This window comes from Aethalodelphis obliquidens, unplaced genomic scaffold (assembly GCF_003676395.1).
Source record: "Aethalodelphis obliquidens isolate GAN/ISIS:26980383/991018 unplaced genomic scaffold, ASM367639v1 scaffold46, whole genome shotgun sequence".
Classification (NCBI taxonomy): Eukaryota; Metazoa; Chordata; class Mammalia; order Artiodactyla; family Delphinidae; genus Aethalodelphis; species Aethalodelphis obliquidens.
The window spans coordinates 12,415,451-12,559,629 of record NW_020837990.1 but is presented as its reverse complement, the minus strand read 5'-3'; the positions used below and the strand labels follow the sequence as shown (position 1 = coordinate 12,559,629).

Here is a 144,179-nt window from a genome sequence, read left to right as displayed (position 1 = left end):
AATATAGCTGTCCCTCCTAGGAGTAGTTCTAGAAGTCCTGTCATCTCTGCTAGACCAAGCCAGGCAGCCTTCCCAGAAGGGGAGGCAGGAAAGAGATGGTGCCCACCCTTCACAAACCAGCATTTATTGTTTGCTATGGGCCAGGGATATAACATGGTCCTAAAATGTACATCGAAGATAGAAGGGACCTTACAGATCATCCAGCCAGATTTCCTTATTTTACAAATGAAGAAACCGAGCTGTGGGAACATGAAATGATTTGTCCATGGTGAATTAGTAGCACTGGCAGACTCAAATCCCAGTTTCCTTGAGATCCCTCTTCCTCCAGATAGAAGAAGGACCATGTATCCAGGAAGGGGAAGGGAGGCAGGGAATCTCTGAGGATTTCCCCAGCCCAATCCCAGAATGATAACTTTTTTTTTTAACATCTTTATTGGAGTATAATTGCTTTACATTGTTGTGTTAGTTTCTGCTGTATAACAAAGTGAATCACTTATACATATATACCCATATCTCCTCCCTCTTGCGTCTCCCTCCCACCCTCCCTATCCCACCCCTCTAGGTGGTCACAAAGCACAGAGCTGATCTCCCTGTGCTATGCGGCTGCTTCCCACTAGCTATCTATTTTACAATTTTTTTTTTTTTTTTTTTTGCAGTACGCGGGCCTCTCACTGCTGTGGTCTCTCCCTTGCGGAGCACAGGCTCTGGACGCACAGGCTCTGCGGCCATGGCTCACGGGCCCAGCCGCTCCGCGGCATGTGGGATCCTCCCTCAATGGGGCACGAACCCGCGTCCCCTGCATCGGCAGGCGGACTCTCAACCACCGCACCAGCAGGGAAGCTCTATTTTACATTTGGTAGTGTATATATGTCCATGCCACTCTCTCACTTTGTCCCAGCTTACCCTTCCCCCTCCCCGTGTCCTCGAGTCCATTCTCTACGTCTGCGTCTTTATTCCTGTCCTGCCCCTAGCTTCTTCATAACCTTTTTTTTTTTTAGATTCCATATATATGTGTTAGCATACAGTATTTGTTTTTCTCTTTATGACTTACTTCACTCTGTATGACAGACTCTCCACCTCACTACAAATAACTCAATTTTGTTTCTTTTTATGGCTGAGTAATTCCATTGTACATATGTGCCATGTCTTCTTTATCCATTCATCTGTTGATGGACACTTCGGTTGCTTCCATGACCTGGCTATTGTAAATAGCACTGCAGTGAACGTTGGGGTGCATGTGTCCTTTTGAATTATGGTTTTCTCAGGGTATATGCCCAGTAGTGGTATTGCTGGGTCGTAAGGTAGTTCTATTTTTACTTTTTTAAGGAACCTCCATACTGTTCTCCATAATGGCTGTATCAATTTACATTCCCATCAACAGTGCAAAAGTGTTACCTTTTCTCCACACCCTCTCCAGCATTTCTTGTTTGTAGATTTTTTGATGATGGCCATTCTGACTGGTGTGAGGTGATACCTCATTGTAGTTTTGATTTGCATTTCTCTAATGATTGGTGATGTTGAGCATTCTTTCATGTGTTTGTTGGCAATCTGTGTATCTTCTTTGGAGAAATGTCTATTTAGGTCTTCTGCCCATTTTTGGATTGGGTTGTTTGTTTATTTGATATGGAGCTGCATGAGCTGCTTGTAAATTTTGGAGATTAATCCTTTGTCGGTTACTTCATTTGCAAATATTTTCTCCCATTCTGAGGGTTGCCAGGACAATATCTTTATCCAACCCCTCCCCTCTTGCTCTCCCTGCGTCACTCCCATTCCATCCACCAGTCCAGCTCTGGGACCTCACCTGGCAGGCCTCTGCTGTTCAGACCTCTGGTTCTGGGACTCTCCAGCAAGATGAAGCTCAGAGAGGCTGGTGCAGGCTTCCCCAGGGCTGCCTAGTTCTAACCAGAACTCAAGTGTAGCAGTAAAAACCCTGAAAGATCCAAACCCTGTCTGAGGTCCTCAAAGCAAATAGAGGCAAGGGCACCAGGCCACGGACAAGGGCAAAAGATGTTTTTGGTAGTTCCCCTTGCTGGAATGCAGCAGCACCAACACCACCCAGGGCTGGAACGGAAACCCAAAAAACCCAGCCCCAGTCTCCACTGGACCAAGCGAAGCTCCACGCTCTACTCTGCCCTCAAGGGCCCGGACCTGGGATGAGGAAAATGTTCAAGGGTAGTGTTGGAGAATCCAGGGCCTCCCGGGGGTAGGGGGTGACTGGAGAAGACTACCACCAGCAGGGGGGAAGCAGAAGAAAGGCACTTGTTTTCCTGGAGGCTGTGCCCTGCCCTGGGAGAGCAGCTCCCCAGAAATGATACTTGAGGACCTGGCTTGGGGCCACAAGAGCATATAGCTCTGGGTTTTATTTCCCCTTTATAAAAGGAGGCAGGGGAGGAGAGGGATTCTTTGGCTGAGTAACACAATACTCCTGGGTCCGGCCCACAAGGCTTGGCCCTGGGAAGAGCAAACAAGCTGCCTGCCCTGTCCCAGCAGATTTGTGGACACCGGCCTCCAGCTGCCACTCACTGCCCTGGGGCATGGATGCGGGGCAGCGGAAGGGAGAGGAGCCTCCCCTGTCTTCCCAACTCTCCCAGGGATGTTGGAGAAAATCTGTAGTCCAGCCCTCAACCCCCAGAGTAAGGCCAGGCCCAGTGTTTAATGCCACCAAAAGCCATCAGATGTAACTTGGTGTCCCACCCCCACCCCAAGTCATCTCAGTTCCCATTGTCCTCACTGACCCAGGCCCCTGAGCCCAGCTGCAAGCCCATGGTTTCTTCCCCATAAGCCCCTGCCCAGGCTGTGGGCTTCCCCTACTGATAGATATGTGTTTTGCACGTCACAAGCCAGGAGCGAGCACCTGGGATCCAAACGATCAGCCGCAGAAGTAAAATGTTAATAACAACCAGTGTTTGTGCAGAATTCTGTAATTTGCAAAGTACTTTTTATAAACATCAGTTCTATCCTCCTAAGAGCCTTCTAAGTTAGGCATTATCGTCTCCCCATTTTACAGATACGGAGGCAGTCACTGAAGTGGCCAAGTCAGAACTTGAACCCAAGCCGCCTGACTGTCCGGTTCACAGTCCATCCCTGCAAAACCGGCAGCGTGATCGCTGATGTTGGAGATCCGTAGAATGGGTTATAAGTAACACTAGCTTTGCAACACCTGGTTTTTGTTTTTTTTTTTTACATCTTTATTGGAGTATAATTGCTTTACAATGGTGTGTTAGTTTCTGCTTTATAACAAAGTGAATCAGTTATACATATACATATGTTCCCATATCTCTTCCCTCTTGCGTCTCCCTCCCACCCTCCCTATCCCACCCCTCTAGGTGGTCACAAAGCACTGAGCTGATCTCCCTGTGCTATGCGGCTGCTTCCCACTAGCTATCTGCCTTACGTTTGGTAGTGTATATATGTCCATGCCTCTCTCTCGCTTTGTCACAGCTTACCCTTCCCCCTCCCCATATCCTCAAGTCCATTCTCTAGTAGGTCTGTGTCTTTATTCCTGTCTTACCCCTAGGTTCTTCATGACATTTTTTTTTTCTTAAATTCCATATATATGTGTTAGCATACGGTATTTGTCTTTCTCTTTCTGACTTACTTCACTCTGTATGACACACTCTAGGTCTATCCACCTCATTACAAATAGCTCAATTTTGTTTCTTTTTATGGCTGAGTAATATTCCATTGTATATATGTGCCACACCTTCTTTATCCATTCATCTGATGATGGACACTTAGGTTGTTTCCATCTGCAGGTTATTGTAAATAGAGCTGCAATGAACATTTTGGTACATGACTCTTTTTGAATTATGGTTTTCTCAGGGTATATGCCCAGTAGTGGGATTGCTGGGTCATATGGTAGTTCTATTTGTAGTTTTTTAAGGAACCTCCATACTGTTCTCCATAGTGGTTGTACCAATTCACATTCCCACCAGCAGTGCAAGAGTGTTCCCTTTTCTCCACACCCTCTCCAGCATTTCTTGTTTCTAGATTTTTTGATGGTGGCCATTCTGACTGGTGTGAGATGATATCTCATTGTAGTTTTGATTTGCATTTCTCTAATGATTAGTGATGTTGAGCATCCTTTCACGTGTTTGTTGGCAATCTGTATATCTTCTTTGGAGAAATGTCTATTTAGGTCTTCTGCCCATTTTTGGATTGGGTTGTTTGTTTTTTTGTTATTGAGCTGCATGAGCTGCTTGTAAATTTTGGAGATTAATCCTTTGTCAGTTGCTTCATTTGCAAATATTTTCTCCCATTCTGAGGGTCACCTGGCTTTTCAAACCTGGCAGCTGGATGAATGAGAGGCTCTGACCTGGCAGCCTGAGGGCTCCAGACCTCACCTGACCCCTGTGCTCCCAGGCCCCCCGCCCAGCAGGTGACCCCTCACCTCTCCCGGCTTGCCCTCCCTGCCACACTCCTGGTCTGGCCAGCGCCCTCCGCGCACTGTTTGTCTTGCTGAGAGCTTCCGTTGGCTCGCGTGTGGGTGTTTGTTGTAATTTCTCTTACAGATGGCAGACAGCCTGGGCCCCCCACCATCACCCCACCCCAAGGGATGTGTGGAAAGCAGATGCTGCAGGGCAGAACCAAAGCCTAGCAGCTGAACAGCCCGTCTGCCAGCATCTTTTATCCAATCCAAGTCCAGACAATATCTTTACAAAATTCCTTTTAACTCCTCCATCACTGGGGACTTTTCAAGCCTGGCTCCCATCAGACTGGAGCCCCCAACACTTCCCCCACCCTCACAGAAACATCTGCTCCTCTGATGGGGCAGGACACACCGTTCCAAAAAGCAATTTGTCTTTTGGGGAGGGAGGTTGTTTGTTTTTTTGGTTTCCATCCATTAAGCCCCCTCAGAACCCAGAGACCCTACGCTCACAGAAATTTCTGGCAAAAGGAGAGGAGGGTGTTGATCTATAGAAGGTAGAAGATCATTCTTGTCCAGAGTGCTCAGAACTCCCCTCAGCAGAAGGGCCACAGTGACCCTCACTTTTCACTGCCTCTGAGAGGCCCCTTGATGAGACAGGTGCTCCTGTGGGGACTGGAGTGCAGGAGTGCTGGAAAATGATGAAGTTTCTCTGTTTTTAAAGCAAATGTTTCTCATTCCCAAATCTCAATATTCCCATCTGGCCCCAAGAGCTGTGCTCAACCTGGGGACTGGCACCTCTCCCTCTAGAAATGCGCTGGGTCAAGGCCAGCATACAGGGGCTGGTAAGGGCCTGAGGGTCCTTGCTACCCATGCCTGAGGCTACAGCTCCAGTGGGGCATGCCTGCCGCCCTCCCCTGCACTCCTACCACTGTTCAGTGACTCTGGCTAGACTCCCCAGTTTACAACCCTCAGTCTCTTTCCTGCTTCTACCGCTCTGCCCAGCTTCTCAGATAGATGACTTGGCTACCCAGCCTCCCTGGGTTTTCTTTTCAGCCCTGGTCCATGTCTTGAGTGATCTCCATCATCTACAGCTTACTGGCCAAGGCCCGTCTCACTCTACCCTCATGCTCAGACCTACAGGACCCCAGCCAGGCCCAGGAGGGAAACTGATGGCTATCACTCCTGAGCCCTGCTGGACAACATTTTATGTCCACCTGGAAGTATGGACTTGGAGATGTCCAAGCTGACTCTGTCTACAAGGACCTAGAAGCAGCCGAAGAGGCTGCTAAGGGAAAAGGCAAAGGAGCACACAGGACACCCACAGAGCCATCAGTAGGTGGGACACAAAGTCTCCGTGGCCACCCCCTGGCAGGTCTGTACTTCTGCAGAGGCTGACACAGGGTCCCAGACCCCCAGGATTCATTCCTGGGTTAGACGACTACCTCCAATTTATGCAGGCCAAATTCTAGAACAAAGAGAGAACTTGGGTTCTGGTGTGCAGAAGCTGCTTTGCCCAGTCGCTAGAGACAGTGTTACCCAGTGCACGTTGCTAGCCTGTGCTCTCCTATGCTTTCCAACCTGAACCTCTTGGCTCACACAGGCCCCATCTTTTTCCTGGCCAGGCTTCCAGACCTTCAAGGCCTGGCTCTACGAAGCCTTCCCTGACCCGTCTTAACTGAAGCCAAGCACTCTCTTGGGGCATTTCTTCCAACCCTGACCAAATTCCACCAGGTATTTCAGTTATCAGGGTATACATCTTATCTGTAAACTTCTGAACAACAGAGATATCCTTTTGATCTGTTCTCACTGACCACCCATTGCTCCCCACCCCTTGCACAGAGCAGACAGTAACCATTTTCCAGATCAATAAATCCAAGATAATTACCCCAAGTCCTTCTGATTGGCCACTAAGGGATCCTGGCAAATGGTTGAGGGAAAAGAAAACAAGACATGTCCCCATCTCCTTGGCAACCACATGTATTACTCTAAGTTTCAAAACAGAATGGTAGTGAATGTCCTCAGTCAGAGGGTCCCTGGATATAAGACCCTCCCCCATCCTCTCTGGACATTACCTTAAACTTCCACTTACAGTTTTCTGGTGGCACATCTGTCCCTACACTCCTAACCCATCCAACAAAAACCTTTGGTTGACATATTAAACACTTTTTCAAAACCCCAATTTCCTGAACTCGAGGAAAAACAGGTTTCCCCTGCCGGGGGTGCAGGGTGCTGCCTGGCCAGTGCATGCAGCTGCCCCCTTTCCTGCACGTCCATGCCTGGCAGACAGCTAAGCCTCTGTGGTCAGGACCCCAGTGAGGCCTCCTGGTGACTTGCATACAATCACACACGATGCTGGGCACAACAAAGCCACTCCACACAGCAGAGCCTTCTCAGCCGAGTTTAAGGTTTAATCTCTTAAGACAAAATTTCTGTTTTGCTTTCAATGAGCTCTGGGACTATTGCTAATAATGCTAAACAAATAATCGCCCTTTATCGCCCTTTGGAGGCTTTGCCCTGTGCATTGCGGCCGCACAGACCCCAGTTGTGGTTTACGGGCCAGGCCTGCACCTGTACTGTTTGTGTGAGATTACCGGATGCCCAGCAGAACTCTTTAAAGAGAGCCAAGCACAGTGGCAGCGGCGGATGGGGCTAGGGAGGAGGTGCCAGCCAGACACCAGTGCTAGGCTTCCCAGACTCCCAGAGCCCCCTGTCCTTTCCCTCGGGAAGCACTCACCCCCACACCTCCTCCAAAATCTAGCCCTTTCTTTACTGGTCTTCCAAGTTGGTCATCTTCCTCCTCCAGTGTTTGGCCCCCTCACGCTTCCCCTCCCAGACTCACGCAGCCCCTCCAATTATGCACTCTTTGTCCAGCCATCTGGGAGTCACTCTGAACATCAGTTCATTTACTTCAGCACTTCGCCCCAGGTCTCAGAGTTTGCCCCAGCAGAGAGCCACTAGGACACTGTTTCAAAGAGATGCTTCGTACGATTTGTCTTGGCTCCAACCCTCTGCCAGGTCATTCTGAGAATGAGCCATGATCCCCTGTCTCTTATATTGATGCAGGATTTGGAAGTCAATAATCAGACAGGTGGCCTAGATAAGGGTGCCCTGGCTGCCTCGGTTATCTACTGCTGTGTAACAAACAACCCCAAAACCTAGAAGCATAAAACAACAATCGTTTTATTCTATCTCACAATGCTGTAGTTCAGAAATTTGTTCAGGGCTCAGCCGGGCAATTTTTCTGTTCCATGTGTCATCAGCAGGGGTTACTCTGTGGTGTTCAGCTGGCAAATGGGCTGATCTGGAGGTCTTATGCCCTGGTAGGTGCAACTGGAAGGTTTGGCTCATCTAGGACTGTTGACCAAAGGGCCTACATGTGGTCTCTTCAGCACGGCAGTCTCAGGATAATGGTATTTCTTATATAGCAGATCAAGGCTCCCAGAAAGAATGTTTCTAAAGAACAGCGCAGAAGCTGCAAGGTTTCTTATGACCTAGGCTCAGAACTCGCAGAATCTCACTTCTTCCACATTCTGTCGGTCAAGCAGGTTCAAGACGAGGGAATTTGCAGATATCTTTAATTTATCACACCAGCTAAAAAGGTCTTCTCAAGAGCCACCAGCCCCACAACCAGTATGAGAGCAATGTCCTGGGCCCAAAGGCTGAATAGCCTAGCCTTGCAAATAAAGCATCACAGTTACCAGCCTGCATACACTGGGTGCTGGTATCACTTTCCCCTAAAGATTCAAGCAGACATCCTACCCCTGGCCTAGCGCAAAGTCCCCAGCTGACCCACTGCTTGACCTGCTTATCACCTGCCTTGGCGGCTGGCAGGACCTTCAGTTTTTCTTGGCTACTACCAGACCTGGAACTGCCCTTTTCAAAAGATTTTTATTAACAGATGGCTTTGGATGGGAGATTAGGAAGTTTGATTCCATTTTTATGGAGACAAAGATGCTGCCATAAGATAAGGGGTTAAATCTCCAGACTTCAAGTCCCATCCCGGCCCTTGGAGGATGGCCCCGGCAGCAAGTCCCTACTGAGGGAAAGGGATGTCACTATGTCACTGCTCTAAGTCTCCCTGGGAGTCAGGGGTGAGCCTTGAGGAGGAGGGAGGCAAGGTGAATGGGGGATGGGGTGTTGGGGTAGGGTTCTATCTGCCACACCACTGAGGCATTGAGTCGTGTCAATACCAATTAACTCCTGGTCAGGCAGGCTCTGGCAGACTCATCTGGCCCAGACCAGCTGCACTTTCCGTGTCTCCAGGCTGGTAGTGGCAGGCACCTGTCAGGGAAGTCTTTGCCCCAGGAGCAAGGGTGCAAGGTCACATAGGCCAGGGTCACACACAGTTTTTTTTATTTTCTTCATTAATACGTTTCAAATTTTATTATGAAATATCCAAGCCATACAAAAAGGAATGACTAATACACAAAGAAACACCCATGCACCGACCCCCTAACTTAAGGAATAAAATGTTATTAATAGTATTGAAGTTCCCTGGTCCACATGTATTTTCAAGGCTCTGGAGAGTTGGGGAGAAAAGGAGGTCTGCTCATTTCTACACAGGAAGGGAAGAAGCATTGGTGAGGAAAAGGGAAGCTAACCTAGGTGTCAGCAATTGCTGCTCCAACTAGAAAGGAGCCTCTCGTTAATAATAAGATATTATAGTATCAAGGGTATTTTATAAGAGTCTGGGGATGGACTAGAGTCCATTAGAACATTCCTTCCTTCACCTCCCAGCTCAGAGACTCCCTGCATTTCACAGTCTGAATTAGTCACTGGTTCCTTAGGGAATCTTTAGAGACTGACTTTTACGTCTCTATGTCCATCTATATCCCACACTTGACTAAACTCTATGACTGTGCATTATTCATTTTTAATCTCTCACAAAGTTCTTATGCAGAGCCAGGACTCTTTGTTACTGACATGAATGTGTAATTAACTCTTGAGTGCCCATGGTCAATGGGCAGGGAAGAGGAAACTTAACAGAAAAGGAAAGAAAAAGTTGGTTGAAAAATAAGAGACCAGAGCACATTAGTACCCAGATCTTGGTGTCTAAGGCCATTCTCCCATAAAGGAACCAGGGCTCCTTGGAAAAATGGCTGATTCTAAGACTAGGAAAAGAAATATACAAGATGAGAAGATGAGCTTCGGGCATCTTTCAGTACCACAAAGTAAGGAAATTGCTTAAAAATAATCTAAAACCCACAATGATGGGTTACATCAAAGGACCCAGGAGCCAACTGAACTACCTCCCATTGGTCACCACTGGATTTTGAGAAAAACAAAACAAAACAAACTTTCAACCCAAAGTATGAAATCAATATCCGTGAGTCCATACTGATGTAAATAATTGGAAGAATAAATAAATAGGAAAGAAACAACAAATCTCTCATGCAGAAGAATTCCACATATTTTACATAGGTAATCGACCTTCCGGGAGGGGGAGCATAGATCTCCCCTTCTTAAGTGTGGGCTGTACATAGGGACTTCCTTCCAAGGGGTACGGTATGGAAAGGAGAAAAATAAAAGAGTAACTTTACAATGGAGAAAATCTGACAAACAAGCTCAGTCAGGTGACCAAGGTCATCATCAACAGGCATGGTGATAGTATGCACCCTTGATATAAAGTGATGTAAACAGCACTTTATCTCTGTGGTCTTCCTCCCAAAAAATCATAACCCCAGTCCAATCCTGAGAAGAGCATCAGACAAATCCCAATGGAGGGACATCCTGCAATATACCTGATGAGTCCCCCTCAAAACTGTCAGATCATCAAAAGCAAGGAAAGTCTGAGACACTGTCACGACCAAGAGGGACCATAGGGGACATGACAACTAAATGTAATGTGGTGTTCTGGATGGCATCCTGGAACAGAAAAGGACATTAGGGAAAAACTAAGGAAATCTGAACAAACTGTGAATGTTAGTTAATAATAATATATTCATTTGTTTGATTATAATAAATGTACTATATTACTGTAAGATGTTTATAATAGGGAAAACTGAGTGCGAGGTACTTGGGAACTCTCCATACTATCTTTGCAATTTTTCATAAATCTAGAACTGTTCTTTTAAAAAAGCAGCATGTTCCAGGAAAAACTTAAATAGAACTGTAAAAACAGAGGGGAAAAGCCCGAGGGGACTTCGGAATCACTGAAGTTAAGAAGTCCCCAACCTGTCAGAACCAGTGAAGAGTCAAGTAAAATCAAATATGAACGATCTAGACCAGCTGGGGGCACCGCCAGGGGCCTTGGAGAGGGCAGTGTTGGGAGGATGGTGACTACAGAAATCAGAGGGCTGGGGGAGACAGTACGAGGTCCTGGGGACAACTAATGTGACCCTCTATCAGAGAGTGTCCCTAAAGGATAGACAAAAAGACTCTTCATCAGTGAGAAGTCTCAAACTTCTCAATGAACATCACAGGCGAGTCTTCAAAACAATGCTGACAGGAAAAGTGAAAAACAGGATGAGATGGCACAACAAACTTTACATTTTTAAAGTGCGTGCACATAAACAATACTCATGTTGCAAGAACACTCACAAATACATGTTAAATTTATTAGAATGATTGTCTATGGGGACATGGAAATGAGAATAAATGGGGGAAATAAATGAATAAAATAGGAGGGTGTTCCTGCCCAGACGTGCATTGAAAACATGCCGTAAACTGAGTATAATTAACTCAAATCTCCACACCTCAGGGACATGTATGAGTGTGTGTGTGTGTGTGAGAGAGAGAGAGAGAGAGAGAGAGAGAAAGAGAGAGAGAGAGAGAGATTGACGAGAGGGAAGAAAAAGAAGGGAAGGAAAGCAGAAGAGGTAATGGAATCAGGTTTTCTTCCAAATGGGAGGAAAGGCAGAAGAGAAGGTGATCATGGGAAGGGGGAGGGTGGCCATGCCGGGGAAGGAAGGCAGGCAAGCGCAGCATCTAATGTGGAGTGGGTGTTTCCCTGTGGGAGGGGGGCTATGTCAAAGGCAACTGTCAGCCCAGGAAGTTTGTTTTTGAAAGCCACAACCTTCCCTGTCAAGTAGGATGTTCGGCTATAAGCTTTAAGGAACAACAGAAAAAGAAATATTGGTGAGAAGAAGCTGTGGTGAAGAGAAGAGACTGGAAACTCAAAAGAAAACCTAGGGTTCCAATCATGGTCTTGTGAAAAAGCACTGATGGGGGTTTGGACACCCGCCGGTTATGTGACCTTGTGGAAATCTCTTAACCTCTCTGACCTAAGTTTCCTCATCTTTAAATTGAAGGGTTGGAACCAATGTCTAAACTCCCTTCTCCGACTCCACAGTGAATGCCATCTGTGTGTTGACACAGGAAGGAAGGTTAGTCGCGTTCCCTGATCGCGACTGGTTTCCCACCATGATCTTCATCATTTCTCTCCTGCTCCTTTTGCTTATCATGCCAATGAAGTCCCAGGAAAGTCCTCTCTCTGTGCCCTTTCAGCAGCTATTATCATTCACACAACTGAGCACTTGATTCTACATCTTCTCTCGTGGCTTCACTGGTCGAATATATGGACTACGAGGGCAGAGTCCCTTCATGTCTTGTGTTTCTTCTGTATCCCCACAGGACTGGGTCTCGGAAAGGGGTTCATTACATTGCCACATTCTGGGCCCAAAATATCCCTAATGGCTAAAGATTCTAACGCCAGACATCCCAAAGTAGTTCTCTGCAATTAGGATCAGGTTTTTTATTTAAGTTTTTACCTGAGGAGCAATCTGAGCTTTTTCTTCCCTCTTTTCCAGTTTGTTATTCCTAGAAATCCAATCCAGTACCCTGGCCTCATGGGAATCTTCCATCTTGTCCTGTCCCAAGATAAGCCACTTTCCTTCTCTGGGCCTCAGTTTCCTCATTTGCAAAATAAGAGCGTTAAAGGATATAACTCCTAGGGTCCCTTCCAATTCTAATACTCTTCACCCACCCAAGTAATCTGATGCTAATTAGGGCCCCAGGACCCTCTCACCAGCCAAGTACAACCTTACAGCTCTATTCACCAGGTAGAAAGTCAGGGTTGTCAAGCTTGATTTCATAGCAGGAAGGGGAATGAGAAGGGCTACTGGCTGTGACTATTATAGACACAGGATGAAGAGAGTGCAGAAGGTGACCGAATTTCCCATAAGATCTCAGAGTAGGATGAAGCTCACCTATCTTCTCACAGAGGAAGGAAGGTTGACAAGATGAACCCACATTCTGCCACCTGGGAAATGTGTATAATTCATATGGAAAGAACATGCTTGGGAGCAAAAATACCTGGGTTCTAACCCTGACCACACCTCCTATTAACGGGATGATCTCAGGCAAGTGACTTAACCTCTCTGAGCCTCCATTTCTAACATGATAAGGTGGGTTGATTTCAATGCGTATCTCACAAGGTTGTTGGAGTATCAAAAAGGATGGTGCATGTCAAAGTTCCTTATAAAACTTTGCTACTTACCTCACTTTATCTGAGAGTTTGTTTGAAATTCAGAATCCTGGGCCGCACTCCAGATCACCTATAGCACTGAATCAGAATCTCCCTTTTAGGATCTCAAACACTCAATAGCAAGAAAACAACGCAATTTTAAAAATGGTCAAAGGACCTGAATAGACATTTTTCCAAAGAAGACATACAAATGACCAACAGACACATGAAAACATCACTAATCATCAGGGAAATGCAAATCAAAACCACAATGAGATATCACCTCACACCCGTTGGAATGGCTGTTATCAAAAAGACAAAAGATAACAAGTGTTGGCAAGGACTTGGAGAAAAGGGAACACTTGTGCACTGTTGGTGGGAATGTAAATTGGTACAGGCATTATGGAAAACAGTATGAAGTTTCCTCAAAGAACTAAAAATAAAACTGCCATAAGATCCAGTTATCCCGTTTCTAGATATATATCCAAAGGAAATGAAATCAACATGTTAAAGAGATAGCTACACTCTCAGTTCATTGCAGCATTATTCACAATAGCTAAGATATGGAAATCACCCAAATGTCCATCGACAGATGAATGGATAAAGAAGATGTGATATATGCAGGTCTTCAAACTATTTTGAGTATATTTTTGTGTATGGTGTGAGGTAGTGTTCTTTCATTGATTTACATGTAGCTGTCCAGATTTCCTAACACCACTTGCTAAAGAGACTCTCTTTTCTCCATTGTATATTCTTTGTTGTAGATTAATTGACCACAGGTGTGTGGGTTTATTTCTGGGCTCTCTATTCTGCTCCATTGATCTATATGTCTGTTTCGTGCCGATACCATGCTGTTTTGGTTACTGAAGCTTTGTGGTGTTGTCTGAAATCTGGAAGGGTTATGCCTCCAAGCTTTGTTTTTCTTCTGCAGGATTGTGGGTCCTTCATGATTCCATATAAACTTTAGGATTATTTGTTCTAGCTTTGTGAAAGATGTCATGGGTATTTTGATAGGGATCACATTAAAATTGTAGATTGCTTTGGGTAATATGGTCATTTTAATGATATTAATTCTTCCAATTCAAGAGCTTAAGATATCTTTCCATTTCTTTGAATCATCTTCAATTGCCTTTATCAATGTTTTATAGTTTTCAGCATATAGGTCTTTTATCTCCTTGGTTAAGTTTATTCCTAGGGTTTGGGGGTTTTTTAATGTGATTTTAAACAAGATTATTATTTTACTTTCTCTTTCTGATATTTCATTGTTAGTGTGAGGAAATGCAATGGATTTCTGTATATTAACCTCATATCCTGCTACCTTGCTGAATTCATTTATTAGTTCTAATAGTTTTTCTGTGGAGTCTTTGGGTTTCTCTATATAGAGTATCATGTTATCTGCAAATAGTGACATTCTTATCTCTTCCTTTCCAATCTGGATAACTTTTATTTCTTTTTCTTGTCTGATTGTTGTGGCTAGGACTTCCAATACTATGATGAATACAAGTAGTGAGACCATAAAACTCCTAGAAGAGAACATAAGAAAAACATTCTCAGGCATAAATTGTAGCAATATTTTCTTAGATCAATCTCCCAAGGCAAAAGAAATAAAATCAAAAGTAAACAAATGAGGCCCAATCAATCTTAAAACCTTTTGCACAGCAAAGGAAATCATCAACAAAACAAAAAAACAGCCAACAGAATGGGAGAAAATAACTGCAAACAATGCAACTGACAAGGGCTTAATATACAAAATATACAAAGAGCTCATACAACTCATACAATCTAATCAAAAAATGGACAGAACACCTACATAGATATTTCTCCAAAGAAGACATACAGATGGCCAATAGGCACATGAAAAGATGCTCAACACTGCTAATTATTAGAGAAGTAGAAATCAAAGCATAATGAGGTATCACTTCACACTGGTCAGAATGGCCATCATCAAAATGTCTACAAATAATAAACGCTGAAGAGGGTATGGAGAAAAGGGAACCCTCCTACACTGTTGGTGGGAATGTAAATTGGGGCAGCCAGTATGGAAAACAATATGGAGGTTCCTTTAAAAACTAAAAATAGAGCTACCATATGATCCAGCAATCCCCACTCCTGGACGTATATCCAGAAAAAATGAAAACTCTAATTCAAAAAGATACATGCACTCCAATGTTCATAGCAGCACTATTTATAATAGCCAAGACATGGAAACAACCTGAATGCCAATCAACAGACAATTGGCTTAAGAAGATGTGGTATACAAATACAATGGAATACTAGCCATAAAAAAGAAAGAAATAATGCCATCTGCAGCAACATGAATGGACCTAGAGAATATCATAGTAAGTGAAGTAAGTCAGATAGAGAAAGACAAATATTATATGATATTACTTATATGTGGAATCTAAAAAATAATACAAATGAATATATATACAAACAGAAGTAGACTCGTAGACATAGAAAACAAAATTATGGTTACCAAAGGGGAAAGGGAGCGGGGAGAGGCAAATTGGGAGTAAGGAATTAACAGATACAAGCTACTATACATGAAATAGATAAGCAACAAGGATTTACTGTATAGCACAAGGAACTATATTCAATATCTTGCAATAAACTATAATGGAAAATACTCTGAAAAAATATATATACATATACAAATATATATATGTGTGTATATATATAACTGAATCACACTGCTGTATACCTAAAACAAACACAATATTGTAAATCAACTATACTTCAACTCAAAAAAATGTGATATGTATATTAGAGTATAGAAATATTGAAATAATGATGGAATATTATTTGGTCATGAGAAAAAAAGGAAATCCTGCCATTTGTGACATGAATCAACCTGGAGGACAGTGAAATAAGTGAAATAAGCAAGATAGAGAAGACAAATGCTGCATGATCTCACTTGCATGTGGAATCTAAAAACAGTCAAACTCATAGAAGCAGAGAGTGTTGTGGTGATTACAAGGGGCAGGGAGGTGGGGAAAATGGGGAGATATTGGTCAAAGGGTACAAAGTTTCAGTTATGTAGGATGAACGAGTCTAGAGCAGTGGTCCCCAACCTTTTTGGCACCAGGGACCGATTTCGTGGAAGACAATTTTTCCACGGATGGACGGGGGTCGGGGGGGATGGTTTCAGGATGATTCAAGCACATTGATTTTTTATGGTCTCTGGGCAGTCAAACCTCTCTGCTAATGATAATCTGTATTTGCAGCCACTCCCCAGCGCTAACATCACTGCCTCAGTTCCACCTCAGACCATCAGACATTACATTCTCATAAGGAGCGCGCAACCTAGATCCCTCGCATGCGCAGTTCACAGTAGGATTGGCGCTTCTATGAGAATCTAATGCCACTGCTGATCTAACAGGAGGTGGAGCTCAGGTGGTAATGCGAGCGACGGGGAGCAGCTGTAACTACAGATGAAGCTTCGCTTGCCGCTCGCCTCCTGCTGTGCATCCCAGTTCCTAACAGGCCACAGGCTGGTACCCGTCTGTGGCCCGGGGGTTGGGGACCCCTGTCTACAGAGCTAATTCACAGCATGATGACTATAGTTAACGACACTGTAGTGCATACTGGAGACAAGCTAATAGAGTAGATTTCAACTGCCCTTATCACACAGGCAAAAAAAAGAGGGTAACTAGGTCAGGAAATGACATGTTAATTAGCTTAACTGTAGTAATCATTTCACTATATATATATGTGTATCAAATCATGTTGTACACCTTAATTATATATAATTTTTAGTTTTTAAATATATAAATAAAAGAGAAAATTAAAATTTTAAGTAAAAACAGATCCCCAGATGATTGGTAGGAACAGTAAAGTTTTAGGAGAATCATAAAACATTACACAGATGTTAATCTTAATTTCCACCAAGATAATTAAGGTATTGATGCTAATTTATACACACACACATGTGTGGGCACACAGACACCCACACACACACACCCTCCCTTGCAACTGCATTTCTTCCACTTTCACCATCTCCACCTCCCAACACACACACACACACACACACACACACACACACACACACACCATATCCTGTGAGCTCACAGTGCCACCTTCTGGAAAGACAAGGGCAGGAGGACTGTGCCATTTGGTAAGAACAAAGCAGATGACAGAGGGATGTGCAGGGCAGGGGGGCACTCAAAGGCCTAGGGGCCCCTGGAGAGAAGTGGCTTTGCTGGAAGATGTCAACCTGCTCTGTTCAGTATGGTAACCACTAGTCACGTGGATCTACTCAGCACCTGAACTATGGCCAGTCCGAATTGAGGTGTGCTGTGAGCGTAAAATGGATTTCAAAGACAGTACAAAAAATATATATATAACATATTATTAGTTTTTATATTGATTACATGTTGAAGTAATAGTTTTGGCACATTAGGTTAAATCAAATATATTATTAAGATTCATTTCACTTGTTATTTTTTACTCTTGTAATGTGGCTACCAGAAAACTATAGATTACATATGTGACTCCCATTGTATTTCTATTGGACAGCACTGATGTAAGCTATGATGTTTCAGAATACTTGTTCCTAGGAATCTTAATTTCTTCCCCCTTAAATGTGTCTGTAAAGGAGCCTTTGCTTCTGCACCCCAATAACTCTCCTTCCAGCCCCAGCTCCACAAGCAGCATCCAACAATCCTTTGGAGTTTGCAGCACATTCTGTTATGTACCAGCAGCCCCAGAAGAGAGCCTGGTACACAGTAAGTGCACAATAAATATCCGTGGAATGAATAATAAATAAGAGAGCAAGTAAGGTGCTCTACAGCACAGGGACACCTTGTCCTGGAGAGTAAATCTTTTTTTAGAAGCAGCCAAGTCATAAGTCATTCAGTGGAAAATTTGATGAATTATATCAGATACATGATTTACTATTTTCAAAACCAAGGCCTGATTACAAAGCCAAAGCCATGCAATAAGTTCTCTTAAGGCTCCCCTAACCCAGCACTATTCACACTTGAGGTCAGAGGTCTTATTTACAAATTTAAGTTATGAGGACAAGCTGGGTGGCCTCAAGGTCCCTGCGCTTCAGTTCCCTATCCCTCGAAGCCACATCTCATCTTAGCACTGACTTCCATTAGCATTTTATGGCTTTCCAAGCACCTCCTCATGTTAGCTTGATTGATTTTTACAACTGCAATGAAGAAAGCCAAGTAGTATTATTTATTACCACTTTTTTTAACAAGTGATAAGTCAACTGACTATCTGATTTCCAAAGGTAATTAACAAGGCCAGGACAGGCCCTGTCTCTCCACCACATGCTATGCTTTATCCATTGCATCTCTTGGTTATTCCAAGGGGCCCACCTGCTGTTTTATAGTTTTCAGGTATTTCATGTATGCATATTCTTTAAGAGCATTTGACTGGTTGTATGAATTTGTTCAAACTTTCCATCTTTCTGACCTCAGTCTTCTCATCTGTAAATTGGGACAATAGAACTTAATGATCGGTAAGGTCCTTTGTAATGCTAAAATCGTGTAGGTCTCTGAAACTTGGCTGAATGTGCCCCAAAGGCAGAAGCCTTATGTTTCATTTCCTTGTCATGTCTCCTGCAGGATTTTGCACATGGCGAGTGCTTAAACGAGGTTGACTAGCTTTGCCTTGCAAAAGGAGGGAGCTGGAATGTTCCTCCATCACAGAGCCCAGTTCTACACACACACACACGCGCACACACACACACACGCGCACACACACACACACACGCTGCTCTAGGAAGGAAAAGTGTATGGAGAGAGGAAAGAGAGTGTGGCAATACTTAAGTTGTCTGGGCCAAAACCTCCCAGAGGACCTGTATCTCAGATTTCATTTCATGAAATATTCAGTGAGTGCTTCCCACAGCTCCTGTGATTGGCAGAGGCTGGCCTTCCGGGACATTTCTTTCTACGTACCGATCCTGGGCCCAGGTCTCTCTCTGCATCCTCTATCCTGGTGTTGCTCTGTTACTGTGTCTTTGCCTTTTGCTCCCCTCTCTCTCCACCCGTGTCCCCAGAGTTCTTTCTCAGTGTCTGTCCTCCTCCACCTCCATGTCTTCCTCTCTCCCTGACACTGTCGCCCCTGCCCAGAAGGTGAAGATTCTCCCCTTTAGGAGCAACCCAGGGACATGGGCCCGTGTACCTCTCTTTTGCTTTGCCCTCCAGAGCGCCATGTGCCTGAGCAGGGAGAATACTCAGGACTGTGGGGACCAGACGCCTTGTGCAGAAGAGCCAGATGGACCAGGGTGCCCAGAGGGTAGGGGCTGGGGCTGCATTTGGGCCAAAGGAGTTGAGGGTAAAGTTGAGGAGTGGGGAAAGAAAAACAGCTCTGAGGGATGCTGGCTTTGGGAGACACCTGGGCTGGGTCGGGGATCAGAAGGCCCTTAGTGGGGGAAGGGAGCAGTTGGGGGTCCACCTGGGGCTCCTGGGGGAATCACCAGGGGACCCACAGCCCTGGAAGCTTAGTCTCGGCCTTAATTCTTGTTCGCCTATCACTCCACAGGTGGGCTCTGTCCTGACTCACCGCCTGCACCCTGAACCCCTGGAACTTTCTTCTCCGGAGTGAGACCCCACAATGCCTCCTCCTGCCACCTCTGCCCTCGGGGATTCTTCAACTCCTGGCCTGGCCAGGATGCCTGTTTCCCCTGTGGCTCGGAGGCCACCCAGCCAGAGGAGGGCAAGGACACATGTGTATGCCTGGGACCTGGCCGAGTGTTCCAGGTATGTCCTCTGGCAGGAGGGACCCAGGGACAGGCTGCATTTCCAGGACTGTTTTGTTCTTAAGCCAAGTTCAGCTCAGGTGTAACCTGACCAGGGTTAGTTCAGGTTTCCAAGTGACTTGGGGACAGGGTTGCCAGGTAAAAGACAGGGTGCCCAGTTAAACTTGAATTTCACATAAATTATGGATATGTTTTTAATATGTCTCAAATATTTTATTTATTTATTTATTTATTTATTTATGGCTATGTCAGGTCTTCGTTGCTGCACACGGGCTTTCTCTAGTTGTGGTGACCAGGGACTACTCTTCATTGTGGTACACGGGCTTCTCATTGCGGTGGCTTCTCTTGTTGTGGAACACGGGCTCTAGGTGCACGGGCTTCAGTAGTTGTGGCACATGAGCTCAGTAGTTGTGGCTCGCGGGCTGTAGAGCACAGGCTCTGTAGTTGTGATGCACAGGCTTAGTTGCTCCGCAGCATGTGGGATCTTCCCGGACAAGGGATTGAACCCGTGTCCCCTGCATTGGCAGGCAGATTCTTAACCACTGTACCACCAGGGAAGTCCCTGTCTCAAATATTGAATGGGACATACTTACACTCAAAAAGTATTCACTGTTTATCTGAAATTCAAGTTTAACTGAACGCTCCATATTTTTGTTTGCTAAATCTGACAACCCTACTTGGAGGAGAGGGCAGACTTAATATTGTTCTCCACCATGACCACTCCCAAAATACGCCCAAAAGTCCAAGCCCTTCCAACTCGAACTTGTCCTATAAGCCAGCAAATATGCATCTTAATTCTTCCTTTCCTGAACTTTCCATGTCTTTTTGACAGAAAAGATAGCACCACCCGGACCCTAAACAGCATGCGCCAGTAACTTCCCCTCTGAGCTGACTCTTCTCTGCCCTGGTGATCCCTTACTTCCCCTCCCCTGCTCTTGTCCTCTGGTCCATCTCATGCAGGGTCACAGCCAAAGGGTCCTGTGTGGTTCACAGCAACCAAGTACTACCAGCCAACCTGAAATTGCTTTCCCTCCCCACCTAACCCGCAGCCCAGTGATGGGCAGTGCCCCTGCCTCCAGGGCTACCAAGATGTTGGAGAGCCAAGGGGCTGTGTCCAACGGGAATACAAGAGCTGCAAGGATGGGGCCACCTGGAACCAAGAGGGGGTCTGTTTGACCAAGGATCAATGGAATGACCACTGTGCCCACGAGGTAGGAGGCGCCCATATAGTGTACCTCCTGCACTCCTGGCCCTCTGCTCACCTGTTCACCTGCCCAACCTCCTAGCCACTGGGGGCTCATTCCACTAGCCCCCTTTTGGAAACATGGAGACCTGCGCTCTACACTCTGAAGTTGGGGAGAACTGGGAGCAACCTCCCCCAGGGAGGTGTCCCCAAGAAGTGTGAGTCTTCATGCAGGTGTGTGCCACACCAGAGGATGCACGTGGCTATGACCCAGGCCTGGGGCTCTGTCTGTGCTGGGGACAACACTCAACTGAGATGTGTGGTCCCCTGTGCCCAAAGAGACAGAGACACATCCTGCAGCTCAGCTGTCTCGAGGGCATCCCGCAGATTTCCATCACCGAAGACACCGGAAGCCAGGTACGACGCCCCAGTTCCAACCTGTGCCGAGCCGGGCCCACTGCAGAGCCATAGACCCAGCCCCTGCAGCCCCTGCCTCCTTTCTAAGAGGTAAGGTGTGTGACACGTTCATGCACGGGGTCTGCAGCCCTGCACACTGACCCACATCCCTGGCCCAACCTCTGGTACCAGAGAAAAGATATTATTGTTGATTTAATCTCATCCTACAAAACTTCTTGAAAAAGTCATGGTATACGTTAAAGAGGGGCAAGTGTCATGGAAATCTTCCCACACGAGCAAGGGACAATATTCAAAATCATGACTCCAGGTTGCCCCTGCCACTCCCAGGACTCTCAGACCTATTCCCACAACGGCTTCCCCTCCAACCTCATCAGGACACTCAGACAGGGCTAGGGAAAGCACCTGTGCTCTCCCCACCTCCCTGCCAGGGGAGGGTGCTACTCACTGTGTCTTAAGAGAAGACCTAACACTGGACCTCCCTGTTCCCAGGAATTTTACCTTCTAGACAGGCCTTCCCCACCACGTGCTGTGGGCCATCCCTGCCACTTGGACCAAAGGCAGAATTCTGTCCCTCTGTATGTGGTCAGCGTGGATGGTAAGAAAGCTGGACAGAAGGAGGCCCCAGGGAGGCCTGTGGCTCAGGTCCACACGTGGGCAAATCTTGTCCTTACCACGGCATAAACGTGGCCCCTGTACACGGAAGCTGCGGGGGTGATGGGCAACTCCTCTCCAGAAAGGGGTCCCCAAGAAATGCATGTGAATCCTGACATCCCTCCTACAGTTTTTTAGAAAGTTGAATCCTGCCGAGTGCAAGTCGGGAATGGACAGCTTCTGCTGTATCCACACACTAGGACCAACTCTCTCCCCGGCCCTGCAGGCTCAGGGAGATGCCCGTCTTGTTCTAGGGACTGGCTTCCTGGGCCTGAGCAGACCAGGCCGTGACCTACTGCGCTCCCTCGGCCTGCCCCTCAGGGATCCCAGGCTCCCAGGCCAGGATGCAGGTGAGCATTTTGGCTGACACGTGTTGCCTCTCCTCTCCCTACTCCAACCTCCCCAGATCCTGGCACAAATCCACCTGAAGAGTGGCTGCCTTTCCTTATGTTCTGAACCTTGCCCAGGAAAGTCCAGGAAAGCATATCTGAGCTCTGCTTCAACACTGAGCCTCAACTCCACGCACCTTGGGAATCTGTCTCCCCCAGAGCCAAGCATCCGAAACCCCACAGTCTGCCTCCAAACCAACGATACACTTGCCTTCCTGGTGACCCGTGAGCATTACCCCGAGTATGACCTGTGAGTGTCAGAGGGCACGGCCCTGCCACCACCGGAAATTCTCCTTGTGCCTACAGCCAAGAGACAACACGCCCCTTCCTTCCTCCACCCCAGGGGCCACTTCTACAACACACAGGGGGAATTTGACTGGGGGCGCCTCCGGGCCCTGGCTGAGGAGTCCCGGCTCCAAGACCAAAGCCCTCACCTCTTTCTGCAGCAGTTTCAGCAGCCTGGGGTCTATGTCTTTCACCTGAACAGCAACTGGCATCGGAAGATGGTTTGTCTGTGATGGCTTTGCCTTTTTTAAGACATTAACCCACCATTTCCCTTCTCTTTAAAAAATACTGCCTCATAATCACCCCAGACAGCTCTCCAGGGAAGGAGGTGCCCCGAATGACCCTATCAGAGTCTCAGGGTCCCACAGTCCTAACAGATAATTCTGGGGATGCCAAGGTTCACTCCAAAGCAGCCCAACCTGTGATGTGTAAGGAAGGGATGCTTGTGAGGATGAAAATCCAATGTGTCTCGAAGGATATAGAATGTCTAGCCATCTCTCACGGCCCTCCACTTCATCCTCCCCTGCCCACCCCTCTCTCATCCCGAAGGCACATATCCTGAGCCAATCTATGCAGGCTTTTATCTACATGACCTGTGCTGATGCCACCCCTGTTCCGGGTGCACTGTCTTGGTCACACACAGGATTTAGTATCTCAACCTGTCAGTCCAGCTTCCAAGAGATTGTGTTGACCTAGTCCCATAACATGCAGACAGCTATCTGATACAGATTCATTTCCCAGGGATCCAGGTATGCGCAAAGATCTGGACTATTTGGTTAGTGTCAACAGGCCTGGTTTCCCACTCTGTCCCCTGGCCAGGCTCTGGCAGACAGTGGGACCAAGGCTGAACAGGTTTCTTTCTCCCCAGTACGTCCGCACCCTCCCGCCAGGGGGCCAGTGCTTTGGGGAAGGGCCCTTTGTCCCCACAACTCCCAGGTATCTCATCCAAACTGGCATCGCCAAGATCCCCAGGCCCCTGAAGAGGTCCGACTGGCCAGGAGTCCTTGGGGAGATTGTCCTGCTCCTGGGGCTCTGCCTGCTTCTGTTGGTGAGTACAGCTGGACAAGTGACATCTTAACCACTGTGCCAGACCACCTCCCCAATGGAAATGGGTCTTCCAGGGCCCGTCTGCACTAGGCATTATCCTAGTTGCTAAGATGCCAAAGTGGCAAAGGTGCAGCCTCAGGCCTCCAGCAGTCAAAGTTGAGCAGGGAGAGTATAGACAAGGAGACAAATAAATGTCAGCGAGTGTTGTGGAGCTCTGGTGAGAGTGTGCCGGGGGCCCTGGCTGCACAAAGGACGGAGATGACTGTTCTCCCTGGGTGGTAAAGACAGGCCTTCCTGAGGAGGTGATCCCTGAAAGAGGCTTGAAATATGACATGAACAAAAGTTCAGTCCCTGTACTGACAAAGGGGTTAGTGAGTTGAGGGTGGGAGGATAATGCACTTAGGAGGAGAGGTGGGGAGTGTTATGAGCCAAGGCACAGAGGCATGAAACAAGGTTCACCTGCTCAGGGAACCAAACCTGGTCCCTGTGACTGCAGCTTCAGGTGCAAGGACAGGGATGAGGCTGGAACCAGGGGAGAGAACAAAGTGTGGATGGTCTCACGGACCGTGATAAGAAGTTTGGACTTTATCCTCTAGGCAGTGGGGATCAATTAAGAATTTTGAGCAAGGGAGAAAACCTGGTAAGACTTTTATGTTTACTCTAGCAATAAGGTGAAAGACAGAGATGGATTAGAAAGGAGAAAGTTACAGAGAGAGAGGCTGTTAGAATGGTCCAAAGAAGCAAAGATGAGGTGCTCCCTAACCACGCTGAGCGGGGGTCCTTCTCCTCCGAGTGTCCTCAGAAAGGATGCTTCTCCTTCAGCTTCCCTTTCCTTCACATCGCCCATGATGTACCCTGTAGATTCAGTGTCACAGACTGAGCTGGGCCCGGAAGGCTGCTCCCCAGCCCACCTTCAGGAAGCATCAGCAGGGCTACAACCTGGATGCCTACATTTCCCCAAGAACCAGGATAACATCTCTGAGGAAAGGCCGACCACACCAAGACTCTGATGTCCCCAGGGTTGAGAGAGGTCATGGTGAGTGACAGGCTTGGGCTGGAATCCCGGAGGTGTCCCCAAATCCAACTGGCCAGCTCCTGCTTCCTTTGTTCATTGTTTCATTCCTCTCCACTCATTCATTCATTGCTCAGTACATGTTTATTGAGTAGCCACTGTATGCCACACACTGCTAGCTTCTAGGCATACGGAGTGTAGAAGGGGACAGAGACAGCTAAATACAAACTTTCATAAAGAAATGTACAATAACCACGTACAAAGTGGCCAAGTTAGGAAATGACAAGTACTTCTAAAGGAGGCATTACGTGGGGCTTCCCTGGTGGCGCAGTGGTTGAGAATCTGCTTGCTAATGCAGGGGACACAGGTTCGAGCCCTGGTCTGGGAGGATCCCACATGCCGCAGAGCAACTAGGCCCGTGAGTCACAACTACTGAGCCTGCGCGTCTGGAGCCTGTGCTCCGCAACAAGAGAGGCCGCGACAGTGAGAGGCCCACACACCGCGATGAAGAGTGGCCCCCGCTTGCCACAACTAGAGAAAGCCCTCGCCCAGAAACGAAGAGCCAACACAGCAAAAATAATTACTTAATTAATAAACTCCTACCCCCAACATCTTCTAAAAAGAAAAGTAATAGTCTCCTCAGCTATAAACCAGGGACAATAAAAAAAAAAAAAAGGAGGCATTACGTGTCATGCTGAGGTGTTTCCCCTTCTACTCTTGCTACTCCAAGTATGGGCCTCAGAGAACAGCAGTTTGTTCTTCTCAAACTTCAAGGTGATTATGAAGTAGCTGGGGATCTCCTGCTGCAATAGGTCTGGAATGGGGCCTGGAATTCTGCATTTCTAACGACTTCCTTCAGCAAAGCTAATGCTGCTCATCCGAAGACCACACTTTCAGTAGCAAGTCTGTGAGGATCTGAGGAGGGAGATACACTGAGAAGCTGCAGGGAAGCTCGTATTTACGCTTCAGGAAGATAACCCTGCTTCCCATCCCCCCACAGGTGGGGACTGGCAAGCCGAGGAGCAGGTGGACCTGGAGGGCTTTGACACAGAAAACTTCTTCAGGATCCTGCTCAGGCAGTCTCTGGCAGTGACGACCAAACTCAGCCAGACCAAGGAGGAGGTGAGTAGAGAAGCTGGGCGGGCAAGCGAATTTGTCTCTGGGAGCGTTAGTGATGGGACAGAGGGCCTAAAGAAATCCTCAGTGTATCCGTAATGAACCAGAAAAAAAAAAAAAAAAATTCATTCGGGGGAAGGGAAGAAGAAGATTTCAGCTTAAATTTAGGGCTGATTGTATGAGCCCTCAGGCTTCAGATCACTGGTAGGGAATCTATCCAGACCACCTCTGGAGATCCCCACTCCTGATCTGGGTAGCCCATCTGGGTGAGAAAATGCAGGCCAGTAGGTGACAGATATTGGGAGCCAAAGGAGCACACTAGAAGTCCAAGTTTCTAAGCTGGGCCAGGGGTTCCCTAGGGGGAAGGTGTCTTGCCCTACGGCTGGGCTGGTCTTCACCGGTTCCTTCCAGTGTAAGGTCACTTTGTCCTCTGGAGTCCCTCCACAAACTGGCAGCAGAGGGCGCTGCGACCACAGCCGTGAAAGCTGCTGGGGCCTCTTGGGGCAAACTCTGCCCTCTCTCGCAGCTCAAACTCCTCTGCCTCAAACTTGGGAACGAAGCCCGGTCTCTCCAGCAGCTGTGGGGTGCTGAGCACCGCATCCCAGCTTCCAGTGGCCAGCTTCCAGAGAGCCCCCAGAGGGAGCAGCAACAGGTTGGGCTGTTTTCACGCTTCGCGTCTGGTCCCGGTGCCCACATGCAACTCTCTCCCTTCACTGAGGCTGCGCACCTCCTCAGCACCTGTTCCATCTCCCAGGCCCCAGGTGTCTTAGCCCCACACCCTGCGCCCCTTTGCCACTGCTGCCACGCCCACCCTCATTGCTCTGCAGTGCCCAGGGGGAGCGGGGTGTCCAGTCCCCGAGGCTGCTGTCTCTGGCGGCTACGGCCCCTGCAGGTAAGCAGGCAGGGTGGTCTCTGACCCCAGGCTGCGGAGGCAGCTGCCAGGGCCGCGGAGGAGGAGGCCAGGCGGAGGGGGCACCTGGCAGGCGAGTACGCAGCAAGCCTCAGTCACCAGCTGACGCTCCTTCGCCAAGACCTCGGTGCGAGGCGAGAGCACTGGGGCTCTTTCTGCTCAGTGCTGATGGCAGCGCGGCGGCTGCTGAAGGCGTATTCAGGCTCTAGGCCCACGAAGTCCTCCCGGGCTGGGCGGAACCCAGAAAGGTGTGTACCTGGTGAATCTGAGTCAGGCTGAGTGAGATCTGGGGAGGAGCCGTGTGGCTTCTTGGGGTCCCGGGACGGGCCGCACCACAGTGTCCTTCTATCCCTAGTTGCCCCTCCCTCTGATGGGTCCTCCCTCATCCTCCTGCAGGGAAGTCCCCCAGCTGGACGCTGTGCTGGACCGCCTGTCGCAGGCCGTGCTGCAGGAGGGCCACCGCCTGAAGGCCTGGGGCGTCCTGGGCACCGGCACTGGGGCGGAGCTGCTGCGGCCAGGTGAGCCCTGCTCGCCTTCAGACAGGGCCCCGCCCGCCCCCGCCCCGGAAACCTGGCCCTGTTTTCAGGCGGAAGGAAGGGAGGAGGAAAGCTAAACCAAGTGGAAACCCCCAAGGTTGGGAGGGGCTTCCTGTGCAGCGTCCTGGGCGAAGGTCTGTGTTACAGAAGAGGGAACCTCCAAAATGGGAAGAGCAGAGGAGGAAACAAAAAAACCACCACAAAGTATAGCTTTACATATAAGGTAGCATTTCCTGAGAGCAAAAGCCTGACTGATGAATGCAAAGGCCACGTGTGGAAAATGCTGGACTTACCTGGAAAGGAAGAGAGGGAGAAGGATCCTGCAATATGATGATGTCAGGGTCACATCCCGAATGCGGAGTCCTCACCTGGACTCGGCACAAACACAAGATCGCCTTCCCATGGGGGGCATCTGCTACAGCCCCATACCAGGGTGTGGATTGGGTAGGGTTCTCACCAATGCCTTCCAGTCTCCAGCCAAGGGAGCCCCTAACCTGCCAGATGGCCTCAGACCCAGGGCTGAGCAGGAATTTGCTTTCCTGCAGCCTCAGCAAGCCCTTCAGGGGACGCCGAAGACATCAGCGTGAATCCTGTCACCAAGTTAATGGTCCCTGGCCCCAACTGTGTGATGCTCCCGGCCAGTGGCCACACAGGGCCCATACCCCCTGGCTACTTCATCCACCCTGACACTGGACGTGTGCTGCCCGAGGCTGGAAATCTGGGTTATGATCTGCAGGAAGCTACCCTGGTGCCCACCACTGACTCCAGTTCTGGTGAGACTCTGACGACTACCTAGCCCCAACCCAGCACAGGGCCCACTGGGGCCCTCTGGAATGAACTCCCCAGGGGCACAGCATAGGAGGCAGGGCTCTCTCCTTGGACAGTGGGGCTCGGTGAGCAGCAGAGCAGTGAATGCCTTCTCCCCCCTTTCTCACTTTAACATTCTTGCTGAGGAGGCGCCATGCTGGAGAGAGCTGCCAGGTGAAGGAAAGCGGTGCTCTCTGCCCCTGCCCTGCAGGGCATGCCAACGGGTGTCAGCACCTCCCTCTCTCCCTGTCCAGGTGGCGTCCGAACCTCAGAAGCTGCCATCCTCCCCTATGTGCCCTACCCAACCTGTCCGGCCACACGCTCCCCTCCAGCCACCTGCCTGCCTGTCCTGCAGCCAAGGAGGACATCACAGCTGGGGGCTCTCATGACGGACCCCATAACTGGCATCGAAGTGCCCGTGCTGGCTGTGACTCTGCACCCACAAACGAGGCAGTGGCTCACTCTTGGGGGGACGTACTGCAATCCCCTCACCAAGACCTTGGCCCCTCTAGAGTTGGGGGGCCCCATGGAAGATCCGGTCACTGGAGGCATCTCGCCAATCCTGGGAGTTGGGTTGGATGAAAACACAGGTCTCCTGGCAGCCCTTGGTGCTATCCTTCTGCCTCTCCTCCCTGCCTGGCCTGGCTTCCCAATCCTCTCCTCTCAGCCCCCCAGATCCTCCACGTTCTGGTCCAGTCTGCAAACTCCACCCCAAGCCCGTATTTCCACACTTCATCCTCCCTCTGCCTCTTACCCCCACCCTTCCTCTCCTTCCCAGTTCCCCTCACCCTTTGCCATCTTTGGTGTCCCCCAGTGGGGAGAGAACAGAGTTGCTTCTGCAGCAAAAACATAGGGATGTTTTTCAACCAAGAAAGCCATTCCTCCTCCTGCCACCAGTGTGTACTACACGCGCCCCCCCCACCGCCCTCTCCCTCACCCCATCCCCTGCCCTGCCCCTGCAACCTCCACGCCCACCCTTTCACTCACTCTGTCCTGGGTCCTGGTTCTCACGTGCCTCCTCTGCCTACATCCCTTCCCCCCTGCTTCCAGGTCAGGTGCTTGCCCTGGGAGGACTGCGAGACACCTCGGGGAACCTCATGATGCCTGGTGACAGCTTTGTGGAGCCACTGAGCAGGAAGCCAGTCTGGCTTCAGGGAGCTTCCCGACAGGAGGGCCAGACTGTGCCCCATACCGGAGGGTCACAGGCCCTGCTGGATGCCAATGTGCTGGTGGCCCAGAGGCGAGTAATTGCAGTGCTCTGGAGGTCCCAGGAGAGGCCAGGGCGGAGGGTACAGGGGCTTCTGGAGACTGCCATCAAGGACATGAGACAGGCGCTGGCTTTGAGTCTGCACCACATCCTGCAGCAGGCTCGGAGACTGCAGAGACAGCGGGAAGCAGCAGAGAGCATGGAGGCCGGTGGCGGCAGGATAGGTACGTGTTGACCTGGGCCAAAGGCTCCCAGGCCCTGAAATCCCAGGCCCAGAATGACCTGATGCTTCAGTGCCCCTCAGCCAGTAAACCCAGGGACAAGACGACAGTCCCACTGGCCAGGCACACATGTGACCAAAGGAAGAAAGAAGGATTTCGATGACTTCATGCCCCAAGCTCATGAATGGCTTGGCTTTTAATCTTTTAAGCTCTTGCCAATTCCACTGGGTCTTACGCTCGATGGTTGTAAAGTGCATATTCTCATGTAACTTCATAGGATCCCCAAGCACCATAACATGTTATGACACCCATTCTACATTGCAGGATCTGAAGTCAAGGGAGCTAAGACACTTGACCACCAGGGTCCCATAGCTAGTTAGCTGCACAGCCAGGCATAAAGCCTGAGTCTCCTGGGTCCTCAGTCCTCTTGTCACTTTCATTCCTGCAGCAGCCTTCGGCTTTCCATTAGTAAACTCAGGAGAGGAGCCCACTCAACTCCTCTACCACCCCACAGCACTAACTAGCACAGGAATTGCAGGGAAAGGAAGTAGGAGTGGCATCTTCCTGGAGCTTAGCTCACTCGCTCTTTCTAGAACCTTCTATCCAGGGTGTGTACAAAAAAGAACCAGGGTTTGGGATCACAACTGACTTGAGTTTGAAGACCTGCCCCACTGTTTATTACCTCTTTGACCTTGGGTAACTTACTAAACCTCGCTCTGCCTCTGTTATAGCATCCTTAAAATGAGGATTAAAATAGTATATACTTCAGAGATATTGTTGTAGGACCAAATAAAATATAATTTATGTGGAGCTCTGAGCTCAGACTCTGGCACATGTAGGTGCTCAAGAATGTTTGTCCCCTTCTTTTCCACCTTCTCAGCCTAGCCTAGAAATTGTTCTCAGCTTCCCCAAAGTCCTGCTGCCACTCAATCCTTCCTTTATGAATTCAAAACGCTAAGTTGGGCCCCAAAGGAAACAAATGCAGTCTTTGCAGGGAAGCCTCTCTAGTCAGAGATGTAGCCCTGGAAAGCCCCTCAGTGTGGCACTCAGCCCTCACCTCCTCCTGCCTGTGCCCCCTCCCCCTTGTGTTAGGGATGATGTGCTATCCTGGGACAGCGCTGTGGGTCCCGGTCCTATATGGGATGGAGATTCCAGACCCTGAGGGCTCAGGGCTCATGGTACCCATCCTGGGCATGGAGAATGATGGGAATTCCAGTGATGCCACGCCCCTGGCAGGTTCAATGGAAGATGCCAACGGCAAAGGTAGGAGGGAATTTGGCGCCTCCTAAAGGCCTGGGGGATCAGGAATGTAACTGAAAACCCTGTAAAGCTCCAGAAGGGTACCCCCAGTCCACTCACTCAGGAGCCAAAGAGTGGGGTCATTCTGACACTACCACTAGGGCTGCTGAGACCCAAAACAGAGGTGCTCAGTGATTCCAGAGCACTGGTACCACAGATCACTTATCCCCTACTGAGAAAACTGGGTCCTTTCAAAGACGAGCGCTTCAGAAACTCCCCACGCGCCCTCACCCTCAGGGTCTGCGGCTTCCAGGAAACCCTCTAATCCCACTCAGAGCCCCTCGAAGGGTGAGCGGATTTCTCAGGCTCCTTTAGCTCCCTCCCAGCCGTGTTTCCTTCTTCCCATGACTGCCCCTTCGTTCTTTCCCCATCACTGGTTCCTGAAGCCGGTGATGGGCTTGGCATCCCACAGGTCTGGTCCCAATTGCAATTGGGGCTCAAGCCGTAGACCCCTTGACTGGAGAACCTGGTCCCGTCATTGGCGCTCACATGGACCCTTCTGCCAGGGTGGTGGTGCCCGTTGTCCAGGTGCTGGAGGCCTTACCTTGGGGAGTGAGAAACCCTGGTCTGGTATGTAGGAGGCGATGACTCTATTTCTTCATTCACTCAGCAACTACATATCAAAAACCTTCTGTGTCTCAGGCACTGTGTTTGGTGCTGAATGCAGAGAGCTAGACAGGGCCCCTGAGGGCACTGGGCAGCTGTAGGTGCCAGCCGTGATCATGGTTTACAAGGGTGTTAAGGGAGCACAGAGGGGGGGCATCTAAATCACGGGGTGAGAGTTCAAGGAGGGCTTCCCTGAAGAGGCAACACTTGGGATGAAACCTGAGGAAGGAGTCAGAGAAAGGCCTCAGGGACTAGCAAGTGCAAAGGTGGCAGGTGTGAGACCACAAAGGTTCCAGGAGAATGAGGAAGGCAGAGGGGCAAAGGCAGCAGGTGAAGCCAATGAAGAAGGTAGGAAACAAATCATGAACAGCCTTGTGTGCCCGGCTGAAGCCAAGAAATGTAACTTATCATGAAAGCCATGGGGAGCCACTGAAGGATTCTAAGTAGACCTGTGATATGATCAGATACGAATATTTTCAAGACTGTTAAATTTGGAAAATTTAGAACAATACAAAAAGAAAATAATTACTCAAGATCCTACTACATTTTTTAAAGTATCTAAATAAAGATGCAAGAGCTCCCTCCTCGCCATTCCTCTCTACTCCATCTGCCATCAACAACTACCCCATTTTGCTCCTCTATCCAGACACTACTCACCTCTCCTCCAGTCTCTCCCTCCAAGTGCAGCCACTATTAACAGGTTGGCACACCTCCTCCCAGACATCTTTATGCTTGAGTATGTGTGTATATAATCAGCATTCTAGAAAGTTCCCTCTGGTAGCAGTGCAGAGGATGGACGGGAGCAGGGCCAGACTAGAGCATGAAGCCTTGTCAAGAGGTCATGGCAGTAACTCAGCCTTTGGCAGGTTCTCCACTGAAATGAAAATGATCTAGGGTCCTCCCATGCATTCTCAGCCTAGTTGCAATTTCAGAAACAAAGGTAGATATGTTATAAAAGATTCTTGGTAAAAGCTAAGAAATATAAATTCCAGCCGCCCCCCCCCCCCCCCCACTCACAGTTTCACAGATGAGTTTGAAGGAGCAATTCGAGGATCTGAGAACTATTTCCTGCTGCCACATGCCCATCTCCCCTGGCCTCCCAGGAGAAAGGTGGGCAGGGGGCAGGTGACCCTGGAGAGTCCAGGTGTTAGAAAGAGGGAGGGAGGGCCTGGGTGCTTGCAGAAGGTGTGTGGTGATTATTTTTTCATCTACCATCAAGTCGTTTGGCTCACCAGGCTTAGTCACAGATGCCCAGAGGGGGGGAGGCCCAGGTCTCGAAAGGCTTTGGGGTTCTTCAGCCAGACCCCAGGCAGTGAGGAAGAAAAGTGTGTGGGCCCTAAACAAGCTGGACATTGCAGCTGGACACCCTGGAGAAAGAGCTGAGAGCCCGGGAGCAGTACTGGCACCACCAGGGACACGAAGAGGCCCGGCTGGTGGAACACCTGAGCGCCCTGAGCCAGCAGCTGCTCTCCACTCCAGGCGAAGATGTGGGGCAGCAGGTGAGGCCCAGAGGCCCCGCCTCATGGCCTCACCCACCCATCTGCCCAGACTGCACAGGCTCCTCTTGGAAGTGGGGAGCCCTTTTCTCTCCCCAGCCACAGGAATGGAGCCCATCTCAGGGCAGAAAAATCCCAGGATTTCCCAGCCCCAAGCCCAAACTAAGTGTCTCCGCAGGATGGAGGTGGGGGGGAGGGGGGAGGAGCTGGCCCGTGCCCGAGCTCCTGCCTTCCCCTCCACGACGCATCCCTCAGTGCCCCCTGTCCCGCCCCATAGCTGAGGGCTGCTGAGGAGGCCTGCGTGGCCCTGGAGTCCTGCTGCCTGCGGGAGACCGAGAGGAGAGCCGGAGCCCTGAGCAGCCACAGCGGCCCAGAGCGGGTCCTGCTCTCTCAAGGTGGGGAAGCAGCATCCCCGGGGCCCAGATTCCCAGAGCAGAAACCTCCTGGGAGTGCTGCCACCAATGCCAGGTGCCCAGCGCGGTCCTCCTGCCCTCTCCACGTGCTCCTCTACCTCCCAGGTTTCCAGCGGGCCCTGGCTCTGACCTGGCATGTTCCCCTGGCTCCAATAAACCATTGTGTCTTTGCTTCTCCTCCCTAACCCCAGAGGTGGCACTGCCATGTGGTCCTTTTCTCTGCCCCTTGCAGCAGACAGGGAGGAGTGGATACAGGAGGCGCAGGTGACTCTGGGCATGCAGAAAGTCCTGCAGAGTTTAGGACAGGCAGCAGGAAAGCTCAAGCAAGCAGCTGGCCGGCTGAGGGGCCAGGAGGAGATGTGGCTACAGCAGAGTAGGAATCAGAGCCCCCGGGTCTGGGACCATCCCAGGAAGGTGAGGCTCGGAGGCTGACAAGGGGACCCGTGTGAGATAGCACATTTGCCCATGTCATCAGATGTGGCTCTTCAGGACAATTCAAGGATGGCTGGACTCAAGGAGCAGCTGGTAGTCTGGGAGGGGAGCAGGAAGAAAGAGAAAGAATCTCCATTCTACTTGGGGCATTTCATTGTCTGTGTTCTAGGTGATTCGGCATCTCTCCAATGAGCTTCAGGAGGTGGTGAGAGCGAGACAGATCTTCCTGGATAGGGCCCTCGGTCGGTTACAGTACCAACGGGAGCTGAGCCGCCTCCAACTCTTGCACACCCAGGTACTGACCTCCGGACTTGGCCACGGGGATCTGTAGGCCAACTTTTGTTGGGGGCTTCAAAGAGAAGCTCCCAAAGCAGCCACATGGGACATGTAGGAACCAAGCACAGGACTAGGTTCTGACTATTTCATCCTAGATTGTTGCCTCAGGAACCCCTGTGTGTTTGGAGAATTACCCTGGAGACAGATTTTATGGAACAATCGTCACTTCTCCCAGGGACCAGGCTGCTGCCTGCCCGCTGTTGATCCCCTTCCTGAAGAGCCTCACTGCAGCGCTAGTGGGAGCTCAAGGCCATGGCTTAGGATTGGAGGATGGGGGGCCAGGAACAGGTAAGGCTGGTCACGGGTCCAATGTTCCCTTCTGCTGCTAATGCTGATCAATGTTTTGATAAGTTCTAAGACTATAATCAGAGCTTCAAGCTCCATAAGAGTGTGGCCATGGTAGCTTCTTTAGGAAGAACATAAAGAAACCCAACATGGGCTTCCCTGGTGGTGCAGTGGTTGAGAGTCCGCCTGCCGATGCAGGGGACACGGGTTTGTGCCCCGGTCTGGGAAGATCCCACATGCCATGGAGCGGCTGCGCCCATGAACCATGGCCGCTGAGCCTGTGCGTCCGGAGCCTGTTGCTCCACAACAGGAGAGGCCACAACAGTGAGAGGCCTGCGTACCGCAAAAAAAAATAAAGAAAAAGAAACCCAACGTATCAGTTATACACTGCCATGTAACAAACTATTCCAAAATTTTGTAGCTTAAAGCAACAAACATTTATTATCTCACAGTTTCTGTGGGTCAAGAATCTGGGTGCAGCTTGGCTGGGAGCCTCTGGCTCAGGGTGTCATACAGGCTACAATAAGGTATCATCAGGCCAGGGCTGCCGTCATCTCAAGGTTTGACTGCAGAGTCTAAGTTCACTCTGTGGCTATTGGCAGACCTCAAGTCCTCACTGGCTTTTGTCCAGAAACATCAATTCCTTGCCAGATGGACTTCACAGGGCAACTCACAACACAGTAACTGTTCCTTCAGAGCAAGTGAGAGAGGGCCAAAAAAAGGAAACTACAGGTTTTTTTGTATCCTCATCTCACCACTTTTGCCAAATTCCATTCATTAGAAGCAAATCAGTAGATCCAACCCACACTCAAGCGGAGGGGATTACACAAGGGCATGGATGCACATGGGGAATCATGGGGGCCATTGTAGAAGCCACATACCACACCTGTTGCTACGTCTAGCTCTTTTTGTCTCTGGCCAAAGTCCTGTGCCCTTATTCCCGACAGCTACTCTCTTCTCCTCTGTTCAGATGCAGATAAAGTTGATGTCACATGGACCTCACCACTCTTCTCCACCCTGAGAAAACTAGATATCAGGTCCCAAGCTCACAAGGACGGAGCTGAACTGCAAGGACAGGTGCATTACAGACGAGGTAATCTCCTTCCCCTGGGAGCCCCTGTTTAGAATTATCACGGCGCACTGAAGGTATTCAATGGTGTAACCCCTAGGTCTAGGAGTATCAGAACCCTGCCTTGCCAATCATCCCTTTCTCCCCACCCATATCCTAAGATTCCCAAGGGATTTTTCCATATGAGGAATAACAAATAGAAATCAAAGTCCCACTGTAATAATAACTTGGCCAGTTCCCCCAAAGGGAATTCCTAAAGGCCCTCTATCCCCCGACTGAACACTGAATCTAAATCTTGGGATTTTACCCCATCCACATGTTACGAGGAGTTAATGGAAAAGTGGGATACACAGGGAGATAGACAGAGGAGACAGAGAAAGACGACCTTGCCCCAGAAAGAGACTCCAAATCACTTTACCAAAACCACCTCCTTGAAATTGGAAAGAGAAAGTGGCTGGCTTGAACTGAAGACTCGGGTCTGTTTCAACTCACCTACCTCCCAAGTGGGAGAAGATGAACAGGAAATGAATGTAGGCCTTTCAGGTGACCATGATGCAGGCCACTAGTAAGCACAGTTCCAAAAACATCTTTGAATTTGACTAGGGGTCAGCCAACTATTGCCCACAGGCCAACTCCAACTTGCCATCTATCTTTGTATGGCCCACAAGCTTAGAATGGTTTTACATTTTTAAATGATTAGGAAAAAATGTCAAAAGAAGAATAACATTTCTATGGAGTGCTTTACAATATATCATGTGCTATTCTAAATCTTCGGTTATGTTAGCTCATTAAATCTTTATGACAATGCAGCCAAGTAAGTAGTATTAGTCATTTTATAGATAAGGAAACTGAAGCTTCTGAATAGGTCAAGCAAGCAGTGAAAAATTGTATTGCTATTGAGAAGTTCAGCTGGAATTCAGTCCCAGAGAGTCTCACCCTGGAGCCTGTGCTCTTAACCTGCTTCCCCATATGAAAAATTATCCAATACTGTAAAGGCAGTGCAGAAAGGGAGATGCAGGCAACATTTTCTGCTGAGTTCCCTGGAGGGTAGATCACTGTATCAGAGAAGCAAGGGAAGCCTTTGTAATGGAATAAAGCCACGCTTCTACCCTGATGATAGGGAACACTCAATCTGAACCCCAATTTTGTCTCTTGGCTGGAAAACCTAAAATATTTACTTTTTGACCCTTTACAGAAAACGTTTGACCATTCTCAATATTAATTCTGTCTCCCCTTGGGGTAAACTAAGAAGAATATGGGCAGAGAGGTGGGCCCTCCTTTGAGAGTTCCCACCACTACTTCAATTTTCATTGTCTTATATTTGACTTTATAATGTTGAAAGCAATTTTGTATACATTGTCTTGTTTACACCTGGTAACCCAAATTCTGATTCTGTAAGACAGTAGAATTTTTTTTATAGATGAGAGAACTGATAGTCAAAGTCGTTAAGTGACTTTCCCAGGGTCTTACAGAACCTGGACCAGAACTCAGGTCCTCTGACTGCTAGCTCAGCATTCTTTCCTGAGAATTTCCTGAGTGTTTACTGTGTGTCAGTTCCTGTTCTGAGTACATTACATTTAATGCTCCAAACAACCGTATGAAATAGAAGAAAGTCTGTCGCCATCTTTTCTGGACCCTCATTCTGTTGTTCTGGAACCTCTGTTCCTAATGACTGGAAGTCAGTTGCTTTTCCATGACAACTGGCAGGATAGCCTGATCCACAGTGTATATACAGCACTGGAGGATGGATGGCTGGATACAAATACACCTTTTCCTAAGCTGAATTGTGTTGTTGTTGTTGTTGTTCTTTTCATTAATATATCATTACTGTATGCAAAAGTCAGTGAAATCTTACTGTTTTCTCTTGATCTCTGCAGCCCCCAAAACCTCTTTGCAGGATCTCCCAAAACCTCAGATAACGCAGAAGGAAGAGCTGACAACTGTGCAATCCACAGACCTCTCTGCCAGGGAGTTTGTGGTTTACCAGCATGGCCTTTCCATCCTGCATCTCCTCATCCCACAGCTTCATGTGAGTCTGGTTCTGGTCGCTCTGTGGAGCAGTCATCCCTGGAGCCAAGAAGGCCAGGGTCACCAGGAAGGAGGCTTTGAGGTGTGGATATTCCTTAGAATGAAGCACTCAGAACAGGGAACTTTCTAAGTCTCCCCTTTAAGGAGAATGATAGGAGTCATTTTACCAATCAAAAGTCTAATCTCTCAAATGATAGAATAATACGTAGAATGAATTAGGTACTTTGTACATGACAGAAAATGTTCTATTAGTTTGCATGAATTAACTCATGTAATCTTCACAAAAACCCTATGGCACTGATGTTATTTTTTTTCTCATTTTAAAACTGGTGGGGGGGGGGGGGGGGGGGAGATACAGAATGGTTGAGTAAACTTATCCAAGAGCACACAACCAAAAGGGGAGAGCCAGGTTAGAATCCAGGCACCATGGCCTGAGAGCCCTCATGCCTGACTGCCACTTTACCTCTGTTTAGAAAAGTAGTAAATCAATGCTTGTAGTTAGCATAAATTTCAAACACTGAGTTAAATACTCCTTCCACTTTCCTGTAGTCTATACTGAATCCACTTATCCTGTTACAATTTAAATTGATGTCTCAATGCATTGACTTCCCTTTCTTGGTTGGTGCTACATAACTGAGCTACATGAGAATTTTTTAGAAAAAGGGTGGGTTTGGTTTTTGTTTGTTTTTTATTCTTTTCAGGCTCCAGAAATCACCCTGCAGATTGCTTCTCGTCTTCCTGCCATGGAAACCTCAGACAATGCCTTCCAAGGTTCCTTCTTCTATCAGGTGCTTCAAATTCCCAGTCTCAGATGTGGAGTTTGTAGAATTCTAGGGTCTAGTAAAGAGAGACAGAAGCAAAAAGAACAGATGTAATAGAACATTTTTCTCTCTCAAGTCCTCACATATTTTATTCCCTCTAGGTAATGTCATTTAGGTAAGGCATAATAAATGTCCCCATGTAAGAGCTTTCTCTAATTAGTGAAATGACTATGTCCTGGCTTGTGCCCAGAGAATCATAATGGCTTTGTGCCCATTAATGAATCTCTGTCCTTATCAAAGCGGGTGGTTCCAGACTGGTGTTTCCCGTAAAAGTCATGGTCCCAGCTCAGGAAATCCTGCACATTCAGCATCTTTCTACAGAGAGGGATCTAAATTGTTCCTGTCCTGGTAGTTCCTCAAATATGTAGACTGGCAGTGCCTTGGTGGAACTCTCAGCTGGTATATATCGACCTTAAACACTATGACAGTAAACAATGATTGTGAGAGGGGAACTGCTAACCAATGTTAGAGGACTAGTAAATGGCTTATACTTGACTAGTAGGTTGTTAGGGGATTTAATAAAACCAAAAATTACTCATATATGATATTCTCCAGGCATTAATTTACTTGATCCTCAGGGCAATCTATGAAGTAAGCAAGAATTTAATCCTTTCTTAATGATGGGGAAACAAACTCAGGATTCATTGAGTGCTATGTGCCAGGCACTTGGCCATATGCCTTACATGCATTATCTCATTTATAACTTACAGCACCCTAACCCCAAGGTAGGGGGTGTCGTTTCCATTTTATGAATTAGGAAATTGAGACCCAGGGAGGCCAAGTAACTTGCCGGAGATCACAGTGTGGCAAGAGTTGAAACTCAAGTCTGGGTGTATTTGACATCAAACTTTTTAAATCACTAGTCTGTGCTGCCATCCACAGCTAATTCCAGAAATTGACCTCAGACAGTCTGATTCCAAATCATCTAAGGCTTTTCCATGCCAACCTGTTGCCTCTGAAGAGAATGAACAAGGAGTTATTTCAAACCAATTAGGCAAGACAGGAGATTTGAGAACCTGATTACAATAATGGCACAAAAGACAAAGAAAGCCTGAGAGCCCTGAGAAGGCAATGCTTCTCAAACTCTGGTCCTCGGATCTCCTGCATCAACCACCTGGGGAGTTTGGTAAAAATGGAAATGGTGAGCCCACAGAACCAGAAATTCTGGGATGGGCCCCCAAAATACAATCACTCCTAGGTGATTCTTATTCACACTAAAGTTTGAGAACCACTGAGTAAAGAAACAGTAATTGGAGGACATTGATAAAAAAACAGAGATATATGGGGCTTCCCTGGTGGTGCAGTGGTTGAGAGTCCACCTGCCAATGCAGGGGACATGGGTTCGTGCCCTGGTCCAGGAAGATCCCACATGCCGCGGAGTGGCTGGGCCCGTGAGCCATGGCCGCTGAGCCTGCACGTCCGGAGCCTGTGCTCTGCAACGGGAGAGGCCACGACGGTGAGAGGCCCGCGTACCGCAAAAAAAAAAAAAAAACAGAGATATATGAATAATTTTTCTCTGAATTTCCAAGTTTGTTTTCTGTAAGCTAGGGGTAGCAAAAAAATTGGGAGACAGATTTAATGGGAAAATGATTTATTCAGAGAGTTGAGCTAAAACGATAATTTTTCCCTTGACCTTTGAATCTTCCCTTCAGTAAATTTTCATTAAGCCCAGGGAGTCCGTGACTTTATGATTCCCAAAGTTGTTTTAGATCATATAAAACTAGAAAAAGAAAAGAGGCAGTGGAAATGTTCCCCAAGGCTGACCTCTCTGTGTTTGGGTATTTTCTCCACTCAGAGTGCTGAAAACACACTGTTAGGAGAGAGTGTTTGGCATCAGTGGGAAGTTTCGTTCTGCTGTTGATCCACTGCCTGGCCCACATCGCGGTCGATGACCTCCAACAGGACTCCAACCCCACCTTCCTGAGGTCATTTTACAAGGTATTTATAGCATGCACAGGCGTTTTGCTTCTCCTTCTCTGTGACTCACGCCCCATTCCCCAGGACAGTAAGTGCTATGAGCTTTGCAACATTTCAAATCTACTTAAGTCCCACTGGCGGCCTTTGGTTCCTACTGCCTTTCCCAATCAAATTTCCTGTGGCAGCATATGATAGAATGCATGCACCACTCTAAGACTTCTGGAGAGAAGCGGTCTTCCTACGAGAACAGCATCACAGCTTTCTGTGGATGTTTAGTTGTCAACACTTGGAGCCTCGGCAGAATTACAAACGATAATAGTAACCCGTGGTGGGGGCAAGTAAAGATGATAAATCTCAAGCCCCATTTTTCTTTCAACTATTACTTTAAAGCTTTAATAGCAGTTGCCTGGAAGCTGAACTGATATGCCCACCTCACCTTTTCCTTGACCAGGGGCTGAAGGCCTATTTCAGGGAAGCATTCTCTATCACTCTGCGAATGTCAGCAGTTTCCCAGGACAGTAAGCTTGGCCAAAGCATAAGCGCTATTCTGCTGGGAGAGCAGCCCATGTCTGAAAGAGGAAGAGATCTTCTCTCTAAACTCATTGAAAGGAAACATGAGTCTCACTTGGAGCCAGAGTCATCAGAGGAGGTAACTGGATTTAATTTGTGTAGCACATGGTTTTAAAATTGACTCCTTCACAGAGTAAATGCCTCAGTGTATGACCTATTCAGATATTTCTGGCCTCCCTAGGTGGTACATTGCCTTGACACTCAGGCTGCTTCTCAAACCACATATGACAATATTTTTTAAATCCTATATTCTGCAGGGCAGACAGTGGGGACCTGGCTCGTGGGGATTGCAAACACGGCTCCACAGTTAATTCATGTCCCACTAACATATTATCAATAAGTAAGCAGAATTCCATCTATAAAACTCACTGTGACTTAGAGATTAAATTCAGATGCCCAAGTGGTAGCCTATTTACCCAGGCTTACTGTGTGCTGTTTTTTGTGCAAGCTTGACAATGGTATTCTTTTTTTTTTTAAGAAGATGTTGGGGGTAGGAGTTTATTAATTAATTTATTTATTTTTGCTGTGTTGGGTCTTCGTTTCTGTGCGTGGGCTTTCTCTAGTTGTGGCAAGCGGGGCCACTCTTCATCGCGGTGCACGAGCCTCTCAATATCGTGGCCTCTCTTGTTGCGGAGCACAGGCTCCAGACGCGCAGGCTCAGTAGTTGTGGCTCACGGGCCTAGTTGCTCCACAGCATGTGGGATCCTCCCGGACCAGGGCTCGAACCCACGTCCCCTGCATTAGCAGGCAGATTCTCAACCACTGCACCACCTGGGAAGCCCCAACAATGGTATTCTTAATACTTATTAAGCACTTTTCTAAGGATATTATCTCACCTTTTTTTTTTTTTTTTTTTTTTGCGGTACGCGGGCCTCTCACTGTTGTGGCCTCTCCCGTTGCGGAGCACAGGCTCCGGACGCACAGGCTCAGCGGCCATGGCTCACGGGCCCAGCCGCTCCGTGGCATGTGGGATCCTCCCAGACCGGGGCACAAACCTGCATCCCCCGCATCGGCAGGCGGACTCCCAAACACTGCGCCACCAGGGAAGCCCTATCTCAGCTTTTTAACTATTAAAATATAAAATTTAAATCTATGAACTTCCACTAAAAGACCGTCTTCCACTAAAGGTCAATTCATTCTTGAGTTATAAATAAGAACATATTCTTTTTTTCATTATGTATGTAAGACTTCATAAATTTCAAGGCATATATATATATATATATATATATATATATATACACATGTATGTCTCATTTGAGCCATGCAGCAATCCTGCAAATAGGTACCATACATATTTTTACTCACATTTTGTATTTAAGGGGAAATTAAGCAATTTGCCCTCAACCATACAGCTATTTGTAGTGGTGGATCTGAGACTAGATTCTAGATCACCTGACGCCTAAGGAAATATTCCATATACATCTCCCTGTAATCAAACCTCCATTAGTTACTAAGTCAGATTTATTTGTGGTTGTTGGAGGTGATGGTGATGTTGGTCAATTCTCTATCCTCACCTAACAGCAGCATTTGACAATATGATTACTTTCTCCTCCTCCATCTACCTTCTTTACTTGGCTCCCAGGACACCGGCCTCCTCTGGTTTTCCTCCTGCCTCAATGACTGTTCCTTGTCACTCTCCTTTGCTGGTCGCTCCTCTTCTCCCTGGCCTCTTAATGTTGGAGGGACAGGATTCAGTCCTGTCCTCGTCCCTTCTATATTCACTCCCCTCAGGGATCTCCTCTAGTGATCTAGCTTTAAATCCCACCTATATGTCAACAACTCTCAAATTTCATCTCCAGCCCTGACCCAACTCTCTAACTCAACTCATATATCCAGCTGCTTACTAACCATCTCCACTGGGATACCTAGTAAGTATCTCAAACTCAACATGCCCCAAACCAATCTTCTTTCCAAACCTGCTCCACCTGAAACCTTCCCCATCTCTGTTGATGGCAACTGTGTTCTTTTGATTTTTCAGGCCAAAGTCTTCTCTTCAGGCCAAACCTGTCTCTCTGTTACATACACCCCCAACAAATCCATCAGGATATTTTTCAGAAACTCTTCCTTCACAAACTCCTCCTTCAAGTATATCCATAATCTAACCACTTCTCATCACCTGTGCTGCTACCAGCCTGGTGCAAGGCATCTCTTGCCTGGGCTGCCATCAGACTCACTAACCGATCTCCCTGAGTCCAACCTTGCCTCTCTTCAGTCTGTTCTCAGCATAGTCCCATAGTCATCCTTTGAAATTGAAAGTTGGGACTGCTCAAAGTCCTGCTGTGGTGCCCATTTCACTAGGGTAAAAGCCAAAGAAGCCAAGTCCCCCTTGTGTCTCACCCCCTCACCTACTACTCTTCCCCTCATTCATTCAACTCCAACCACACTTCCCTCCTTGCAGTTCTTCAGACACACCAGAGACACTCCCTTCTTAAGGGTTCCCTCTGCCTGCAATGTTCCTTCCTCCAAGGCAGTATCTCCCAACCAGGAGCAATTTTATCCCTGGCTGGACATTTGGCAATGTCTGGAGACACTTTTGATTGTCTGACTCAGAGGAGGTGTGTGCTACTGTTAGCTAGTGGGTAGAGGCCAAGGATGCTTCTAAACATCCTACAGTGCACTGGACAGCCCCACAACAAAACAATCATCTATCCCCAAGTGTCACTAGTGCTGAGGTTGAGAGACCCTGGTCTAGGCCTGACTCCCTTGCCTCCTTCATGAATTTGTTCAAGTGTCGCCTTCTTAATGACTACCGTGGCAACCCTGTCTTAATCTGCAACCCTCTTTACCTGTTCATCAGCTTTTCCTTACTCTGCTCTACTTTTCTTTATCCTATATCATGTCCTAATGTACTACATAATTTACTTACATTTGGTTATTGATTTTCTTCCCGTGCTAGGATGTCAGCTCCATGAGGGTAGAGTTGTTTTCTTTGCTTTTTCTGCTATAGCCCGTGTGCCACTCTAAGAACAGGCTTTCAATATATTTACTATGCTATTGAATAGATTTATATGAACCCTGATGCTATGTAGTAAAACATTTCAATCTACCAGAGCTAACTAGGAGGCAGATAATAGCAAACATTACACACTTGCCACACGTCAGATGTTCTGCTGGGAGTTTTACATGCATTATCTCATTTAATCTTCCCCATGCCCTTACAGGGTAGATGTTACTTTTATTCCTAACTTATAGATGAGAAATCTTCTGAGGCTTAAAAGTATTAAAAACAAATTTTCCTGGGCTTCCCTGGTGGCGCAGTGGTTGAGAGTCCGCCTGCCAATGCAGGGGACACGGGTTCGTGCCCCGGTCCGGGAGGATCCCGCATGCCGTGGAGCGGCTGGGCCCGTGAGCCATGGCCACTGAGCCTGCGCGTCCGGAGCCTGTGCTCTGCAACGGGAGAGGCCACAACAGTGAGAGGCCCGCGTACCGCAAAAAAAAACAAAAAAAAACCCAACTTTTCCAAGACAGAGATAGTTGTGGAGCTGGGATGTTAGTACTCCGCCAACCACCATCTATGGAGAGGTCTCATTTTATTTTAATAGCAGAACTGTATAGAGTACACTCAGGTACTGGTTAAGAAGATTCAAGAGTACTTAAAAGAAATGAGAGCCAAGATATTAAGTATATTATCATTTCTCTTCCATACCCTCTACAGTATATTAGGAAAAACAAAGATCTTCTCCTTTTTACCAACATGGAACACTTCCTGAAAAGCATTCTCGCTGCAGAGCAAAAAATCCCAAGAAAACCAAGAGATCAGCTTGGGGATGAAGATAAGGTAAGATGCCCATATGATCTACAGCATTGAGACTGTACTCTGCTATATACTTTGGAACTTTTTATTGTATGTTTAGGGCCATATTTATCATTGAGCATGTCAAAAGAACAAAGAATGGGAAATTAATGGTGGTATGAACAGGTAACATCATCAGTCACGTATTAAAAACTTTACCAACAGATGGTGGATCTTAGAGTTAATCCCTCTGCCTTCAGGCAGGTCAGGCATTAATCTTAGAGAGCAGGAACTGAGACTCAGACTTGCCCCAGTTCACCCAGCTAGGAAAAGACAAACAGCAACTAGGTCCACTGCCTTCTCATTCAGGGTTTCTCCCACTGTACAGTAATGATACCTACTGCTGTTTTATAAAAGGTTGTTTTCAATCTTAAGCACTTAAAATGTTGTTATACTCTTAAAAGCCAACAAATATTTTGGTTCCAAGTGATCAGAATTAATATTTTGTAATGTATAATTAGCAAAGAGAAAACCCCAAGCATCCTCATTTTCCTTATGCAGAGCAGTGATCTAAACATGTTGAGATTAAGATCAGAAACAAGCACCCTAGAGACGTAACCGAGCACTGACTCCAGCCTTGGGCCCCCGTCCACTTTAAAGTTATCACCAGAGTCTGGGGTGAAAACTACTTTTAAAACTTTATTAAAGTATAATACAACTTTTTAAAGTGCACATATCATAAATGTATACCTCTTGAACTAGCCAAATGAACGTTCCCAGGTAAGCAACCAGACCAAGAAATAGAATGTTACCAGCTCCCCAGAAGAACCCCATGTCTCCCCTCCCAGTCACCTGAGAGTGGCCACTATCCTGATACCAAACATCATAAATTGTTTTTGCTTATTCGTGAATTTTATATCAATAGAATCATAAACTATGAGTTACTTTACTGCTCAAATTTGTGAGATTTATCCATATTGTTGCAGGTAGTTGTAGCTTGTTGATTCTCTTTGTTGTAAAGTATTCCATTGTACAGATATATCACAATTTATTCACTCTATACTGATGCACAGGTGGGTATTTTCCAGCTTAGGGTTTTTACAAATAGTTGTGCACCTTTTGATGACTATACCTAGTCAGGTATTTACTTAGAACTAGAACTTCTGGGTCTGAGGGTATGGATATGCTCAATGTTAGTATCTGCTATCAACCAGAGTCCCACCAGCCGTGGAACAGAGTTCTGTTTGTTCTCCATCTTTATCAGAACTAGCATTTTCCATCTTTTTTATTTTACCCATACTTCTGGGTGTGTGGTTTTAATTTGCATTTTCCTAATGGCCAATGGAACCGAACATCTTTCATATATTTATACAGCATTTGACTGTCCTCTCGAGAGAGATGCCTATTCAAGCCTTTTGCCAATTTGTCATTGGATTGCCTATTTTTAATTGATTTGCAGGAATTCTTTATTCTGCGACTATTTTTCCTCATTCTGTGGACTGTCTTTTTATAGAAATAACTGCATGTTTCTTTTTCTGTTTTATTTTTAGATCTAGAAAGAAAATGGTGGCCTCATTTCAAGTCTGCATTATTAAAAGGTGTTAAATATATCAGTATAACATCCAATGAAGCTGATAAGAGAACATTCATATATAAATCACATAAATGTATATTACAATTTGGGGTAGATACATAACATAAAGGGCTACTTCCTGACACAAAAGAAAAACATGCTGACATTTTCACTGTGACTAAAAGATTAGACCACATATATTATTATAATATTCATTTAAAGATATTGACTGAACCTCTTTATAAAAATGTAAAATTTGTATATATCATCATTTATCAGGCTAACTTATCTAAAATTGTTTGTTACCAAGCCACACAAAAGGAGATGGATATAGTTACAAAATATTTGGTGATCTGGAATGAGAATACATAAAATATAGGCCATGTGGCATATGTAAAATTCACTTTGGAGGCCCTGATTGGAAAATTTCAAAGGGATAAGCAGTTACCTAAAACTGAAGCTTCAGGGTAGATTTGAATATTAAGTAGGAGAGATACAACCATCACATGAATTCAGTGTAAGCCAAAAAAAATTTTTTAATACAAACTCCAAACCTCAGATTACAATCCAAAGTCTGCAATTCAAGCTGTTTCTCACATGGATAAATTTCTTACTGTGTTTCAAGATAGCAGAAGGGTTTTTTTTTAATATATAAACTGTTATTGAGTCTCCCAAGCAATGCAAGGAAAGCAGACAAGTTAAGAATTAAAACTGTAACTTAAACATTATATGGATGGATAATGAATAATAGCTAATCATTTAATTCAGTGACCATCTCATAGTCAAATTTTTAGTCCTGCAGGTCTTTGTCCTAATTAAAATATGTTCAGATATGGCTGAGGATTTAGCTTTAAATCCAACCAATCAAAATACTAACAGTAAATTACTTTAGAGAAAAATTAAAACACTGAGACAACATGACATGAAGATTTACAATTAAGGTTTAACGAAGAGTTTTAAATCAAGCCCTAAGGATGATCTGCTCAGAATCAACTCACTACATCTAACCTCTCCATTTCTCCAATTTTACACTGACATTGGGTTTTCATTTCTTTGTTGCTAGAGATTGGTCACTTAGTCATCTTAAACATTCATTCAGTTTAAATCATAGATTAGCCATCAGGCAAAGCAAGTACAAAATTTGTCAGCCTTAAAGCTGTTTCATTAGTGGGAATTCCCTGGCAGTCCAGTGGTTAGGACTCTGTACTTCCACTGCCAGGGGCCTGGGTTCAACCCCTGGTTGAGGAAATAAGATCCCACAAGCCACGCAGAGCAGGCAAATAAATTTTTTTTTAATTTTTAAAAAACTGTTTCATTAGTTACTATCTCAGTTAAAATTACCTGCTGCCTTCATAGAATAGATACCAATAAAATGATAGTTGCCCTTAATAATGGGCTATGTGGGGCTTCCCTGGTGGCACAGTGGTTGAGAGTCCGCCTGCTGATGCAGGGTACACGGGTTCGTGCCCCGGTCCGGTAAGATCCCACATGCTGCGGAGCGGCTGGGCCTGTGAGCCATGGCCGCTGAGCCTGCGCGTCCGAAGCCTGTGCTCCGCAACGGGACAGGCCCGCGTACCGCAAAAAAAATAATAATAATGGGCTATGTGGCAGCTGTTCTGTCTCTTCCATGAACTGGGAATTCTTAAATAAAGCATACCTCCGAAATCATTGCATAATTGTAGGGCGCGGTCAGCTAACTGCCACGCAGCAGGAAGCTGAAGTAAGCTGAATCATCCTTCCTGTGGCCACTGCGCTTGCGCTAAGTATACTAATGAGGTTTTAAAGTAGCGACCTATCCGATGCTGGCTCACAAGTCGCACCATCGGCGAAAGCCAATCACAGAGCGACACATGTTCTTAATCCCTATATAAGCAGACTGCTGTAGGATTGCGGTGTCTTCCTTCCATCTTTTCTTTAACCAAGCTGTGCTCCAATAAAGTGTGATACGAGAAGAATCTTGCGTGTGGCGACTCGTCATTCTGCTGGTCGGAGGCGGCTCGCCGCACATAATAACTTCATAAGATTAAAGGCTTGTCCAATACTCTGAGAATGTAAATCTTATTTTGATATGATAAATATTGAGTGTGTGTCAAGAACTTTATTTAATTATTCACATAAATTATGAAATGTATTTCCTAGAAAGCATCGTGAACATTAACTAAGCCAGACATACAAGACTATTTAGAATAGTTAGACTAAAACTCCAGATCCTCAGAGAGATGGCAAAGAAAAAGTCATGCAAAAACTAAAGTTATTTTTTTTATATTCCTCATTCTTTGCTGAACAAGGCACCTACCAAAACATGACTCTATTAACCTCTTGGCTGAATTCTTGGGCCCTCCATTTGATTCTATTAATACACTAACAGCTGCAGGCTTTTACTAAGTGCATGATTTTTAATGGAAATACCATAGATTATAAGGCAGAGATCATGTTCTTCTTCCTGCTGCATTATGTGTTTTATTGCTGAATCAAATCGATAGTAAGCTTTTAAAGTTTTGAGACTCTAGTATCTTTAAGGAATTAGCTTGTGTGCACACATATATACACATGCACAACTCATTGATCAAAAAAAAAAAGAATAAGAAAACCTCAATAGATACAGAAGCCATATTTTACCAACTACCAGCAATAAGAACCCTTTCCCAAAAATACAATGCTTAAAATAATTCTTCTTAAAACAATTTTTATTTCAAAAGTGGTACATAGACTTCTGCTTCCAGAAGGATGAATCAGACATACTTTTCCCTATTCCTCCCACTGAGAACAACTAAGCCTCTGGACATTACATACAAAAACAAACAAGAAGATTTTGAAATGCATAGAGAAGAAAGTAGACCAGGTAGGGATCTCAGAACCCAAAGCAGGATATGGTGGTGAACTCCACAGAGTCCCTTTTTCCCTTAATATTCCAGACTTGGATATAAAGAAGCCAGTAACCCATAAATACTAACGAGCACAAACCAAAAAAGCCCCCCAAAAGCCTTCTCTCTCTAGCCAAAGGACTAAGAAAGGGGCAGCCTAGCGAGACAGAAAACTTTGAGATAATAACTGCTTTACTCTAGTCAAATATCAGAAAAAAGCTGACTCCACCCATGCCAGCAAAGGATGAGTGACGAATCTAGACTTTCACCCTTGCCAGGCTGCAACAAGACACCACAACCTCCTTTGGGGGTGGTGTCAGAGAAGAGAACCAAGCAGAGAACTAGGAGTTTTTACCTTTCCATCCTCTCCAGGCAGTAACAAACCCCTCTACACCTCATGGTATCAGTGGAGACCACATGGTGAATCTACCAACATATGACAGTAATGCGCTACCTTATTACCACCACCTCCCTGCTGAAGTAGCATCAGTGGAGGCCAAGTGGTGAGTCAGAACTTTTACCATTGCCCACTGGTAATGATACCACCCTCATTAAAGCATTTATGGGTACCACATGGGGAGGTGGAATTCCCATACCTGCCCAGCAGGTATGAGAAACCCCTTCCCTGCATGTCAGTGGAGGTCAAGTGGGGAACCTGGACTTTCATCTCCCATCAGGCAGTAACAAGGCAGCATCCTCTCCCCTCCCGCCCAAAGTGGGTGGAATAGTGTCAAAGGAAATCAGCTAAAACAAAGTTTAAATAAGATCCCAAGCTTTATAATATCAAAAATATACAGGTTTCAGTCAGAGAACCAGAAAGATATAAAACTGAGTGGAAAAAAAGACAATAGATGCCAACACCAAAATGACAAAGATATTAGAATTATATTTCAAAGAGTTTAGGGGCTTCCCTGGTGGCGCAGTGGTTGAGAGTCCACCTGCCGATGCAGGGGACACAGGTTCGTGCCCCGGTCCGGGAAGATCCCACATGCCATGGAGCAGCTGGGCCCGTGAGCCATGGCCACTGAGCGTGTGAGTCCGGAGCCTGTGCTCCTCAACGGGAGAGGCCACAACAGTGAGAGGCCCGCAAACCGCAAAAAAAAAAAAAAAAAAAAAGAGTTTAAAAGAACCATCATAAAAATACTTCAACAAGCAATTATGAACATGCTTGAAACAAATGAAAAAAATGGAAGTCTCAGCAAGGAACTATAAAGTCACAAAAAAGAAATAGAAGAAAAAGAAGAAACAAATGAAAAATTTAGAACTGAAAAATATACAAACCAAAATAAAAAGCTCAATGGATGGGCTCAACAGTAAAATGGAAGGAATAGAGGGAGGAAAAAAGTGAATTTTTAGATAGAACAATAGAAATTACCCAATATGAACAACAGAGAGAAAAAAAGACTGAACAAATGAATGTATCAGTGCCTCAGGGAATTATGGTACTATAACAAATGATCTGGCATTCAGGTCATCAAAGTCTCAGGAGAAGAGAAAGACGGCAGGCTATAAAAGTACTCAAAGAAATAATGGCTGAAACTCCTCAAATTTGGAAAGAGACATAAACCTACAGATTCAAGGAGCTGAGTGAATATGAGACAAGATAAATCCAAATAAATCCACACCAAATGCACCATAATTAGATTTCTGAAAACTAAAAGCAGAGAAAAAAATTGAAAGCAACCAGAGAAAAATGACACCTCACCTATAGAATAAAAACATTTTTATGACAGCAGATTTCTCATTAGAAAGCATAGAAACCAGGAAGAAGCAGCACACTTTTCTAGTGCTGAAATAAAAACCATCAATCCAGAACTCTATATCTGGTGAACATATTCTTTAAAAATGAAGAGAAGAATCAATACATTCACAGATGAAGAAAAACTAACCCAGATTACCCTAAAAAAAGGCTAAAGGAAATTCCCTAAAAAGAAAGGAAACAAAAGAAAACACCTTGGAACACCAGGAAGGAAGGACACAGTAAGCAAAAATAAGGATAAAAACAATATCTTTCTTTCCTTCTCCTTTGAGTTTTCTGAATTATGTTTGAAAGTTAAAGTAAAAATTACAATGCTGTCAGATGTGGCTCTAAAATCTACGTAGAGGAAATATTTAATACAATTATAAGTGGAGGAGGATAATGAGAAATGAAGGGAGTTCAGGTTTCCACACTTCATTTGAACTGATAAAATAACAATGGTAGATCATGACAAGTTATGTACTTATAATGCAATACCTAAAGCAACCACTAGAAGACAAATGAAAAGCAGAGAGAACAAATGGAAAACAAAAATTAAATAGCAGACTCAAGAACTAACATATCTATAATTATAATAATATAAATAGTCTAAACACACCAATTAAAAGACAGAAATTGGCAGAAAATATGACTCAACTATATGGACATCATCAACTATAACCAGGTTCACAGCAGGTTGAAAGTAAAAAGATGGGAAAAGATACACCATGCATACATTAATCAAAAGAAATACACCATGCATACATTAATCAAAAGAAAGCAGGAGTGGCTACATTAATACCAGATAAAGCAATATCAGGGCAAAATAAATTACTAGAGACAGAAAGGAACATTATATAATGATAAAAATGTCAGTCTATCAAGAAGACACGCAGTTCTAAATGTATAAAACAACAGAGTTGTACCATATAAAACAACAACAGAGTTGTACCAAATGTAAAACAAAAACTGATAGAACTGAAAGGAGAAATAGACAAATTGCAATTATAATTGGAGACTTCAACATCCCCTCTCAACAATTTATAAGACATCTAGACAGAAAATCAGCAAGGATATAGAAGAACTCAACATTTAATCAATAGTACTACTTAACATTAGTGGAACATCCCCCCAAACAACAGTAGAATAAATTATTTTCAAGGGCCCAATGAAGATTTATCAAGATAAATCTCATCCTGGAGTATAGAACAAATCTCAACTAATTTAAAAGAATTAAAAACATACAAAGCATATTCTCTAACCAGAATATAATCAAATTAGAAACCAGTAACAGAAAAATAACAGGTAAGTCTCCAAATACTTAGAAACTAAACAACATCTAAATAATCCAAGGATCAAAGAAGTTGTCTTAAGGAAAAATTTTAAAATACATTGAACTGAATGACAATGAAAAGTCAACATATAAAAGCTTGTCGGAACAGGTGAGCAGTGTTGAGAGGGAAATTTATAGCCCTGAGTACCTATATTAGAAAAGAGGAAAAGTCTCGAATCAAAAATCTAAGGTTGGGGAAATCCTTCAAGATGGTGGAGGAGTAAGACGTGGAGATCACCTTCCTCCCCACAGATACATCAAAAATACATCTACATGTGGAACAGCTTCTACAGAACACCTGCTAAACGCTGGCAGAAGGCCTCAGACTTCCAGAAAGGCAAGAAAATCTCCACATAACTAGGTAGGGCAAAAGAAAAAAGAGAGACAAAGGAATAGGGATGGGACCTGCACCTCTGCGAGGGAGCTGTGAAGGAGGAAAAGTTTATGCACACTAGGAAGCCCCCTCACTGGCAGGGGTGGGTAGGGGGAGCTTCGGAGCCTCAGAGAAGAGCACAGCCACAGGGGTGCGGAGGGCAAAGCGGAGAGATTCCCGCAAAGACGATCGGTACCGACCAGCACTCACCGGCCTGAGACGCTTGTCTGCTCACCTTCTGGGGCGGGTCGGGGCTGGGAGCCGAGGCTCGGGCTTCGGAGGTCAGACCCCGAGAGAGGACTGGGGTTGGCTGGGTGAAGACAGCCTGAGGAGGCCAGTGCACCACAGCTAACCGGGAGGGGGTCCGGGAAGAAGCCTGGGCCTGCCAGAGAGGCAAGAGACCATTGTTGCGGGGTGCGCAAGGAAAGGGGTGGGCCCAACATAGGAGCTTCTTGCTCCGTGCGCTCACAAATGGCAGGGCACCGCCTACACAAGGTCCAGGGGCGGGTGCAAGCCACAGCTGTTATCTTGGACACCAGAGGCGGGCAAGATGGCTACCGCTGGCACCGCGGGTCCTGTGAGCAAGTGCAGGCCCCTGCCCACACCTTCCCGGGAGCCTATGCAGCCCACCACTGCTGAGGGTCCCACGGCAGTCTGAAGCATGCCATGCGCTCTTCTGGGGCCAGCTTCTCCAGGAGAGCGCACAGTGCACCTCAGGCTGTTGCAACTTCCTGCCGCCTTCTGCCGTAGCAGGCACACCCCGCACATCCCAATTGTGACTGCTTATCCCTCCCTCTCCCTGGTCTGAGTGAGCAAGTGGGTACTAATCAGCCACTGAATTCGCCCCTCTTCCTGGGTGGGGAACAGATGCCTGAGGGTGACCCACACGCAGAGGCGGGGCCAAAACCAAAGCTGAACTCCAGGGGCAATGGGATCAAAGAAGAGGAAGGGCTCTCTCCCTGCAGCCACAGGAGCAGCAGATTGCGTCCCTGCAAACGGTTGGTGAACCCTGCATCCGTGGAATATCTGATTTAACGAGTGTTCCCACAATTGAGGCTATGGACTTTGGCGGCAACTGTGGACTTTGGGAGCAAGTACACGCAGGAGTAAGGCCAGATCAGACAGAGTCTGAGTTGGCCACAAGTGCCCACTGCAGGTCCAGAGACCTACCTAGAAGTATTGGAGGACTTCCTAGTAAGGCAGGGATTGGCTGTGGCTCACTGTGGGGGCAAGGACACTGACAGCTGAGGCCACAGGAAAATATTATTATTATTACTATTGTTTTTTTCATTTTGTTTTGTTGTTGTTCATTTTTTATTATTCTTTTTATTTTTTATTTACTTTTTATTTTTATGGTTTTATTCTCTTATTTTACTTATTTTTTTATTGGAGTATGATTGCTTTACAATGTTTTGTTAGTTTCTGCTGTATAATAAAGTGAATCAACTATATGTATACCTATATCCCCTCCCTTTTGGACCTCCCTCCCACCCCACCCATCCCACCCATCTACGTCGTCACAGAGAACCAAGCTCAGCTTCCTGTGCTTTTATAAAGCATGTTCCCTCAAGCTATCTATATTATATATGGTACTGTATATATGTCAATCCTAATCTCCCAATTGGTCCCACCCTCCCCTTCCCTGCCATGTGTCCACATGTCCATTCTCTACACCTATGTCTCTATTCCTGTCCTGCAAAAAGGTTCATCTGTACCATTTTTCTAGATTCCACATATATGTGTTAATATACAATATTTGTTTTTCTCTTTCTGGCTTATTTCACTCTGTATGACAGACTCCACGTCCATCCACATGTCTACAAATGACCCAATTTTGTTCCTTTTTATTGCTGAGTAATATTCCATTGTATATAGGTACCACATCTTCTTTATCCATTCATCTATCAGACATTTACATTATTTCCATTTCCTGGCTATTGTAAATAGTGCTGCAATGAATATTGGGGTACATGTGTCCTTCTGAATTATGGTTTTCTCAGGGTATATGCCCAGTAGTGGGATTGCTGGGTCGTATGGTAGTTCTATTTTTTGTTTTTTAAGGAACCTCCATACTGTTCTCCATAGTGGCTGTATCAATTTACATTCCCACCAACAGTGCAAGAGGGTTCCATTTTCTCCACACACTCTGCAGCATTTATTGTTTGTAGATTTTTTGATGATGGCCATTCTGACTGGTGTGAGGTGATATCTCATTGTAGTTTTGATTTGCATTTCTCTGATAATTAGTGATGTTGAGCATCTTTCCATGTGCCACTTGGCCACCTGTATGTCTTCTTTGGTGAAATGTCTATTTAGGTCTTCCAACCATTTTTTAATTGGGTTGTTTGTTTTCTTGATATTGAGCTCCATGAGCTATTTGTATATTTTAGAGATTAATCCTTTGTCCGTTGCTTCATTTACAAATTTTCTCCCATTCTGAGGGTTGTCTTTTCATCTTGTTTATAGTTTCCTTTGCTGTGCAAAAGCCTTTGCTTCATTAGATCCCATTTGTTTATTTTTCTTTTTATTTTCATTACTCTTGGAGGTGGGTCAAAAAAGATCTTGCCATGGTTGATGGCAAGAGTGTTTTTCTTATGTTTTCCTGTAAGAGTTTTATATTGTCCAGTCTTACATTTAGGTCTTTAATCCATTTTGAGTTTATTTTTGTGTATGGCATTAGGGAGTGTTCTAATATCATTCTTTAACATGTAGCTGTCCAGTTTTAACAACACCACTTATTGAAGAGGCTGTCTTTTCTCCATTGTATGTTCTCACCTGCTTGGTCATAAATTAGATGGCCATATGTGTGTGGGTTTATCTCTGGGCTTTTTATCCTGTTCCGCTGATCTATGTTTCTGTTTTTGTGCCAGTACCATACTGTCTTTTTTTTCTTATTTATTTATTTTTGGCTGCATTGGGTCTTTGTTGCTGTGCACGGGCTTTCTCTAGTTGTGGCAAGAGGAGGCTACTCTTTGCTGTGGCTCACGGGCTTCTCATTGTGGTGGCTTCTCTTGTTGCAGAGCATGGGCTCTAAGCACACGAGCCTCAGTAGTTGTGGCATGCAGGCTCAGTAGTTGTGGCTCACGGGCTTAGTTGATCCGTGGCATGTGGGATCTTCCCGGACCAGGGCTCGAACCCATGTCGCCTGCATTGATAGGCAGATTCTTAACCACTGTGTCACCAGGGAAGCCCCCATACTGTCTTGATTACTGTAGCTTTGTAGTATAGTCTGAAGACAGGGAGCCTGATTCCTCCAGCTCCGTTTTTCTTTGTCAAGATTGCTTTGGCTATTCGGGGTCTTTTGTGTTTCCATACAAAAGAAAAATTGTAAAATTTTTTGTTCTAATTCTTGAAGAATGCCATTAGTAATCTGATAGGGCTTGCACTGAATCTGTAGACTGCTTTGGGTAGTATAGTCATTTTCACAATGTTGATTCTTCCAATTCAAGAACGTGGTATATTTCTCCATTTGTTGTTTATGTCATCTTTGATTACTTTCATCAGTGTTTTATAGTTTTCTGAGTACGGGTCTTCTGCATCCTTAGATAGGTTTATTCCTAGGTATTTTATTCTTTTTGTTGCTATGGTAAATGGGATTGTATCCTTAATTTCTCCTTCTGAATTATCTTAGCTTTTGCTTGTCTGTAAAGGTTTTAAACATGGCAGTGTGTACATGTCAATTCCAAACTGCCTAACTATCCCTTCCCCCACCCTTCCCCCCAGTAACCATAAGTTCGTTCTCTTAAGTCCATGAGTCTGTTTCTGTTTTGTAAATAAGTTCATTTGTATCATTTCTTTTTAGATTCTGCACATAAGGGATATCATATGATATTTCTCTTTCTCTGTCTGACTTACTTAGTATGACAATCTCTAGGTCCATCCATGTGGCTGCAAATGACATTATTTCATTCTCTTTAATGGCTGAGTAATATTCCATTGTATATATGTACCACATCCTCTTTATCCATTCCTCTGTTGATGGACATTTAGATTGTTTCCATGTCTTTGCTATCATAAACAGTGCTGCAATGAACATTGGGGTGCGTGTATCCTTTCAGACCATGTTTTCCTCCAGATATATGCCCAGGAGTGGGATTGCAGGGTCATATGGTAGCTCTATTTTTAGTTTTTTAAGGAACCTCCATACTGTTCTCCATAGGGGCTGTACCAATTTATAGTCCCACCAACAGTGTAGGAGGGGTCCCTTCTCTCCACATTCTTTCCAGCATTTATTGTTTGAGGATTTTTTGATGATTTTTTTGACTGATGTGAGGTGATAGCTCATTGTAGTTTTGATCTGCATTTCTCCAATAGTTAGTGATGGTGAACATCTTTTCATGTGCCTCTTGGCCATCTGTGTGTCTTCTTTGGAGAAATGTCTATTCATGTCTTCTGCCCATTTTTGGATTGGGTTGTTTGTTTTGATGATATTAAGTCTCATGAGCTGTTTGTAAATTTTGGAGACTAATCCCTTGTCAGTGACATGATTTGCAAATATTTTCTCCCAATCTGTGGGTTATATTTTTGTTTTGTTTATGGTTTCCTTTGCTGTGCAAAAGCTTTAGAGTTTAATTAGGTCTTATTTGTTTATTTTTCTTTTTATTTCCATTATTCTGGAAGATGGATCAGAAAAGATACTGCTGCAATTTATGTCAGAGAGCGTTCTGCCTATGTTTTCCTCAAAGAGTTTTATAGTGTCCAGCCTCACATTTAGGTCTTTAATCCATTTTGAGATTATTTTTGTATATGGTGTTAAAGAATGATCTAATTTCATTTTTTACATGTAGCTGTCCAGTTTTCCCAGCACAATTTGTTGAAGAGACTGTTTTCCCAACATTGTGTAGTCTTGCCTCCTTTGTCATAGATTAATTGACCATAGGTGCGTGGGTTTATTTCTGAGCTTTCTTGTTCCATTGATCTATATTTCTATTTTTGTGCCAGTACCATAATGATTTGACGACTATAGCTTTGTAGTATAGTCTGAAGTCAGGAAGCCTGATTCTTCCAGCTCTGTTATTTTTTCTCAAGATTGCTTTGGCTATTCAGAGCCTTTTGTGTCTCCATTACAAATTTTAAGATTCTTTTGTTCTAGTTCTTTGAAAAATGCCATTGGTAATTTGATAGGGATTGCACTGAATCTGTAAATTGCTTTGGGTAGTATAGTCATTTTCACAATATTGATTCTTCCAATCCACGAACATGGTATATCTTTCCATCTGTTTGTGTCTTCTTCAATTTCTTTCATCAGTATCTCATAGTTTCTGGAGTACAGGTTTTTGTCTCAGATATTTTATTTATTTATTTTAGGTATTTTATTTATTTATTTTTTGATGCGATGGTAAATGGGGTTGTTTCTTGAGTTTCTTTTTCTGATCTTTCATTGTTATTGTATAGGAATGCAAGAGATTTCTGTGCATTAATTTTGTATCCTGCAACTTTACCAAATTCATTGATGACCTCTAGTAGTTTTCTGATAGTGTCTTTAGGATTTTCTATGTATAGTATCATGTCATCTGCAAACAGTGACAATTCAACTTCTTTTCCAACTTGGATTCCTTTTACCTCTTTTTCTTCTCTGATTGCTGTAGCTAGGACTTCCAAAACTATGTTGAATAAAAGTGGTGAGAGTGGACATCCTTGTCTTGTCCCTGATCTCAGAAGAAATGCTTTCAGCTTTTCACCATTGAGTATTTTAGCTATAGGTTTGTCGATAAGGCCTTTATTGTGTTAAGGTAGGTTCCCTCTATGACCACTTTGTGGAGAGTTTTTATCATAAATGGGTGCTGAATTTTGTCAAAAGCTTTTACGGCATCTATTGAGATGACCATATGATTTTTAGTCTTCATTTGTTGATGTGGTATATCACACTGACTGATTTGCAGATATTAAAGAATCCTTGCATCCTAGGATATATCCCACTCAATCATGGTGTATGATCCTTTTAATGTATGGTTGGATTCAGATTGCTACTATTTTGTTGAGGATTTTTGTGTCTATGTTCATCAGTGATATTGGCCTGTATTTTGTGTGTGTGTGGTATCTTTGTCTGGTTTTGGTATCAGGGTGATCGTGGCCTCACAGAATGAGTTTGGGAGTGTTCCTTCCTCTGCAAATTTTTGGAACGGTTTCAGAAGGATAGGTGTTAGCTCTTCTCTAAATGTTTGATAGAATTTGCCTGTGAAGCCATCAGGTCCTAGACATTTTGTTTGTTAGGAGTTTTTTAATCACAGTTTCAATTTCAGTGCTTGTGATAAGTCTGTTTATATTTTCTATTTCTTCCTGGTTCAGTCTCAGGAGACTGTACTTTTCTAAGAATTTGTCCATTTCTTCCAGGTTATCCATTTTATTGGCATACAGTTGCTTATAGTAGTCTCTTATGATCCTTTGTGTTTCTGCAATGTCACTTGTGATTTTTCCTTTCCATTTCTAATTTTATTGATTTCCATACTCTCCCTCTTTTTCTTGATGAGTCTGACTAAAGGTTTATCAATTTTGTTTAGCTTTTCAAAGAACCAGCTTTTAGTTTCATTGATCTTTGCTATTGTTTTCTTTGTTTCTATTTCATTTATTTCTGCTCTGATCTTTATGATTTCTTTCCTTCTACTAACGTTGGGTTTTGTTTGTTCTTCTTTCTCTAGTTCTTTTAGGGGTAAGATTAGATTGTTTATTTGAGATTTTTCTTGTTTCTTGAGGTAGGATTGTATTGCTATAAACTTCCCTCTTAGAACTGCTTTTGCTGCATCCCATGGGTTTTGGGTCATTGTGTTTTCGTTGTCATTTGTCTCTAGGTATTTTTTGATTTCCACTTTGGTTTCTTCAGAGTTCTCTTGGTTACTTAGTAGTGCACTGTGTTTTTTATAGTTTTTTTCTGTAATTGATTTTTAGTCTCATATGTAGTGGTCAGAAAAGAAGTTTGATACGATTTCAATTTTCTTCCATTTGGTAAGGCTTGACTTGTGACCCAAGATGTGATCTATCCTGGAGAATGTTCACGTATACTTAGGAAGAAAGCGTATTCTGCCACTTTAAGGTGGAATGTCCTATAAATATCAATTAAATCTATTTGGTCTATTGTGTCATTTAAAGCTGTGTTTCCTTATTAATTTCTGTCTGGATGATCTGTCGATTGGTGTAAGTGAGGTTTTAAAGTCCCCCACTCTTATTGTGTTACTGTCGATTTCCCCTTTTATAGCTCTTAGCATTTGCATTATATATTGAGTTGCTCCTCTGTTAGATGCACATATATTTATAATTGTTATATCTTCTTCTTGGATTGATCCCTTGATCATTATGTAGTGTCTTCCTTCATTTCCTGTAACAGTCTTTAATTTAAAGTCTATTTTGTCTGATATGAGTATTTCTACTCCAGCTTTCTTTTGATTTCCATTTGCATGGAATATCTCTTTCCATCCCTTCACTTTCAGTCTCTATGTGTCCCTAGGTCTGAGGTGGGTCTCTTGTAGACAGCATATATACGGGTCTTGTTTTTGAATCCACTCAGTCAGTCTATGTCTTTTGTCTGGCACATTTAATCCATTTACATTTAAGGTAATTATTGATAAGTGTATGCCTATTGCCATTTTCTTAATTGTTTGGGGTTTGTTTTTGTAGGGCTTTTTTTCTTCCCTTCTTCTTTTGCTCTCTTCTCTTGTGGTTTGATGACCATCTTTAGTGTTGTGTTTGGATTGCTTTTTCGTGTGTGTATCTCTTGTACTTTGGGGGTTTCCTGTTCCCATGTGGTTTTGATATAGCAGTCTATATATGTGCAAGGGTTTTTGGGGGTTTTTTTGTAAGTTGTTAGTCTCTTTCCCACCTAGAGGTGTTCCTTTAACATTTGTTGCAAAGCTGGTCTGGTGGTGCTGAATTCTCTTAGCTTTTGCTTGTCTGTAAAACTTCTGATTTCTCTGTCAAATCTGAATGAGAGCCTTGCTGGGTAGAGTATTCTTAGTTGTAGGTTCTTCCCTTTCATCACTTTAAATATATTGTGCCACTCCCTTCTGTCTTGCAGGGTTTCTGCTGAGAGATCAGGTGATAATCTTATGGGAGTTCCCTTGTATGTTGTCATTTTTCCCTTGTTGCTTTTAATACTTTTTCTTTGTTTTAATTTTTGTCAATTTGATTACTATGTGTCTCAGTGTTTTCCTCCTTGGGTTTATCCTGTCTGGGACTCTCTTCACTTCCTGGACTTGTATATTGATTACTTTTAATCACAGCAAAAAATACATAGTTCCTTATATTTTCCCCTGTACATTTGCTTCAGGGAAACATGAGACGCTCTAAAGAATTTGCAGGGCTATAAAGCTCATGGATGGCTCCATCTGTTCCAAGTTCTAGAACAGTGATGGAATTGATTTCTTCTTGAGTACAACTTTGAACAATTCATTTTAATGGCTGTCTCTAGTACTATGTGGCATAGAGTTGTGAGACAATCTCTGCACCCAAATAAGAACACTGTGATTTATTAGCACATCCATCAAGGGGTACAGGAGTAGTAATACATGTGCCACAGATTTACCATCTGTTTTCTGGAAGTTCTTTCAAGCCAACCTCACAAATTTCATGAAGCACTTTGTTAATAAAACCATCTCTGCAAAAGTTCTTACAAACCCATTCTTCTGTCACAGTCAAGTATTACATTATATTTTAGATATAGTAACTTTTATACACTTCTGTTTCATTTTTTAGTCCAACAAATTTGAGATGTGAATAAAACCTACAGAGAAAATCATTAATTGAAATTCAACGTAACATCATTATGGAATATATAAGGTAAAAACAAGAGAGACTAAACAGGACTGAGAATCAAACTGGCAGTAGGAAAGCTTAAAACAATTATGGTTTATAAAAGAAGAAAGAAAGATATGAAAGCAATCAAATAATAGTTATGACAAAGAAAATTTTCCAGCATAAAGAGACTTGGTATCCCCTAAATGGACAAAGAACACATTCAAATATAATATTATAGAAGATAGCTTTAGAAAAATTAAATTTGCAGATCAGAAACAGCCACAATGTTTCAGGAAAAGAATGACACAGAATGATTGAGACATAGACTTCAAGTATAAAGAAAGAATTTTTCAGACTGTCAGGCAAAGGGATTCACCTAAAAAAGTAAACATACATGTTTGTGTCAGTGTCGGAAAGTGGGGGAAATCAAACTGGTCTCAGGTTTCTCTACAGCAAGTACAATGCCAGAAACATTAGATTAGAGTAATGGCTATGAAGCTATAAGTGAAAGAAAACATGACCTAACATTTTAATCCTCAGACGAGTTGTTCTTCAAGTATAAAAGAATAAAGAGCCTCAAGCACAAATGAACCCACAGGATAGAACACCTATGAGCTATTTGTGAAAAGGCTGCTTAACAATAAAATCCAGCTAATCAAAGGTGAATCAAGGTGTGGGAGCACAGCATCGAGGGGCTGACCTAGCTGGAGCCCATGGCCCTGCATCTTCTGACTGCAATGCCGGTCCTGCAAAGGCTGCAGGGCTGCAGCCACTGGGCTCTGTGCGCCTGAGTGGCCGGGAGGTGAGCCGTGGCCCCCAGGCAGGTGTGGGCATTTTGTCTGCAGAGAGTGTTCACGAGGCCCTGCTCAGGCCACGATCACTCAGTGAAGCTGTGCCGCGACAGCTCAGCCAACTTCTTCTCATGCTGTGAGAACCACTGCGGGCTGCAGTACTTGGTGCCTCCACCTACTGTGCACACTTCGCTGTGAGAGGACCTGCTGGACTTCAGTGCCAACCGCCTCCATGAGGTGGACTGGGCGCTTCGACTGAGCACCCTCTGCCTCTGACCTGTATCCAGAGTTTCTTCCAGCCATGGCTTGGTGAGACAGGGCAGACAGCAGAAGCAAGAAGAACTACAATCCTGCAGCCTGTGGAACAAACACCACATTCACAGAAAGATAGACAAGATGAAAAGGCAGAGGACTATGTACCAGAAGAAGGAACAAGGTAAAACCCCAGAAAAACAACTAAATGAAGTGGAGATAGGCAACATTCCAGAAAAAGAATTCAGAATAATGATTGCACAGATGATCCAGGACCTCAGAAAAAGAATGGAGGCAAAGATGGAGAAGATGCAAGAAATGTTTTAAAAAGACCTAGAAGAATTAAAGAACAAACAAACAGACATGAACAATATAAATAATACAATAACTGAAATGAAAACCACACTAGAAGGAATCAATTGCAGAATAACTGAAGCAGGAGAACGGATAAGTGACCAGGAAGACAGAATGGTGGAATTCACTGCTGCAGAAGAGAATAAAGAAAAAAGAATGAAAAGAAATGAACACAGCCTAAGAGACCTCTGGGACAACATTAAACAAAACAACATTCGCATTATAGGGTTCCCAGAAGGAGAAGAGAGAGAGAAACACCAGAGAAAATATTTGAAGAGATTATAGTCAAAAACTTCCTGAACATGGGAAAGGAAAGAGCCACCCAGGTCCAGGAAGCACAGAGAGTCCCACACAGGATAAACCCAAGGAGAAACAGGCAAGATACATAGTAATCAAATTGGCAAAAAATTAGACAAAGAAAAATTATTGAAAGCAGCAAGGGAAAAACAACAAATACCATAAAAGGGAACTCCCATAAGGTTAACAGCTGATTTCTCAGCAGAAACTCTACAAGCCAGAAGGGAGTGGCATGACATATTTAAAGTGATGAAAGGGAAGAACCTACAACCAAGATTACCCTACCGAGCAAGGATCTCATTCAGATTCAATGGAGAAATCAAAAGCTTTACAGACAAGCAAAAGCTAAGAGAATTCAGCACCACCAAACCAGCTCTACAACAAATGCTAAAGGAACTTCTCTAAGTGGGAAACAAAAGACAAGAAAAGGACCTACAAAAACAAACCCAAAACAATTAAGAAAATGGTCATAAGAACATACATATCAATAATTACCTTAAACACGAATGGATTAAAGCTCGAACCAAAAGACACAGGCTTGCTGAAAGGATACAAAAACAAGACCCATATATATGCTGTCTACAAGAGACCCACCTCAGACCTAGGGACACATACAGACTGAAAGTGAGGAGATGGAAAAAGGTATTCCATGCAAATGGAAATCAAAAGAAAGCTGGATAGCAATACTCATATCAGATAAAATAGATTTTAAAATAAAGACTCTTACAAGAGACAAGGAAGGACACTACATAATGATCAAGAGATCAATCCAAGAAGGTAATATAACAATTATAAATATATATGCACCCAACATAGGAGCACCTCAATACATAAGGGAACTGCTAACAGCTATAAAAGAGGAAATCAACAGTAACACAATAATAGTGGGGGACTTTAGCACCTCACTTACACCAATGGACAGATCATCCAAAATGAAAATGAATAAGGAAACAGAAGCTTTAAATGACATAATAGACCAGATAGATATAATTGATATTTATAGGACATTCAATCCAAAAACAGCAGGTTACACTTCCTTCTCAAGTGCGCATGGAACATTCCCAAGATAGATCATATCTTGGGTCACAAATCAAGCCTCAGTAAATTTAAGAAAATTGAAATCATATCAAGCATCTTTTCTGACCACAACGCTATGAGATGAGAAATGAATTACAGGGGAAAAAACGTGAAAAACACAAACACATGGAGGCTAAACAATACGTTACTGAATAACCAAGAGATCACTGAAGAAATCAAAGAGGAAATCAAAAAGAAAGAAGAGGGAAGCTTATATACAAGCCTACCTCAAGAAACGAGAAAAATCTCAAATAAACAATCTAACCTTACCCCTAAAGGAACTAGAGAAAGAAGAACAAACAAAACGCAAAGTTAGCAGAAGGAAAGAAATCGTCAAGATCCGAGCAGAAATAAACGAAATAGACACAAAGAAAACAATAGCAAACGTCAATAAAACTAAAAGCTGGTTCTTTGAGAACATAAACAAAGTTGATAAACCATTAGCCAGACTCATCAAGAAAAAGAGGGAGAGGACTCAAATCAATAAAATTAGAAATGAAAAAGGAGAAGTTACAACAGACACTGCAGAAATACAAAGCATCCTAAGAGACTATTACAAGCAACTCTATGCCAATACAATGGACAAACTGGAAGAAATGGACAAATTCTTAGAAAGGTATAACCTTCCAAGACTGAGCCAGGAAGAAATAGAAAATATGAACAGACCAATCACAAGTAATGAAATTGAAACTGTGATTAAAAAATTCCAACAAACAAAAGTCCAGGACCAAATGGCTTCACAGGTGAATTGTATCAAACATTTAGAGAAGAGCTAACACCCATCCTTCTCAAACTCTTCCAAAAACTTGCAGAGGAAGGAACACTCCCAAACTCATTCTGTGAGGCCACCATCACCCTGATACCAAAACCAGACAAAAATATTACAAAAACAGAAAATTACACACCAATATCACTGATGAATATAGATGCAAAAATCCTCAACAAACTACTAGCAAACAGAATCCAACAACAAATTAAAAAGGATCATACACCACAATCAAGTGGGATTTATCCCAGGGATGCAAGGATTCTTCAATATACACAAATCAATCAGTGTGATACACCATATTAACAAATTTAAGGATAAAAACCATATGATCATCTCAATAAATGCAGAAACAGCTTTTGACAAAATTCAATGACCATTTATGATAAAAACTCTCCAGAAAGTGGGCATAGAGGGAACCTACCTCAACATGATAAAGGCCATATACAACAAACCCACAGCAAACATCATTCTCAATGGTGAAAAACTGAAAGCATTTCCTCTAAGATCAGGAACAAGACAAGGATGTCCACTCTCCCCGTTATTATTCAACATAGTTTTAGAAATCCTAGTGACGGCAATCAGAGAAGAAAAAGAAATAAAAGAAATACAAATTGGAAAAGAAGTTGAACTGTCACTGTTTGCAGATGACATGATACTATACAAAGAGAATCCTAAATATGCCACCAGAAAACTACTAGAGCTAATCAATGAATTTGGTTAAGCTGAATGATATGAAATTAATGCACAGAAATCTCTTGCATTCCTATACACAAATGATGAAAAATCTGAAAGAGAAATTAAGGAAACACTCCCATTTACCATTGCAACACAAAGAATAAAATACCTAGGAATAAACCTACCTAGAGAGACAAAAGATCTGTATGCAGAAAATTATGACACTGATGAAAGAAATTAAAGATGATACCAACAGATGGAGAGATATACCATGTTCTTGGATTGGAAGAATCAATAATGTGAAAATGACTATACTACCCAAAGCAATCTACAGATTCAATGCAATCCCTATCAAATTACCAATGGCATTTTTTACGGAACTAGAACAAATAATTTTAAAATTTGTATGGAGATACAAACAACCCGAATAGCCAAAGCAGTCTTGAGGGGAAAAAACGGAGCTGGAGGAACCACATTCCCTGACTTCAGACTATACTACAAAGCTACAGTAATCAAGACAATATGGTACTGGCCAAAAACAGAAATATAAATCAATGGAACAAGATAGAAAGCCCAGAGATAAACCCACGCACCTATGATCAACTAATCTATGACATAGGAGGCAACAGTATACAATGGAGACAAGACAGTATCTTCAATAAATGGTGCTGGGAAAACTGGACAGCTACATGTAAAAGAATGAAATTAGAACACTCCCTAACACCACATACAAAAATAAACTCAAAATGGATTCGAGACATAAGTATAAGACCAGACACTATAAAACTCTTAGAGGAAAACATAGGAAGAACACCCTTTGACATAAATCACAGCAAGATCATTTTTGATCCACCTCCTAGAGTAATGGAAATAAAAACAAAAATAAACAAATGGGACCTAATGAAACTTCAAAGCTTTTGCACAGCAAAGGAAACTACAAACAAGACAAAAAGACAACCCTCAGAATGGGAGAATATATTTTCAAATGAATCAATGGACAAAGAAATAATCTCCAAAATATATAAACAGCTCATGCAGCTCAGTATTAAAGAAACAAACAACCCAATCCAAAAATGGGCAGAAGACCTAAATAGACATTTCTCCAAAGAAGACATACAGATGGCCAAGAAGCACATGAAAAGCTGCTCAACATCACTAATTATTAGAGAAATGCCAATCAAAACTACAATGAGGTATCACCTCACACCAATTAGAATGGCCATCATCAGAAAATCTATAAACAACAAATGTTGGAGAGGGTGTGGAGAAAAGGGAACCCTGTTGCACTGTTGGTGGGAATGTAAATGATACAGCCACTATGGAGGACAATATGGAGGTTCCTTAAAAAACTAAAAATAGAATTACCATATGATCCAGCAATCCCACTACTGGGCATATACCCAGAGAAAACCATAATTCAAAAAGACACATGCACCCCAATGTTCATTGCATCACTATTTACAATAGCCAGGTCATGGAAGCAACCTAAATGCCCAACAAGAGACGAATGGATAAAGAAGATGTGGTACATATATACAATGGAATATTACCCAGCCATAAAAAGGAACGAAACTGGGTCATTTGTTGAGACATGGATGGATCTAGAGACTGTCATACAGAGTGAAGTAAGTCAGAAAGAGAAAAACAAATATCGTATATTAATGCATGTATGTGGAACCTAGAAAAATGGTACAGATGAACCGGTTTTCAGGGCAGAAGTTGAGACACAGATGTAGAGAATAAACATATGGACACCAAGGGGGGAAAGCCTCGGGAGGGTGGGGATGGTGGTGTGCTGAATTGGGCAATTGGGATTGACATGTATACACTGATGTGTATAAAACTGTAGACTAATAAGAACCTGCTGTATAAAAAAAATGAATAAAATAAAATTTATAAAAAAGAAAGGTGAATCAAAGTAGATTTCACATATAGAAAATATTGATGAGCATTCATTGATTAAGTTGAAATATAGAACTAAGAAAAATCAACTATTAAGAATAATTATTTCAGGAGAGAACTTAAATGTTAAACCTTGACATTAAAAACGTTGCATATTTGAAAGTTACCAAGAGAGTAAAAACAGTTCTCATCCCCCCCCCAAAAAAAGTAACTATTTATGCTGACAGACGTTAACTAGACTTATTGTGGTAATCATTTCACAATCTATACAAATATCAGATCATGTTGTGCACCTGAAACTAATGTTATATGTCAATTATACCTCAATTTGTAAAGTGACATGGAAGATAAGGAGCAAAGAAAAAAATGAAGAATGTTAATTTCTGCAGCTTTCATAGTAAGAAATAAGCAATACTGTATTTTTTTTTTAAGTTTTAAAGACTGTCTGGCCTCCTGGTGTTCCTTTTTTTAAACCATAAAAGAAATATTTCAAAAAATAAAATACTCTGTGGTAGAAAATCTTATGACTATTTCAACAACTTTCAGTTTCACTTTAGGTTTCTTTTTTTCTGAGGTCAAGTAAAATTAAATCTAAATATCTATCAAGTAGCTCCCGTAGTATGGTTTTCTTATTAAATTTTCTATATGTCAATTCTTACATTTGTATGTATATAAAGGATCACTGGAAAGATGGTCACCATTTAATGTTAATAATGGTAATTTCTGGTTGGATGGGAAGGATTTTTATTTCCATGGTACTATGCTTTTTTCTGCTTCACTTGAGTTCTTCATAGTGAGATATATCATCCACAAAGTGTCATAATTAAGGCTATTATGAGGTTTAGAAATATGCCAAATTTTTTAAAGGAATGATGTCTTAAAAAGTAGTTTTCAGACAAGCTCTTACTGACCTTATAAAATAGAACAGTAATGGCAGGTAATAAAGTAGAACCTGAATACTATGAGGATCACTCTTCCCTAAATGAAGGTCTACTTTTTTTTTTTAATGGCTAATGAAAAACAAGAACTTTTAAAACTTTCTTGCAACAAACTCAACTAAGAAGGTATTAAAAACACAGCACGTTTATTTAAACTGTTACTCTTCATAATGCATTGAATCTTATTACAGGTCAATATCTTCATTCTATTACCTTATTGGGTACATTCATTTGTGTTATATAAACCTTCATTTAAAATTAAAGAATTAAAAGTACAGCTAAGAACACAGTCATGATCTGCATGAGAGGATTCACCATCATGCACCCTAGTCCCTAATGTGGTTATTTTTTCTGTTTCCTGGGCCTCTCGAGCTTAGACTTGTTTTCATTTCAGAGAAAATAAAGTAGCTCTGCTGAGCTCTACTCCGCGAGGGCCCAGCCGCTGCACTATCGGTGTGTGTTGACCCAGTGGTACCTGTCCACCCGGTGCCCAGCAGCAGGCCTGTGACACTTAGGGATCTTATGCAATGCATGATAAGCATTTCCTAGGAGGTCCATTCGGCCATCCCCCATATTGCTTTTGTGGGGGATATGGAACCAAGATTGAAAGGGCTGTTTCAAGTTTTCAACCTGGGGAGAAAAAAAGAAGAAAAAAGGAGCATGATGATTTTCTGTAAACTGATAAGCCACTTCTAAGGATTAAATATAAACCCATGACTCACAGGTTCAACTTTTCAAAAGCATAGGAAATACAAATGAATAGAAATCAAAGTAGATCCTTATCTTTGGAAAATTGAGTTGCATTTTAGGGTATGAAGTAAGTCACTTCATATCTTTTAACAAAATTCTTTAGTCCAACCAAGAATTTTAAAAACAAAAAATTTAAAAATTTACTCAAATTAGTATATATTCCTGTGTCTTCTCCTACCTGATCCCGGCCTCGCTCAACCCAAAACTATCTAATCACAATCTCTGGGGTTGAGGTCTAGAAACATCCATCTTAAACATCTCAGATGACCAATATAAATGTTTTGCAGACTACACTTTCAAAGGACATTGTTCTAAAAGAATATAGCTGACTACAGATCTGATCCTTAGATTAAGAAGATCTCTCTAAGCATAAAAATAGAATTAAGGGCAAACATTTTACTACATAATTTTAAACTTTACATATAGAACTAAATATAAACTACATATATAGTTTAGAAAACTAAACAAGCTAGGGGAAAAAGGTTTTCCAGTAATATGACAAGGGGTTAAAATATTTCTAACCTTTGAAAAGCCTTTAATAACACATTAGGACCTCAAATGATAAATGGGTGAAGGAGAAAAAATTCATAAGACAGTAATTAACTACAACACTTAGGTACATGGAGTTTTTGTTTTAATGTTTAATTTAATTAATAAAAATGATATTTTTCAATGAGAATACCCAATTTTAGGGAAAATGATAAACACTTTCACATAGAGCTGGTAAGACTACAAACAAAGACATCCTTCTAGAAGGTACTTTGTCCTGTGTTAAGAACTCATAAAATATTCATACACAATGACCCAGTAATTACATGTCTGAGAATCAAATCTCTAGAAATAACTTAGAATTCTGACATCTCTGTAAAAATTAGCTTTTTTAATATCACAACAATGTGAAAACAACCTAGATGTCTTCCAATAATACATTAGCTAAATAAATTATAAGGGAAGCAAATGATTTAAAATGTAAAATATTTAAATTGCTTTAACGTGTCAATACATAAGTGATTAAGAAAACAAATTTACATACATACAAAGGGTCAGAGATTCTCCCTAAATCAGTGTGCACTCAGCCAAGTAGAGGGTATAAAGAGAGAGAAGGAAGAAAAAAAGACAGAAAAGGTTTTGCCAGAATATTATTATTGTGATTTTAATCTTTATAATCTTTCCATATTTTCCAATTATTTGTTTCTTTGCTTTTACAGTGAGCATACTCTTTTTAGAATTAGAGTAGAAAAAAAAATGTACAGAGAAGAAATGGAGAACAATTTACCTGATAAATACTCTTTGGATTTCTGACTTTAGGAATTATCTGAGGTTCTTTGTTACAACTTTCTTCATCAGAGGAAGTGCCAGAGGAGTAGTCTAATGTGGCTCTATTAACAGCATCACTGATTTGTTGGGATAATTCCCATTCCTCCCATCTGTCTTTGAAAGAAGCAATTGTAAATGGATGATTTTTCTCACCATACCTAAGTAGGAAAGGAAAATAAAGCATTCATTAGGGATTCAAATTCTCACAGGTTTTATCTCTAATCTTTTCTGGAAACAACTCAGTAATTTACAAGAAGAGTTACTTTAAAAAAAAAGAAAACAAATTCTCAAAGCTTGGCCAAGATAGTGCAGTAGGAAGATCCTGGGCCTACCTCCTCTCATGGGCACACCAAGATTACAGCTATCTAGAGAGCAACTATTGATGAGAGACTGGAATCTAGCAGAAAAGATTTCTACAACTAAAGTTATAGAGAAGGAACCACAATGAGACCAGTAAGAGGGGCAGAGTCATGGTATAGGTCAGACCCATACCCCTGGGTGGGCAACACACAAGTGGGGGGCTAATTACAGTTGTAGAGGTTCTCCCGAAGAAGCAATGGGTCTGAGCCCCACATGGAGCTTCCCAGACCAGGGATACTGTACCAGGAAGAGGAGCCCCCAGAATGCTTGGCTTTGAATGCCAGTGGGGCTTACTTTGGGAAAGTCAGAGGGCTGTGGGAAATAGAGATGCCACTCGTAAAGGGCCCACACAAAATCTCCAGGACCCAGGGCAGAAGCAATAATTTGAAAGGAGCCTGGGTCAGACCCACCAGCTGATCTTGGAGAGCTTCCTGGAGAGGCAGGGGGCAACTTGAGCTCATCCTGGGGACACAGACACTGACAGCAACCATTTTGGGGAGCTTGTTCTACCACGTGGACATTCGTGCTGGCAAGCGCCATTTTGAAATCCTTCCTCTAGCTTATTAGCACCAGGACCCAGACCCGCCCATTAGCCCTTCAGCACCAGTGCTGAGATGCCTCAGGCCAAGCAACTAGCTAGGTGGGAAAACAGCTCCACCTACTAGCAGGTACACGGCCTTAAGACCCCCTGAGCCCACAGCTGCCCCAGGATGCAGCACTGTCCAACAGAGGGCCCAGGGCCTGGCCCCACACACCAGTGCACCAGCACTAGCCCCAGGACCCACAGGGCCCTGCAGGCAGAGATCCCAGGACCCAGCTCTGCCTACCAGTGGGAAGGAATCGGCCCCAGGATACCCTGGACCCTGACCCCACCACCACCAAGGAGCCAGGGCCAGCCCAGGGAGGAACCTCACCCACAAGTGGACATCCTCAAGACCCCTGGGCCCTGGCTTCCCAGCCCACCCACCAGCAGGCTAACATCAGCTCCAAGATCACCTGAGCCCAGACCCCATCTACCAACAGGCCAACACTAGCTCTGAGACACCTTGGGTCCCTCAGCCAGCCATTCGGGGATCCAGCCCCACCTACCAGCAAGCAAAAACAAGCTTTGGGACACCTCAGACCCTGTAGCCAGCTATGTCAGGGAGCTGCCCCACCCCCCCAGCCGGCCTATACCAGCTAACTCTAGGACCCACAGGCCCTGCAGCCAGAAATTTCAGGACTCAGCTCTAGTGAGCCAGTGAGCCAACACTAGCCCCTGCACCCTCTCAACCACCGCCCAACCCACTGGCAGGCCAACACCAGCTCCAGGACACCATGAACTCCTCGGCCAGCCACCTTGGGATCCAGCCCCATTCACCAATGGGCCAGCACCAACTCTGAGACACTCCAGAATGCACAACCAGTTGTATCAGGAACTGACCCTACCCACCAGCAGGCTGACACTAGAACTGGAAACCTCAGCCCCACAACCACCAAGGCCAGAACCCAGCTCTGCCCATCAGTGAGCCAGCACTAGCCCCAGGACCCCCTTCCCCATGGTTCCACAGCCAGTTTCCTAATGACCCAACCTCACAACCAGCAGCTGGCAGCCTCCATACATGGCAGGGCCCGGCAACCAACCAGATCGGGGACCAGCCCCACCTACTAGACCACCCACAGTAGTCAGTCCACCACAACATAAGGACCCACACATCCCACATAGGGGGCACCCCTAGAGCATATAGTTCTGGTGACCAGAGGGGAGTACACTGCTGGGATGCACAGGATGTCTCCTACAAAAGGCTACTTCTCCAAAGCCAGGAAATGTTATCAACCAACCAGATACATAGAAATAAAAACAAATTAGGCAAAATGAGGTAACAGAGGAACATGTTCCAAATGAAGGAATGGGATAAAACCCCAGAAGAAGAATTAAGTGGAGAAAGGTAATCTACCCAATAAAGAGTTGAAGGTAATGATCATAAAGAAGAACAAAGAACTTGGGAGAAGAATGTAGGGAAATAGTGAGAAGTTAAACAAAGAGTTAGAAGATACAGAGAAGAACAAAGCAGAACTGGAGAATTTCACTGAAGTGAAAATACAGTAGAAGGAATCAACAGTAGACTAGATGATACAGAGGAACAGATCAGTGAGCTTGAAGACAGAGTAATAGAAATCACTGAAGCTGAAACAGAAAAAAAGAATAAAAAGAAATTAGAATACTTTAAGAGATCTCTGGAAAAACACCAAGAATGCTAACATTCGCATTATAGGTATCCTAGAAGGAGAAAAGAAAAAGGGTCAGAGAATATATTTGAAGACATATAGCTGAAACCTTCCCTACCTGGCAGAGGAAACAGATATCCAGGTCCAGGAAACACAGAGAGCCTCAAACAGGATCAACCCAAGGAGGACCGCACCAAGATACATTGTAATTAAAATGGCAAAAATTAAAGATAAAGAGAGGATATTAAAAGCAAGAAAAAAGCAACAGGTTGCATGTACGGGGACTCCCCATAAAGCTATCAGCTGACTTTTCAGCAGAAACTCTGCAGGTTAGAAGGGTGTGTTGCAGTATATTTAAAGTGATGAAATGAAAAACCTATGGCCAAGAATATTCTACTTGGCAAGGCTTACCCTCAGATTTGAAAGAGAGATCAAAAGTTTTACAGATGAGCAAAAGCTAAAAGAGTCCAGCATCACCAAAGCAGCTTTACAAGAAATGTTAAAAGGGGCTTCGCTAAGCAAAAAAGAAAAACCACAACTAGAAACATGAAAATTACGAAAGGAAAAAGCTCATTGGTAAAGGCAAAATATACAATAAAGGCAGTAAGATCAACCACATACAAAGCTAATAGGAAGGTTAAAAGACAAAAGTAGTAAAATTGCCTAGATCTGCAATAAGTAGTTAAGGGATACACAAAAGAATTAGATGGAAAATATGATGTGAAAAAACAGTAATCATGAGGGGAGAGGAGTAAAAATTCAGGGTTGTTAAAATGCATTTGAAATTAAGAGATGAGCTATTTAAATAATCACATATATAGATTGCTATATATAAACCTCATGGTAACCAAAAATTAAAATCCATAATAGATACACAAAAAACAGAAAGAAATTTGAACATAACACTAAAGATAGTCATCAAATAACGAGGGAAGAGAGAAAAGAAGAAAGGAACAAAATAACTACAAAAACAACACCAAAACAATTAATAAACTGGCTGTAAGTACATACCAATCAATAATTACATTAAACGTAACTGGAATAAATGTTCTAATCAAAAGATATAGAGTGACTGAAGATACAAAAACAATATTCATATATATGCTGTCTACAAGAAACTCACTTCATATCTAAAGACACACATACACTGAAAGTGAGAGGACAGGAAAAGGTATACCATGTAAATAGAAATGAAAAGAAAGCCAGGGTAGCAATACTTACACCAGACAAAGTAGACTCTAAGACAAAGTAGACTTTAAAACAAAAACTGTAACAAGAGACAAAGAAGGACATTACATAATGATCAAGGGATCAATCCAAGAAGAAGGTATAACAATTGTAAATATATATGCACCCAACATAGGAGCACCTAAATATGTAAAGTTAATATTAACAGAGATACAGGGACAACTTGACAGTAACACAATAATACTAGGGGACTTTAACTCCCCACTTATATCAATAGACAGATCATCCAGACAGAAAATCAAGAGGGAAACACTAGCCTTAAATGACACAGTAGACCAAATGGACCTAACAGATATCTACAGGGCATTCCATCCAAAAGCAGCAGAATACACATTCTTTTCAAGTGTACATGGAACATTCTCCAGGACAAATCATATGCTAGGCCACAAATCAACTCTCAGTACATTTAAGAAGACTGAAATCATATTGAGCATCTTTTCTGACACAATGCTACAAAACTAGAAATCACTATAAGAAAACTGAAAAAAAAAACCCACAAACATGTAAAGGCTAAACAATATAAACTAAACAACCAATGGATCGTTGAAGAAATCAAAGAGGAAATCAAAAAATACCTGGAGACAAATGAAAACAAAAACACAATGATCCAAAAATCTATGGGATGTAGCAAAGTAGTTCTAAGAGGCAAGTTTATAGTGATACAAGCCTACCTTGGGAAACAAAAGTCTCAAACAGCCTAACCTTACATCAAAAGAAACTAGAAGAAGACAAATAAAGTCCAAAGTTGTTAGAAGGAAAGAAATTATAAATATCAGAGCAGAAATGAAATAGAGACAAAAAACAAACAAAAAAATAGATCAATGAAACTAAGAGGTGGTTCTTTGAAAAGATAAACAAAATTGATAAACCTTTAGCCAAATTCATCAAGAGAAAAAGAGAAGGCCCAAATCAATAAAATCAGAAATAAAAAAGAAGTTACAAACAATAAAAAGATCACAAGAGATTACTATGAATAACCATATGCAAATAAAATGGACAACCTAGAAGAAATGGACAAATTCCTAGAACTGTACAATCTCCCAAGACTGAACCAGGCTGAAATAGAAAACATGAACAGACCAATTACCAGTAATGAAATTGAATTAATAATGGAAAAAAAAAAAAAAGAAACTCACAACAAACAAAATTCCAGAACCAGACAGCTTTACAGGTGAGTTCTAGCAAACATTTAGAGAAGAGTGAACACCTATCCTTCTCAAACTCTTCCAAAAAATTGCAGAGGAAGGAACACTTCCAAACTCATTCTATGAGGCCACATCACCCTGATACCAAAACCAGACAAAGATATCACAGAAAAAAATTACAGGTCAGTATCACTGATGAACATAGATGCAAAAATCCTCAACAAAATATTAGCAAATCAAATCCAACAATACATTAAAAGGATCATACACCATGTCAAGTGGGATTTATCCCAGGAATGCAAGGATGGTTCAATAACCACAAATCAATGCAATACATCACATTAACAAGTTGAATAAAAGATCCTATTATCATCTCAATAGATGTACAAAAACCTTTCAACACTATTCAACATTCATTTATAATAAAAACTCTCCACAAAGTGGGTATAGAGGGAACATCTCTCAACATAACAAAGGCCATATATGGTAAGTCCACAGCTAACATCATACTCATCATAAAAAGTTGACAGCATTTTCTCTAGGATCAGAACAAGACAAAGATACTGACTCGCACCTCTTTTATTCAACATAGTATTCAAAACTCTAGACAGAGCAATCTGACAAGAAAAAGAAAAGGAATCCAAATTGGAAAGGAAGAAGTAAAACTGTCACTGTTTGCAGATGACATGATAGTATACATAGAAAATCCTAAAGATACCACCAGAAAACAATTTGGTAAAATTGCAGAATACAAAACTAGTATACAGAAATTTGTTGCAGAAATCTGTTACATTTCTACACACTAACAATGAACTATCAGAAAGAAATTAAGAAAACAATCTCATTTACCATCACATCAAAAAGAATAAAATACCTAAGAATAAATCTAACTAAGAAGGTAAAAAGATCTGTACTCAGAAATTTATAAAACTCTGATGAAAGAAACTGAAGACAAAAACAGATGGAAAGACATACCATGTTCATGGATTGGAAGAATTAATATTGTTAAAATAACCATAATACCCAAGGCAATCTACAGATTCAATGCCATCCCTATCAAAATACTAATGGCATTTTTTACAGAACTATAGCAAATAATTCTAAGATTTGTATGAAAACACAAAAGACCCCAAATAGCCAAAGCAATCTTGAGAAAGAACAGAGCTGGAGGTATCAAGCTCCTGCACTTCAGTCTATATTACAAAACTCTGGTAATCAAAACAGTATGATACTGGTACAAAAATAGACATATAGATCAGTGGAAGAGAACAGAGAGCCCAGAAATAAACCCATGCACCTATGGTTAATTAATCTATGACAGAGAGGCAAGAATATACAATGGGGAAAAGACAGTCTCTTCAATAAGTGGTGCTGGGACAACAGGGCAGCTACAAGTAGACAATGAAATTATAACAGTTTTTCACACATATAAACAATAAACTCAAAATGGATTAAAGACCTATATGTAAGACTGCAAACCACGTAAACCCCTAGATGAAAACATAGGCAGAAACCTAATATAAATTGTAGTAATATTTTTTTTTGGATGTGTCTCCTAAGGCAAAGAAAACAAAAATAAACAAATAGGACCCAATTAAACTTAAAAGCTTTTGCACAGCAAAGGAAACCATCAAGAAAGCAAAAAGATAACCTACTGAATGGAAGAAAATATTTCCAAATAACATAACTGACAAGGAATTAATATCCACAATATACAACTCAATATGAAAAAAACAACAACAAGCAAACAACCCAGTCAAAAAATGGACAGATAGGATTGGTTCAAGATGACAGAGTAGAAGGACATGCTCTCACTCCCTTTTGTGAGAGCACCGGAATCACAACTAAGTGCTGAACAATCATCGACAGGAAGACACTGGAACTCACCAAAAAAGATACCCCACATTCAAAGACAAAGGAGAAGCCACAGTGACATGGTAGGAGGGGCGCAATCACAATAAAATTAAATCCCATAACTGCTGGGTGGGTGACTCACAAACTGAAGAACACTTATACCACAGAAGTCCACCCACTGGAGTGAAGGTTGTGAGCCCCACGTCAGGTTTCCCAACCTGGGCATCTGGCAACGGGAGGAGGAATTCCTAGAGAATCAGATTTTGAAGGCTAGAGGGATTTGATTGCAGGACTTCAACAGGACTGGGGGAAACAGAGACTCCACCCTTGGAGGGCACTCAGAAAGTAGTGTGCGCATCGGGACCCAGGAGAAGGAGCAGTGACCCCATAGGAGACTGAACAAGACCTACCTGCTAGTGTTGGAGGGTCTCCTGCAGAGGCAGAGGGTGTCTATGTTTCACCATGAGGACAAGGACACTGGCAGCAGAAGTTCTAGGAAGTACTCCTTGGTGCGAGCCCTCCAGAGTCTGTCATTAGCCTCACCAAAGAGCCCAGGTAGGCTCCAGTGCTGGGGCATCTCAGGCCAAACACTCAACAGGAAGGGAACCCAGCCCCACCCATCAGCAGACATGCAGATTAAAGTTTTACTGAGCTCTGCCCACCAGAGAAACACCCAGCTCTACCCACCACTAGCCCCTCCCATCAGGAAACTTGCACAAGCCTCTTAGATAGCCTCATCCACCAGAGGGCAGACAGCAGAAGCAAGAAGAACTACAATCCTGCAGCCTGTGGAACAAAAACCACAATCACAGAAAGACAAGATGAAAAGGCAGAGGGTTATGTACCAGATAAAGGAACAAGATAAAACCCCACAAAAATAACTAAATGAAGTGGAGATAGGCAACATTCCAGAAAAAGAATTCAGAATACTGATAGTGAAGATGATCCAGGACCTCAGAAAAAGAATGGAGGCAAAGATCGAGAAGATGCAAGAAACGTTTAACAAAGACCTAGAAGAATTAAAGAACACACAAACAGAGAGGACCAATACAATAACTGAAAAGAAAAATACACTAGAAAGAATCAATAGCAGAATAACTGAGGCAGAAGAACGGATAAGTGACCTGGAAGACAGAATGGTGAAATTCACTGCTGTGGAACAAAATAAAGAAAAAAGAATGAAAAGAAATGAAGACAGCCTAAGAGACCTCTGGGACAACATTAAATGCAAAAACATTGGCATTATAGGGATCCCAGAAGAAGAGAGAGAGAAAGAACCCTATAAAATATTTGAAGAGATTATAGTCGAAAACTTCCCGAACATGGGAAGGGAAATAGTCACCCAAGTCCAGGAAGCGCAGAGAGTGCCATACAGGATAAACCCAAGGAGAAACATGCTGAGGCACATAGTAATCAAATTGGCAAAAATTAAAGACAAAGAAAAATTATTGAAAGCAGCAAGGGAAAAACAACAAATACCATACAAGGAAACTCCCATAAGGTTAACAGCTGATTTCTCAGCAGAAACTATACAAGCCAGAAGGGAGTGGCATGACATATTTAAAGTGATGAAAGGGAAGAACCTACAACCAAGATTACTCTACCCAGCAAGGATCTCATTCAGATTCAATGGAGAAATCAAAAGCTTTACAGGCAAGCAAAAGCTAAGAGAATTCAGCACCACCAAACCAGCTCTACAACAAATGCTAAAGGAACTTCTCTAAGTGGGAAACAAAAGACAAGAAAAGGACCTACAAAAACAAACCCAAAACAATTAAGAAAATGGTTATAAGAACATACATATCGATAATTACCTTAAACGCGAATGGATTAAATGCTCCAACCAAAAGACACAGGCTTGCTGAAAGGATACAAAAACAAGACCCATATATATGCTGTCTACAAGAGACCCACCTCAGACCTAGGGACACATACAGACTGAAAGTGAGGGAATGGAAAAAGATATTCCATGCAAATGGAAATCAAAAGAAAGCTGGAGTAGCAATACTCATATCAGATAAAATAGACTTTAAAATAAAGACTGTTACAAGAGACAAGGAAGGACACTACATAATGATCAAGGGATCAACCCAAGAAGAAGATATAACAATTATAAATATATATGCACCCAACATAGGAGCACCTCAATACATAAGGCAACTGCTATCAGCTCTAAAAGAGGAAATCAACAGTAACACAATAACAGTGGGAGACTTTAACAACTCACTTACACCAATGGACAGATCATCCAAAGAGAAAATTAATAAGGAAACACAACCTTTAAATGACACAATAGACCAGATAGATTTAATTGATATTTATAGGACATTCCATCCAAAAACTGCAGATTACACTTTCTTATCAAGTGCGCACAGAACATTCTCCAGGATAGATCACATCTTGGGTCACAAATCAAGCCTCAGTAAATTTAAGAAAATTGAAATCATATCAAGCATCTTTTCTGATCACAACACTATGAGATTAGAAATCAATTACAGGGAACAAAAAATAAAACACACTGACACATGGAGGCTAAACACTATGTTACTAAATAGCCAAGAGGTTACTGAAGAAATCAAAGAGGAAATTAAAAAATACCTAGAAACAAATGACAGTGAAAACATGATGATCCAAAACCTATGGGATGCAGCAAAAGGAATTCTAAGAGGGAAGTTTATAGCAATACAATTCTACCTCAAGAAACAACAAACATTGCAAATACACAATCTAACATTACACCTAAAGGAACTAGAGAAAGTAGAACAAAAAACCTAATGTTACGGGCTTCCCTGGTGGCGCAGTGGTTGAGGGTCCGCCTGCTGATGCAGGGGACACGGGTTTGTGCCCCGGTCTGGGAAGATCCCACATGCCGTGAAGCGGCTGGACCCGTGAGCCATGGCCACTGAGCCTGCACGTCCGGAGCCTGTGCTCTGCAACAGGAGAGGCCACAACAGTGAGAGGCAGGCCCGCATACCGCAAAAAAAAAAAAAAACAAAGCAAAAGCCTAATGTTAGTAGAAGGAAAGAAATCATAAATATCAGAGCAGAAAAAAATGAAAAAGAGACAAGGAAAGCAATAGCAAAGGTCAATAATATTAAAAGCTGGTTCTTTGAGAAGATAAACAAGATTGATAAACCATTAGCCAGACTCATCAAGAAAAAGAGGGAGAGGACTCAAATCAATAAAATTAGAAATGGAAAATAAGTTACAACAGACACCGCAGAAATACAAAGCATCCTAAAAGACTACTACAAGCAACTCTATGCCAATAAAATGGACAACCTGGAAGAAATGGACAAATTCTTAGAAATGTATAACCTTCCAAGACTGAGCGAGGAAGAAATAGAAAATATTAACAGACCAGTCACAAGTAATGAAATTGAAACTGTGATTAAAAATCTCCCAACAAACAAAGGTACACGACCAGATGGCTTTACAGGTGAATCTATCAAACAATTAGAGAGGAGCTAACACCCATCCTTCTCAAACTCTTCCAAAAATTGCAGAGGAAGGAACACTCTCAAACTCATTCTGTGAGGCCACCATCACCCTGATACCAAAACCAGACAAAGGTACTACAAAAAAAAGAAAATTACAGACCAATACCACTGATGAATATAGATGCAAAAATCCTCAACAAAATACTAGCAAACAGAATCCAACAAAACATTTAAAGGATCATACACCACGATCAAGTGGGATTTATCCCAGGGATGCAAGGATTCTTCAATATACGCAAATCAATCAATGTGATACACCATATTAACAAACTGAAGAAGAAAAACCATATGATCATCTCAATAGATGCAGAAAAAGCTTTTGACAAAATTCAACACACATTTATCATAAAATCTCTCCAGAAAGTGGGCAGAGGGAACCTACCTCAACATAATAAAAGCCATATATGACAAACCCACAGCAAACATCATTCTCAATGGTGGAAAACTGAAAGCATTTCCTCTAAAATCAGGAACAAGACAAGGAGGTCCACTCTCACCACTATTATTCAACATAAAGTCCTAGCCACGGCAATCAGAGAATACAAATTGCAAAAGAAATAAAACTGTCACTGTTTGCAGATGACATGATACTATACATAGAGAATCCTAAAGATGCCACCAGAAAACTATTAGAGCTAATCAATGAATTTGGTGAAGTTGAAGGATACAAAATTAATGCACAGAAATCTCTTGCATTCCTATACACTAATGATGAAAAATCTGAAAGAGAAATTAAGGAAACATTCCCATTTACTATTGCAACAAAAAGAATAAAATACCTAGGAATAAACCTACCTAGGGAGATAAAGGACCTGTATGCAGAAAACTATGACACTGATGAAAGAAATTAAAGATGATACCAACAGATGGAGAGATATACCATGTTCTTGGATTGGAAGACTCAATATTGTGAAAATGACTATACTACCCAAAGCAATCTACAGATTCAATGCAATCCCTATCAAATTACCAATGGCATTTATTTATTTATTTATTTTTGTGGTACACGGGCCTCTCACTGTTGTGGCCTCTCCCGTTGCGGAGCACAGGCTCCGGACGTGCAGGCTCAGTGGCCATGGCTCACAGGCCCAGCTGGTCCGCGGCATGTGGGATCTTCCCGGACCGGGGCATGAACCCGTGTCCCCTGCATCGGCAGGCGGACTCTCAACCACTGCGCCACCAGGGAAGCCCACCAATGGCATTTTTTATAGAAGTAGAACAAAAAACCTTACAATTTGTATGGAGACACAAAAGACCCCTAATAACCAAAGCAGTCTTGAGGGAAAAAAATGGAGCTGGAGGAATCAGACTCCCTGACTTCAGACGATACTATGAAGCTACAGTAATCAAGACAATATGGTACTGGCACAAAAACAGAAATATAGATCAATGGAACAAGATAGAAAGCCCAGAGATAAACCCACGCACTTATGATCAACTAATCTATGACAAAGAAGGCAAGGATATACAATGCAGAAAAGACAGTCTCTTCAATAAGTGGTGCTGGGAAAACTGGACAGCTACATGTAAAAGAATGAAATTAGAACAGTCCCTAACACCATATACAAAAATAAACTCAAATTGGTTTAGAGACCTAAATGTAAGATGGGATACTATAAAACTCCTAGAGGAAAACATAAGAACACTCTTTGACATAAATCACAGCAAGATCTTTTTTGATCCACCTCCTAGAGTAATGGAAATAAAAACAAAAATAAACAGATGGGACCTAATGAAACTTCAAAGCTTTTGCACAGCAAAGGAAACTACAAACAAGACAAAAAGACAACCCTCAGAATGGGAGAAAATATTTGCAAACGAATCAACAGACAAAGGATTAATCTCCAACATATATAAACAGCTCATGAAGTTCAATATTAAAAGAACAAACAACCCAATCTAAAAATGGGCAGAAGACCTAAATAGACATTTCTCCAAAGAAGACATACAGATGGCCAAGAAGAACATGAAAAGCTGCTCAACATCACTAATTATTAGAAAAATGCAAATCAAAACTACAATGAGGTGTCACCTCACACCTGTCAGAATTGCCATCATCAAAAAATCTACAAACAATAAATGCTGGAGAGGGTGTGGAGAAAAGGGAACCCTGTTGCACTGTGCGTGGGAATGTAAATTGATACAGCCACTATGGAGAACAATATGGAGGTTCCTTAAAAAACTAAAAATAGAATTACCATATGACCCAAAAATACCACTGCTGGACATATACCCAGAGAAAACCATAATTCAAAAAGACACATGCACCCCAATGTTCGTTGCAGCACTATTTACAACAGCCAGGACATGGAAGCAACCTAAATGCCCATCAACACATGAATGGATAAAGAAGATGTGGTACATATATACAATGGAATATTACTCAGCCATAAAAAGGAATGAAATTGAGTCATTTGCAGAGACGTGGATGGATCTAGAGACTGTCATACAGTCTGTCATACAGAGTGAAGTAAGTCAGAAAGAGAAAAACAAATATCGTATATTAACGCATATATGTGGAACCTAGAAAAATGGTACAGATGAACCAGTTTGCAGGGCAGAAACTGAGACACAGATGTAGAGAACAAACATATGGACACCAAGGGGGTACAGTGGTGGGGGGTGGGTGTGATGAATTGGGAGATTGGAATTGACATATATACACTAATAAGTATAAAATGGATAACTAATAAGAACCTGCTGTATAAAAAAATAAATAAAATAAAATTCAAAAAAAATGTTCAGAAGACCTGAATAGACATTTTTCCAAAGAAATGGACATACAAATGGCTAACAGGCACATAACGAGATGCTCAACATCTTACATTATTAGAGAAATGCAAATCAAAACAATGAGACATCACCTCACACCTGTCAGTATGGCTATCATCAAAATGTCTACAAATACCAAATGTTGGCGAGAACATGGAGAAAATGAAACCCTTGTACACTATCAGTGGGAATGTAAATTGGTGCAGCCACTATGGAAAACAGTATGGAGCTTCCTCAAATTAAAAGTAGGATTACCATATGATCCAGCAATATATATCCTAGGTATATATCCAGAAAAAAAAAAACACTCCTGGGTACATATCCAGGAAATTTGAAAAGATGCATGCACCCCAATGTTCAGGGCAGCACTATTTACAATAGCTAAGACAGAAGCAACCCAAGTGTCCATCAACAGATGAATGGATAAAGAAGATGTGGCATGTATATATACAACTGAGTACTACTCAGCCATAAAAAAGAATGAAATTCTGCCATTTGCAGCAACATGGATGGACCTAGAGAGTATTATGCTTAGTGAAGTAAGTCAGACAGAGAAAATCAAATACTGTACTATATCATTTATATGTGGGATCTAAAAAATAAAACATATGTATATAACAAAACAGAAACAGACTCAGCAGACATAGAAAACAAACTAGTGGTTACCAGCAGGGCAAAGGGAAGTGGGGAGGGGAAAGATAGGGGTAGGTACAAACTACTATGTATAAAATAAATAAGCTACAAGGATATAGTACAGCACAGGGAATATAGCTAATGTTTTATAATAAATTTAAATGGGGTATAATCTGTAAAAACTTTGAATTACTATGTTGTATACCTGAAACTAATATAATTTTGTAAATCAACTATACTGCAATTTAAAAAAAAAACAAATTGAAATGGCTTGGCAGCAAAGCACATTGAGAGACATTATGACCTTCAGCTACTAATACTGTCGTAATTGGCAGGGGTCAAGGATTCTATAAAAGCTTTCTAGGAATTAACTAAGATAAAGTCAGACTACTTTCTTTCGATTCAACTGACGGACTGAATTGCTGTTGGTAAATAACTCCTCTTCCCCCTTGATACTGCCTATAATACTTGGACATTATAATCTACAGTTGGCAATATGATGCAGTGATTAAAGTCAAATTTCAAATACTATGCAAAAATCTTTGTGCTTCCCACTCCATCCACCCTAATTGGGAAGTCTGTGTTGTCTGATATAGTTTGCCTCTAGTCTTAGCCACCCTGTGCCCTCCCTGCTAATCCAGGGCTTTGGAGCATCACCTTTCACAAAGGTGCATAGAGCTGACTAAATACCCTAAGATTTCCAAGGGTCACAGAGCACACAAACTAACTCCAATGAGATTACTCACCTACAGCACACTTCAAAGGGATCTACCCATATGGTCATCTCCTTCGGAAGTCCCAGGTGAGAAAAATCCACGTTACTTTCAGCACAAGCCCTTTCTAGAATAGGATCTTTACTCTGATTATTGTTTATCCTGATACACCTTTAAAAACAAGGAAAGGGAATCAAAGACATGGTGACAGGTACTTTAGCTGGAGAATAATGTTGTAGGCAAGAAACTCCAATACACACAGCTCCCACCTCACTCCCATCTTTCCTCAACTCCTTGGCCACCCTCCAGTTTTACAGCAAGAGTAAAATACCGACATTTTACACAGCAACTCAGAACATGGATTCCATTACTAAGTCACACCAAAGGTTCACTGTATAACCTTCAGGGTAAACACAAGTTAGAAATTGTTTAATCCACCTCACATAAAGAGGTTTGCTCTATAGTTTTTGACTTGTACTATTACCTACCACACCTCCTTTTTTCAAGTCCAAGTTCAAACAAATAAATTTGAGCCCATAAAATTTTCATTACTTAAAGGCTGCCAACAAAATCATTGCAGGTGTTTACTGCTAACTTCTTACTTCCCTTTGCCATGCATATCAACTCTCACCTGAAGCCTTGACCTTTAGAAGGGTGATCAGAGTGCCAGTGACTTCTGTATGTTTTAAACAAGATCGTCATCAACTTTTCTGCAAAGTCTTCTATCTGTTGTTTACTCAATTTATCATGTTTTTTTGCTAATCTTGTGACAAAGAAGACTGTTGTTGCTATTTCATCTCTCATGATTCAAGAAGAGTCGACAAGTAGGTCTGCAGCCATTAAAAGGAGGCAAGAAGAAATTAAACAGAAACAAGGGTCTAACTTATTATCAACATGTAACTGCCATTTGGAAACTTTATATACCTTAAATTTAAAACAGAGGTCACTTGTTAGTCTTTAATGAACTAAAAAAAAGCACATCAATACTATCAATCAACAAAACAGCCAGGAACACCAATTCCTCAACTAACCTTTAATGATTTTCAAATCATTTGAATGATTTTCAAAGAAAAAAAATCTTTTAAATACTGTAATACACTTAAACAAATGAATCACTATGCAAATTAAATGCTTTTAAAAGTCTGGACATGGGACAGTAAATTACTCCAAGTACCAGTGTTGAAAACCTATTTACAGAGAGCAAAGACATTTCAGGATACAGTAGTTCCTAAAATGCGGCTCTCAGGTTGCACACTTTAAGTAAAAGTTAAGATTAATCAAATATATATTAAACTTGCCAGCAAAAGCTCTTTAGCCCAACAGAAAGTGGGCCAGAGTTAGAAGACACTCTCACCACACTTGTTTTGTCAGTTTTAGGCTGCAGTTTATATAAACCTGGGCCCCCAAACCTGATAGGTGTTAACCTTACACAGGTGCTGTCCTTTAGGATAATTGACAGCTTTTTCCAGGTCCCCATCAGATTGCTCCTTGGCATATGCAGAGTGGGTTCCTTACTTACAGTGTTTAAAGATCTTCAAACTGGATTTCTATCTTCTATTTTGCTCTTAAAGTCTTATCTTTTATGACATTGATTAAGAATCAAGCCTTCTCCTTCCATATCCTAAGAGCCTACATTGCAATATTTTTGTCTCTCATAACCATCAACGTATTAAAGAAGTTTGTCTTGGATCTATTCTGAAACTAAAGACAACTCTCTTTTAATAGTCATTATATTGACTACACACATTTTTCACTAAAATGCTTATTTGTAAAATAAGTAGACGAGACCTCAAAGTTTATCTAGTCTCACTAGCTCTCAAAGCGTAGGTCGCTGATCACCTGATTTGGACCCATTGAGCTGCTTGTTAAAAATGCAGATTCCAGGACCTTATCCCAGATCCACTGAATCAATACTTCTGAAGGCATACCTGGGAGTCAGTATTTAACAAGTTCCCTCTGGTGATTCTTATACTCACTAAATTTAAGAACCACAACACCTGGCATATGTCTTTAACACCCATCATAAGTGGTCATTCAGGTTCTCTGTCACTGAAAAAGAATTCATTCTCTTACAAGGAAGCCCATTTCTTTTCTAAAAAGTTCCAAATGCCAGGAGGTCCTTCCTCTCCTTAAGAAACTACATCCAACTCTTTGATTCCCTATATTTGCAGCTTATTTTTTTTCCTCTGGAACCATACAGATTGTATCTAATCCTCCACCACATGAAGACGCTTCAAATACTAGCTATTCAGCATCCCTTGAGACTCCTCTTTGGGGGCAGTGGCTAACTATTCTTAGCTTTTCCACAGTTCTTCCCATAAACATGTTACTCAGATATTTCTCCATGCTCAGCATTCACATCTGGATGAGTTTCAGGTGCATCAGTAATCCTCTTTCAAAGTGTAAAGCCCAGAAGCCCAATGTTCCCAATGTGTGCTCTGCCATGACAGAATAGAATGGGACTGTTAACCTCCCTTGCTCTGAAAACTTATTTCTAGAACACAGCCTCAGGTGGCATTCGCCTTGGTGGTAGTGACATCATACCTCTGCTTCACGCTGAACTAGCACTTAGTCTTTTCCGCTAATGTTATTGTTTTTGTCACATCTTTCCTTCCTGCACAACATAATGCTTAAGAATATGGGCTTTGAGAAGACCTGAACAGACATTTTTCCAAAGAGGGAATGCAGATGGCCAGCAGGCACATGAAAAGATACTCAGCATCACTAATCATCAGGGAAATGCAAACCAAAACCGCAATGAGATATCACCTCACACCTGTTAGAATGGCTATCATCAAAAAGAACACAGGGCTTCCCTGGTGGCGCAGTGGTTGGGAGTCCGCCTGCCGATGCAGGGGATACCAGTTCATGCCCCGGTCCGGGAGGATCCCGCATGCCACGGAGCGGCTGGGCCCGTGAGGCGTGGCCGCTGGGCCTGCGCGTCCGGAGCCTGTGCTCCGCAATGGGAGGGGCCACAACGGTGGGAGGCCCGCGTACCACAAAAAAAAAAAAAAAAAAAAGAACACAGGTAACAAATGTTAGTGAGGATGTAGAGAAAAGGGGATCCTTGTACACTGTTGGTGGGAATGTAAGTTGGTGCAGCCACTGTGGAAAACTGTATGGACGTTCCTCAAAAAACTAAAAATAGAACTACCATATGACCCATCAATTCCACTCCTTCTGTGTATACACCAAAAAATACCAAAAACATTAATTTGAAAAGAAAACATGTGCCCCAGTGTTCATAGCAGCATTATTTACAATTGCCAAGATATGGAAGCAACCTACATGTCCATCAACAGATGAATGGATAAAGAAGATGTGGCATACACACACACACACACACACACACACGCACACACACACACACACACATGCACACACAATGGAATACTACTCAGCCATAAAAAAGAACAAAATTTTGCCATTTGCAGCAACATGGATAGACTTAGCATTATGCTAAGTGAAACAAATCAGAGAAAGCCAAATACTGTCTGATATCACTTATATGTGGAATCTAAAAAATTACAAAAACTAGTGAATATAACAAAAAAAGAAGCAGACACAGCTATAGAGAACAAACTAGTGATTATCAGTGAGGTGGGGGGAAGGGGCAATATAGGGGTGGGGGAGTGGGGGGCACAAACTATTGGGTGTAAAATACAGACAATATTTTGTAACAAGTGTAAATGGAAAGTAACCTTTAAAATGTATTAAAATCATTTTTAATTTTTTAAAAATAAATTAAAAATTTTTTAAATATATGGGCTTTGGAGTCAGACAGGACTAGGTATAAATGGCAACTTTACAACTCACTATCCATGTAACCTTGGGCAACTTGCTTAACTTTTTTTTTGTTTGTTTGTTTTTTGGGGTTTTTTTTTGCGGTATGCGGGCCTCCCACCGCTGTGGCCTCTCGCGTCGCGGAGCACAGGCTCCGGATGCGCAGGCTCAGTGGCCATGGCCCAAGGACCCAGCCGTTCCGCGGCATGTGGAATCCTCCCAGACCGGGGCACGAACCTGCGTTCCCTGCATTGGCAGGCGGACCCTCAACCACTGCACCACCAGGGAAGACCCTTGCTTAACTTCTTGAACTTTCCTTTGCCTGTCTGTGAAATTGGGAGGGATGATAGTGACCTTATAGGGTTGTTAGCAAGCTACAGTCAATAATGTTTTGTATTAAAGTACCTGGTGGCGGGTATGTAGCAGTTGTTACAGGAAGGCAGTACAGCAGAGTAGTAAACAAATCAGCTATAAGATCAAGCGTCATGGGATTGACTCCCAGTCCTCTAGCTTACTAGAAACTTGGAGAGGTTTCTCAACTGCTTTAATCTTCAAAATATCATCTGTAAAAAGGTGGGTAAGACGTGTACTTAAGGTCTTGGAATCAGACTGCCAGATTTGGATCCTAACTGAATTTACTGAATATACTAAGTACTCAAAAGTGCCCTTCTTATTAATAAATGTAAGTTTACATTTATCATTTTATTATGTCTTTTCTAATGCTTTTGTGGATTAAATAGAGTAAAAGATAACTACATATTCAGCTGTACCTGTCATATGTCATTGTGTTAAATTTAGACCATTAGGGAATCAAGATTATTTGTGACCCTGATTTTGTCATCCACTAAATTCTCTTATCTTTTTGGCTACATGTTATCTGTAAATTTGACAAGAATATGTCCTCCTACAAGTAATAAATAAACAAGCTGAATAGTATTAAGATCAAGAAGAGTGATTTGACAGAATCCTAGGAGATCCCGCTTCAAAATGGTGTTCCTTCACTAGTCATTTTCACTTCAACCAATTAATTCTATCGTAAAATGAATTTCAGTCAAAACTTCAAAATGAATGGAAAGTCAAATTAATTTTAGGATCTACTATGCTTATATTTTACTAGCAAGACAAAAATTATATCAGTGACAACTACACAAAGAAAAGAAATATTTCAAGTGATTCTAGAACACATTGGAATATATTCTAGAGAAAACTATGAAGATATATTTTTAAAATGTCATTCTGTACCATGTTTATAGTAATAGTATTACAATTTGAAGCTATATATATATAATATATACATATAAAGAGAGAGAATAGAATAGGGTAATATACATATTTACTTCCATGTTGTCATGTACTAAGATTTTCAATGTAAGGAAAAAAGAATAAAAGTACAAACTCAAAGAAATTAAGTAAAAATCCTATAATGTTAAATTTGAAATGGCACTATTAATCTGAACTTGTAATTTTTTTAACATACTAAAATATGTATTTTAGTTCTGTCCACTAAAAAGGCCTAGAATCAATAAATAATGCTAACACTAATTTTGTGGTCTCTAATTACAATTTCTCACTTTAAAAAAAAATCCTTGGAGAAATGGTCGATTCCAGTTCTTATTCAGGTAATATGTTAGCTTAGCCTGCAATGTATTATACCAGAAAGCAAGAAAGCTATAAAAAACCAATGGGTCAGGTCAAAAGATACAAAAACCTACATGAAGAGCTCCCATTGGCCAACAATAAGTCATTCCCCTCTTCAGCGTCAATACAATCATCCCCCAACTACTGGAACTATCAGATGATGATGGCTCAAGGCTCTATCTCTCATTGGGAATTACTCTCAGATACTGCCTCATGGTATAGTTATCCCTTGCCCAAGGGGTGGCCTGCAACCATTGACTGGCTAGTGTAGGGGTACAAAAGCCTGGCCCCCATGTTCAATTTGTAACAACTCTGAAGGGCCATCCCATCTCCAGAGCTCCCCATAAGGTAGGCAGAGGCCTCTACTACAAGCAAATCACTGGTCCACCTCTCCCTCTACCCGATCCTATCTTTCTCACTCCCTTATGTGTGTATTTCTCAAGAAAACTCCCCAATAAACTTTCTGCATGCAACTCCCCATCTCAGAGGCTGTTCCTAAGGAGCTTAGTCTAAGACAGTTTGTAACAGGAATGTGTAAGGAAGCAGAGTCTAAAATGGGATTTGGGAAGTGGATTACTCACCTGCTGGCTGGAATAAAAACCTCATGGCTGGTGGTACTAGAATATGGATGTAGATGGCTCCTGGCATGCTGGAGTGCTGTGATTGTTACAAACTTCATCAGTGATGAACTGAGATAGAACACATATTAGGAGGTGCACTAGCTAGTGTAATATCTTTGATGTTAAGATGTATAAGAAACGGTAATATAAGGACCATAGAAACAGATGGGTGAGCACCTTGATGTCTAGTAATGGCACGATTTAATAAGGCTAGTTCAGTTCAATTCAGTAAGTATTTAAGTGTCTACTATAAGCACAGAACACATAAGATAAAGGTGAGACTAGGACCTTAATGTCCTTTTCCTTCCACAGTATGTTACTTATTTCAGCTTCTCCTGATATATTTCTCATTCCCCTCACTCAGTGGCAGGAGTTCCCAAACTGCTGTACTTGGAATCACCTAAATATCTTTTTTAAATGCCTGGCTCCTACCCCCTGGACATTCTGATTTAACTGGGATGGAGTGCAACCTGGGCATCGGGATTTTTTAAAGGTCTCCAAGTGAGGGCTTCCCTGGTGGTGCAGTGGTTGAGAGTCCGCCTGCCGATGCATGTCCCGGTCCGGGAAGATCCCACATGCCGCGGAGCGGGGGGGCCTGTGAGCCATGGCCGCTGAGCCTGCGCGTCTGGAGCCTCTGCTCCGCAAGGGGAGAGGCCACAACAGTGAGAGGCCCGCGTACGGAAAAAAAAAAAAAGAGATCTCCAAGTGATTCTAATGAGCAGCAAGGGTGGAATATTGTTAAGATAGATATCTCCTAGCTATCAAGGAGATTTTAATTTTATTTTACACTTTTGATTGCTTAGTAATGCCTTAAGCTTAACAAAAATTGTTATGACAAATTCACATCATTTATTCTCATCTTTTCTAGCCTTTGCTGAGATAACTTTTCCAAAGATTTTTTTTTAACTTATGTTAGTGGTGACAAAATTGAAAATCAGGACAACTACTCATATATTGCTGAAACAAAATCTGCTTCAGAACCAAAGGCAACATATGTTATTAACATATACTCAAATTTTTCCTTTTCAAATGGTTTGTGTTTGCATTTACAACATTAAAATGGTGTTTAATAATTCTTTCACTATTTCACCTTCCTGATGACATGCCATTCTATTGCCCTCTGAGTTGGTGAAACACATTAGCTGATGAGGCTTTGAACCCTTTACTAGCATTGTTTTCTGCAACAGGTCCAGGCAGGCCTTGGAAATTGTGAATAGAACAGTAGAATAACAGTGTACTTAGACTTCAGGAAAGAACAATCAAACAGAAACTATACGTCATGCAAGACTTCCTTCAGTTACTTGTTTATGATGATCTTAAACACCTTATTAAAATCACCTCCTACACATTAATGACAATTATACCTTCTGTTATAATTAACATTTACTCAGTGTATTCAGTGACTTATCTACTACATATTAGACACTGCTACATGCTGTGGGCTTAAAAAAAATTTCAACTTTCCTTTCAAGAAGTTTATGATCTAGAGAAAGAGCTCAGATATGTACACAAGACCATTTGGATACAGAGCTTGAGAAATGGGATACTCCAAAATTACTTCAAGTTTCAAGCATTAGTAACCAAGACAATAATGTTATCATTGAAATAACTGAGTTCAGCAGAAGAACCCGTATAAAAAGAACAACGGTTGGTTCAGATTGAGGTCTACTGAGTTTTTTATGGCAATTTAATACCCATAGAGTAATGTCCACTGAAAGGAAACTAGAATTTAGCAGACGGTTCAGCCTGGGTGAGCCTAATCCAACTTCATATTTAAGTAGAACAGAAAATGGGTGTTGAGTTTAGAAGACAAAAAAATCAGCTCTCCCACTGTTTTTAAGTAATGTCCAGAATTCCCACTATCAGACATTTATTCCCTGATTAAGACATTGTCTCCCCAGGATTTCCTTTTGGAAAATGTCAGATGGGTCATCCATAGTAAAACAAAAGAATTGTGTTCTGGCTGGAGAGGTTTGGAAGAGCAGAGAAAGCCTGGTGGAGGCACCACAGAAAATGGGGGATGCATGAGATTTCTGGTCACTCAGAATGAGGATGAAGAACAGAAGGAAACAGAGCATCACAGACATACTTTACCTTCTCATTAAGCCTGGAACAGAGATTCAAATGGTTCAAAACATGAAAGTAACCAAAATGACCTTGTAGAAGTAGCAGTTTCCAGAATCACACTTCTTCATTTTAACATGAGGGAATTCAACTTGATCACTAAGGTATCTTCAAGCCTCAAGGTTCTCCAATAAAGATTTACCTCGAAAATTTGACACATTTGTCTTCTTAGTTTTAGCTAACCTTCAGCTATAAAGTGAAACTATTTATGATAGAAGTTTTCAAATAGGCAAGATAATTTTAAAATATCATCTAAATTGAACATTAAATTGATTGGACTTTTGATGTCATAGCCAGCCTTAAAATCAGACCCATTTGATTTCATTAGCTTCCCTTCCTTAAATTGCAAATTACATCCACCCGTTTGCAAATGCACTTCATTGCTAGTGAGGGGAAAAAGATAGCTGTTTTAGCAAAAATCCCACTTCTGACAGAAAGTATATATTTTTTGATAACAGCAACTAAGCAGCACCATTTTATAAAGCAATGAACTAGTCTAAAACCCACACATGAACTCACTCCCATTATATTCAAAACACATACAAAGGAAGTCACATTAATTGTTGAAACGAAATTGCAAAATGTTACCTAATAAAATTCTGCAGTCATGTAATATTAATTTGAACCCAAAAGAAATTAAGTTTAGAGCTGCCTAATCTACTAAGTGAAACTGATTTACTGATAAACTAAATGAATCAAACTATATGATGCTTCTTTTTGATAAGATTACCTACAAGTGTTTTATTTACCACAAGCCTTTTTCCTACTTTATTTTTATTTTGCATGTGCATTATTGAGCACACACAACGGTTAAGTGGTATTGTCCTAGAGGGCACAAAAATGTATGTATCATGCATCAAGTTGGAAACCAAATTAGCCCACTAAAAATAACTCAGGGTGTAAGAAAATGTATATACAACATTCTGGGCTAATATAATAAATGTGTGTTATATATACCAGCATTCTCTAATATTATAATGTTGATTTCAAAATGCAATTTGGGTATTAAATAATAAAATTATCTTACTAATGGAAGACATAAATTGTAGAGTGAATATATTAAGTGCAAAGAGAAAAGAGAAATATCAAAATGAACTAAGGGGGCTTCCCTGGTGGCGCAGTGGTTGAGAGTCTGCCTGCTGATGCAGGGGACACGGGTTCGTGCCCCGGTCCGGGAAGATCCCACATGCTGCGGAGCGGCTAGGCCCATGAGCCATGGCCGCTGGGCCTGCGCGTCCGGGGCCTGTGCTCCGCAACGGGAGAGGCCACAACAGTGAGAGGCCCGCGTACCGCAAAAAACAAAAACAAAACAAACAAACAAACAAAATGAACTAAGGTCACCAAGGAAGATTTTACCCAGGAAGTAGGATTTTAAACAAGCAGTAGATGAGCTAAGAGGGGAAGGACAATATGAACCTTACTAAATGTAAGCATGATGAAATCCTTGAGATATATTCTATGTTTGTAGAGGAAATAAAGGTAACAAATGAGAGTTATGTAATTATTAAAAACTAAAGAATATAAATTCTGCCTAGAAAAAAGACTTAAGTACCAAACGGGGAGATTAGAAAGAAAAACAAGAATAAGTAGTCATAGAGTGATGCTTAAGAGAATCACACTTTAAAGTATTTTCATTCCTGTAAAGGAATTAACAAGATAGCCAATTTCCTCCTTTTGGTTTCATAGAGTTTTTAAGGAGAGTAGACTTTCTTCAACTGTGTACTCAAGTCTACTTGTTGGCCATACTGAATCCCTAGAGTTGTCAAATTATCTCTATAAACCTTGAAAATCTACCTGAGGTTTTTCAGAGAGGCGACAGAGGTTAATCAGTGGTGGGAAGCAGCCAGGAAAATTAATCTGTTTAGTAATAGCCTAGAGAAGTTCATTGCCCCTCGACTGTCTCACTGAATCAAGCCCTGTAGCAAACCTTCGGAGGAGCCAGTGCGGTCATCCTCTGCCCTCTGGCTAATTCCACTGACCAAACCTTATGATGTGGTGTGCGGAGGCAGCAGTTTCCCTTGAATTCATATGTGTCTATGACCCTGTTTAAAACAGCTTGGATTCTGTGAGTCCTCTCTTCTGCTTCTCCTTGTGGACTAACGCTTCTCAAGGTTTACTCCCATCTGCCAGCCCCTAAATAGGAAATGGATGCTCTCAAAGTTTGGTCCTGAGCGTTCTGCTTTCCTTGTTCTATCTCCATTCAAGAAAAATACATTGCTGATAATCACCTATGCTGTCCTGAGTGAATCACAGCATGTGCTAGAGGCTCAGTGAAAAATAAGAAAATGTACCTCTCTTGGAGATCTCATTTATCTTTGTAACTTCAACTATTACAACTATTACAGCTTCAGAAAACTATTAAAACTCTCCTTTCAGTTCTGGTCTCTTTCCAGAGTTCCAGCTCCAAATATCTAACTCCACCACAATGTCCTTCCATTACCTAAACATACCTAAATACATCAAAATTCTCCTCTGACTATATTTGCCTGCCAACATCTCTACTTGTCACTGAAACCTGGAGGTTAATCTTGTTCTCTTCTTCACTCTAACCAGTCACCAGGTCCTGTGAAGTTCCCTTCACAAAGTCTCTTTCATTCAGACCATATTTTCTGCGTGACTCCATGCCTGGGCTATTAAAATAATCTCCTAAATGGACTCTAAGCCTCCTCTGTCTCTCCCTCTTCTAACCTATGCCACTCTATTAATCTCCATAAAACAACACGTCACATGAGTCACAGCCCCTCAGACAGAAGAATGAGATTAAAATTCCCTGGCCTAACACCTAAAGTGCTCCAGGATCTATCTCCTACTTACCTGACTCTCTAATCTTATTTCCCCAGTGGGGACATATTCATTGCTCTCCTATTAGCCATGTGTATTACAATCTCCATGAATTTGCTTGTGTTTTTTCTTCATAAGTTGCTCCTGCTACCAAGAGCATCCTCTCTATCTTTTCCCTTTATCTATGTCCTACTTTTCCTTCCAGACCTGGATCAAGCCCATAGTTTCCACATAACCTTCTCTGTGTCCCAATCCTTGGTGTTTTTCTTTTTTCTTTTTCCTAAATGTTGGCAATAATGAAGCTCACGTTAGTATTCAGGAGTCTTGAAGCACCTATTAATCTAACCATCTTGGTACTTAAAACAGTTATATATTATATAAGTCTATAAATAATATACAACTTATTATATTGTATATAGTAATAAAATTAATATACTATAACTATCTTAATTATCCATGTATATAAATTGTCTGTCTCTTTAACTAGACCATAGATCCCTAGACTATGTTCTCTAAAGATGACAAATATGCAATAACTTTGCTCCTGCTGCTAGGTCATAACTAAGTGCTCAACAACTCTAATTATAAAGCTTATTTTTCAGATTGTTTCTGATTTACAAAAAGATAAATTAATTTAACATTTTCATATGGAAAGCAACAGTATTAATTAATCAATAAGTAGAAACGAAGCTAATTAAGAATCTGGTGCACTCTTACTAATGAGAGTACAATGAAATGGAATCAGAAGTATAAAATAAGAAAAATTGCTGGCAGTTCATTTTAGCTTGAATTAAACAGATTCGTTGATTTTTAGTTCTTCAAAGGCACCAAGTTGACCTCAATCTAGTCTTGCTTCAACACATAAATTAGTTCCTATTTATAGTTTCATGAATGTTAATAAGGTAATCTGACATTTATTGATCTACATAAAAATCAAAACATGGTTTTATATTTCCTAAGAAAAAATATACACTTAAAAAACAGGTTTAAAAAGAAGCTTCTAAACTCCAATAATTTCTCCTCAGTCTGATTCTTCACTTCTTCCTCCCTGACAAAAGCTGTGGAAGTTAGAAAATGTTCAGGGGTTATGTTTGTGTGTGTTGTAAGCAGAGAATAAGTTGTCTCCATCTTTTGTAATTCCCAACTCGCATCACTCTCGTTTTTTTTAGGAGTGATAAATTTAGCCAATATAAATTTGCCAAAGCTAAAGCAGAACATATTTGTTTTCTACATTCTTCTTGGTTTCCTCCTAACAACCAATCTCACCTCCTTCCCTTAGTGCACCTTCCCCATCTTCCTAATCACCAAATGCCCAGAAATTAAATACAACAGTAAACAAGTCCCCTGAAAGGTACCTTCCTGGTGCTGTCTAAAACAAATGCAATCTTCTGTTTGGGCATTTAAAACACCACAAGCATTCTTACTTAGATTAAATCATGGGTCTCCCTGGTCTCCAGGCATGTCTAGACATGAACCATAAAGGCAATGAGATCCTTGGAGTTTCTCTAGTAACTGCAGGCCAAATCAACAGCAACCGTAAGAACAAGCACTCTTTTTTTTTTTTCTAAACAGAACTAGGCCACACACATTTCGTCTCGTTATTTTAATTTTTTAGTTGTGCTACCTACAAAATAAACTGCATTTTAAAAATCTTATTTCAGTAGGCCTCGCATATTGATGACTTTTATATAAGTTTTCTTTATTTTTTATCACCTTTGAAGATAAGTTTTAAAAATCTAAATTTCAAGGCATCTACTGCAACCATTGCCTTGGATGGCAGCAATTCAGCTCAGGTAAGACATGTAAGACGCAACTAATAATCATAAAACATCAATCAAAAAGAGGTAGTAAATACTGTATTGGGTAAAAATGACTTAACAATTTGAAAGAACAGAATTGCTTTTGTAACTATGTCCTAACCAAGACTTGTTAAGTCTGCATATTGTTAATGGAATGGAGGCTATTTTGCTCCTGATTTTATTTCTATATGTATATTTAACTAGAAAATACAAAATTGGCTCTCAGTTATCTCTAGAGAGCTCAGAGGTTAATTAGCTCTGATTACAGCATGTTGCCTGATATGGCTTGGTATGTTATACATGTTAAAGGCGTGTGAGGGATTTACGTATGTATTCAACAACATTGTGCCTCTCCCAAAGATACAATGAATACAAATTACAGTTAGTTGTAGACCTGCCTTTTGCAATTTAACTTTACAAGTCAATTTTTACAATTAACGTTTTCTGTACTGTACATTTTATACTTCACTTTGGTTTCTTACTCTTCTCTTTGGTGTACACAGAAGAAATGATTCATTTAACAAACAATGGGCTGTCTTTTATATTCAAAGATAATGCTATAACTCACTCAAATTCATCCTTGAGAAGTTCTTCTGGTGTTTTAACAGTGTGAGCTTAGAATGTGTGTTGAATGATCTAGATCACCTGGGCCTATCCACGTTGAGTGGCATCTATGAGACCATCTGCTCGGTTTAGGGAATCAATCTATAACTGGGGAGTTTTACTTTGTGGGCAATAATTTAGAACTAAGCTTTTGGGGTCAACAACAAGTACCCCATCCTGGGTGCATGAAGACCAAAGGGCAGTCGGGGGCTACTTCCAATTGAGTTCTACAAAGTTCTACAAAGAATATTCTTTATTCTCTCCTGATTCATGCACTGAAGGAAACAAGGGGAAGGAACTAAAGGAATTATTAGTAGACGTCTCCCAGAAATCCTAACTATCCTCTTCACCCAATCTACTGCAAATGCACACATAAACACATCTACATCATCAAATGTGGAATTGTGAGAATAAGAAAATGTAACCGATCACAAGACATTGTTTCTCTGTCCTCCACAGCCCTCACCCTGAATGTCCAAATTTAGTCTTGCTTCAAGGACCTACTCTAGTGCCACCTCCTCCATGAACTTCCCTGACCAATTACAGTCCTCCTACATGCCCCACCCTGCCCCCTTTATTTCTACCCACCTTAGTAATTTACTATATACTGTCTTGAATGGCAAATAATGTACATTCACCTTGTGTTACCATCCAGATTGTACATAGGGAGGGTGGAATGAATGACCTGAGGTCCTAACATACAGCAGGTATTTAAATAATTATGTGCTGGAAGTAAGACTCATTTTTGCCTAAAGCTGACCTACAGAGTACAAAACTGTGGCCTTGATCTCAAGAGGTCCAAACTCTGATCTAACTAATGAGCTGGCTGTCTCACTCTTTCACTAGAAGATCCAGATCCCACCCTATTGCATGGCCCTCCGAGAGTGTAAGGGAGAACCCACAGGGAACACAAGGGTACAGATGGGACCTCAAAGGCTGTCCTCCTGCACATTACAGGCTACCCAGGCCAACCGCCCATTAGAAAATTCTAGCCTACAATTTGGTACTCAGCAAGGTGTTTTCCCTGATACGGATGGGTTTGAAAACTGGGAGGGCCTGTGGGACTTCTTGGAGAGGGGGGAGGGGAGGAGCTCAGGGAACTTCTCAAGACCAGTGTCTGTCTCCGGGGCCTCTTCCACACAGGGGCCCGCCCCCCGCCCCTTCTCGCTGCTTCCTCCCCTCCCCCATGCAGCCCCTCCCCCATCCTACCCCGTCTCGCGCCCGCCCCGCCCCTTCCACCCGCGGGGTTCCAAGGGCGGTTAGCCCGCCACGGCCACGGTTATTCGGCCACTCGGAGCGGCGGGGCGCACGGGGTTGAGAGCCGGCTCTAGAGTTGGGCCCAGAACTGAAGAGAAGTTTTCTGGGGCTGGCCGGACCCGGGTGAGGGAGGTGGGAGCCGGCCCGAGAAAAACGAAGGGGAGGTGAAGGGAAGGGAACCTGAGCGGGAGGGCCCTGGGTGGTGCGGGAGACCGCGGCAGGGAAGGCGGGGCGCAGGGATTCGGTGGCCCCGGTGAAGCCAGCTGGCTGGGCGCTCCCGGGAGTCACCTGGGCCTGGGGGGCCCGAACCTGGGGGTGCAGGTCCCCGCTGGAGCGCCGCCCGCTGGCAGTGCCAAGGGTGCGCGGCGAGTCCGGCGGGGGCCAGCGCAGCCAGCGGGCCGGGCGAGAGTGCCCGGGAGGGTTCGGAGGCGTCCACCGAGGACCAGCGTCCTGGCCCTCGCGCCTAGGCACTATCGGGCGTCGCCCCCGGTGAAATGTGGGGTCGCGGCGGGCCCGATCCCGCGGCCCGCCTGCTCGGGGATACCGCGTCGGCGCTGCGAACCGTCCGGGAGCTGCAGCCCGCGGGCGCCCGGTGCTCGGTTTGTAGGCAGTGTAATTAGCTGATTGTACTCTGATGCTTACAATCACTAATTCCACTGCCATCAAAACAAGACACAGCATCACCCGCCGCCCCGCCAGGAGGAAGACGCCACCCTCGGCGGCAAACCGCCGACCCCAAGCGTTTGAGAAGAGCCCACTGAGCTTCGAGATTTGATGCGTCAGCGTTTAGCGCTGCTGACGGAGCACGTTGCCAACGTGCTAGTAACCCCTGCAGACTCCTGCGAGCTGCTGCTTCTAGATATGGTTAAACTGTTAGCAACCTCTAGGAGTAAAAGTAAGATTGTACAATACCATGTAAGCAAAGCGAAATCCGTGGTATTGAATGGCTTTAAGGCATTTAAACTGCTGGGTGGAGCCCCCTATGTAATGCTTAATGCTGTTTGTTGTGATTCATTGTGCCTATTTTTCATTATTTAGTAGGGTATTCATCAACCCACCAAGTAAAGTGAGCTACAACTGAAACAATGATTTGCCTGTCACAACGTATGGGGCACCAACCTGAGACGCAGTTTATGATGAAAGCCTTTTTTTTTTCTGTGAGTCTAGTTACTAGGCAGTGTAGTTAGCTGATTGCTAATAGTACCAATCACTAACCACACGGCCAGGTAAAAAGACTTGGGAATTCATCTAAATGAGCTGCCTGTGCATATCAATGTTCTGGGGGTGGGGGGGGGACTGGGGGGATTGGAATTTGCTAACATTACCCATTGCCTGTTTTTCAATAGGTCAGCCAAGAGAGATATCCACATGTTGGCTGATAAATATACAACATATGTAATATATGTATATCTTTATATACAATTTTTCAATATTGCTTCAGGCTCTGAACCAAAAAATTTTCGGATATGTTGGGGAATAGGATTTTTCTCCTTAGCTGACTGTCATTGTATAGATTTGTAATTATCAATTTTTGAGCTATCTTTCTGTGAGACTGTATTAATATCTTGAAAGCATAAAGTGCCATAAGGTCACTATGGAAACCATAAGGCCATAAGGAAACTAAATTGTGGTTATTACCAATGTGTCCATTTCCTTTCCTAAATTGGTTTTATGATGTCCATTTCAATTCCCGCCACAGTAATTACAACTTTCCTATCGCTGAAATGCTTAAATTGTTCCTAGATTAACCAGATCTCCCGGGAAAGCTATGCACATACACTTATTAATATTTTTATAAGAATTCATTAACCAAAATTTTTATAGTGTTTTTCATGAAGGGGCTGGGTCCACTCATCCGATATATTTACAACTGTTGCAGTCTAAGCAGCTTTTAGTGGGACTGATGTTACAATCTAAATCGACCGTCTTTCCGTAAGATTGGTCTTAAAGGATGCAGGGGGGAAAGTGTATAAAACATTATATACAGGGGTGCCTGTCAGCCCAGTTCACACCTCTAGCTTCCATAGGCTAGGTTGTTAGCTGCCTTATTGAATTCACCAACCACTGCAGGCCCAGAACTTCCCCATAGAGGGTGCTGAGCTACAGCAATCTGGTGTGGAAAGGGGATTGGGACGGTGGAGCTAAGGGAAGCTTTATTTAGACATAGTTCGGGGGAAAGGAAGCTGGTCGCGGGGCGGGGGGGTGGGGTGTAGGAGGCTAACTCAGAGTAAAAGAGAGCTGAAGTGCTCCCCCACTGACTCCAACAGGACAAGACGCCTCAAAGTTGATGTTTTGACTCTCCTATCTCGACTCCAAGGCTTGGACTGGTCCCGAAGTCTGCGATCACTGCAGAAGTGGGATTCAGGTGGCGCACAAGCGCGCACGCTAGACCCCAGCTTCTATCGAGGAAACTAAGGGCTTCCGGCCGTGGTTGTGGCCAACTTAGCGAGTTTCCGGCGGAGGCTTGGGGGTGGGGTGGGCGGGGTGGGGCTGGGAGAAGGGCAAGGGAGCTTGGAGAAGCATCCTGAGTTGACATGGAAACGAGGCCCAGCAACGGTCTTAGCAGCCGAAAGGAGTCGTGTGAAACTCACCCGCAGGGATTACTGGTGTTCACCGGCTCTTCGGATCGCGATGCCAACTTGGCCAAGCAGTTCTGGATCGGGGCATCAATGTATCCCCCTAACGAATCTCAGCTGGTGCTGTCCAGAGGTAGCAGTCAGCGTCTGCGGGTGGCGCGGCCCTCGAGGGGCAGTGTGCTTGGTGAGTAGCTGCCTCCTGTCAGCGATTTCTGCCTCCTCCCTAAACACAGGGCAGACACCAGAGCCCCTCCCAGGAGAAACTGCAGAACCTAATTCTAAATGTCTAAAACCCTGTACAAACAGTTCTAAAATCTTCCCAGCAATCCTTCCACCCCAAAATGATCGGTGGTATCTTTGTTACATCTAAAAGTCCATCTGAAAATATCCCTTGGTTATGACATCTATTTGTCTAAACAGTATAGAATAATCTGGGCAAATGTTATATGTTGGCCGAAAGGATATGAAGGATGGTTTTTTACATAATAGAGTTCCAAAGTGAAAGCCCTAGAGAAGGTTGAAGGCAGAGTCAACATTAGGAACCAAGTTCCCTAACCTGTAAGGCCTAAGATGGGAAACTGTTATGCAATTTTTACAGGTATAGAAAAATTAGATACCTTTAATGCTGTGGTTTTTCCAATGACTACTTCCCTTTTGTATTTTTTTAGAGAAAATTTACTTCCAGCCTTTTTTCCTTGAGAAAAGCAGTTAAGTACCAAGTTTTACACCTTTCAATATCCTAATTCCTAGACTCTTAAAAAAAAAATAGGTAATAAGTGTAAAGATACAACTTCTTCCTTTGGCATAACTTTCTGAATTGCATACCAAGACCCTGCCTCAGAGACCACCCCATTTATCCAGAGGAAAATGCCTAAATTCCTATAACATATTGAGTAGGAATGTAGAAATTGTAATCTATGATACTTCAAGTAAGTTCTGTTTAGAGACCTTTTCTTGTCTCTGGACTCGGGCTACTCCTCTTCTAAAGAGATTAGAGGTTCCCTGCAGCCAGAGCTAATTAATTCAATCTCCAGTTATTTATGAATCTGGTTCATAAAGTTTCAAGACAGTACGTATTTGTGTTTACCTTCCAACTTTATGTATTGCCTTTTAAACTTTAATTTTTTATCAACATTATTGTAAAATCATGATAAAATTATTTTAGATTGTATTTGATTCTGTTTTCTTTAGAGAGAAGAGATGTCACTGCTGAAACCCTAAAGATTCAGGAATCTGAGGAGAAAAAAAAGTATCTCCAAAAGGTAGGCCAATATTGCAGAAAGTCATCTGATTTTCATTAAAATTTCATTATTATTTTCCAACTCATCCCAATTATTCTTTTTTTAACGTATGTATATAAAAATTTTCTGCTTCTAGTATGTCAGCTTGAGCAATAGGAAAACCTTTATTAGAATTTTAATTAAAGTTTAAGAAATTCTATTAAACTTTGGCTATTCTCAGTCTCTGCAAAAGCCCAAGGATGTGTAAGAACAATGAAATCAGAGGGAAGTGGGGAAAGATGGATTCACACACTTTCCACCCAATAAGGCCCCAAACCATATACAGTGTTGTAAGAACAGAAATATTGTAAGAACAGGAAAAACTGAATAGAATTGACTTAATAGGTCAAAATTAAATGATCAGAGGAATGAGTCCATCATCTAGAGCCAGTTTGCCTAAAGGCTGCAATTAAACACATGGGTGTTGTCAAATCAACTGAACGTGTCTCTTCTTGGCAACATCCCTTGTTTGCTTTTATTTTGCAGGCACAACCTCTAACTCAACAATTAGTACAGTGATTTATAGAAACATTTTGTTTGGTTAATGGATAAATTCCATTCCTCTAACTGTTCCTGTACTATAAAAGCAGATAGAGGATTCGTCTGGCCAAATGTCTTTAATCAACAGATGTATTGGCAAAGTCCAAAAGACTTATTGGGAATTCTACATAAATTACAGAACAATGCATTTGAGTTTGCTGATCACATTAGTTTCCTTTGTGGACTCTTGGTGATTCCTCCAAAAAAATTAAGTGATTAGAAATAGTCAGCATTTTATTCTCTCTTGAGGATATTAGATAATGTATATTTATACCAGCACTTAATAATGGGAAGGGAACCTAATTCTCAGTGAAGCAAAAATCATTAAAAGTTGACTTCTTCAGCGCATTTTAATTTCATTTTTGGAAGGGATTAGAAATAAAAGATTAAAGACAAACTATTATCAACTTCTTTCATCTTTTGTCAAACAATTAAGACAATATGATGAGTTACAAGTAGATGTTCTGCTAATGGTAGTCTTAGAACTGATTTCCTTGCCTCAGGTTCTTCTATTATTAATTACTTAATTAATTCCCAGATGTCTATTGAGATCTTGCCATGTGCCAAGTACCATACTAGATGCTGGGAATACAAAGACAAGATGTGTTCCCTGATCTCAAGGAGTTTATAATCTGGTGGGGGAGAATGCCAATTAAAGGCAGGAATTATGATACATTTTTATGATAGATGTATGCAGTTAATACTATGGGAACACATTGAAGGACATCAAAGTCAAGCTTAAGGAGTCAAGAAATCTTCCCAAAGGAACTGAGTCTCAAAGAATGTATAGAGTTGAGCAAAAAAAGAATATCCTCCATGCTGCACTAGTTACCTTCCTAAAACCCAAATCCTATTGTGCTGTATTGCTGTATTAGTCTGCTAGGGCTGCCATAACAAAATACCACACACCAGGTGGCTTAAATAACAGAATTTTATTCTCTCACAGTTCTGGAGGCTGGAAGTCTGAGATCAACGTGCCTCCAGAGTTGGTTTCTGATGAAGCCTCCCTTCCGGGCTTCTAGATGGCCACCTTCTCACTGTATCCTCACATGGCAGAGGGAGAAAGCTTTAGTGTCTCTTCCCCATCTTGTAAGGACACCAGTCCTATTGTATTAGGGCCCCTAATGACCTCATTTAACTTTACCTCCCTAAAGGATCTGTTTCCAAATAGAGTTACACTGAGGGTTAGGGCTTCAACATAGGAATTGCAGGAGTGGGGGTGGAAATGACACAATTCAGTCCATACACCTACTTTTGTTCTTTTTCCCCTGGCTCTCCGTTTCTGCAGGATGGAGACCAGACTCTCCAGCATGGTATTCAAGTTCTTTTCCAGTCTGACTATAACCTGACTGGCTTCTACCACTCTCCTTCCTCCTTCCCCTATACCCCATCCTACCCCCAATGCAGCCTACTCGGTACTGTTGGTTCTCACCACTAGGCTTGGGCATATTATGTACCCCTCCCCATATGTGCTACCGAAGTGGTAAATGGGTAAAATATATTTTTTCTAAACCTAAATATGCACATTATACTGTGATATCTGCCAAATTGTACATTAAGTCAAGTGGGTCCTGCAATGCAGTATAAAGAAGATTCTATTATGTTGAGAGTACAAGATAAGAGACCTAACCAAGCAGCAAGCCAGCAGGATAGAAAGAGAATATTACTGAAACTGTGCCTTGCGAGTATATAGGAGAGCTGAATCAGTTTGGTACGATACAGTTCTAGTCAAACAATGCCATGGTGAAAAAAGCAAGAGAATTGTGTAATAACTGAAGGCTCTTACAGCTATCCTCAGATACTGTTGTGATGTGGTACTCATAACACCCAATTTAGTGGGTGTATACCATGTGCTATATATATTAAAGTAAGCACTGTATATGCATCAACTCATATTCTCCTTAAAATAGCCTCATGATGATTATTCCCATTTAATCAAACAAGGCTTAAATGATTTTCCAAAGTTCCCACAACTGGTAAGTGGCCGAGCCTAGATTCAAAGCCTGTCTCCTAACTCCAAAGCCTGTGAGACTCATTGTGTTGTAATGATTGCTGGCCACGGCGTTGTTCAGCTATGCTGCCAAATATTCTAAAATTCAAAACTGTGGTATGAATACAAGTATGAGAAACGGTGACTATATGCTCTTTCTTCAACCTACAATGCACTTTCGTGTCTCTACCTAAAATGCTGTCCCCCATTTACCTTCAAGGCCCAGCTCAAATGCAACTTCTCTGTGAAGCTTTCCCAGAGGGGACTTAGAGACAACAGAATGAATAGCTCCCTTCTCTGTGCTCTCAGAGCAAGTCACGATCTGTGTTATAGGTAATTGTGTTATAGGTATTGTGTTATAGGTATGTTTTCTGTCCTTCCTGCTAAATTCCAGGCACCGTAGGGTTTGGAAGTCTGACTCGGCCACTTACTATATGAGTGACCTTGAGCAGCCTATTTAATTAACCCCTGTGAGACTCAGCTTTCCTCAGGTAGAGAAGGAGGAATGATAAAAATATCCCCCTCATTGAGTTGGTATAAGATATGTAAAGCGCTGGGCTGTTGTTTTCTCTCAACAAATGTTAACTCTCTTTTCCTCCATGAGGGCAGAGGTCATTTCTTATTTACTTAACTCTCGTGCTTTTCCGGCTATTGAAACTCAGTAAATATCGATATTTGTTGATTGAATAAATAAATGCATAACTGAATTAATCAGTGAACATATGCTGTACACAGTGATAACACCACTTGGGTTAGCCTTTTGTACATATACACATCTGGCAAATTTTTCTAGGCTGGCAATTTTTGCAAGAATGTTCCCCAAAGCTAGTCTGTTTGCAAGTCTGCTTTAGGACCAATTTAGCATATCCCCTCGCATCTCGGTTTTGCTTTTACCTCGTGGGTCTATATATGATGGGAGGAAATGTGACTCCCTGTAATCACTAAGACATAGAATCTATTTTTGGATACTGCTGTTTTTCTAAGTCCGTAGTACTCTCTCTGCATTGCTGCCACCACCATCCTAGAATTCTTACCTTAATGGCAGAACATAAATGGGGAGGTGGGAGGTTCTAGGTAACTAATAAAACATTTACAATGATCTATTCAATTTGAGAATCTTCTACATATTTTGAACATATACATTTGTATAAGTAAAATGCCTGGTATAATTTTCATTATAAAAAGCGAAAAAATATTTCCCATCAAGTCTCTTAAAGGTTTTTTCTTCCACTTTCTCCTTAAAATTAATGAAAATCTAAAAATTTATCTCTGTCTCTCCTAAAAGTACTTTTATAGCTTTTTCTCCCCAACTGATACTGATTTTTCAGTTACTAAACTTTTAAAACTTTAATGTTATCCTCCATTTTGGAATATTTTCCAGGTTATAAATGCTTTTGGTTAGTGGACAAAATGCTATTAATCACAAGTACTATTTCTGCGATGGATATCCATGGCAGAAAATCAAGAACAATTTGAGTCTGTCAAGATTAAATGGCTTACCATGTCCATAAAGGAAACCTTATAGCACTCTACTGGACCATTATTCTTCCTTTGAGAGTTCTAAAGTAGTCTGAAAACATTATAAGAAATGAATAGTCAGCTAATTCTTTGAAATCATAAAACTAATTTGCTTTTTAGTTTTGCCACCTTTAAGAAAGCTCTTTAGCTGATTATCTCTTTATGAAAAGAATTATAAATGATTCATTTGCTGGGAGGAGGAAGAAAAGATCAGAGCAGTACTTTAAGGCATGTATATAGATGACGTATTTAGAAATGTCCATCTGGAATCAGAGTTTTAACGTGAGTGAATATAAACTAAAGATTTTCACAAGGAAAATATGCAATCTGCAGAACAACAATAAATATATACTCTTTATTGGGAATGGGGTTTTAATCTGTTCAGTCACACAACCTGTACAACCAATACTGACCATAGTGTAAGTCTTCCTCAAAAGTCAATTTGCTATATGGTGCTTCAATAAACCAGAAGCAAATCATGCTATGATGAGAACATTCTTAGAAAAAGAGTCTAAGAAGTTTCACAAAGGTGTATTTTTAGACACCGAATCATGAAAGTGGAAAACTTTAACATTATCCTCCATTATCTTACACTTTCAAAGGGATGCTCAGAATCATTATAAGTCAGTTTTGTAGAGCCAAACCAAAGATACAATAAACTTCCTCAGTGTCATTGCCCAGGATGCTCAGATAAAAGAAAATCCTCTTTGTTGTCAAATTGCCCAGGAATGGCTTCCCAGACAAACCAAATTTTTCTCAGTCACAGTGTTATCTGGCTTTGTTTTAATTTTGCTTTCCTGCCCTCATGTAATAATAACAAAGTTCCTTTTCCTCCATAAAATAAATACCATTAGGAAGTGGTGGATTTCTCCTTCACCAACAAAAGATACTTATTTAAATTCTTGTTGTTCCTAATTTGTCAAAGAATTCAAGAGGAAGAATCATAAAAACAGACTGTGCATTCACAGTAACGAGCAAATGTTGTGGTAGTAAATGATAATTAAAAGATTGCATAAATATGAATCACTCTTTTAAATCCTCTATTGTACCACTTTGTTTTCAAACGTTATTCAATCTTGGGAAACATTTTCAGTTGACAGGTGAGGTTCCCCTCTTAATCGTCTTTAGCAACATCTATGAAAAGATACTCAGGATAAGAAATGAGATTTGAGATCAAATAGCTGAATTCATTGCCCCAGGCAGACCCAGCCCCAGAGTTGGTTAGGGTCATGCCCCAAATGCATTGCATCCTCTTTTTTCCAAAGATCTGTATACTTTCTCTTCTGTATACATTCACCCTAAGAACAAAATAAAAGCATTTTAAGCCCTGCAGTACAATTAGGCAAGGACCCATACTATCTATCTCCTGGTAAAACATGATTAAATTAAACTACTGAACACAGAATGAAGCAAAAAAGGATGGTGTATTTTTTAAAATAAAGGCAGAACTATCAATTTGATTCCAGCTACAGGAAGCCTTATTGTTCAAATTTGTAAACACCTTATTAGCAGTAGGGTGAATCAAATAGAATTTATTGAAGAACTGGGTAATTCTGTGGATCAGGTAACTCAGAAAATACAACATACCTGAAATCAAATCCATAATCTGCCTTTTCCCTTTGCCTCTATCAAGATGAAAAGATATGTAGGTAAGTTATATTGGAGCCAGATAAGAAAATTTAAAATTTTATGTATCTATATTTACTTCACCATTTAATCACTTTCTATGCTAAGGTATTTTAGTCACCATAGGTGTGGTCAAGCATACCCTCGGAGCCTGAGGTGATACAGCCGTTTGTCTATTTGGCTCCTGAGATTGTGCAGTTCCCCAAGCCACTGTGTTGGTAATATAGTCAATCCTCATTATTCACAATTCCATATTTGCAAATTCACTTACTAGCTCACTAGCAACAGTTTATTTGTAACCCCAAAATCAATACCTGAAGCACTTTCATGGTCATTGGAGGACATTCACAGAGCAGAGAAAATTTGAGTTGCCCAACACATATGTTCCTAGCTGAGGTTGAACAAGGCAATGTTCTGCCTTCTTGTTTCAGCTCATACTGTGAACAGTATCCTTTTTGCAGTTTATTAAATGCCACGTTTTTTGCTTTTTTTTTTTTTGATGATTTCACTGTTTTAAATAGCCTCCAAGTGCTGAAGTACTGTCTAGTGTTCTTAAGTACAAGCAGGTTGGGATATGCCTTATGGAGAAAATACATGCATTAGATAAGCTTTATTCAGACATGAGTTATAAGTGCTGCTGGCTATGAGTTCAATGTTGATGAATCAACAAGGTATTTTAAATAAGGTGTCTATAAAGAGAAATACACATAAAACAAGGCTATACATTGATCCATTGGTGAAATGTTGTGATCAAAGACAGGCAGGAACCTAGGAGACATGATCAGCTTGGCGACAATGAGTCTACAGTTTCTTCCGCTTGGAAATGCTTTTCTCCTGTTTCTCCCTTTAGCTAATGCCTACTTGTATTTAAAAACAATTCAAAAATAGTCACATTCAAGTCTTTCCTCATCCTTATATATTCCCCAGGCTGATAATAAATGCCCCCTCTTTTGCGCTTCCCTAGTACCCTGTGCATTCCCCAGTCATAATCACTGACATATAGTACTGTGGTGTACTTGAGGTATGTACTGTGGTGTAGTTGAGGTATTTCTCCTGCAGGCTCTAAGTTTCTTAAGGAAAAGGATCATGACTTCTTCGACTTTATAAGCACAGGACCTGACAAATATCAGATGATCTCCTAACCTACCAAATAAATGCTTATGAGTGAATAAATAGATGAGTTAACTTGTCTGGACCAGAATCCTGCATGATAGTCCAGTTCCTTGAGCTGGCTGGCATATGAGGTACTCATTAATAGGAGGACGGTCCAAAATAGGATTCACCAAGACTCAGAGGCCTCACAGATTCAGAGGTAATGAACAGACACGTAGTCACTTGTGAAAAGGTTGTGCAAGCAACAGACAAGAGTGGAAATAGTCTGTAGGCCACAGAAGAAAGTCACAGTCAATGAGCATTAACAGTTCTCTGAAGGAAGCGATACCAGGAAAAGGCAATAAATGGAAATTTAAGATCATGGTGCCAAGATTCAACAGCATGTAAAAGAAATCTTGACGTGGGAATTAGAATTCAGCATCAGGAGTAGAAAATAAGTCAAGGCCACTGTCCCAGAGTGTCGGGGATACTAGACAAAGAAACAAGACAAGGACTTGAACACATGGGACAAGACAATATTCTATATAGTAGAAATTTGGTGCAGAGATAGGCTTGGTTTTAAAATTTAAAAAAAAAAAGCAAATTCCTAGAAGCATGTACCTTTCCCCCAAACTCCAATCACATCCCTAAACTTTTGTGTCATTCCCTACTGCCATACCCAGAAAACTACTTTAGAGCCATCAATATATGAGACAATTCACCTAACTATAGTAATTTTTTCTTGGCCAAGCCAAAAGATACTGATCAAAAATCAATTTACCAATAATTGATTCTATTGTTGAGATAAACTCTGTTAACTATTTAAGGAAGAAAAAGGCATATTTTCATTGTAACACTAATTTGGTAATTTATTTGAAAAAACTTAGAAGTTATTTAAGATATTTTATCTAAACTTTGAAACTTTTATTTTAAAGAATAAATTTTTAGAGCACTGAATAAGTAAAAACAGAAAGAAAAAAGATAGTTCTTAATTGTGGTTATAAAGTTTTATATATTACCTTTGCATTCTCTGGGGTTTATGGCCATAAATGTTCCCAATAGATATAATGTAGATGTTGGAGTAGGTGTAGACATTAGTCTCTATGTGTGAAGTTGAATTGGACATTGTATGGGTCTCAATGCATACAGGTGAGGGCCCTGCACTGAAGTGTAGGGTCAGAAGGCCAAACTGAACTTTACAGAATGTTTGCCCAAAGCAGTTGAAAAGTTTGTAGCCTTAAAAAAAGAAGAGACATAGGAAAGGAAAGGGCCAAAGCTGAAGAGACAATGTCAAGCTCAGGCAAGAAGAGCCAAGCAAAGACATCAACAGTAGGATAAGACCCCAAGCCAAAAGTTAGGAGAATCTGATTTGGAAAAATTGTGCAAGATTCACTCAACAAATATTTATTGAGTGAACATTAAAATTCAAATCTCACTTATTGCTTTTTTAAAGAATAAGTGCCTTTTAAAGCAAGCATTAAAGCAGTTTTTCACTTTGCTGTACACCTGGCATTGTGCTGGGCACTGGAGAACAATGATGAACAGCAACAAAAAACAAGATACAAACTCTGTCCTTATCTGAAACTTGCAATTTAATTAAGGAGAGAGATACTTATGAAGAATTTTACATGATATTAGAGGAACATTTAATAGGGCAGTATTGATCCAACCAAAAGAGTCAGGGAGAATTTCTGTGAAGGTTAAGCTGAGATTCGAAGGAAGAGTGGGCATTAATTAGGCCAGAAGGAGCAGTGGAGGGAGCACTACGGGAGCACTCCGGACCGTAGAAACAGCATAGCGCATGTCCGAAGCTGAATGGCCAGTGTGGTGATGGGAAGGTTAGGCCATAGTACATAAACAATAAGAAACCATTGAAAGGTTTTAAGTTGGGGGATGATAATATCAGATTTGTTTGAAAAAATTCAAGAGAATGAATTAAAAGTGGCTGGAGCAGAAGTGGGGAAACCAGAGTGAAGGCCATTGCAATCATCCAGTTGGGAGGTGATGGTAGCTTGGATTAGGAAAAAGTAGATAGATTTAAGAGATATTCAGGAAGTAAAATAAGTAGGACTTCAGTTGTGTATTGGATATGGATGGTGAGGCATAGCAAGGTATCAAAGATAACATAGTTTTCTGGCTTGCACAACAGGATGGATGGTGCCATTCTCTGAAACAAGGAACGTTAAATAAAGGTCAGGTGTTAGGGGCTTTGGGGAAGGCGGAAGGGGTTAGAAGTTCAGTTTTAGACTCATGGAGTGTGCCTTTGAGATAAGCAATGATAAGCCTATTCGAGCTGTCAAATAGGCCTGTGGGCTAAATATATGGGCTAGAGAAGTATGGGCCAGAGATGAGATAGAGTCATCTGGATGGAGAATCCCCCACCCTCTCCTTCATACAACCTAATGGGCAGGACAGGAGAGACATACCTGAAAGATGAGGTCAGTCCCATTCACCCATTCATCATATCTGTGTAACCATCAACATGATGAAAACATTAAAGACTCAACAGTTACTTGTTTGCTAAGGACAAGTCTTGGTAATTATCGTAGACCGAATCATCAATAGTATATAATTCAATCACATATAGAAGTATCTTTAATATATCTATACTTTATTGAATTTAAAGGTGTAATAATTCATTTTATGCTCATACTGTTCTCAACATGAAAGTTCAAATCTCACTTATTGCTTTTTTTAAAAAATAAGTGCCTTTTAAAGCAACATTAAAGTAGTTTTTCACTTTGCTGTACACCTGAAACTAACACAACATTGTAAATCAACTATACTCCAATAAAAATTTTAAAAAATTAAAAACAAGCTGGGGAAATTTAAAAAATAAATAAGTAAAGCAGTTTTTAAAAAGAGCTATGCAGGACTTCCCTGGTGGTCCAGTGGTTAAGAATCCACCTTCCAATGCAGGGGACGTGGGTTCCATCCCTGGTCAGGGAACTAAGATTCCACATGCCACGGGGCGACTAAGCCTGTGTGCCACAACTACAGAGTCCACGCGCTGTGGAGCCCATACGCCACAACTACAGAGCTCATGCACCACAACTACTGAGCCTGCACGCTCTGGAGCCCATGAGCCATGACTGGAGACAAGCCGGCATGCCGCACTGAAGACCTGACGCAGCTAAACATAAATAAATAAATAAATAAATATTTAAAAAAGGAAAAGTATTTAAAAAAATAAAATAAGAGCTATGCTCTTCAGGTAATTACTATTGGTTTTCCATTAAAATATATGTAACAGAATTAAGAAAAAATATGTAACAGAACCAAGAAAATACACATTTTTTTCTTTTTCAAAACAGATAAATTCATATTTTATCAAAACCAACATTTAAGAAAAATTGTTGACTCCCTTTTATGTAATGACTGATATGTTTCTCTCATTTTAGTAAGCCACTATTTTTCAAATGAAAATTATATATGCCCAAGCTGGGAATTGAGCCAGGATCAGGCAATTTTCAGGAGGTATGAAAATGTGCTTAGATGTGCATTTTTTTCTGCAAGTCAGCATTCTTCCTCCCTCCGATTAATAATCCTCTAACATCCACTCCCATAGATGACTGCCTTTAGATCTACCTTCTAAATATCAGATTAGAGCTGGAGAAAGCCTTTTCTCTGATTAGTCAGGCTATCTTTTAAAGTACATGGTAGATCATTTGCGGGCCAACAGTTCTGCATCTTATTATTATAGTAGATATAAATTTACTATATGGAAGTTGTAGAATCTACATAGCAGATTTCAATTAATAGACACAGGGAATGGTAGTAAATTCATAGAGTAAATTCACAGTTGAAGCATTCTGCTATCAAAATCAACAGGCCAAGAGGCACATACTGCCTTTTGGAATCAAGCCCAAATGTGAGACATAGTTTTACCTTAAGCCAATAGTAATGCTAACCTTCCCCAACTGCATTTTGTAACAGAACAGGAATAGAAGCTACTGAAGATTGACAGTGTAGAATAAGAACTAAGACTCCCTTGTGATTCCATCGGGCATTTAACTTGCAATTATTGGCATAGAGATAAAAATTAAATTCTGGAGCCTCAAGAAAAACATCAGATAATGTTCTCTAATCTCTGTAAAACCACAGAACTTGGTTCTGCTTAGGTAATATTCTAAAATTGGAATGTACTGTAATTCTCATTTTATACTTATAATCAAAAGTCATCATAAATATTTAGTGTACATTAAATAAGATCTTAGAAAGTTCATCAGTTTATAGGTACCACTATAGTTTAACTATTCTTTACCCTTTAACCACTTTTTGCAAAGTGCTACATGATTCCATAAAATAAATTAACTTTGATCAAGCAGACTTCACTCTGGATTAGCTCCCCCTGCTGTGTATTCCCATAGCACACATTTTCCACTAGAATATAAATTTTTCTGTGAGAGCAGAGACTGTCTTCTTCACAATGGTTAATCCTAATTAATTCTTCATTTCCAGAATCAAGATTGAATAAAGAAACCATTCTGTTAACTGTGTGTGTATGTGTGTGTAAGTGTGCCACAATCTCTACTATGTGTTTTAAGTAGTATAGCATAAGAAGCATGGAGTCAAACAGAACTGAGAATGAGTTTGAATCCTTGGCTCTGGCAGTTACTAGGTACCTAATTAATGTTAAGTGACCCTGAGAAAAGTTGTTAATTTTTATGTTGGTTGAGTTCCTTCTATTCGTAAGGAGACAATAATATCATCTACCTCAGGATTAAAGGAATTACACAAAGCCTGACATCCAGCACGTACCCAATGAAAGTTTGTTTTTATCTTCTCTGCTTTCCCTCTTTTTTTAACCCATAATTGAAAAATAAAATTTTAGGAAGTACAAAATAAGCTTTAGCATTAAATGAAATGGTTTGACCAAAGTGGTAAATCTCAAAGGTTGATGAGTAGATTATGAAAGACATGGTCACCCAGGTATCCACATCCTGATTAAACGACACAATCAAGACTGGCTTGCTCATACTGTAAAGAGACTCTCACATATTTTTCTTAACCCTATCTTCATCATCTGCAAAAAGAAAAATTACCACTGAAGGTATATTTTGAAATTTCAACTATGGAGCAAAATGTGTGGGCAAAGTTAATTTAACCATTGCACATAAATAAAATATAATTAAATTTTATCATAATGCCTCTCTCTACAAATATAGATTAAGAGGTAAATGTCATGATAATTCTGCAGCTCTAGATCAGTGCAGGTCAGGGTTCTCAATTAGAACCCTGTCAAAAATCAAGGGAGAAAAGAATATTACTATATTCCACTATATACACACCCTTTGCAACAGTTCTTGGAAACCTAGAAAAAGACTCTGGTATAGAAGCTAACTTAGAAGCCAAGGTTACTAGAAGTAGTGGATAGTACAGCAAGTAGACCCAACTCAATCCAAGGCAAGCCCAACCAATGAGCTAAATATTGACTAAAATTAGTTGAAATGAAAAATATGGCGCTAATCTGCATAAGTACTATAGGTTTGGTTTGTTTATTTTGTTTTCATGTTTGAGTAAATAGGTCTTTTTTTCCCTTGCAATAGTTTGGTAAGTTACTAGGAAATCGTCCATTTCATCTACATTTTCAAATTTATTTGTGTGAAGGATTCATGGTGTTTTTAATCATCTTTGTACTCTCTGCTGAGCTCTAGTTATTACCCCTTTTCATTTCTAATCATTTGCATCCTTTTTTCTTAAGTAATTATATCAAAGGATTATCTATTTTAATAGTCTTCAAAAAACCAACATTTGTTTTTATTATCCTCTGTCATTATTTTTGTTTCCTATGTTATCAGTTCTTGATTTTTATTACTTCTCCCTTCAATTTTGGGTTAGTTCTTATTTTCATTCTAACTTCCTTCCCTTCTCACTTTGTTTCTTAATTTTCCACTTTATCTCTTTTCTAATATAAGTATTTATAGTTATAACTAGCCCTCAAAGTACTATTTTAGCTGCAACTCACAAGCTATCTAATGTTTTCATTATTATTGCACTTTAAGTATTTTTAAATTTTTATTTTGATTTATAGTTTGTCCCATGAAGTATTTAGAAGTATGCTTTTTAATTTCCAAATCTGTGAAGTCTTCTTATCTCTTTTTTATTTCTAACTTATTAATATTGAGGTCAGAAATATAGTTCCTATCTTCTACTAAATCAAGTATAAACAGAGCTATCTTTATGTCAATGTCCTCAGCATGATGCCATTCAACTATCCTATCCTATATACCTCTATTCCCCAAAACAAACATCTTGTCCCAGTCAAGCGAGGCTTATCGCCATCTTTCAGCAACTCTAAGTTTGTTCCTGCCTCTACATCTCCATTTATTTTTAATTGGATGAACTGCTATCTGCTTTTCATCACTGAGCATGCTTTTTGTATCATGATCATTAAGCTGCTCCCCTAGCTGCCTTTCTCCCTTTGATGTATTATCTTTAAATCCTTAGATTATTTATTTTAGAGGTCCTTTAGGGTTCTTCTAAAATTTTTACATGTTTTAAAATCTTAAACTTATATTAAGATTTTAGATTCAGCAATGAATTTGTGTAAATATTATTTTCCTTTATGTGCTTTTTTTCACATGTTTTAATGGTTGTGTCATGAGCATGTATTGCATTGATAGCCAATGGAAAGAATAAATACTTTTTAATTTCTACTTGAGTTAATATATTTCCCCCAGTGCTTCCTAGTCTATTTTCTTCAAGTGTTTTTCCTTTTCCAACCATCTGCTCCTCTCACCAGAGAATAGTAATATTTTTGAGAACTAACTACACAGCATATATACTCTAAGTCCTTTACTCATATCCTTATTTAATCATCAGAACAGCTTTGTCTGAGAAGCTTTATAATTACCGATGAGGAAGCTGAAGCACAAACATGTAAGTGACTTTTTCAAGGTCACACTGCTAAAATATAGTAAAGACAGTTTGAACCTGGGTCCATCTGACAGTGGAGCCAATGTGCTTAACTACTATACCACACTGGTTTCAAGAGTTTCTAGATTCTCTAGGTATCGGGATGGTTGCCAGGTAACTAAGCAAAGAGCTTATTGAATTGGAACCAGTTCAATACTCTTCTAAGATATTCTTAAGATTAAATTCAGTAATTAGTCTCCTATACTGTGGTGGTCAAGAGAAATTTTCTTTTGGTAATGTAGATAGGTAATCAGAGAAATAAACACTACCATATGCTATCTTTGATGAATGTTTCAGTCAAAAATTTTTAATCATAATACAAGGAAGAAACGTATTTTTCATATGAGAACCAGGTCTTGAGAAGAAAGGACCTTTCTTTTAGAGTCTAGTGCTTATTAAGAGCTTTTTTATAACTGAAATTTAACTGAGGAAAATGTTTATAATACACTGGAGAATTTGTAGAGGAATTTCTACTGCATAAAGGGCAAGTAATATCTTAGATATCGCTCCTTGTTTCTCCTTTCTTCCTTCCAACTCTAGTCACTAACTCACCTGTAGGTAAGAGGTTGAATCATCAAAAATCCTCCATGCCTGTACACAGAAGGTGGGTAATCCATCCTTTCCTCCTTTTTCCCACTCTTTCACATTTTGAAAGCATTGGAAAAAAATTTTTATATAATAATAATAGCTACCATTTATTGAATATCCACTGTATGCCATGCATTGTTAAGCAATGTTTGTATTATCTCCAGTTTTCACAACCTTCCTTATAGATGAGAAATCAATACTCAGAGAAGTGGTTCTTTGATTTACCCAAGGTCACAAACCTCTAACCAATGGGATAGTGATTACATTGGAAGGAGGAAAGGAGGAACCAGGAGGAATAGTTAAGATATTACTTGCCATTAATCACAGAGCAGAATTGGGGTTCAGACCCAAATGTATTTGACTCCACTAATCTATGTTACCACCCAAATTGTTTGGCTCTGAAAAGCCAAAAATAGAGAACTCAGCAGCTTAATCCTTGAAGTGGCACTAAAATTCATTAACCTTCTATGAGATATTAAATGTATAAATGATCATATCCTAACTTACTAAAATCACTTTTTATTCTGTAATTTATTTTTTCGGGAGTAGGATATAACTATAAGTAATATGACTAAAATGTATAATATAAGAAAATATCCAGCATTAAAATATTATAAATATATTATGATACATAAGTCTTGGGGATATAATATACAAATTATGACTATAATAAAAAATACTGTACTGGTATATTTGAAAGTTGCTAAGAGAATATATCCTAAAAGTTTTCATCGAAAGTTAAAAAAGGGCTTCCCTGGTGGCGCAGTGGTTGAGAGTCCGCCTGCCGATGCAGGGGACACGGGTTCGTGCCCTAGTCCGGGAGGATCCCACATGCCGCGAAGCGGCTGGGCCCGTGAGCCATGGGCGCTGAGCCTGCGCGTCTGAAGCCTGTGCTCCGCAACGGGAGAGGCCACAGCAGTGAGAGGCCCGCGTACCGCAAAAAAAAAAAAAAAGTAAAAACAATTTTGTAGTTATATGAGATGATGGATGGTAACTAAACTCAAGTACTAATCATTTCACAATATGTATACATGTCAAGTCATTACGCTGTACACCTTGAACTTACACAGTGTTGTATGCCAGTTATATCACAACAAAAACTGAAAAAAAATTATAAATTCTGACCCCCTTATGCTATTATTTTAAGAATTAATAAATGATTTAAATGTCTTATAAATTCCATTAATGAACACAACCGAAACACCATGGTTAGAAATGAGAATTCTTTTGTTGTTATGAAATTAACAAGTAAATTATTTATCCCTACTAATAAGGTAAATTGTAAGAATTTTCTCTTACCACTGAATGTATTTAGTTATCATGGCAGAGATTTCTTAGAATAGTTGGCACTGTTTTTGTTCTGATGACACAGTTGCCTACAGTAGTTTTGTTATGCATTCCCAGGAAACATGTCCAGGAAGCAGAAATCAAATCATATTTGAAAACTTTGTTTCTGGTGCATTATATTAAAAAACGGATTAACTTTTGTAATATAATATAATCCATTATAATAAAAAAGTACCTGAAATCAAAATTTAAATGAATGACTTTTTTACTCTACTATTATTTAGAGTCTTATAACTAAATATTTGTTCATTTATATTAGAAGCATTATGACAATATAACTTGCCTGTGACTACCCAATAGTTACACAGAAAATAATCATATAGTTTTGTTCATAGGGGATTTTAAGAACTAAACTTACCCACTGTTTAATTTCACTTTCTAAAACTTTTTTTTTTTTGCTTAGACTAATGATTGTGCATTAGTGTAATGGGTTCATTCATATATAATGACAAATCAATTCAACAAAAATTCATTGAGTATCATTTACAAGGCACTGTTAAGCTCTAAGGAAGGATAAAAGGATGAGTAACACTCTGAAAGAGACATGGTAGCAACTATGAGATAAAGCAGGGAAAGTAAGATCAATACTGTAATAAGGGTATAAAGTGCTGTGTAATCACAGTATGGGAGCATTTAATTCCCACTGAGTACATGTGTAATGGGGGAAAAGAAACTAACATTGAATATCTACACTGAAAATATCCCAGGTCTTTTTCTATAGACATTATTTTATTCAATCCATAGCAAATTGACAGGTAGTTTTAAATTAGCTTAGTTTTTCAGAAACAGAATCACAGAAAACTAACTTATGGTTACGAAAGGGGAAAGGTGCAGGGGAGGGATAAACTGGGAGTTTGGGAATGACATATACACACTACCATACTTTTAAAATAGATAACCAACAAGAACGTATTTTATAGCACAGGGAACTCTGCTCAATATTCTGTAATAACCTAAATGGGAAAAGAATTTGAAAAAGAATAGATACCTGTATATGTATAACTGGAAAAAAAATAAGCTTAGTTTTTAAAAGACCCTGAATTTTTTTTCCTTTCAATCTCTGTGATACATGATGCCTTAAATTCAAGTAAAAAGAAGAAATCTTGTCCCAAAATAAATAAAATTAAAACTCTGTAGGCTCTTAAAAGGCAAGATTAATATGACTTGAGCGGAACGAAGCAAAGCCAAAGCAGCAGTGTACTCTGCCGATTACTCGTGCAGCAGCACAGCCCCTCCTCCCACGTCTCGGTGGAGCGTGCCTGAGCTTTGCAGCTTCTCTTGCAGCCATGAGGACTAAAGACTCATCCTGAGGAATTACTTAGTAATATGCAGCCTCCAGGGCTTTGCACACCCTGTTTCCTCTGCCTCGAAAGCTTTCTTCCCCATCCCATCTGTACTGTTATCTGGTGACTACGCTTTCAGGCCTAATCTTGGACATCACCTCCACTGGGATATCTTCTCTGAGTTTCCCCCACAGATACATACACACCTTCATCTGAACCTCCTCGGTTCTCTTATTTCATCCTATTCTAATCCCGTTGTAGTATATGTGAGGTGAGACTATTGTCTTTTTCTCCACAAGTCTGCCATCACCTGGCAGGCAAGAATGGTATTTTGTTCAGCCCCTAGCACAGTAATGTTGCATCATAGGTGCTCATTACAGATTGAAATGTGTCCCACCAAAAAAGGAGACATGTTGAAGTCCTAACCCCCAGTACCATGAAAAGTGACCTCATTTGGAAATAGAATCATTGTGTTTAAAATTAGTTAAGAAGTTAATACTAGAGTAGGGTGGGCCCCTAATTCAACATGACTGGTGTCCTCATAGGACAACCATGTGAAGACAGGGAGAAAGCAACATGCCACCGAAAGCAGAGATTAGAGCTACACAGCTGCCAGCCAAAGAAAGCCCCAGGTTGCCAGCAAATGACCAGAAGCTAGGAAGAGGCAAGGAAGGATGCCCCTACAGGTTTCAGAGGGAGCATGGCCCTGCTGACACCTTGTTTTGGACTTCTAGCCTCCAGAACCATGTGACAATAAATATCTGTTGTTTTAAGCCATCTAGATTTTGATACTTCGTTACTGCAGCCCTAGGAAAATAATGCAGTGCTTAATAAATTTGAATGGATGGATAGATGACAGAATTTTTACCGAGATATGACAAATCTATGTCCATTCTCAGTTATATCTTCCTTCTAGCCTTGATCTAAGCAGACCTTCTTTCATTTTATTTGGCCATTTGAACCTACAAGTTTGATTTGTCAGATTCTCAGATTTCTTTCTCCTCTTGTTCACAAACACTCCAGATGCGATTTTCTGCCTCGCCATCTCCAATACTGAACATAACTGTATTCTATGAAAAAAATTTTGTACCCATATTTGCCTCTTTGTATACAGTCTGTATCTTGATAAATCTTTGTGCCTGCACTAAAATAGTGGGGGGTTTTGTTTTGTTTTGTTTTTTACTCTTAAGAAAACTAACCTGAGGATGCGCATGTCTCAATATCTTAAGACAGAGGAGCAATGGCGTGTGAGATTCTGTTCTGTATGTATGCTACTTAGAAGAGCCCTCTTGCCATGGATGTCCATGGCAGCATGCTGTTTGAGCTGGCTGATTTTGTGTCTTGCTACCATTTAGTGGCAATTTAGTGTGGTGGCCAATAGCTTGGGCTTTGTTTTCAAGTAGAGCTGGTATCAAATCCAGTTCTGCCACTTAAAACCTTGAGTAAGGTAGTTAACCTTAGTATTCTTCACATTCCTCATATATAAAATGGGATGATAGTGATGTCAAAATTCTGAGTTACTATAAGAAAATAATGATAAAACATATCAAGTTCTTAGTATGGTTCATGTAGTAAAGTCAATAAAAGTTATTATATGGGCAAGAAAAATTCTCTCCATTTAGAATCAAATTCAAATTATTTTGTAAAGCAACATCCTCTGGAATAAAAACTGAATTGTGTTATAAATGAAAAGTATAAAACTATCATGGAAAGAATTTTTAATTCTGCCCCAAAATACAAGAAGGAAAATGGAAAAAATCCTACCCCCACCATGGACACATAGCTTTATTATTGAGTCAAAAGACTCATCTGCTCTTTTTTTTTTTTTTTCCTTTAAACAGGCTAAAAAGAGAGATGAGATTATCCAACTCTTAAAAAAACAAAGAGAAGAAAGGATCTCGGTGAGACTGATAGTGAGACATTCAGATAAACCTCGGGGCAGGGCGGGGTGGGGGTGGTGGTGATATGAACTATGGCAAATTCTGAGAGGTTTTATAGCTTTACTCCTTAAATCTTGGTGTCCATGGTCCAGAGCCTTTTATATGCTGGAGGGGGCAGGGCATAGACATCAGATAATCTGACAGTCCTTGATAAACCAAAGATATCTCCACAGTGTGCAACTCTGCTGGCACAGAAATGGTGCTCTTGTCTCTGGGCTTATTGTCACATGTTGTAAAGCCGTAGGATATTAACATGGGCTACTTCATTGCTAGTATTTGTTTTACAATGATTGATCTTGCTTAGGTCCTACAAAAACAAATGCTAAATGAAGAGGAAAAAACAATAAAAGCAATAGCACCGCATACACTTCCGGATGTACAAACACACTCTCCTAAATGAACCCCAAATGCCCTAATCTGGACCATTTCTAACCCCACAGTCTCCAGGTTTAAGAAGCTGGTCATTATAAACTCTGTGATAATTTTACCTCAGATTTTTTTCAAGTAAGTAAATTTCAGTCAGTGCAAGAACTAAAAATTTTCCTTTTTTATTTTTATTTTGTTTTGTTTTAGAAAGAACTGGTTTCCCTTCCTTATAAACCAAAAGCCAAAGTACACAAAGCAAAGTAAGTTTACTTCTGTCAAAGAAGTGCTTTTTTTTTTTTTTAATCAGTTTGCTCCCTACCTTCAAATCTTCTAAAAACCCACCCACTGTTTTAGAGATTTCTTGCCTTGAGAAAACTTTCTTCTGCTCATCTACATTAAAGCCTGTGCCCACTTACATGTCTGTGCAACATGCAAGTATAAACTGGTGCAAACAGGAGAGTAGATCAACCTCGAGTCTGTACACATTCTCTTCCCCTCCTTTCTCATCCTGGGTAATTGTATTCACCTGCCATCACTCCCCTTCAGTACCCCTATCCCCTACCCACACCTAGCCCTGCCATCTTTGGCAGATCAGCAGGTCTTCTAGATTATCGACTCTGATACCACCAAAGGCATACCTAAGCTTGCTAAATCTAAGTTCATGTAGCAAGGGCTCTAGCTTCACAGTGATGGGTTAATAGCCTTATCACCGGAATAATGTTAGAGCAGCACCAGGAACATGGTCCAGAAGAGTTTAAAGGAAACCGGCTATCACTGGTTAATCACGAAAGAATCCCTAATAAAAAATGTAAATGTCTTCATTATTGTATTCTGATTGAAACCCAATGTGGCTAACTCGACATTAATTTGACAAATATTTATTTGCATACTACATTCAGGGAAAAACAAAAAGTAATAGAATTTTTATTCTTATCTAATTGGTATTGAGGCCGACTTCCTTGAATGTTATCAGATGTTATTAGTGAAAAATTAATATGTCTATGCTGATTTTTAAAACTTCTGAAAAAATGGAAGGATCACTTAATCACCTGGCTATATTGTCTATACAATGTTCAACAACTTAATTTCTTGCTTTTCAGCTAGATGATTTGACTTAGCTTCTAAGGGTGAAGCAAAACTAGTCCAGTCAAAAGTTCACTTATCTGATTCAGATAATGAAGATTGCTACTTGAATTGTATCAACAGATCTGTCTGGGTACCTTAGATTTCTGTGCATATTTTTATAGGAGTGATCAGAACAGTCCTGTTACTATCCATGTAGATTCACCTAAGAGTAAAACAGTATTTCACAACTTGAACAGATAATTCTCTTAATGATTTAAGTGCTTACCTAATTCCTTTTGTGTACCAGGTTGGCCTCCCTCCTGTGTCCTGAAGCCTTGAATTCTATTCCATTTCACTATGACATCTTCTTCCCATGAGCTTCTTACACAGTCACTGTCTGCACCATTCTTTTGGCAGTTAGTCATGCACTACTTTGTGCCCATATTTTATAATTATTCAACTCTTATTATCTCTTAAGTTGTTATTTAACTTTTCACATATTTTTTACTCGTCTATGACTATATTGTAAGTTCCATGAGAAACTGGGTCACCCAAAGTGCCTAGCACACTGCCTCCATGTAGGAATTCAGAAAATATTTGTTACCCCCCCAAATTTTTTTTTTTTGGCCATGCCAAGTGGCTTCCAGGATCTTAGTTCCCCAACAGGGATTGAACCTGGGCCCGACGGCGAAGGCGCCAAGTCCTAACCACTGGACTACGAGGGAATTCCCTGTAACAAAAAATTTTAGCTAAAAAATGTCATGTAGTTCAGCATTAGCTAATTTAGAAAGTGGTGTTTCTATACTGTACAGTAATTTGTAAACATTTTTAAATTTGTGAAATATCTTAAACACAATTTTAATTTTGCCCTCTTTTTCCTCCCGCCATCCTTTCCTATCTACCCAAACTTTCCCCACATATACAGATATGCCCTTACCATCACTCCTTCATCAGATCTTAGGATACTCCAGGTCCCCTTCTGTCAGAAAGAAAGAACTAGAAAGTGTGTACATAGTAAAGTTTCAGTGGCACTATGTTTTTTTATCCAATACTTGCATCGTAAAAGAGGGCTGACAAGAAGGAACAATGGGTCATCCAAAGAAATCAATCACCAATGATGAAATCTCAGAGGTTTGACTCAGGTGAGCACAATATATTTAAGTTTAGGAAGTCTGCTCCTGTGCCCTTCAGGTCACACTTGACAGTGGAATGACCACTCCTCCCACACAGATGTTTACACTTGATTGCAAAATCTAAGGCATAGTCAGAATGCAAGACAGCAAATCTTTATTGGAGAAACTTTCAAAAGTATTTTCATGCCACGTTGTGTTCACAACTACAGAGTTCTGTGTATTGGAACTGATTCATGTTACTGCCAACAGGAAAGTGATTTCAGAGTCAGATAAAGAAGACCAGGAAGAAGTCAAAGCCTTGGACTAATTTGATTGACACATGGGAGAGGATGGCTCACTTAGATCTTCACTTTTGAAACAACCTGCTCTTACATCAGCATCATTGGAATCAGTTAAATTAGACAAAGAAATAAAAGTTAAATATGTAGCACTTCTAGGAATTTTACCAGTTATTGAATACTTGTGTCTATTTTACTTAGTGAATATCACTGTATTTGGTACCACACAGTAATCGTCTCTCTCATCTTATACATTCACAAACTCCTCTTTATCTTGTTTTCATTTGAAGGGTATTTCCAAAATTGCTATATTTGGTCTATGTTATGAATATCAGATAAACAAGAAACAGGGGCTTTATGTGCTTCAACTTGCAGACCACCAGTAAAAACAGTTAATAAGGAAATAGAGATGAAAGGTCAGTCCTGAAAACTTTAAAGTCTTCTTGCAGTAAAAAAAAAAAAATCCATTTCCCAAAATTTGGTTTACTCAGTTTCTGGAACATGTCTAAAGTCAGAAGTGAATTGCCTCTAGTTCTGTGACTAGCTGGCTCAACATTCCTTTGTCTTATTTATTTATACTTTTTTTTATACAGCAGGTTCTTATTAGTCATCAATTTTATACACATCAGTGTATACATGTCAATCCCAATCGCCCAATTCATCACACCACCACCACCACCACCACCCCTCCACTTTCCCCTCTTGGTGTCCATACATTTGTTCTCTACATCTGTGTCTCAGTTTCTGCCCTGCAAACCAGTTCATCTGTACCATTTTTCTAGGTTCCACATATATGCGTTAATATACGATATTTGTTTTTCTCTTTCTTACTTACTTCACTCTGTATGACAGTCTCAAGATCCATCCACGTCTCAACAAATGACCCAATTTCATTCCTTTTTCTGGCCAAGTAATATTCCATTGTATATATGTACCACATCTTCTTTATCCATTCGTCTGTCGATGGGCATTTAGGTTGCTTCCATGTCCTGGCTATTGTAAATAGTGCTGCAGTGAACATTGGGGTGCATGTGTCTTTTTGAATTATGGTTTTCTCTGGGTATATGCCCAGTAGTGGGATTGCTGGGTCATATGGTAATTCTATTTTTAGTTTTTTAAGGAACCTCCATACTGTTCTCCATAGTGACTGTATCAATTTACATTCCCACCAACACTGCAAGAGGGTTCCCTTTTCTCCACACCCTCTCCAGCATTTGCTGTTTGTAGATTTTCTGATGATTCCCATTCTAACTGGTGTGAGGTGATACCTCATTGTAGTTTTATTTTGTTTATTTGTTTTTAATATTTATTTATTTATTTTTGGCTGTGTTGGGTCTTCGTTTCTGTGCGAGGGCTTTCTCTAGCTGCAGTGAGCGGGGGCCATTCTTCATCGCAGTGCGCGGGCCTCTCTTGTTGCGGAGCACAAGCTCCAGATGCACAGGCTCAGTAGTTGTGACTCACAGGCCTAGTTGCTCTGCAGCATGTGGGATCCCCCCAGACCAGGGCTCGAACCCGTGTCCCCTGCATTGGCAGGCAGATTCTCAAGCACTGCGCCACCAGGGAAGCCCCTCATTGTAGTTTTGATTTGCGGTTCTCTAATAATTAGTGATGTTGAGCAGCTTTTCGTGTGCTTCTTGGCCATCTGTATGTCTTCTTTGGAGAAATGTCTATTTAGGTCTTCTGCCCATTTTCTGATTGGGTTGTTTTTTTTTTAATATCGAGCTGCATGAGCTGTTTATATATTTTGGAGGTTAATCCTTTGTCCGTTGATTCATTTGCAAATATTTTCTCCCATTCTGAGGGCTGTCTTTTCGTCTTGTTTATGGTTTCCTTTGCTGTGCAAAAGCTTTGAAGTTTCATTAGGTCCCATTTGTTTATTTTTATTTTTATTTCCATTACTCTAGGAGATGGATCAAAAAAGATCTTTAGGTTCAACATTCCTTTGTCTTATACACATGGACATAATCCCAGTGCCAATCTCCCTCACTTTCAAAGATCATTCCCTTTGGTATATATTGGAAAAGAGAAGGTTAAGACTTTGTCCCTTCTGCATTGTCCAACTGGCAGACCTACTCAGGGATGTACACGCAGCTCCAGGGCTCCAGCTCTATTTAGGACCACCGTGCACTTCACTCCTGGCCTCCACCTGCAAGTCCTGGACGTAACCTCCGTACGATGCATCTCCCATTCACAGTGCCAGCAGCGGAGCCAGTGATCCACTGGTCAGAACTTAATCATTAGGGACACACCAAACTGCAAGGGAGGCTGGGAAATAGTCTTTAATGGGGGTGGATGCAGGGACACCTGCCTAGTTCGAATTCAAGGACTCTATCACTAAAAGAAATGTTTCTGCCACAACACTATTTGGAGAAAAAATGTTTTGAACAGAAGGAAGGTAATCAGGCTTAGAGAAGGGAAATTTAGAAAGTTACAAAATTAGTAATCTCATCTCAGCATTATCAAGAATAAAAGTTACCCTGTCAGGGTGATGTTTTTCACTGCCAGACAGATAGCTCTCTCTTGTGAAGATGGACATAGCAGGCTATCAAAGCCTAAACTTTCAATCCATATAGCTAATTCCCTTTGCTCTGATTCCATGCTCACTGAGAAATCTTCTTTCGCCCAGAGGGAGAGTATGTGCTCAACAGGCCAAGGCAAACATCGGTTTACCTGATGATTCTATTTCTCAATAGGTAAATATATTAGTCACTTAGACTGGGTTTGAGCTTGTCAAACTAAGGGTTGGACCCTGGACCAAGACAATTTTACCAAGAAAAATTCTACATTATGAGCCTTCTCAGCAACCAGTGTTCCCCCAGTGACACCTCTCTGCATTACCAAGTGTAATGGTCAGGTATTGCTGCAACAGTACTGAATAACAAAGTGATCATAAACATTTATTATTGCGCACATATCTGTAGGTCAACGGAGGATTTGGCTGATCTAAGTTTGGCCAGATAGCTCCGCTTCAGGCTGCAGGGGCAGGTCTGCTTCTTGCTACATGTCCGTTGATTGACAGAGGCAGCTCTGCCCCACATATCTTCTTCGGGATATACCTGGACCAGTGGCATATCTGAGCTATGTTCCTCTCAGAGAGTGGCAGAGAAGCAAGAGAACAACAAAAACATGTGAGGCCATTACCAGTCTAGGCTCAGAAATTTCTGGCTCATTCTGTTGGCCAAACAAGTCACACAGTCAAACACAAGGACAAAGGATGGGGAAGTATACTCTGCCCCTTTAGTAAGAAGAATTTCAAAGTCACACAGTAAAGGGTGTGGTTACAGGGTGGGGTGAAGAATTGGGGTCACTGTTGTAATCTGCATTAGGTTAACTGCATATCTTAACCAAGTCTATCTGGACCAAGGGCCAGGGTATCAGAGGGAGAACTCAGGGCACAATTTAATTATTTGGGCCAAGGTAACAGCTTCTCCAAGTTATAGCAGATGTTATAATATTGGAAATAAATCCTTTGCAATTTACATTAAGTGCTCAGCTATCTGCACACTTACATATCTAGTTGCCTTATCAAACCTTCACAAGTTAAGGTAACTTTTATTGTTGCCAAGAGTTAACTGATTTAGGCAAAGAAACTTGCTGAAATCCACACAGACATTAAGTGAAGAAAAGCAGGACTGGAAACAGAATATCTGATGCCAACTCAGGTGCTTCTATTCACCATATCAGCTCCTCTTTGGTTGTTTTGATTATCAGGAATTTCTAAAAAGAATGTATTTTGGATGTGAAATGTTCTAATTCAGACATAAAGATGGGCTGTAAATGAACTTGCCATAAACATCAGCCCTCTTCCTGCCAATGCTGCTGCTTTCTGCAGTAGCAGAGCTTCCCAGTATCACCAGCTGATACTGAAACAGATCCCCCAGCCTGTGCTCAATCAGGCCTGTTTGTCTAAAATTGCAAGGGCTCAATCTGAGACCAAAACTCAGAAGTCAGTGGCCCAGATGGGGCTTCTGCCATGCTTCACAAGAGCATGGTACAGGGGAAAAGGCAAATCAGACCCACCTCCCAGCACTTAGTACTTTAGTTTTTGGACAGGAGGCTCACTTTATTATTTGAATGTATTTGAAAACATTTTGTTTACAACAAGAAGTAAATGTAAAACACGACTATTGTAGGAGTTTAGAAAAAGGAGCACACATTGAGGGCTGGGTTGGTGAGGAAAGCTTTTCCAAAGGAAATGAGGTCACTCTTTCCTGGGGGAAAAGTGAGGGGGTCATCTCCTTTCTACCACAAGGCTGAACAATCACCTACACCCATGTGCCCTGCAAAAAGTACTATTATTTCCTTGCTGGGCTCAAGAACACCCTTTGGCTTCTGGGAAGTCCACTCTCCTCTCGCCCAGAACTCCAACTTAGCCTCTCTGGACGCTATCCACGCTGTCCCAAACTTTGCCGGGCCAGTGGTCACCCTGCCTACCTGAGCATCTGTTCTCTTCATCCGCCATTCCTTTCTCAGGTGTAGCCCTGAGTGCCTGGACAGCGGCCTACCGAGCCCTGGCAGGTCTCAGAGTTTGCCTCTCCCAACTGCGGAGCCTAGGACGCTGGGAAACTGTCTGTGCCCCTGAGGAGTGGGGGCAAGATGCGGTCGTGTTTTCAGCCACAGTGCGGTCTTCATCGGATTTCGGAGAAGCCAGTCTTGGATTTCCTCGTCCCCGCTCCCTGGGCAAACGCAGCATTTCCATGGGAAGCTCGAATTGGGGTGGGGAGCTGGCTCCCCTCCTCTGCTCGCTCCCCTCGGGCGGGCGGGGTGTCTGGCGCCGAGCGCGCTGGAGGAGGCCCTGGAGGGGGCGGGCCAGCCGGCGGGGCTGCCCTCTCCGCAGTGACGTCCCAGAGGGCGGAGGGGCGACGGACTGGCTCCGCGCCCTCCCCGCCTCCTCTGGGCGCCGGGTCCGTCGGTCCTCTGGAGATGCTGCTGCCGCCCGCCGTTGAAGTTGCGGGGCACGCCGCTGCCGGTCTTCCCGCTCCACCGCCTTAGCGCCCCGGCGTCCGAAGGCGCACCCGAGCCGGGCCATGCAGCCGGGAGCGGCGCTGCAGGCCGTGCTGCTGGCAGTGCTGCTGGCAGGGCTCCGGGGCGCGACGGGTCGCCTGCTAAGCGGTGAGTGCGCGCGCGCTGGGGCGGGGGCTGGTTCCCGGGCGCTGGGCTGCGGCACCCACTGCACCCCACCTAAGGCTGACCGTCCTTAGGGCCACGGTGCCTCTTCTCTGGCCCTCCGCGGAGTGGGTGGAGGGGTGGCGCCCCCGCCCCACCAATGGACTTAGCCCTGCGGCGGCCCCTACTTCTAGAGGGGCAATCGCCCGGCTGCTGAGCCTAGCGCCGGTTCCCTGCGTGTCCTGGACCGCGCGAAGTCCGTTCCCCGCCCAGGGCTGCCATAATACCGAGAGACGTAGGCTAGATGGGGCAGTGAGCAAACTGCCCCAGTAGGCGCCCCCTCGGTCCGCTCCACTGAGAGCGGCGCAGTAGTCCCCGGGACCCCCACGCAGGGCTTGTCCTGCCCACCAGGGAGGTCTCCTGTCCCGGGAGACGGTGCGTACAGTAGGGATTCTGGATCGGCTGTGCCGTGGGAACCCCAGCCCGTTACTCCTGGTCTCTTCTGGGAGGAAAGGATCCAGCGCCTGGAATAAGAGCGCTTAGAGATCGGGAAAGAAGCCTAGTTAGCGCGGGGCAAGCCCCGCCTGACTCAGGGGAATGACTCTCTCTGCTTCCTTCCTCCTGTCGTGTCACTGCAGCTTCGGACTTGGACCTCAGAGGAGGTACAGTGCTCTGGCTCCTTGCCTCTTCCATTTGTTCTGCATGTCGAGACGGGGCGGTGCGGGGTGGGGGGCGGCGGAGGGGATGTCCGTTCCCCTGTCTCAGGTTTCCTTCGCAGGCAATAGATTGGCCAAGAGGGATGGAGAGGAATGAAAACCTCCGCTCCGTTATCGGTGCTTCCGAAGCTGATTGAAGGAATCTAAAGTTGGTTTCAGGATGGGGTGGGGTGCAGGGTGGCAAAATGGGAGGGTAACCGAATTCAGCTGTTTGGGTGACGGCTGCACGGGCTCTGTCCTCGGTGGCCGCCCTTCCCCTTCCTGCAAATGAGAGGAGAGAAACACTTCCTGAAGGCAGGGGGACCAGATGCACCCTGGGCCTTCTTCCAGCTCTGGCTCCCTCTGGCACTCACTGGCTGACTTGGGATGTGTGGCCAGGCTGGGCCATACAGGAAACTCGTTTAAGGTGTTATGTTTTCCCTTGATAATCCAACGATGGAAAAGTGGGGACTGCCAGTAAATTCAACTCCACCTTGGGGGTGCCTGGGGCTCATTTGTTTTTCCTCTGCTGCCTCTTTTGGAGCCACCTTTAAGGACTCATAAAGCTGAGCTGACCCAGCCTTCTCCCCAGGGAGCATCTCAGCCACAGCTTCTCTGGCCAGTGGTCCCTAGTCTCTCTGGAACACCTCCTTAGCGAGAATGTCCCACTTTTGAGGCCTCCTAATTTGCTGATGGAGCAGTCCTGTTAGAATTTCTCTATTCAGCAAAAGGAGAAAAGTGACAGAAAGGGAGAAGAAGCAAAACTTTTACAACTTGTTTATTGAAAATTTCTTTACAAAGGCGATGAAAGAAGAAACTGAAAATAAGAATTCACAGGGGCTTTCCAGATTATCTGTATGTGCTCTGTTCCCATTTAAGCACTGAAAATGCAGTTAACTGCCTGTGGCCTTTTGCTCTGTATTCTGGACAATTTGGGGAATAACTAATGCTATCTGGCTCTGTGCACAGTTGCAAAACAAATTAGGAAAATGAGAACATTCTATGAGAGCTGGGAAGAGTTTCCCAAACTAAAATCCTTTATTCCTCGCTCTATGGCAGTAATTCACGCCCACAGCCCACAGACTGGCTCTGCATTGCAAGGGATTCCCCTTGTTGAAATCTGGTTTTCACTGTACATCTGGATCCAGAAACATGCTGTGTGTTCCTGTGGGTTAGGAAGCGGCAAGTGTTTCTGTATTCCCAGCACCTAGCACAGTGCCAGGCATGAGCGTACATGCAATACATACTGACTTAACGAAGGAGCGATGAGGCTAATGTTTTGGGTGCAGCACGGCTTTAGACACCCAGACACAAGCCAGGGTGGTGTGTACTGGTGAACGATTTTTTATCCGTCCTCAGTAGAATCTCATCCATTTGTCCTTGATGGTCTTCAGCCCTTCGGGTGTCGGTCAGATGAGACATATTACATGGGCTCCCAGTGCAACCTGAGCCTGTGGTGGCGTGGGGAGCAGAGTTCAGTGGTTATGGCTGTGACTTTGTAATCAGATCTGGGTTCTGACTCAAGTCATGCTATGGATAGCTTATGTGGCCTTAGCCAGACTAATTTCTCTGAGCCTCAGTTTTCTCATCTGTAAAATGGGGCATAAACAATATCTACAACAGTGGATTACTATGAGTGTTCAATGAGATAAGGTATGTATGTAAATGCAAAAGCCCTTAGCATAGTACATGACACACAGTAAGAGTTCACCGAACTTTAGCTGTTGACTTTAGGCAAGACCAGTAGCAGAAAACCCCATGGATCTGATGCTTTTATCTTCTGCTTATACCGTAGACTGGGTGAATATTCAGTCCTGCTATTGATACATACGCAGAGGGTTCCAGGGTAGAGGAGCCCACGCCTGACTTCAGAATGCCTCTCTTACCTGAAGGAACCCCCAAACAGAGATAACTCACTTTAAGCCACACTTAGTCTCCTGCGACTCCCTAATGGCATGGAAGTGTTATTTGTTTGCCTTTAAGTGAAACCATAAATCTTCATCTACCTCTCTTTTAAAGATTAATTTTAAATGTCTGCTTTTCAATAATCTGTAATGGAACAAAGAAAACATGGAGTCTAAATCACTGTGTCTCCACACTGGAAGGGGTATTAATTTGCTCTGAGAGCTTAATGACACTAAAACAAGCCACTGATGAGTAATCAGAATTCCTGAAGCTTCATTCAGATGCCTCCAAGCGTCCCTGCTCTGGTATATGTTGGGGGCACTAAAATAGGTAGGCTTCTTTTTTTCTCTAGGTCAGCCAGTCTGCCGGGGAGGAACACAGAAGCCTTGTTATGAAGTCATCTACTTCCACGATGCTTCTCGAAGACTGAACTTTGAGGAAGCCAGAGCAGCCTGCAGGAGAGATGGGGGCCAGCTAGTCAGCATCGAGTCTGAAGATGAACAGAGACTGATAGAAAAGTTCATTGAAAACCTCCTGGCTTCTGATGGTGATTTCTGGATTGGGCTTAGGAGGCGTGAAGAGAAACAAAGCAATGGCACAGCCTGCCAGGACCTTTATGCCTGGATCGATGGCAGCACAGCAACATTTAGGTAAGTGTGTGGAACGCACAGCCGCTAACTCACTTGATGTAGCTGCAAAAAGAGGCAGGCTGGATCCACAGTGCCAGTCAGTGTGGAAGAGAAGTCCCAGCCAGGAAGAGCCCTGAAGGGATAGCAGTACTGGCAGGGCCACTGACCAAAGCAGTGGGGCGAAGGTGGTAAGTCAGCCTTAACCTAGGCCCAGAGAACTCTGTCCAGGAGGGTGGCCCAGAAGCACAGCTTCAGTGGCACACAATGCTTGAAGTCAGTCGTTCTGGCTGCCCGGCCTTTTGGACTAGAACCCCAGTGAGAGATTTTTTTTTTTAATTTTTATTGGAGTATAGTTGATTTACTATGTTGTGTTAGTTTCAGGTGTACAGCAAAGTGAATCAGTTATACGTACACATATATCCACTCTTTTTTAGATTCTTTTCCCATATAGGCCATTACAGAGTATTGAGTAGAGTTCCCTGTGCTATACAGTAGGTCTTTATCAGTTATTTATTTTATATATACTAGTGTGGATGTGTCAATCCCAATCTCCCAGTTTATCCCTCCCCCCACCCCCTTACACCCTGGTAACCATACGTTTGTTTTCTACATCTGTGACTCTATTTCTGTTTTGTAAATAAGTTCATTTGTACCCTTTTTTTAGATTCCACATATAAGTGATATCATATATTTGTCTTTCTCTGTCTGACTTACTCCACTCAGTATGACAATCTCTAGGTCCATCCATGTTGCTTCAAATGGCATTATTTTGTTCTTTTTTATGGCTGAGTAATATTCCATTGTATATATGTACCACATCTTTTATCCCTTCCTCTGTTGATGGACATTTAGGTTGCTGCCATGTCTTGGCTATTGTAAACAGTACTGCAGTGAACATTGGGATGCATGTGTCTTTTCGAATTATGGTTTTCTCTGGATGTATGCCCAGGAGTGGGATTGCTGACCCAGTGAGAGATTGAAGGCCTGTGGGGCTGAAGGGCTCCAGACTGCAGGAAATTATGATGACAGGCAAGAAATTAGAGCCAAGATCTAATTCTCTGGATTGACCAAGAGGGGACTTAAGGAAGCCTGCAGTTTGTAGAGCCCTTCTAAACCCACAGCACTGGACTCACTTCACACACCTGCCCCCCAGCACCATGGCATTGCCATCGTCCCTCCCTAAGAAAAGCAGTGACGTGGAAGAACGTCAAAAAATATCAAAATTAAAAGGCAGGCATAAGACTGGAAAAATGTTGTAAGAAATTTAACAGTTATGATCTTTTTACAATAAAGAGTTAATATAAGTCAAAAAGCACTAAAAGTTTGTATAAGTCAGTAAAACCCCAAAAGATAAAGGGGCAAAAGACCTGAGCAAACAGTTCACAAAATAGAAAATCTAACTGGTAAATAGTCATATGGGGAAAACATTTAAACTCATTTTCAATCAAAAGAATGAAGATTAGAATATATCTTTATTACCTATTCCATTCAAGACAGCATGAAGTTCACCCATTATGCTATTCAGATCCACACCTTCATCTAAGTTCCAGGAGTCATTCCTCCAAGATTCTCGTGGGCCTCTCTCCTGGGAGAAACTTTAGAAAGGAAGCTTAGGAGGAACTACACTCCCCACCACTGAAGCTGGTCCCAGCGCCACGACTGATATTTATTGACCCCCCTCCTGCTCTGTGCAGTCTAGATTCCCCTCATCCTCTGTTCGGGGAGCCTCAATGGCTCTCTTACCTTGTGGCAGGACCCAGACCCTCATCCCTGAAGAGTGTGAGGCCTAGTCAACTTGCATTGCTTACGCTGGAGTGATTTCATTTTTCTGCTTACCATCAAAATTGGGCACATGAGTACCAACAGGTACCCAAGTAGATAACCTGGCTGTCAAACATATCTCTCCCAGCTTGTAACAGCCGAGATACCTTCGCCTCATGATTAGGGTCCTGCAAAGAGAATGACTCCTCTTCTTGCCTGCTGGTTCCTGGACACAAGAATCCCCAAATGTCCAAGTGGCAGCCATTGTTCATAGTTCAATAACACTCTTGCTGTATCTTCTGGTGGAAGGATTCCCCCAGAATATACCAGGACTTCTAAACCCACAGAGCTCAGCATTGCAGAGACAAGAAACACAAATTCCCCAAGTAAGTACTACCAGTGAAGGTAAGCAGGGCTACTCCTCCTTTCATAAGCTATAGCTTTACAAAATGTATTTCTTAAAGAATAAGACCTGAAAGTCAAAATTACTTCTTTATCCACGGGCTGCAGAATGGATGTTGTGGTACCAGGCATGAAAACGACACTAATCTCCTTGTACATCTCCATCAGAGCTCTTGGGTGACCAGGTGCATTGTCAAGGAGCAGTAATATTTGGAAACGAATCTTTTCTTTTGACAGTAAGTCTCAACAGTGGGCTTAAAATGTTCAGTAAATCATATTGTAAACAGTTGTGAGCCATCCAGGCTTTGTTGTTCCATTTATAGAGCAAAGGCAGAGTAGATTTAGCGTAATTCTTAAGGGTCCTAGGATTTTTGGAATGATCAATGAGAACTGGTTTCAACTTAAAGTCACCAGCTGCATTAGTTTCTAACACAAGAGTCATTCCGCTCTTTGAAGCCAAGCATTGACTTCTCCTCTCTAGCTACAAAAGTCCTAGATGGTATCTTCCATTATAAGGCTGTTTTGTCTACACTGAAAATCTGCTGTTTAGTTTAGCCACCTTCATGAATTATCTTAGCTAGGTCTTCTGGATAACTTGCCTCAGCTTCTACATCAGCATTTACTGCTTCACCTTGCATTTTTCTGTTATAGAGAGGCCTTTTTTCCTTAACCTCATGAACCAACCTCCGTTAGCTTCAAACTTTTCTTCTACATCCCTTGGCTCCCAGACCCCAGAATACTCTTGGATGACACAGGATGATACAAAGGTCAGTGATTCAAAATGTGCACTGTGTCTTGGAGGATGTTGGCTCATCCTCACAAAGTATTGCCTCTAAGCTAGTGCTTCAGCGGTGTTTTCAACAAGTTCCTCCATCACTCTGTCAAACTGGCAGCTTCAGGATGGGTGAATATGTGATGTGACTAGTAAATCCCCTGCCTACGCCCACATCTCCTTTGCTATAAACTAGGTTTTTTGGTCTGATGAGATCTTATTTGGAATTCTGTGCTGGTAGATCAAAGACTGTGTAAGCATTTGGATAGTGGTGCTAAGGCCTTGAGGCTAGAAAGGCAAACCCATACCCAGATTGTATGTCTATTCCTATCGACATGAATCATTGCCCCTTTCAGGATGGAAGGAGTCCAATGTAGTCAACTTGCTACCAGATTCTAGGCTTGTCTCTGTTCCCAGCAGACTGGTTGTTGGGCAGTAGCTAGATCAGCCTTGGTGAGTGGGAACGGCTACTGTTGAGCCCATGCATGGCCTCCATCCCTGCCACCATGGCTACCCTAGTATGTATCTATTATACCAGAGCTGGGGCAGCTGATAACAGGCTGGCTGACATCAACTGGCTAAGTCATTTTGTCTCCCTGGTTGTTTAGTGCCTCTTCCATGCTAGAGGCTTTTTGGTGGGCTTTAACATATGATAGATTTTCATACTTTACCCCTACTCCCATATGTCTATTCACATCACTCTATCCAAGAGCTCCTTGTCCGCAGTCTTCCACTCTTTATGCTTTTAGACTTCTAATCAACTGGCTAAGCTCTTTGCCTTTACCCCTGAGTTTTTATATAGTCTAATCTCTAATAACTTGTCTTTCTATACTAAGTGGTTAACTAGGTATATCAGCTAAGCTCTGGCCATTGGGAGGATGTTTCCTTAACACTTGATCTTTCAGAACCACCTCTGAGTGGGACTGTAGTACAGCTGCTGCCCATTTGGAGTTGTACCCCCATGCTTGGCTGACCTATCCGTGAACCAAGCTTAGGCTGCCTTTATCAGCTAGTCATAAGGGATTCCTCTATGCAGCTATAGGTGTAAGCTGAGGGACAGGCTCTGGTACAACAGTGGTAGATGTCATGGCAGTCTGCTCTACCTGTTCATACAGTGCCATCTGGTCCTAAATATACCTCTTCCATCTCGTAATGAATTGATTCCAGGCCTGCCTAATCTTTTGACTAGGTATGTCTGACAGTGTCTCTCTTACATTGAGCAAGTGGATTGCATGTTCTCTTGGTGCTCCTTGCCTAGTATCAAGCCAGGAGTTGCTTTGCAAAAGGTGATTTTTTTCTTATCTATAGATGATATGGCCTTGCTGTAGAATCTTAAGGGTTTGCATTGTGATTCTCTCATTGGAGCTTGTACAGATTCTATATGGCATTATTTTTCTCACCACTGATACCTCTAATAATAGGGTCTGATGGATCATATGGCCCAAGTGGGAAGTCTGCTTCCATCACAGCCTAGAACTGCTTCAGAGTCCTTTTCTGCTCTGGACCGCACTCAGAGACACCTGTCTTTCATGTCAACTGGTATATAGGCCAGAGCAGTATTCCCAGATGTGAAATATGCCACCTCTAGAACCCAAAAAGACCTACCCCAGGCTATGCTTCCTTCTTAAAATTATTGCAAGACACTTCAAATTATTGTGAGATGAAGTAATTTGACCTTTAATTTGAAAGGGGTGTTCTGGCATTCTCTAGATCACTAGACACCTACCCAGTTTCATGAAGTAACAGGCCCCTGAATCTTCAAACGTTTACCTCCAACCCTTGGAGCACTTGAGTCTTACTAAGGCCTCCAGTCCTTGCTCATCTGGTTCAGTTAGCGTGATGTCAGCAACATGGTGGACCAGTGTGATTTTTTGCAAGATATCCAGGCAGTCTCTTTTCACATCATATTATGACCGAGGGTAGGAAAATTAGTATAGTCCTGAGGAAAGACCATAAAGGTATACTGATGTCCATTCCAAATAAATGCAGACTGTTTTCTGATTCTCTTTCTGATACAGGTGAAAAAGAATGTACTCACCAAATCTACGTATTAGGTACCCAAGGACGTGTTAAGCAGCTCTAGCAAAGATACCACAAATGGCATAGTAGGTACAATTGAGACTTCTAGCTGGTTGAATTTGTGCTACTCCAGTGTCATCCTTCAGGATCTGCCTGGTTTTTGCAGGAGCCAGACTAGTGAATTATATAGAGATATGACAGGGAATACCATCCTTGCATTCTCTAGGTCTCTAGGAGTGGCACTACTTTCTGTCATCTTCGCCTGGATAAGATATTGTTTTCTATTTACTATCTTGGAGAGAATAGGGAAGAGTGCAGTTTCAGAGACTTCCACTTGACCTTCTCCACTATTATAGCTCTTACCCCATAAGTTTTCAATTCATATATTTTAGGACTGGGGAATGACCACTGGATGGGTCCACTGTGAGCTGGTCCTGATCTCAGAGAGACAGCAGTGAGTGGTCCTGAAGAGAGATCTTAGTTCCCTGCCCAGGAATTGAACCTGGGCAGCCTGGATGAAAACCAGGAATCCTAGCCACTAGTCCACCAGGGGCTAGAGGCTAGAAGCAAAGTTCCCCTAGCTGTTACCCCCACTGGAAAATGCGTTTCTCAAGGAGGCAAAAACTATAAAAGCAGGTACAACGTTTATTATTAGAGACACAGCATAACATGTGGGAGAGCACACAGAGAAGCAGTTCGTTTATTTAAGACAGAAGCAAGGCAGAAATACACACCTAGAGAGAAAGGGTTCGGGCATCCTCTCTAATGAGGAGCGCGGTAAAGAGGTGATTTAAATCCCTTATATAGGATAGTCCTTCTGGGTCTTTGTTTACCTTTGGCCAATTCTCTTCTTCTTTCACACCTGACCAGTCCTAGGACCCTCCCTAATATGCATGTGCGACTTTTTGCTAAGATGGATTCCACCACAGAGGCCTGTGGGGATATGTCCACACTTATTATGGGGTGGCGCCCCCTCCCTTTTTGACCCTCAAGGAGCCTTTCTGTGCATGTGCAGACAAAGAAGTTTTCCTTGACCTCAGAAGTGGTCATCTTATCTCTTTATTCCTGCAGAGCTCAGCTTCTGCCACTAGCCTTGTCCTTGGAGTGTCTGGGTGAGAACAAAGCTTCAATTTTATTCCACTTGACAAACACCAGCTGTCCTGCCCAGGGGCCCATCTATCTCCCATTTCAGTCCTGGGCCAGAACTCCATTTACTACTTAGCCTCAATATGCTCCCACTCAAAAGGGTAGTTTTAATGACACTTCAAGTCTTTGGGTATCAGTGTTGACTTGCACTCTGTGTCCAGCAGTCTTTGTAATATTTGGGTATTCCTCTTTCCCCAGCATATGGTTACTTGAGTAAATGGCCATAGGTCCCTTTGGGAGAATAGAGGAAATTACCATGGGCACCTACTGTGGTGTTGCAGGGTCTTCCTCCTTCTAGCAGTGAGTTCCAAGCCTGAAACCTGGCTCAAGTCCAGTAACTAGATGCCAGGCATAATATTCCAACCATTCCATCACCTGTGAAATAAAATAACATAAAGCCATAGGGCCAGTGGGGAGGAGAACAGACAAGCAGGAGGTCTACCAACAGGGTTGGAAAATTGCCTGGAGGTGACTAATGAGGTGCAGAGCCCAGCCCCAGTCAGGATCTCCAGCTCTCCAGACAGTGTCCAAGCAGACTTGCAAGCTCAGCTACCATCCAGGCGAATTCAACCCAGTGGATTCAGCAGAGGATTTTCCTTTTGGTGAACTGCAGCACAAGACTCAAGCAGAGCCATATGAGGGTGCTACACAGAGAGCTGTCTCTTAGCTGTCTCCTAAGGAGGGGCTCTGACAAGAGCTAGGCAGAGCAGCAGGGCTCATCTCAATAGCCGAGCATCAGGGGAGATCTGGGCCCCGGAAGGAAACTGCTTAGGTGAGTAACAGGCGAACTACAAAGCCCAGCCCTGAGTCAGCACATGGGGTGGGTGCTCGCAGCATTTAAACTATCTATGGAATCTAAGGCTTTAATCTGGTGCCCACATATCCAACTGGGTGGCAGCATCATTTAATTTCAAGTACCATTGGGGCTGCTAGTGCACCCCGTCCAGGAGCTAGGGAAACAGAGACAAGAAATCAGGCGGCAGAGGCTGAAGAAGGGCTCATCGGCCTGATGAAGTAGAAACAACTTAAAACCTGAAGAAGACTACTTGGGCCTCCCGCTTTTGCCCCCACCCCATCTCTTGCTTTGAAGCCTCTACATGTTGGAAAGTCTTGCTCAGATGCTTGAATTTTCTATCCGCTCCTCAGAGCTAGGAAGGCAGCTATGGCTGTTGAAAAGCATGGGGAGATGGAAGCAAGGCAAGCTCTGGATGAGATAAGCCATGCCTCTCTCAATGCATCTGATTTCTAAAAAAAAGAGAAACAAAACCCAGTCAGCCGAAAGCAAAAAAGAAATAAGATCATCCAGACTTGCCCTGCTGGCTGCTTTTTCTCATAATTCCTTTGCAGACATTATATGGTAATATATCCCTCCCTGCAAAGGCAAATGTCAGATGATTGATTGTGATGTCCGTATTAGAAAGCGTGGTTCTACTTACTGGAAGCACTTCAGTTCCTCCCTGTCTCTGAAGTTCCTGGCTTAGTGGAACTTGATAGGAAAACAAAGGCTTTGAAGTCTTGTGGTATCCTTCTCCAGTTGCCTCCACTCTTGACCCCTTTCCTACAGGAACTGGTATGTGGATGAGCCTTCGTGCGGCAGCGAGGTCTGCGTGGTCATGTACCATCAGCCATCAGCACCCGCCGGAATCGGGGGCCCCTACATGTTCCAGTGGAATGACGACCGATGCACCATGAAGAACAATTTCATCTGCAAATATTCCGCTGGTAATGAATCCTCTCCCAAGTTATATGGCTGAATTCTCAACCTCCTCTCTCATTTCATAAGCAGCTGCTGGTTCCAAGAATTTGTCACGTGGTCTCTGCGAAAGCTTGTTGCAAATGCCAGCAGTGTTAAACATTGGGAGTTCTTGTGAAGGGAGATGTAGTGACACTTCCTCACTGAGGAATAATTCTAGCACAGGAGAGGGGTATTAGATGCTAAGAGAAAGGATGAAGAAATGGAAGGGTCTAATTTATGTATGATAAGGCAAGAATTATGAGAACTTCAAGAAACAAAAAGCCCTCCAAGTGGACAATTATAATTCTTATTCCTTCGAGATATGAGATTGTATGCTGTAAGAGCTTGGAATACAGTAAGTCCCTACATACGAACCTTCAAGTTGTGAACTTTCAAAGATGCAAACCTACGTTTGCATGTCCAGTCCCGTAAGTTAGTTCACGTGTCTGGCGTACATTGTCACATGCGCACATCCTCCACAAGTGGTTGTGCTTTTGTGTACTTTAGTGTACAGTACTGTATAGAGTATAGTAGTACAGTATCTTTATTTCAAGCCCAGGATGTCCTGAAGCAAGTGTAAAAGCAGTGGCGATGCAGCTGGTACTGTACTTTACCGTAAGATTTAAAATGTACTGTACTGTAAGATTTTAAATGTTTTCTGTTTGTTTTTTATGTATTATTTGTCCGAAAAGTATTATAAGCCTATTACAGTACAGTACTATATAGCCGATTGTGTTAGTTGGATACCTAGGCTAACGTCGTTGGACTTACAAATGTGCTCTCCGAACGGAACTCATTCATATGTAGTGGACTTACTGTAAAGAAGAAATATGAAAGGAGGCTGGCCATTGTTCCTGCAAGTCTTCTACCAGCCACGTGACATTATTTTCTGGGGCTTTAAGGAAACAGAATAATGACCAGAGGAGGTAGATGATAAAATACACCAATTTTACTGACACTGGGCAGATAGAAGTCACTTTGATGAGCAGGGCATCATCCTGCTCCGTAGAGCACCCTCTAAATACATGCCTTGCAAATTTAATTGACGTTTGCTTCTAAATCTGTGAAGGGTTTTGAATTGGCTACAAGCCTGTAGTCTCACTGTGCTGAGGTTTCCCAAACTCCTCCATTATGTTGGACTTTGATCTAAACGTGAAGTGATTTTTGATCTGTTATGGAAGTTTCTCACCTCCCTGAAGCCAACTGCTTGACCCCAATTCTACATCCTTTCCTGACAGAAGTAGAATGACTTGTTAGTTACATCTATTGAGGGACTAAACAATCCTGTCATTTTTAAATTGTCTGAATTTGACTGTGCTTTTGCTGCTAAAGTTGTTTTTCCTCCCTCTTCACCCCTTCGGATGAATTCTCTCCAAAGACCTGGCCTTCCCCACCATACAGAGTTGTCTCAGGCAGGGAGGTTGCAAGGACTGGGGCTGACTTAGCAGGGCACATTTTTAGAGCAATTAAAACAAGGCGCTTGTTACAAACTGGCTGCCCATCACTTTTGTTCCTCATATCCTATTATCTCCATGATTTAAAATGTTGTACTTCTTAAATATTTTCTGAAATGTGAGATTTTGACATTTGTTTTCATAGCCTTTTATTTTTGTACTTTGAACCTAGTTAGGTTTTGTTTTTAATCATAATCTTTATTAATTTTGCTACTGCCTGATTTAGACTGAGTCCTGGCAGGAAAAAGGTGGCACACTCAAAGGGTTTAATGAGAAGAGTATAATAAAATGATGTTTGCCAAGATGTGGGCACAGAGCATGAGATGGTGAAGTGCCCAGGAATTAGCTACAATGGGAAGTTGTTACTACCCCCAGGTTTCAAGGAGCAAAGGGGAGGGACTCCAGAGAAAGCTTGGAGTTATGGAAGAGGAGCCGCCCAATAGGAGCTGTAACCAGAGAACGCAGCTACTGTCAAACCACAGTGACGTGCGAAGGGGGCCTGGGGAATAACTGCCAGGACCCCTCTCTTCTCCTACTCTCTAATCTCTTGCTTCTGCCTCCTACTGGTTAAGTCCAATCAAGAACCAAAGGACAGGACTTCCCTGGTGGAGCAGTGGTTAAGAATCCACCTGCCAATGCAGGGGACATGGGTTTGAGAAGGTCCGGGAAGGTCTTTCCTGGTCCAGGAAGATCCCACATGCTGTGGAGCAACTAAGCCCACACGCCGCAACTACTGAGCCTGCGTGCTGCAACTACTGAAGCCTGCATACCTAGAGCCCATACTCCACAACAAGAGAAGCCACTGCAGTGAGAAGCCCACGCATTGCAATGAAGATTAGCCCCCGTTCTCCCCCTCTCTGCAACTAGAGAAAGCCCGCGTGCAGCAGCGAAGACCCAACGCAGCCAAAAAAGAGCAAAAGGACAAGGGAGCCGCAAGACACAGTCCATAGAGTTCAGCCTCCAGGACACAGAGAAGGACCAAGAATAGATCCAGCAGAGAGAAATGGGCACACAGAGAAAGACTAACACATTGCCTTTACGTGGCCCCCCTCCTCAGAATAAGTTCACACACCTCAGCACGCCATAAAAAATTGCCTTGATCAGACCCTTGCCTGTCTCCAGCCCCAGTTCTTACCACTCTTATTCCTCCCCGATCCCATTCCCCTCTGCCCCCTGTGAAGTTCCCCAAGAGCTCTTAACTGCTGTTTCCAGTGCTTGGAACACCCTTCCCTCTTTCCTGGTCAGCTCATTCTCAGCCTTCAGGTTCAGGTTAAACATCACCTTCTCTCATCACAACCAAGTGCAGTAGGTGATCCTTGATGATAATGATGATGATGACAATGGTGATTTTCTATAAGGGGCGTTATTAGGACAATCTGCAGAATTTGAATAAGATCTGTCGATTGGTTGATATATATATCAATGTTGATTTCTTGGTTTTGATAATTGTACTATGGTTATGTTGGAGTATTGCCCCCCTCCCATCTTAAATACACACTGAAGTATTAAGGGAGTAAAGGGTAACTACGGCTGCAACTTATTCTCAGGAAAAAAGTTATGGATGCGTCTGTATGTGAATATATATGTGTGTATGTATGTGTGTGTGTACAGATTTAGATATAGACTTGTAGATATAAATATATAGGATATATATAAAGAGAGAGAGAGAATAATCATATAAATGAAACGTGATAAAATGGTAACATTTTGGTGAAGGATACATGGGAATTCTTTGTACTAGTCTTGCAAATTTCCATAAATCTGAAATTATTTCCAAATAAGAAGTTTTAAAAAATCACTTCCTCTGGGAAGCATCCAGGGCCCCTCAAAACTAGGTTAAGTGTTCCTCCCATGAGGCTCATAACACCTCACACACACAGTACTTTAACTGCCTGTTTACAAGTTTGTCCCCTTCACTATATGGTTGGCATGAGGTCTGGAAATACACATGTTTGACCAGTTAATCCCTGCGCTTG

At 42.2% G+C, this 144,179-nt stretch overlaps 3 protein-coding genes across 11 annotated transcripts in view; 2 read left to right on the top strand and 1 right to left on the bottom strand.

The window, feature by feature from the left end:
• Positions 1-37,762: 37,762 nt before the first annotated feature.
• On the bottom strand, positions 37,763-85,267 carry BTG4 (BTG anti-proliferation factor 4). The gene is made up of 5 exons (XM_027082363.1): positions 85,066-85,267; positions 84,468-84,605; positions 69,961-70,159; positions 68,410-68,564; positions 37,763-38,060 (listed from the first exon to the last, which is right to left on the bottom strand). Exons 1-5 carry the CDS (start codon positions 85,236-85,238, stop codon positions 38,024-38,026), a joined length of 702 nt encoding a protein of 233 aa, XP_026938164.1. The 5' UTR covers positions 85,239-85,267; the 3' UTR covers positions 37,763-38,023.
• A 16,305-nt stretch (positions 85,268-101,572) lies between these two features.
• HOATZ (HOATZ cilia and flagella associated protein) lies at positions 101,573-124,750 on the top strand. Its single transcript, XM_027082362.1, has 6 exons — positions 101,573-101,799; positions 102,284-102,322; positions 102,807-102,877; positions 121,639-121,698; positions 122,311-122,363; positions 124,551-124,750. Exons 1-6 carry the CDS (start codon positions 101,574-101,576, stop codon positions 124,606-124,608), a joined length of 507 nt encoding a protein of 168 aa, XP_026938163.1. The 5' UTR covers position 101,573; the 3' UTR covers positions 124,609-124,750.
• Positions 124,751-129,484: 4,734 nt separating this feature from the next.
• LAYN (layilin) overlaps positions 129,485-144,179 on the top strand; it is a 21,758-nt gene continuing 7,063 nt past the window's right edge. For 2 of the 9 annotated variants that reach the window (XM_027082353.1, XM_027082352.1), the window contains exons 1-3: positions 129,485-129,691; positions 132,638-132,935; positions 140,579-140,736. In XM_027082353.1, coding sequence (XP_026938154.1) covers positions 129,607-129,691; positions 132,638-132,935; positions 140,579-140,736 — 541 coding nt within the window. In that variant the 5' untranslated portion in view covers positions 129,485-129,606. Of the gene's footprint in view, positions 129,692-132,637; positions 132,940-134,823; positions 135,062-135,185; positions 137,955-140,578; positions 140,737-144,179 lie in introns of those variants that run through there. The other 7 variants (XM_027082361.1, XM_027082360.1, XM_027082355.1 and 4 more) reach the window with 6 other exon arrangements.

Coding starts and splice junctions, on each gene's coding strand:
- BTG4 (XM_027082363.1), bottom strand. CDS start 85,238: ATGAGAGATGAAATAGCAACAACAGTCTTCTTTGTCACAAGATTAGCA. Junction 70,160..84,467: donor CCCTTTGAAGTGTGCTGTAG/GTGAGTAATCTC, acceptor TTTCCTACTTAG/GTATGGTGAGAAAAATCATC. Junction 38,061..68,409: donor GCTGGGCACCGGGTGGACAG/GTACCACTGGGT, acceptor ACTAGACCCTAG/AATTCTACAAACTCCACATC.
- HOATZ (XM_027082362.1), top strand. CDS start 101,574: ATGGAAACGAGGCCCAGCAACGGTCTTAGCAGCCGAAAGGAGTCGTGT. Junction 102,878..121,638: donor AAAAAAAGTATCTCCAAAAG/GTAGGCCAATAT, acceptor TCCTTTAAACAG/GCTAAAAAGAGAGATGAGAT. Junction 122,364..124,550: donor GCCAAAGTACACAAAGCAAA/GTAAGTTTACTT, acceptor TACTGCCAACAG/GAAAGTGATTTCAGAGTCAG.